Genomic DNA, 144,179 nt, shown 5'->3' on the forward strand with positions numbered 1-144,179 from the left:
TCCACGCTTCCTGGACTTGGGTGACTACTTCCTTTCTCATGTTAGGGAAGTTTTTGACTATAATATCTTCAAATATTTTCTTGGGCCCTTTCTCTCTCTCTTCTCCTTCTGGGACCCCTATAATGTGAATGTTGGTGCATTTACTGTTGTCCCAGAAGTCTCTTAGGCTATCTTCATTTCTTTTCATTGTTTTTTCTTTATTCTGTTCCACGTCAGTGAATTCCACCATTCTGTCTTCCAGGTCACTTATCCGTTCTTCTGCCTCAGTTATTATGCTACTGATTGCTTCTAGTGTATTTTTTATTTCAGTTATTGTATTGTTCATCTCTGTTTGTTTGTTCTTTAATTCTTCTAGGTGTTTATTCTTTAATTCTTGTAGGTCTTTGTTAAACATTTCTTGCATCTTCTTGATCTTTGCCTCCATTCTTTTTCTGAGGTCCTGGATCATCTTCACTATCATTATTCTGAATTCTTTTTCTGGAAGGTTGCCTATCTCCACTTCATTTAATTGCTTTTCTCGGGTTTTATCTTGTTTCTTCATTTGGTACATAGTCCTCTGCCTTTTCATTTTGTCTGTCTTTCTGTGAATGTGGTTTTTGTTCCACAGGCTGCAGTATTGCAGTTCTTCTTGCTTCTGCTATCTGCTCTTTCTGTCTTAAGATATTTTCTAATTTTCTTTTTGATTTCTTCTTTGACCCATTGGTTATTGAAGAGTGTAGTGCTTAATTTCCACATGCTTGTAAATTTTTCAGTTTTTTTCTGCTGTTGATTTTCAGTTTCATTCTATTGTGGTTGGAAAAGATACTTGATATGATTTCAGTCTTCTTAAAATTTTGAGACTTCTTTTGTAAACTAACATGCGATCTATCCTGAAGAATGTTATGCATGTGCTTGAGAAGAATGTATTCTGATGCTGTTGTGTGGAATATTTTGTATATGTCTGCTAGGTTCATTTGATCTATACTGTTGTTCAAGTCCTCTGTTTCCTTATTGATCTTCTATCTGGATGTCCTATCCATTATTGAAATTGCTGTGTTGAAATCTACTACTACTATTGTGTTGGTATCTTTTTCTCCCTTCAGTTTTTTAATGTTTGCTTCATATATTTGGGTGCTCTGATTCTCATAATTGTTATATCTTCCCGGTGAGTTGACCCTTTTTTCATTATATAATGCCCTTTTTTGTCTCTTATGACAGTTTTTGACTTAAAGTCTATTTTGTTCTGTATTAGCATGGCTACCCCTCCTCTCTTTTGGTTTTTATTTGTATAGAATATCTTTTTCCATCTTTTCACTTTCAGTCTATGTGTGTCCTTAAATCTAAAATGGGTCTCTTATAAACAGCGTATGGTTAGATCTTGTTTTTTTAATTCATTCAGCCATCAAAAGTGTTACAGTTGTTTTTTTTTTTTTTTTTTTTTTTGCGGTACGCGGGCCTCTCACTGCTGCGGCCTCTCCCGCCGCTCTGGATGCGTAGGCCCAGCGGCCATGGCCCATGGGCCCAGCTGCCCCGCGGCACGCGGGATTCTCCCGGACCGGGGCACAAACCCACACCCCCTGCATCGGCAGGCGGACCCCCAACCACTGCACCACCAGGGAAGCCCTAAAAGTGTTACAGTTTTTAAGCATTTCTTTAAACTCAGTTAATTTATAAATCTGGATACTTTTAAATCCAAGTGTTTCTCAGAACAAATGACCTCTAGTAACTTGAATTTTTCCCTCTCATTTTATGTTCTTATTTTCTCTTTCTCCTTTAACAGAGACAACATATCTGATTCATTGGCAAGACCACAATCTGATCCCAAAGATGTGCTCCACAAACCCAGGCAACTGGGTCACATTTGATGATGACCCTGCTTTTCAGTCTTCTCAAAAGTCAAAGAATTTCCCTCTGGAGAATCAAGGCATTTGTAGGCCAAATGGACTTAAACTGAACCTTTCTGGTACTAAGGAATTTCCCAGTGGATATTCCTCCACCAGCAGTACCCCTCTCTCCTCTCCCATCATAGACTTTTATTTCAGTCCAGGACCTCCAAGTAACTCTCCTCTTTCTACACCTACCAAAGACTTCCCAGGTTTTCCTGGCATCCCCAAAGCAGGGACTCATGTGCTTTATCCTATTCCAGAATCATCTTCAAACAGTCCACTTATACCTGGAGCAGGTTCTTCCATATTGCCTACTAAACCAACCTGTTTATCCCATGCTTCCTTACTCAGTGACCACTCATGTATACATCCAGCTCCCAAAGTGGGTCTTCCAGATGAAATGAGCCCTCACCAGGCTGAAAGCCTAGGGTTCCAAAGTGATACTCCCCAGTTTCAGTATTTTCAGGAGGACTGTGCCTTTTCAAGTCCATTTTGGAAAGATGAAGGCAGTGCTTCCCAGCTCACCTTTGACCCTCCAGGAGGCAGAAAGATGGTCCCATCAAGAGACAAAGAGATGTCTATTGATCAAAAAGGCTTAAATCAATGTTCACTCAACTACATCTGTGAGAAACTTGAACATCTCCAATCAGCTGAGAACCAAGACTCATTTGGAAATTTGTCTACGCAGTATCTGTATGCTGAAGATGCTGCCTCTTCCTTTGTGCCCCACATGCTCTTCAGGAGTCAGCCAAAAGCCGGCTGGTCTTTCATGTTGAGAATTCCTGAGAAGAAGAACGTGATGTCTTCCCGTCAGTGGGGGCCAATTTTTCTAAAAGTCTTACCTGGAGGAATTTTGCAAATGTATTATGAGAAGGGGTTAGAAAAACCATTTAAAGAGTTACAGCTCAATCCATACTGCAGGCTTTCTGAACCCAAAGTTGAGAACTTTAGTGTGACAGGAAAAATCCATACCGTGAAGATCGAACATGTGTCTTACACAGAAAAAAGGAAATACCATTCTAAGACAGAAGTAGTTCACGAACCAGACATAGAACAAATGCTGAAGTTGGGATCCACAGAGTACCATGACTTCCTTGACTTTCTGACCAGTGTGGAGGAGGAGCTGATGAAGCTGCCAGCTGTTTCAAAACCAAAGAAGAACTATGAGGAACAAGAAGTTTTCCTTGAAATTGTGGACAACTTTTGGGGTAAAATCACTAAAGAAGGAAAATTGGTTGAAAGTGCTGTGATAACTCAAATCTGGTGCCTCTGCTTTGTGAATGGGAACACAGAATGCTTTTTAACCTTGAATGACCTTGAGCTGCAGAAGCGAAATGAATGCTATTTTGAAAAAGACCTCGAAAAGAAGGGGATTGATATTCTTGACTATCATTTCCATAAGTGTGTGAACGCACAAGAATTTGAGCAATCAAGAATCATTAAGTTCGTACCTCTGGATGCCTGCCGGTTTGAGCTGATGCGTTTCAAGACTTTGTATAGCGGCGAAGACCTTCCCTTTTCCCTGAAGTCTGTAGTGGTTGTCCAGGGGGCGTACGTGGAGCTTCAGGCCTTTGTCAACATGGCCCCGTTGGTCCAGAGACCATCCTTGAGGTCCTGTGACAACATAATGATACACTTTCCTGTGCCATCGCAGTGGATCAAGGCCCTCTGGACCATGAACCTCCAGAGGCAGAAGTCCCTGAAAGCCAAAATGAACCGCCGGGCGTGTCTGGGGAGTTTACATGAACCTGAATCTGAACCTGTCATACAGGTCACTGTGGGGTCAGCAAAATATGAGAGTGCCTACCGGGCCGTCGTATGGAAGATAGACCGGCTTCCTGATAAAAATTCAAGTAAATATTCAGCACGCCAAGCTGATTTTCATGTGAAATCACTTAAATGTTTTCCCCCCTCCTCCTTGGGTTGAAACCAGGCTGAGGCAGATGGGGTAACGTCATTCAGCTGAGGCCATGCTTACATCGCTGGGTGGGAGATGGAACATTTAGTCAAACAGCTGGTTTATTTTGTCCCCTTATGCCTATTTCTACCAGATAAGTTTAGCCTAATATTTTTTTAAGGTATCATAAGAAATACCATCCGAGGCTAGGATTTTATTTTGGATGGTGGTACCGAGGGAAAATTTCTAGTTGGCCTTCTTGACATCAACTGTCAGCCTCAGATATTAAAATTATTGTTCATATAGCTTAGATTCCCTAACTGACCTTTTAAGATCTGTCATCCTTGAACATACCTGAACGTTTTTGTATTCTCAGCCAGTACCACTTCCTCCTTAGGTTTTGTTCCCTGCTTCTTGAAATAAGACTACCTTTCATTTTTACCCAAGTTAATTTCTTTTGCTGAATTGACCGATTTGACCATCTTGACAAGTTGTTTTAATTTTAATTAAGCATTAAAATTCAGTTACTTTTTTTTATTTTGTAAGGCAAACAATGAATCTAGAAGCTTAGAACTTTGAAGAGACAGCCCTAGTACTGCATTTATTTTAAAGTAGTAAGTTAGTAGTGGGTGTAACATAATAAAGCAAAAAAGCAAAATTTGAAATTAGGGCTGCTGCCTGTTTTAGTTCAGTTACTTCTGGCAGAACACTGGGCTATGGAGCTAAGTTGGGGGCAGATTTGGGGCATCTGAGTTGATGCATTCATCATTTAGGCAAACCTTTATTGAGCACTTACTGTATTCCAAGTGCCACATCAGGTGCTGGGGCTAAAGAGAAGTAAGATTGATCCCTGTTTCCAAATAGCTCACATCTGGTCTAATCCTTCAGGGGAATTTAATTACATCCTAGGACCCTCCACGCTGTGGACCGCGGAGGAAGCATTTTTATTCAGGGTGGACCTACAGCAGTGTTTCTCAAAACTGGCCGTCAGAATAGCCTGAGAGCTTTTAAATAACCTTGATGTTTAAGCTCTACTCTATGCCAATTAAATCAGAACCTCTGGGGGAGGGCCCCAGGCACCCATATGTTTTGAGAGCTCCCCAGATGAACCTAATGTATGACCCAGGTTGAGGGAAACTGCTCTGCAGGTCTCGTGTTGTTTTGGGGCCGGAAGAGCTAGCCCCAGACTACGGTGGACCTAAGGGGCAGCATGCCACCTTTTCTGTGCCCTGCAGTTTTCTGGCTTAACATCTGTCAACTGATTGTATCTTGAGCTACAGACAGGGCCCAGCAGGTGAGAGACACAGCTGGCAGCTGAGGAGCCCTAGGCCCCTGTGCTGAAGGGAAGCCCCCATTCAGTAGCCTTTCCTGACACTCCCTGCTTTTCTCCATTCATGCCAAATTCCCCTCCACCGTGTCCTCCTGACTCACAGTAGTGGGTGGTTACCTTCTAGTCCCAAGGAACAGCCAGGAGAGCCCAGGCCCAGGGCGGGGAGAGGCAGTGATAGGATGGCGTGGTCACAGGCGTGGCCTCTAACGGTACCTCTTGGTCAACTCCAGCATGATGGGAATATCTTCCAGGATATCATCCACAGCGGTAATGCTTCCTGCCTTCTTGATAACGTTGCTGGAGGAGCAAGTTCAAACCATTCTCAGATTATCTTCCCCCCAGGGAAACAGATTTTGAGGTTTTGAGTGTGTGGTTCCAAGGGATCTGTTCTCAAAGTTATTTGTGCTGCCTTTTAGGTGAGAGACGTTCTAAAAATCAGAATATCGTTGCCTTTTATTTTGCTGAACACAAAGGGAAAGGTAGGCTGGAACGCGAACTGTAACCTCCTTGGTCCACAGATGTCCTCTGAGGTCTGGGTGATAACCTGACTCCTGTTCTCCTTTGGTCCTAGGGATGGTCACTGGGCCCAGAACAAAAGGTCAGGTGCACCTTTTGCATGGATTTGCAGCAATGCTTATGCCTCTGAGAGAGGAGCACAGAGGGCTCAGCCTGCTGGCTTGTCCAGCTGGGGTCAGAGGGCCAGGGGGACAGGTTCGCAATGAGCCCACTCCAGCTGCTCTGCCTCGGAGCAGGCACTCCAGCTAGACCCTCCGGGGCAACCACGCCTTTTTTTTTTTTCAAACTGAGAACCTGTACCAATCATTCTTTTCTAATTTTGGAAGGAGAACAACATACAAAGCTTCTTGTGAAAATGTTCCTGTTCAGAACAGTGCATTTTCTCAGAATTAATGGTAGAGTTAATTGATTCAGTCAACAAGAATTTAGTAAGAGGGCTCCCTCATTCACACGTCCATTCCACAAACACCCACTGAATTTCCTCTAGGTACAGGCTCCGTGCTGGGTGCTTGGGGGATACAGATGCAAACATGATCCCTGCTGTCTGGAAACATAAGTCTAGTAGGCGAGGCAGACGCGGAAGCAGCTATCCAAATGAGCTGTGGAAATCTGCTCTCTTCTCTTCTGGAACAGGTACAGACGTTATCTAATAGGGGTCCCAGAGGAAGGAGTCATCAACTGCAGGGGGCAGTAGGGAAGGCTCTGCTTCAGCTTGGCCTGTGAGAATCAGTGAATCCATCAAGGATAGAAACAGCAGGAACACAGGCGTGTCGGTGGGGGACCTTACCTGAGTTATGGGGCCGAGGGGGTAGTTGGAAAAGAAACCAGCCTGCCAGGAGCGTCGTGAGCCAGGCTGTGGGGTGTGGAGTTTGTCAGTAGGGCCTCAGGAATGTTTTCAGGCATGACTGTGACAGAATCCTACCTTGTTTTAGAAAGTCAGGCGTACGTTGCAGAGGAAAGATTCAGGAGTAGATTATAGTACAGGGAGGCTGGTAGGAGGGGAGAGAGGTTGACCAAGGTGGAGGGCAGTGGGAGCACTGAGACAGAGGTGAGCGGTGGGTGAGCGAATTCAGAAGAGGTGACCTCGAGACAGTGACAATGGTCTGTGGGCCTGGGGGAAAGGGAGGGGCTGGGAGGAGGTCCGGGTGGGCGATGGTGCCATTAGCTGAGATAGCCTCTCCTCACTCCTTTTAAAATCTGTTTCCCAGCCCTGGCTGCATGTTAAGAGTCCTTAAAATCATTAGAGCTCTAATATTTAAAATACCCATATTTAGGCCTCATCCCTACCAATCAGACTCCCAGGGTGAGGCCCAGCTATTGGTGCTTGTAAGAGGCTCTCCCATGCAGCTGGCCTCGTACCTCTCCTGGGAGACCTGTCATGGCCTCCTAGGCATCACTCCTCCCTGCTGTGTATCCCTGTGTCTTCTAGAGCCCTGTTATTGCCCTCCCATCCATATTTACCAGCAGTTGAGCTCACTGAGAACAATTCGAAGAGTGTGCATTCCCAGAGAGGCTGGCTGGACTTGGTCTTGGCCTTTGGGAATATTTGTGGAAGACTGTCATAGCACCAGGCTCACACAGAATGTGAGCATTCCAGACAATTACGTGGTGAGAATTCACTGACCAGATTCTTTGGGATAAAGCTGCTTTGTTCAAATCAGGTCTGTGCACCAAGAGGAGGCCTGGGAAAAGGCAGTGAGGCTGTGTCTGGTGGAGTCTGGGGGAGGGGTCAGGGGGCAGCTCTGAGCCAGGCTGGGGCCCAGACACTTCTGGGATCACGTGGCCCTGTCGCCGAGGCTTCTCCACGATAGGGGTTGGGGGAGGATTATGCGAAGAGTAAGAGGCTGCCTGGCATTTTGCTTCTTGAGAAGAAGCATAGAAAGAGTAAGGTTGGGGCAGAGAGGAAATCTTTATCCTAAGGCAGTGCTTCTCAAACTTTTGTGTGCATATGAATCACCTTGTTAAAATGTGGACTCTGAATCAGCAGGTGGGGCTTCCCAATACTGTGCCACCCACACGTGCTCCAGTGATGCCAGCATGGCTGGCCATGGACCTCACGTAGAGGAGCAAGGACTTAGAGTATCTCGATGTTTCTATATGATTTTAAAATCACTTGGGCATTTAGAGAACAGAGGATTTTAAAAGAGGGTCTTTAAAACGTTACCCTTTCAAGCTAGTTTCTGAAAAACCTGTTAGAAAAAAAAATTTTTTTAGAAAGGAAACTAAAAAAATGTATGAAGTATATGTACTAATTAAAAAAAATTTTATGCCCCTTTCCTGGGGATTTTTGAGATCGGAATTGAATTTTCCTATTGGTGGAATAACTTACATGTGATATCAGGGGAGGTGGGAAGGGATGCTGGCTCCTTAAATGTCTCTTCTACCAGCACATCGATGCTTAATATTCCTTTAACAGTGGGTGAGCCTTTCGTTTTACAACAAAGGTTGGCCCCAGATAGTTCATTCAGGCTAAGGTGTGAATGACAACAGAGGACAGTTTCTTGTGCACAGATTTTGCTGGGGATGGGGAAGAGGAGGAGGAGGGGGGAGAAGGAAGAAGAGAAGGTGGTGGAAAAGGAGGGGGAGGGAGAGAGAGGAAAAGGGAGGAAGGAGAGGGAGAAGAGAATGAGGACATTTGAAAACACCGATTAGTCATAGAGGGTACATATGGTAGCGTGGAATTAGAAAGAGAAGTGAGCATGGTGGAGGGTCAGTTAACAAATGTATCTATCTCCACTTTCCCAGTTTTAACCAATTTTTAAATATGACTCGCCTTTACTTTTTTCTTTGCTTTCTCTTCAGCACATTGGTTGTTCTCTCCTCCTCCACTACTTGTGTCATCCTTCTACCATTCCTTCCCTCCAGCTCTCACCAATTCAGTTTCACGTGTGAAATATTTTGGTTCAAGAGGGACCCGGTATCTACTAGACCTAAATAGATTTCGTGATTTGCATTCCTGGTCCTTAGAAAGTGATGAGGGACTAATTACCGAAGCCCGAGAGTGCCCCCTGGTGGTCAGTACTGAGATAAAGAACATGATTTTCCTCTATCTTTTGTTCATTCACTTGTAAATTCCACAAATATCCTTTGAGCCCCTAATGTGCCAGTCTTGTGCTAAGGACGGACATGATACTTCTCTTCATGGATATCAAAGTCCAAAGGGAGTGTGAGTTATTAAACATTGTAGAGTATTTAGAGTTTTAAAAGCCAGGAAAAATATGCCAGAAAACTTGAAAGGAAAAACGTTCTCCTTTTACCAGTTTTTTAGAAAAGGGGGTAGAAAAGTTTTGTTTCTAAACCTATTTTTGGAGTACTAGGTCTTCAGCTTGGGTGATTTTCATTGCAAAAGTTCCAAAAGAGTTTCTCTTTAAAATGTGAATATCAGTATTCACATCTAATATCAATTAGATCATCTCCAATATCATTTTCAGCTCTACAAGGGTAGAATTCATGGTGCTTTCATTAGCAAAATTATGGTAATTAAATAACAATACTGAATTTGTAATAGAATAGCACTGTGCACTTCTATCTATACCACTATAGTATACCACATCCCTAGAGCTCTTGTGTGTGCCAACTAGCTTGTTTAATCCTCACAGCAGTCCCATAAGGTTTGTGTTGTTATCATCATCATCACCCCCATTTTCAGATGGGGAAACTGAGGCTCAGAGAGATCAAATAACTTGCCAAGGGTCACCCACCTTTTAAGTAGCAGAGCTGGGATCTGACCCTGGGCCATCTGAGTCCAGTGTTTATGTGCTTAACCACTTTGCCATAAAGGACTGAAGACTGCCTGAATTAAGTTTAAATAAACTTATGTATCCTGCAGACAGAAGGCCAGAAAGGCTAATGGATTGTGGACTCTCCCCTGGCTTTGTGTGTGTGTGAATAAAGTTATCACTTGCCTGCAGTGATCTGGGTAGCTTAGAGCACCTCTGAGGCCGCTGTTGTCCTCCCTTACAAGTAAGAGGAAATGCTAATGAGCATCTGTTGGTTAATTGATGGATGAGTTCTCAAGGCCTTTTACAGCCTTAGAATTCTATTAGTCTCTCTACAAGAAACAGGTTGTAAGGAATGAAAGGCAATTTATCTTTTAAGAATTAAGTGAAATCCTTTAAACTCTTGTTTTTGTGCCTAAAGCTGTATTCTGATGGAAATGTTCTTTCTTGAGTCGTGTCAGTGGTATAGTAATTTAATCTGGCTTTTGAAATTATTGTCATCTCATACATTTAATTTAAGTAAAGATAGCTGCATGGGATATGTAGATGCTGTGGACTAAAGCAACAGAATCGTGGAACATTTATAGAGTTACTATAGTGATTACGTTGAAAATATTTTTTACTCCATTGTAACACACACACATAAACACACACACACAGTACCTGACCCCTCTTAAAGCTTTTGTGTATATCTGATATCCCTAGGTCTGGCACAGGGCCTGGCTTGGCATAGAGTAGATGCTCAATATATGGCAAAGTGAAGTGAAAAGAGATACTGCATTGAAACACTGAAAGTCAGTATGCCCATATTTACATGGTACATTTGTTCCAGTCAAAGCTTTAAGGAGGGTGAGTGGGAATTAAAAAATAATCCATTCTACTAAAAAAAGAATTCTTGGCCTAGAATATTTTCTGAAATGTAAAAAAATTCATTAAGTTTAACTTTTTAAAAAATCATAATTCTTTATAATGTGACCTAATTTAGGCTGAAATTTACCTTTGCATTATTTATCAATAAATAGAGTGGTAAGAAAATGAATAAATTAAGAATTACTGTAAGATCTATTCAGTCTACTTAAGAGAAAGTTTTCTCTCTTTACAGATCTTATGCACATTATAGCCAAATAATGATGCTTAATATAAATGTTACTCACCTTTTAATTTAAAAAACTTAGCATACTTTTATTATTCTGAATTAGAATCACCCAATATAAGGCACTCGCATATGAACTTGATATAATTCTAAATTTTTCGGATCGCTGTATTGTTGGTCATTGTTTTATTTGAATAATTAAATGAAATATTAAACTTTCTTTTTTAAAAAAGAAACAGCATACTTCTCATTGAAAACATTTTGGGAGTTAACATATATAACTATATAATGATAAAGTTGTACTTACTTCAAAGCTAGTACTTAAAAAATGCAGGTAGACTTCCCTCCAGTTAGTGCAAAATTGTGAATTTTGATGGTATGTTGTTTAGTGGAATTCACACAACCATAGTGCTAATGGAAATGCTTATTAAAGAGAGGGGTACATGCCTCTTATGCTCAAGAGAAATGTTCAATGGCCGTTGAAATACTTTGACTGACCATTTGATTTTTTTCTTCAAGGTCCTGATCATCCCCATTGTTTGTCATACAAACTAGAACTTGGATCAGACCAAGAAATTCCCTCTGATTGGTATCCATTTGCTACTGTTCAGTTTGGGATTCTTGACACCTGTGCCTCAAGGACAGAGGTCAGGTCTCTGGGGGTGGAGAGTGATGTCCAGCCACAGAAACATGTTCATCAGCGAGCCTGCTACAACATCCAGGTACATCCCGAAGCCCTTGAGTTCAAGTTGGGGCTTCCGAAGCTTTGACCTGATTTGGCTTTAGATATTTGCTTTGCCCTGTTAAGTGACTGTGTGTGTGTATGTGTGTATTTGACCTAGAAAAGAGTGATGGTCACCAGTGAGCCTAGTTCTTCCCCTCAGTTCTAGAGAATATTGGAAGCCTGAGGACACAGTGCTGTGTACTTAACTCAGCTCTCAGTGAAAAATAGGGCATTAAAAGTAAGTTCACATTTCAGAAGCATATTTATAATAAAGATTTTGTTAGAACAGCATTTCCCAAGGTGTGTTCTATGGAACATATGTCCCATATAATGATCCAGGAAAAAAATAAGTTGGGGAACATCGTACACTAAATTAATGTTGAACAAAGGCTCTGAGAAGTTCTGCAATAAGGAAACTTGTTAAACTTAACTCAGTTTCTCCCAACTCATCAATTATGGAATCTTGTCTCCTGTAAAACACCTATCAGTATCTTCTGGAATAGTATTCTGTGGAGCACTCTTTGGGAAATACTGAGTTACTCTATCACCACAACTTTAAATGTTCACCATCAGCTCATCTGCATTCTTGCGCCAGATGAATTAAAGAGTGACCTACACTTGCACAAGTTTGTTCCTAAACTTGCTTTTCCTTCCCATCTTCAGACTTAGATATAGAGATAACCTCTGCCACACATTTCCAATAGTGTCTTTTTTTTTAATTAATTAATTTATTTTTGGCTGTGTTGGGCCTTCGTTGCTGTGCGCTGGCTTTCTCGGAGTTGCGTTGAGCAGGGGCTACTCTTCGTTGCAGTGTGCAGGCTTCTCACTGTGGTGGCTTCTCTTGTTGCGGAGCACGGGCTCTAGGCCCGCGGGCTCAGTAGTTATGGCTCGCGGGCTCTAGAGCGCAGGCTCAGTAGTTGTGGCGCACGGGCTTAGTTGCTCCGTGGCATGTGGGATCTTCCCGGACCAGGGCTCAAACCCACGTCCCCTGCATGGGCAGGCAGATTCTTAACTACTGCGCCGCAAGGGAAGTCCCCCATAGTATCTTGAAATGGTGTGATTATATAAGACATCATTAGCACCAACTGGTGGTTCTATAATATAGTAACCAAGTCTGGATTTTTCTTTATTTTGGACTATCTGTTCAGAAGCCTGTATGTTTGGGTCCGGTGATTTTTATTCTATTGGTAAAATGAATGATGAATGGGTGCTGTTCTGTGCAGCCCCTTCAGGACTGAAGGACTTATTCCCTCGGCAGCTGGGAATTGCCCTGGATGAAGAAGGATGCCATGCTCCAGGTCATGCCCCCTTCCTGGGGCAGCCTGTGTCCAGTAACTGGTGGATTAGGGGTCTAAAGACCCTTTTACCTCAAGTTGGAATAACCCTGCAGGGCCTTCGTAGCTTCAGCCCTCCCTGGGGATCGGCTGAAGCCTTTACTGGGACTGCTTTGCGGCCCGACTTCTCCCTCTTCCTGTTCTGCTCCCTTCCCTCCCCTCCTTGTCAGGTGTCCTCCCCGGCAGCCCTCCCCAGTAAACTTTCTGCACATCAGTCTCCATCTCAGCATCTGCTACTTGGGGAACCTGACCTGTAACACTAGGCATCTAAGTATTGTGTGTGACTGAAATGTGTGTCAGGTGCTCATGGAGATGTCATTTATACTGTTTGCTGTTCGTGGGATGTGCCAGCTTCACACAGTTGTAGAGGACCGCTCACAATTATATACCAAAGTCTCTTTAGCTTTAATAACATTGGTGGCAGTCAGTTTCAAAATGTTATCTTCCATTTAATAAGTATTTATTGAGCAGTTTCAAAGCGCCAGCTGCTGCCGTAGATGCTGGGAACACAAAGGTGAACAAAAGACCACCCCCTGTTCTCATAAAGCCTACCTTCTAGTGGTGGAACAAAAAATAATTAGTAAACAAGCAAATAACATAATTTTAAGTAGTGACAAATTCTAAGAAGAGAGTAAAAGAGGGTCACAGGATAGAGAGGGATGGAGGGCTTCCTTATCTAGAGTGGTCCTGGAGGGCCTCTGTGAGGAGGTGCCATTTGAGGTGAGATGAGAAAGAAGAGGAGCAGGCAGATGGTTTGGCCCAGCTGTTTACTGTTGTAAACTAGTTTTAGTTAGAGAGATGATTTTGGGTGTGCTCTAAATCTCAGGTGGGCCAGAGGCTGGATATATGATACTCGGGGGCATCTTTGATCGCATGTCTAGCCAGATTTGTAAATGTCTCATCAGTATATGTAGTCTGTATACATTTTATAAAACCTCTGTCTGACTTGGAAGAAAGTTTGTCCTCTTCCAGATCTGACCCTAGAAGGGAAGGATTTGGGAGACTCTGTGGTCCCAAAAGAGAGCAGTGTGCTTCACTTGGGAACGGGCACGACAGGGTAGAGGGGCTGTGTTTGTGTCCAAAGGATGAGGTGGCTAGAGTCCTTGCCTCATTTACAAACGAGGACTGAAGAGATGTTGTGCTGTGTTGCATTTGTTAATGCTGCCCCTGTTTTGCTTTTGCATGACAGGTTGAAATAGAAAAGAAGTGGATTAAAATCGATGGAGAAGACCCAGATAAAGCTGGTGACTGCGTAACTCAGTAGGAGTAGCAAGAGTCAGTGATGACGACCCACTTTCCAAATACGTAATTCACAGAAACCACACAAAGTTCTGCTACTGTAGAGTGGAAATGACAGGTCCAGTGGTTACGTTTAGAGAAGTTTAGACCTGCAACCGAACCGTCTGTACTTTATGCTTTTGATATGTTTGTGCCCTGGGGGTGTGATCTAAAATGTGTCTATAATTTTCATGATGTTTTTGTTTCCTAGTGAAACTCAGAGGCGCTCTTATTGTGACCTGACAGCCACTTGGCCAAAGCATTTTTGATTTTTGATTACTTGGTGGCTGATTGTTTTGCCCTCTGGGTTACCTAGGGCCATAGTTATTATCCTCCAGCCCCTACCTCTTCTTATTGCGCTAGCACTAGTACTAGAGGACGAGGCAATCAAAGGAGACGTAAACCGAAGTACTTAATTTTCCCTCTTGCTCTTGTCTGAAACGTGGTTAGTTGTAGGATGATGTTGAAACCACAGGCTAACATGGAGATGTGGGACTATCTCTGACTCTGAACTATTTATCTTCCTGTCCTATTACCACACTGGTGAGTAACCATCAGCTGTATTTGGTACCTGTCTTTCACCCACGGTATCATTATTTTCAAAATACATTTGTATTCTGGTGTGTGCTGCAAAGAAGCTAGTTCTGTTGATATACATATTTCAGTACAAATCACTAAGACATATTGCCCTTTGCTTGGAGGGATTCCTTTCAAAATGGAATCCCAGTATTGGACACTAGTTAAAATATTTATGTATGTTAAAAATGAATTTTTAAAGTTCATGAATATTGTTTCCCAGAAGTGCAGACTCTAAGAATGTATTTTTTTTAAAGCTATCCTTTTCTTTTATAAATTTATTCTATGATTTTATTTATTGTTTCTGGCTGCGTTGAGTCTTCATTGCTGCACGCGGTCTTTCTCTAGTTGCGGCGAGTGGGGGCTACTCTTCGTTGCAGTGCGCAGGCTTCTCATTGCGGTGGCTTCTCTTGTTGTGGAGCACGGGCTCTAGGCGCGTGGGCTTCAGTAGTTGTGGCATGTGGGCTCAGTACTTGTGGTTCGTGGGCTCTAGAGCGCAGGCTCAGTAGTTGTGGCTCATGGGCTTAGCTGCTCCACGGCATGTGGGATCTTCCCGGACCAGGGCTCGAACCCGTGTCCCCTGCACTGGCAGGCGGATTCTCAACCACTGCGCCACCAGGGAAGCCCTAAGAATGTATTTTGATAAAGTATTTTTTTTTTGTAATTAACACAAGCTTCTCTTGAGTAGAAGTCTAAATCATATTATGATTATTTTATGTTAGCTCTGCTATCATGCTATTTATGCTAATTCGCTTAATTTAGAGTAATTTTCTTTAAAAGATGAGCGAAGTGAAAGACACTAGATTATTTTATCTACATTTCTAAGAAGTGATATTTCTATTCAAAGCCAGGTAAATGTTTGTTTTTTAATGAAAAGCCAATGGCATTAGCAGTTATAATTCTGTTTATAATTTCCTTTCAGTGTTTATAGTGAAAGGTCAGACTTTTAAATTTAGGAAATCTATATTCTAGGTATTTTTTTAGTCAGAAAAATGTGTGGAAAAAACATGTGGTATTAATGTACCTTCAATTTATGTTGATCCTTAAATATGATTAGTGGGTATTTTTCTTTATTTACTAGATTTGTTTTGAGTCAAAACTGATATAATAGCGTGCTTCCAAACAACATTATTTGTTGGCCCCACAGAGTTTGTCTCATACATTTTATTTAATGTTACATTACATTCATTTTAATCTGTTAAAAAATGCAGATTTTATAAAACAAACATTTATGATCTGTATCAATCAGCAGATTTAATGCTTTTCATTATTTTACTGTAAAGGCAAAGAATGCAAAAGTTGACTGTTACAATGAATTGTTATTGCTCTTTTTAACTTCAGCTGATGTATTGCTCATAATATCATATGCTTGAGACTCACTGTTGATGTATAGGAGGGCAAATCTATGTGCGCGTCATTTAAAAAAAATTCCACCATCCGGCCTCATCATCTGGTGTGGCACATTCTGGAGTGACTTCAATCTGCTCAGAACAAATATGGAGGCGGGCCGAACCTGATGCTGCTCCACGATACCAGGGACGGTAGCTGGGTTAATTACTGCTGGTCCTTGCAGATCTGTTTTATGGCGTCCTGCCCATAAAGAACTCAGAGTCTGATTCAGATGAACTTGATGAATATTTACACCTCAAAGTAATTTCAGTACAGGGTTCAATTAATCACTCCTTAGGCTTCACAGGTTGCCAGTATGTGTGGGTACCTCACTGCTGGGGTCATTTATTTACCAGCCCTTCAGCCTTCAGGAACGTCTCAAGATTCAGTGCTGGAAATGTAACAAAAGGCTGACTGAAGCCCAAGTGAGTTTCTGCAGCAATGCAAAGGTTGATGGCAGGAACAGCGGGGTGCTGCAGCATAATGGTTCATTTGCACATCTATTAGGATCCTTAAATATTCATTACTTAACGTTAAATTAACATTCTGTGTCAGGTGGAGAGGCTTTTTAATACAATTCTTCTGACCTCAGAAATGGCAGAAGGTCAGATGTGATCCTGATGCTCTAAGTGAAAACTCAGGTAGGGTCCACTTAGACTTACCAATTAAGAAGTAGAATCTCCTTTGCCGGAAAGTAAGTGATGATCTTCAAAACAACAGCAATAAAAACTCCTGCTTTTAAAGTAGGGAATGGAGGAAGGAAGTGAATGAAGGAGGAACTACTCCTTTCTAGCATTTTAATTTAGGTAATTTAGATCAATGCTTTATGAGTTTGACCCCCTTGGGGTCATTTGTTTAATTGACACAATGGCAGACTTCCAAGGAGTGGGCCAGTTTGGGATGAATTGTTCTGCTCTAATTGGTTTGGTCTGGTTGCCTTACCAGTGAAAGGATCCTATTAGCTGTGTAAATGCATTCATGGCTTGATGGTTACCTGATCAATTTACAGATCTGAATTTAAGGACATTTCCTTTTTTTATGGGGATAGAAATAGTTTATCCATTAAAAAAGTATGGAAAAAAACCCTTCCTAGCATAAATAAAGGCTGGCATTTTTTGACCTGATTTATATATTAAACAGTTCTAGGGTTTTAGTTCCCTTCATTCTGGGTCTGTGCTTTCGATATAGCCCTTCTTCTCTTATAAATTATGTCAGAAGGCCTTCCTTGATAATGACTAAGTATTATTATATCTTATTCAAAATATGATTTTATGTCATCAATACAGATATAAAACAGATTGAGCCTTAATAATCATGTAACAAAATATTTTGTAGATTGCATATAGATTTTTTAAAATTAAAGATGTATTTCAAATGATTCTTGCTGTGCAATGGACTTATATCTTCTTTTGCAAGGTCTGGGGCAATTTTTTTTAAGGTATGAAATCAATTTCAATAACCTTAACCAATTGACTCTGTCAGGCAAATGTATACCTGCTTCACTATTAAGGACTCAGCGTACATGGCGTCTTGGCACATCCTGGAAAAATAACACAATCAAACTACAATTTGTGATGTTAAAGGATGATTTTTAAAAGAGGATATAATCATTACTCTCATAAATGATATGAGTAGATGCCCAAGATCTTACTTAACTCATTAACTAACTCGGGAACTCGTAAGATGTTACAAGTGGTTCTAAGGAGAATTCAAAGAGCAGAGACATGTACAGGAAATAAGGAATTCTGAAAAGAATTTACAAATAGATGCAAAATGGATCTACCCATAGGCCAATATCAATAATCAATTTCCCCTAATTAATTTGCATTTGTATGGACAAAGATCATGTATGTTATTATCAGTTTTCTAAAATTTACAGAGTTGTAAAATAACTCAAAGACAATAAAGGTGTTGATAACCTGGATAAATGAACTAGTTAGTCTTTCACAATTCTTCCCAACGGGACGAACTTTATCACCAGGAGAATTCTAAGGAACTTTCAAACTTTGGCAACTGGAAATGATGTGCATGTAAAGAAATTTTTTTAAGTTTAGAAAATTATTTTTTTGCAATTTTACAGAATCTATTTCAGATAAAGTGTGTGTGTTTTGGGGGGGCATTAAAGATATGAAGCTAAATCAGCTCTAATAAAAACCAACCTAACAACCTCTCCACCCGCCCTTTGCATGAGGAAGCTGCCATGTGTTGGAATTCAATTCTTATCTAGCTATATTAAAGTTAAATTTCAAAACTGCATCAGGAAATGGAACTTCATAGAGGCCAGATCATTTGGAACTGTTTTAGCCACTACTGAAATTAACAGGGCTTGATTCTCATTGGGCAGGAACAACAAAAAGATTAAGTAACATAAACCAATCTTATTTATAACAAAAGTTCTCAAATTCCATCAGTCATTTCTTTCCTGTTTTGTCTCAACTTCACCTAGACTCGCCCCCCCTCTTTGCGTAGACACAAGGTGATTTCACTACATTTTGCTGGGTCTCTTCCAGCCCCTCCCCATTCTCAGCAGCTACTCTACTCCCAGGACCTTTTGTGCTCTTACCCAGGGTCCTAATGGACAAGGCTATTAAACTGACAAGACGGACAAGGTATTTAATTGAACCATGTGAAATTGACAATATTTAACCATTCTTGATGGCAATTCCATGGCGCTCAACCTGATCGCCTGCATATTTCCCCAGTTTATACTGAAACAAAAGATTTTTGCTATAATTGTTAATAAGATCCTGCTTAGACCTGGCATCTAAATACGAATTTGTCAATTTTTAAAGCAAGACAGAATTGCTAGCCAGAAAGCAAATAGGTGAGTTACAAAAACTACCTTAGATAAAAGCTCCAGGTGATTTTTATGCCTTAAAATCATGTCCTGTCTGTAAGGAGAACAGATTAGACGAGTTGCCCCCTTTTTTTTTTAAAGATTAAAGTTCATTTCTATGAGACTACCTAGGGAAGAAATGCAAATCACCACTATACTTCGGGGACTGCAACATTTCCCTCATCTTCGCCTCATCTATCTGCTCCAGAAGAGCCGTACAAACCTCAGGTGGGAGGATAGCATATTTAAATAATATGATTGTGTGTGTGGACATTTTCCTGAAAAGCCCATTTTTGTACTATCCAGAATTGCTGTGAATTCCCTGTAATACAATTTGCGGTATTATCTTGAAACAGAAGAGGGCGCTCGCAGGCAAGCTGCTGCTACCCAGAATGAGAAACAGCGTTTGAATTTGATGGTGCTTGTATTATGATTAATAAAAGATCTTGGGGGCATTTTGTAAAGCATTTTCAAAGCATTGTGAATCCAGTGGAGTATAATTAAAATTAATGCAATAGACAAACACTCTAAAGTATTCCTAATGCCTTGTCTAAAAAGGCTGTTAAATACAATTTTACACATCCTGAAGATTTAAATACCGTACTTATCTCTAAACATTTGTCAGTACTAAAGAGATAGAAAAATAGTGCCTTTCTTCTCAACACACTTCAAACAAACTTTTTCTGATGAGAATTAATGAACTCTAAATCTGCTTACTTTGAAAGATGTATAACATATTACAATGAATCTATCACGTTCAGCTTCTGAGCTTTCAGGTACATATATCAAGATCGATGTGGTCTCTAAAGAGCTCCATCCCAGGATGGTACTTTCAGGTTCTGAGGTAAGAACAAGCAAATATGTGCTTTCAGGAGAATATTCCATGCCACCTTGACTCAGGGATAAGACTTTACCCTGTTTAGTTCTCTGAAATCAATAATGAGCATTGTCTTTTCAGGATGGGCTCTGTCTTTCTCTCAGAAATCTTTCTGGGTAGATGATGTCATTCCCTTATAAAGCCTGTTAGAACGATGTGTTTCCAAAAACCTTAGAGCATGAGTAAGTCTATGAATGTGGCTAAACATTTGAGGCATTTCTGAAGCTGTCTTCCACACTCTGAAGCACAGAAGGCTTGTTTAAGACATTGGGTGCCTTAAGTGGTGACTTTGAATCACCTCAAAATGTTATGTGACCATTGCTCCAATTAATTGTCTTGCTAATTCTACTGTTTGCTGTGTGTCTACTAAGTACCTGCATTTTTCTAGGCACTGGGGGTAAACAATCACAGAAACAGTAAGTTCCTGTTCTTGTAAAGGATATGTAATAGTGGGGGAAGTGAGACAATAAACAGGTGTCAGGCTGTGATCATTGCTATGTAGGGGAAAAAAAAAAAAGCAACAGAGTGGCAGAGAATGCCCTTCTAGATAGGTTGGTCAGGAAGGTACTGTCTGATGAAATGACATTCTAGCAGAGACCCGAAAGAAATGAGAAGAGTGTGTCCAGCAGAGGGAACTCCTAGTGCAAAGGCACTGCAGTCAAGGTGTGCTTAGCCTGTCAGAGGAACACCAAGGAGGCAGGTGGCTATAAGGTGGCCAGGGCAGAGTGAGCAAGGAGGATGGTTGGGGGAGGAATCAGAGAGGTTGTGGGTAGGTGAGGGAAGCAGATCAGTAGGCCTCAACGGGCTATGGGAAGGACTTTGTGTGAGATGCAAACCACTGGAAGGGTTTGTGCGGAGGAGTGACATAAGCTGAATTACACGTTAAGATGGTTCCATGGACATAGAAGCGGGGCAATGAGAGAAGCAGAGAGAGCAGTTAGGAGGCTACTGCAATAACCCAGGTGAGAGGGGATGGTGACTAGGGTGGGAGATGAAAAATGGTTGGAATCACGTTTGAAATACAGAGCTAACAGTGTGTGCTGATGGACTGGATTGGATTCCCAGAGTGAGGGAAAGAAGGAAACCAAAAATGACTCCCGGAGTTTTGACTGAGCAGCTACAAAATGGAGCTGTCTTTTACGGAGAAGGGGAAGACTGTTAGGAGAAAGTTTGAGGAGAGAGATCAGAAATTCGAGTTTGGATGTGTTAACTCTGGGATGCCTATTAGATATCCAGTTGGAGACACTGAGTAACAACTGGCTATATAAGGAGGGACAGAGGTCTGGGCTAGGGATGTGACTCTTATAGATATCAGTACTTAAAGCTGTGAGACTGGATGAGATCACCTAGGAGTGAATATAAAGAGTGGAAGTGGTCTGAGAACTGACCCTTCGCATTCTCTAAAGTTCAGAGGTCAGGAAAGTGAGGATGATCCCATAAAGGAGACTTGAGAAGAGTAGCTCACTAGAGTAAGTGTAATCAGCTGCTTCAAATTCTGCTTATAGGATAAGATGAGGACTAAGAATTGACCATTGAATTTAGCAACATGGAGAACATCGGTGAACTTGACAGACAACTCAAGTGCATGTGGAGACCGTGAGTAGATGGCTTTTGCGGGGAGCTTTGCTGCAAATATGAACTTTGGGACAGTAGCTGGTGAGGATGAGATCTTTCTTAACATCCCTTCAACCCTTGAGACCTAAGTCTTGGCTTTGGTCTTTACTAGTGTCTCTCCATTATTATTATTTTTTAACCTTACTGATGTTGACTCTTGCTAAAAATTTCCTCCTCTTTCTCACTGTCAGCACTTATAGAAAATGATTCCTTGTCATCTTTCAATCCCATGTCATCTGAACCTTGTGTCATTTATATCTTCAGATGTGCCTATTTTTTCAGTTTTCATTAACTGTATGTGTGGTGTTGAAGGTATTATATACTTCAATATAAATTCAGCCATTGCTTCAATTGTCTCTTGTTTTGCTTTTAAATATTTTCTTGATTGAACTCTACTGGTCAATGTCATTTCATGTTGATGTGGTGAACACCTGCAAATTCCTCCAAGTTCCTAGAGGACAAAATATACGTAACTATTTTTTGTTTGTTTGTTTGTTTTTGGCTGCGTCAGGCCTTTGTTGTGGCATGTGGGTTCTTAGGTTGCGACGTGCTGGTATCTCTCTAGTTGTGCTGCGTGGGCTCTGTAGTTTGTGGCATGCAGGCTCTCTAGTTGAGGAGCACGGACTCAGTAGTTGTGGCACACGGGCTTAGTTGCCCCGTGGCATGTGGGATCTTAGTTCCCCGACGAGAGATCGAATCTGCGTCCCCTGCATTGGAAGGTGGTTTCTTTACCACTGGACCACCAGGGAAGTCGCATACACAACTATTTATTTAGTAGTTTTTATATTTACCTAAGAGTTTGTACTTTGATTCTTTGTTATAGTCTGGTATAATAATACTCTATGTCAATAGTTTTCTAGTAACTAATAAATGAACTTTAGTGAAATTAAAACATTTAGAAAAAGTACAATTTAAGTAGCTGCTGATGTAATGTTTTATTTTCTTGATTCCTTCTTTAGTTTTAAAACAATTAATGATTAAAATAGAAGAATAAATGTCCATATTAAATATATTATTATTCAAATACAGTATTTCATGTGTAAAGTAACCAAACAAAACTTACCAAACAAAACTATTACATCTTGCCATTCATACTCTGCTACAGTCTTTTTTTTTCTTTTTTTTTTTAACATCTATATTGGGGTATAATTGCTTTACAATGGTGTGTTAGTTTCTGCTTTATAACAAAGTGAATCAGTTATACATATACATATGTTCCCATATCTCTTCCCTCTTGGGTCTCCCTCCCTCCCACCCTCCCTATCCCACCCCTCCAGCCTTCTGCTACAGTCTTTTAAAGACACAAATAGCAACTCCAAGTGGTCACATAGAATGACAAAACTGAAGTAACTCAGGTTCTATTTCTTCATATTTACGATCATTGTTTATTTTGAATCTATGGTTCAAACCCAGGAATACGTAGTACCAAAAGGGATGGAGACAAGAATTGTGCCTGAAGCAAGTTTGAACAATTCTGGGCCATTATGTATTCCCACAACAAGTATGTGTATCTAAGTCCACATGTGTCCTGGTCCAACTGTGTAACTGGGAGTTTTCCAAATTAACTTCTATGTAGAACACAGTGTTTATTAAATGTTAAGTTTATTAAATGTGTTTATTAAATGTTAAGAAATTAAAATATGCTAATGAAAAAAAATGTGCCAATTTGAAGCTTACATATGCATTATTAAAACAACAGTAATTGTAGCAACTGTTTAGAACACTATGCCAATAAAAAAGTTGGGAGGGGGGCATTTTAGCTCAGACATTGCTTAGAACTGTCAGCACACGGTGATAATAGAAAGCAGATTTTTATGGGAATTCCCTGGCAGTCCAGTGGTTAGGGCTCTGCACTTCCACTGCAGGGAGCATGGGTTCAATCCCTCGTTGGGGAACTGAGATCCTGCAAGTGGCATGGTCAAAAAAAAAAGAGAGAGAGACTTTTAGTCAATTTCCTTATGTATTTAAATTCTCTACAGACAGTGTGTACCATTATTGCCTGCACCCAGGACTGACTGCCCTCTCCCCCCTCCTTGGTATACATCAGGTGGTGGATATCTCTGCAGGCTAGCAGTGATCAGTTGTGAAAGGAAAACTGATATTGCAGAAGACAGAGAGGGAGAAAATTGCTAGGGCCTTATCTCTGAGTAGATCAGAGGGGATAAGATCAGCCAGCAGAGGGCTGATTTAGATAAGGGCGTAAACAGTTCACACATTGCAGTTGGAGGCAAGGCAGAGTTTATGGGTACAGATGCAGGCAGGCCTGTATATCCAAGGTATTATTTCTTAGTTTCTTTTACAGAAATGGCATTGGATTCAGAGACCTTCCACCCTCCCATAGAGGGTGGGTGTCTATGAATTTCCTTTAAGGACCTTTTATGACCAACTTTGATTTTATTTTCTTGAGTACTTTGGTCACGTCCTTCAATTTATTTGCTCTTTACTGGTATTAATGCTTGAATATCAGCTATGCTGACCCAACAGGCACATTTTTGTGATTTTTGGAACTGAGACTATGAATTCCCTCTAACAGAGAATAAATGTTCTGATTGGGGAAACCCAATTGTGATCAGTGTAGAATTTGGTCTCCTTCTGCTTCTCATCTCTGAGAAGGATGCTGCCAATCTGAGAGTGGCTGCATGGGGGTGGGACATGGCACCCGGTTGCAGCGCTTGGCCTTTTCTGTAGGGTTTTGTTTTGATATTTTCACACTGCTCAGAGAGAATTCCACCCAAAGGTCCTCAAGTGCCATGAAAAGGACAAGGAAAGAGCATCTCTGAACGGTGGCGTTGTTAAATGCCAAGGGCCTGCCTCTCCAGTGGACTATTTTGAGACATTGAAATATTTTTCAAAGGCTTTGCTAAGTACTCATTGTGGAAAAGGACAAATTCTATATTAAACTTACACTGGAACCAGAAGTGGCCTTGGGTAAAATTGTGAACTAGATGATGTTTGTCACCTTTTATTACCTTTTCTCCCATCAGTGGGTGCTCCATCCCCTTCCCCTAGAGTCTCTTGGAGTCTTCCCCCTCTCTTCCTCTTTGCCTTATGTGATTGACTGCCAGAAAAGGCTATACATTGGTAACTGAGATCTTGTTCTTCTCCGGGGAAATTGCTTCTGCTGCAGGCTTTTCAAACAGAGCTGCTCATTCTTCCTTACCCCACAGACTTCTAACTGCTTCTCTGCTTCCTGTGTGGTCATCCTCCAATCTACCTCCACACTATAGTCAGTGGAGAACATGCAATCTGGCCCTTACTTACCAGCCAGCCTTAGCTTTGCCAAGATTTCCCTGTTCTCTATCCTCTGGCCAAACCAAACTGCTGTCATTTCCTCAAACCCACCGCGTTCCCTAGAGGTGTAGACACCCCAAGCTTTGGCTTGTACAGTGCCCTCTCCCTGGAACACCCTTCCTTGCCCCCTTGCTTTGTCTCTTACTCATTCCACAGATTGACGTTTAGGCATCCTACTCCAGGAAGCCTTCCCTGACTACCCCCATTCAGGTTAGTTGCTCCTCATAAATAATTTTTAGTACTGATCCCATTATATTGTAGATGCTTGTGTATTTCTCTTCCCCCTCCTCCCCAACTAGGATTTCAATTGGGGTGGCTCTGTCCACGGTGATTTACCGTTTGGGGGGAAGAGGCCCAAATACAGGGGTGGTGGTAGGTGATGGTGGTATCAATGTCCATTAATCATAAGCTTAGCTAGAGCTTATGATCGATATGTTGGATAAAAAATTTTGAATGATAGGATGAATTTAGATCTATGCACCACTTCTCCTAAACATAGTTGCAATTTAGTCCCTAATTTTCACCAACAAACAGGCTAGAAATTCCACTTTACAATAGTTTAACAGTATATTCAAATCAATAACATTTTTTAACATCTTTATTGGAGTATAATTGCTTTACAATGGTGTTAGTTTCTGCTTTATAACAAAGTGAATCAGCTATACATATACATATATCCCCATATCTCCTCCCTCTTGCGTCTCCCTCCCTCCCACCCTCCCTATCTCACCCCTCTAGGTGGTCACAAAGCACCGAGCTGATCTCCCTGTGCTATGCAGCTGCTTCCCACTAGCTATCTCTTTTACATTTGGTAGTGTATATAAGTCCATGCCACTCTCTCTCTTCATCCCAGCTTTACCCTTCCAAATCAGTAACATTTAATGAATGCTTTCCATATTGGAGGTACTATGCTAGGAACTCAGGGGGCATATAATGATGAATAATGGCCTCAGTCCTCAAGAAATTTAAAATCTGTCACACTTATAATTACAAATACACTTTTTCTTAATAAACACACACATATATCTTCAAGGGGTTGAAAAGATTAAAATGTCTATTTTAAAATTTGGTTTAAATTTGTTTGTGAAAGCTGCCCGAAGTGAAGAAGAACCTTTAGGCTTTTAGCTCCTACGGTGTGCTAGGGATCGAGTTTTTTCATTTAATACTCAAAATCCAATAAAATGTTATTTCTGGTTGTGAAATGAGAGTATCTGTCTTTTGTTAAAAGTATTTTGGAACCATTCTGTAACTGCAGAAGGTTTTTTCCTGCACTTGAAACGAGACCAGATACTTAATTTCCTTGACCTATCCACATAAGGATAAAATGTAACCTTAAATTAAAATGGGGAGTTATTGTTTTATGGGTACAGAGTTTCACTCTGGCAAGATGAAAACAGTTATGGAGATGGATGGCACAGCAATGTGAATGTACTTAATGCCACTGAACTGTACACTTAAAAATGTCAAGATGGCAAATTTTATGTTATGTGTGTTTTACCACAATTAAAAAGAAATTAGTTCCAACCTAAAGAAGAGAGCCTCCCCTGATACCTTTCAACAGCTTTGTTGAGGATTAATTTATATATCATAAAATTCACCTGTTTTAAGTGTACAATTTAATGTTTTTTGGTATAGTCACAGAATTGTACCACCGTCACCACAATCAATTTTAGAACATTTCCATCTCCCCCAAAAGCCTATCTTCAGTCACTCCTCGTTCTCACCCCAGCCCCAGGAAACCACTAATCTAATTTCTGTCTATGTATATTTGCCTTTTCTGGATATTTCATAAAAATAGAATTTTATAATATAGGGCTTCCCTGGTGGCACAGTGGTTGAGAATCTGCCTGCTAATGCAGGGAACACGGGTTCGAGCCCTGGTCTGGGAGGATCCTACATGCTGCAGAGCAACTAGGCCCATGAGCCACAACTACTGAGCCTGCGCGTCTGGAGCCTGTGCTCTGCAAAAAGAGAGGCCGCGATAGTGAGAGGCCCGCACACCGCGATGCAGAGTGGCCCCTGCTTGCTGCAACTAGAGAAGGCCCTCGCACAGAGACAAAGACCCAACACAGCAAAAATAAATAAATTAATTAATAAACTCCTACCCCCAATATCTTCTTAAAAAAAAAAAAATATATATATATATATAATATAGGCATTTTGTCTCTGGCTTCTTTCACTTAGTATGTTTTTGAGGTTCATCCACGTTGCTCATCCAGGTTCATGCATGTATCAATACTTCATTCCTTTTTATTGTCAAATAGTATTCCACTGTATGGCTATATCACATTTTTAAAAATATTTATTTTTGGCTGCATTGGGTCTTCGTTGCTGCGCGCGGGCTTTCTCTAGTTGTGGCGAGTGGGGGCTACTCTTCCTTGGGGTGCGCGGGCTTCTCGTTGCAGTGGCTTCTCTTGTTGTGGAGCACGGGCTCTAGGCGCATAGGCTTCAGTAGCTGTGGCACATGGGCTTAGTTGCTCTACAGCATGTGGGATCTTCCCAGACCAGGGCTCGAACCCGTGTCCCCTGCATTGGCAGGCAGATTCTTAACCACTGTGCCACCAGGGAAGTCCCTGTACCTCATTTTATTTACCCATTCATCCCTTGGTGGACATTTGGGTTTTCCCCACTTTTTCACTATCATCAATAGCTCTGCTACAAACATTCATGTTCAGGTATTTGTGTCAACATATATTTTCATTTCTCTTGGGTATGAGCGGAATAGCTGGGTCATATGGTAAATTTCTACTTAACTTTTCAAGAAACTGCCAAACTGTTTTCCAAAGTAGCTGTACCATTTTACACTTTCTTCACATTCTTGCCAACACTGGTTTGTGCCTTTTTGGTTTCTGTTTGTTCCCTCTGTTCTTTATTTCTCTTTTTTTCTTTTTTTCTGCCTTCCTGTTGGTTACGTATACATTTTTTTAGAATGCCATTTTGATTTATCTATAGTATTTTTGAGTGTATTTCTTTGTGTAGCATTTTTTTTAGTGGTTGCTCTAGGTATTACATTATACACGCATAACTTATCATGGTCAACATTTTTACCACTTCCAGTGAATTGAAGAAACCGTGTTTTCCTTTATCCTCCCCCACTGATAATAGAATTTGAGAACCACATGAGGCAGTATTACAATTTTTGCTTCAACTGTCATACACACTAGCAAACTCAAAAGAAGAAAAGTCTACTATATTTACATATATTTTTACTTTTCATTCTTCTTCCTGATAGTCCTCCTTTTTATCATTTCCTTTCTATTTCAAAACTTCCTTTAGCCATCCTTTTAGGGTAGTTTTGCTGGTGATAAGTTATCTTAGTTTTCTTTCATCTGAGAATGTTTTGATTTTCTCTTTATTTCCTGAGTAATATTACCACTGCGTATGGTATTCTGAGTTGATGGTTCTTTTCTTTTAGCACTTTTCTTTCAGGCCTCTTCCTTCTGGCCTCCTAGTTTCTGACAAGAAATCCACTTACATTTGAATTGACTGTTTTCTCTCTGTTGTTCAAATTGGGTTGTTTCTATGGTTCTATCTTCAAGTTCACTGATTCTTTCCTTTCTCATTTCCATTCTACTGTTGAGCCCTGCATTAGTGTCCTAGGGCTGCCATAACAAACTACCATAAACTGGGTAGTTTAAAATAACAGAAATTTATTGTCCTAAGTTTGAAGTTTGGCTAGAAGTTTGAAATCAAGGTGTTGATAGAGCCATACTACCTCTGAAACTCGTAGGGGAGAATTCCTTCCTTGTCTCTTCTAGCTTCTGGTGTTTGCCAGTAATCCTTGGTGTTCCCTGGCTTGTAGATGCGTCACTCCAATCTCTGCCTCTGTTCTCACATGGCTGTCTTTCTGTCTATCTTTGTCCTTTTCTTATAAACACATCAGTCATATTGGATCAGGGGCCCATCCTACTACAGTATGATCTCATCTTAACTAATTATATCTGCAATGATTCCATTTCCAGATAAGGTCACATTCTGAAGTGCTGGGAGTTAGGACTTCAAAATACCTTTTTAGGGGGGACATAATTCAATCCATCACAAGCCTATCCATTGAACTTTTTATTTTGGTTATTGTATTTTCAGTTGTAAAATATCCATTTGGTTCTTCTTTATATCTTCTGTTTCTTTGCTGAGACTTTCTATTTTTTCATTTGTTTAAAGCGCCCGTTAAATTGCTTGCTTAACTGCTCATTAAAGCAGTTTTATGAAGGCTAGATTCTTGTCAGATAATTCCAGATAATTCCAACCTCTTAGTCATCTCTGTGTTGGTGTCTTTTCTCATTCAAGTAGAGATTTTCCTGGCTCTTGGTATAACAAATGATTTTCAATTGCATCCTGGACATTTTGGTTATTAGGAGACTCTGGATTTTGTTTAAATCTTCTATTTTAGTAGGTCTCCTCTGACACAGGGCCATTAGGGGAAAGTGAAAGTACCCACTTGCTACTGCCAAGGTTTCCAGGCCTTATTTCTGGCTCAGCCTCTGTTGACAGCCCAGGGGAGGAGGGTCTCCTCGTGACAGTTGGGTAGGGTAGGGGTTCAGGCCCCCCACCCGGCTTCCACTGACATCGCGCTGGTTGACGCAGGGAAGGGGACCTTGTAACTCCTTCTCACATGGCCCCCACGGACACTGCAGGGGGAGGTCTCAATATCACCCAGCAGGAATGAAGGTCTTGGTCTTCTCTGACACAACCCTAGTGGCTGGTGGGGATGCCTCATCATAGCTGGGCTGGGGGGACGAGACCAGGCATCCCAGGTGGCCTCCAGTGACATTGTGGGGATGGCTACACCTCGTTACAGCTGGGCAAGAGTGGAAGTTTAAACTCCCTACTCTGCCTTTGCTGACGGCTCTGGGGTGGGGCTGGTTTTTTTCTGTGGCGTTTGAAGTAGAGCAGATATTGTCTAAAAGTTTTCTGTCTTGCTGCCCCTTTTCTGGTCCTTAGCTTGAGAAAAAAGGCTTTTGTTCTTTTTGGTCTGTGACCTTTGATGTTTCCGGGTTTGCAAGCTTCACCAGTACCCAGGCTGGTACAGGCGAGGCAAAAAGAAAACAAGGGGATTTACTGCTGTGTCATTCTTTGGGTTGTGAGGTCCCTAACTGTCTATGCTCTTCTCTCCACCTTTCAGAGTCTTCTTATCTTTGTTTTATGTATAATATCCAGAGATTTTTTTAGCTGTGCTTAGCAGAAGGAATAGGAAGGAGCGTGTCTACTCCATGTTGTTCCTGCCTCTCCTGATATTTGAAGCACCTAGAATAATATAGAATATTCAAGATGCTACCTTTACATCTTACAAAATGAGACCAATTAGGAAAGAAGATAAGTACAGTTACTGTGGGAACAAAGCTGGTTGGTTCTTTCCAGGTCATAGCCTTAAGTTCAGTTTATTGGTCTTTACCTCCATCTTCTCTAAGTAGAAATTTAGGTTGGAAAATTCACTGGAGACAGCAGACATTATTCTTGCTAATATTTCATGTTCACATTTGATTATACACATTGTGATTAAAGAAATGAAAATGGAATAATTTGTTAGCTTGGAAATTACTGAATTCTTATCAAGACCCCGATGAGAATGTTGAAAAGTAGCCATAGGGAAAACTGTGTTTGAAGTCATCCTTCACACTTTCCTTGAGTTAATTATAGTCACTAATTTTCATATGCACACAATGTATACATCTCTTTCATATTAAAACATTTAAAAATAGGTAGTAATGTGAACATTAACAGCGTTCCACTGTGTGATAAGGTCACCAGTTGGCCATCGCACTGTGTCACATGGTCATTTTAACTGAAATCCTATTGGGGTAGGGGGGAGGGATTCATCGTGGTGGAATTGTATCTGATGTTCAAATAATATAAGTTGATTTTAGAGTTGTATTAGAAAATGGAAAATGTTATAAAAGTGCAGAGTATAAACAAATCAGAACTACTAACATTGCAGCCATTTCAAAGTTACAAGGTGAGGTAGAGATTATGTGGATTTTCATTTCCTGAATGATGTGAAGGATGAAACAGAGGCAGAGAAACACAGTACTGCCGGGTTCAGTGCATTGGGTGAAAAATGTTCAGAAACTAATTGTGAATCTTTGCTGCCTTAAGGCATATGCTCATAGCCTAACTTGTATTTTTCATTACTGATAAATATATTATTTAGAGTCTAGAGTTACTGAAATGCCCTGCATTTGACTGTAAAATTTAATAGGTAAGAGATAATGGGCTGTCTCTAAAATACATTTTTAAAAACATTCTTATTCAGAGAAAGGACTTCATAGATATGGCCTTTTCTCACAATAAACAAAGAGAAGTTTTTTCTTTACTTTTATAATATCACTGAAACCTCTAGGCAAAAGTAATATGAACTTACAGAATGCAGAGAAATTAATCTGATTATTAAGATTTGCTTAAATGTTACAAAACTACTGTTGATTACAAATGATATGTTAAATAGATATTATAGCCTCTAAACAAAACAGGAGAAAATGAAAATCTGTTGCTCTGAACTGTGATGGGCAATTGGGGAAGAGCTTTATATTTTGCCACAGGTGTAATTTCAAAAACTGTGTACTCAAAGACAGACCAAAGCTCAGCATTCCTTTTTTATTCTCTAATTACTAACGTAAAAAAAAAAGTTACTGTAAAATTGCCTCACTGAGGCTTTGGGATCTTGACATTTCAATTTTAGCATCAAAAGTCTTTTGTGTATGCAACACACTTCCCCTCTGAGTTTGAAAAATTGACAAAAGAAATGTGATCATTACATGACTACAACAGTCTGCTTGTTTGATGATAACCTGGGGTCAACACTATCAAATATCAGCCTATAAAGATTCCTTTACATACTTCTCAAATGCTCTTGTGACTGATGAGGGTACTCAAGAAAGCTTAAATTCTGAGATTACAATGAGGAAAAACCAAGCCTTCACTAGGCACCGTCCAGTCAGAGAATGGGTCCTGTATTAGTTATCCCATTTTGTGCAACAAATTATCCCCAAACTTAACTGCTTAAAATGACAAATATTTATTATCTCACACAGTTTCCGGTTCAGAGTCTCTCAAAGGGATGCAGACAAGTCAGGGCTGCAATCATCTGACAGCCCAAATGGGGAGGCATCGATTTCCAACAGGGATCCCTGTTGGCTATGGGCTGGAGTCTTCGTTCTTTGCCACATGGGCCTCTCCATAGGCGGAGTGCTTGACTGTCCTCACAACGTGACAGCTGTCTTCTCCCAAGTGAGTGATCTGAAGGAATCCCAAGGAAGGAAGCCACAGTCATTTATAACCTAATCTTAAAAGTGATACATCATTACTTCTGCTTTTCTGTTGGTCACCCAGACAAACCATGCTACAATGTGGGAGGGGAGAACACAAGGTTGCGAATACTAGGAGGTAAGGATCTTTGAGGGCCATCTTGGAAGCTGGCTATCTCAGGTCCCGAGCAGAGTTGCAACTTGGATTCACCTGGAATGTAGGTTAAAGTATACCTCCTCTAAAAGCCATTGTCTATTACTGGGAAGAAACTATATCTTAGTTTACTAGTGACCATGCAGACAGACCACCAGGGGCAAATGGAAAGTTACTGACATTTCTCTGCCAGTTACATAACCTCTTGGCAACCTGAGTCTACTAAGTATACTAAGAAACAACAGTTCAACTCAGTCACACTTTTTATGGGTACCAAGGTCCAAATTTAATTTCAAAAGTATGTATGATCTATAGTATAGCCCTGAGAAGGGTAAAATATATAATGAAGTAATATAAAACAGTATGCTGTCACAAAAAGTTAGGTGATTACTAATCCTATGCATTTAGGAATAAAGTTTTAAAACTTGGCTATGAAAAAGATGAAAAATGAGATTTTTTGGCAATAAGCTGAATAATTCAATTGAATTTTTATGATATCAGTAGGAATCAATGACTGCTTCTAGCTTTCTGTTTTGGGTGTAAGTTAAGTCACTTTGAATACTTCTGGCAGTAAATTGCCAGGTAGAGATACAATCATTAAAAATTACTATGTAACATTCTTGGCTTTTTGTAAAAGAAATTTCAGATAGTTTTCAATTTAGGAAAGTCTTCTAAAGGGCTTCATATAAATTAGCTTCTTGAAACTCATAAACTATAAGGTACCTGGCCCAGGCAAAGCAAATACAGAATGGTTGGATATAAATAGCTTTACTGAACTTACGTGCACAAATAAATAAACAGCCAATTTTAAACCTGATAGGATTTTTAATCATTCAGTAATTTAGCCATCTGGTTAGGTCAGGATCTATCTGCAGGCTAGAAAGGCTGTTTTAAAAGGCAGAGTAGTGGCAATAAATGACTTGTTCCCTTATCTAACCATCTAGGTTATCTGTGCTTACATCTACCCTCAGCCCTAGGCAAGGTATGCCCCTAGATGCTCTACCCTTCAGGGGAAGGAGGGAATTATTACAGGTCAAGAGTGTCATTTCTGCCTGAGGAGGAAAAGGAGCCTGGGTGGTATTGGGGTGCTGACTTTATTTTAGCAGTGGTTCTCCAACTTGGCTGCATAATAGAATCAGATTCTCTGGGGTGAGATTCAGGTGCCAAACCTTTATTAAGCTCCCCAGGTGATTTCAGTGTGCAGCCAAAGCTGAAAATCTTTGCTTTGGGACAAAGAGTCTCATTGAAGTGCCCATCAGAATCACCTGGAGAGCATGTTAAAGTTACAGAAGGCTAGGTCCCAGCCTCAGAGTTTCTGATTCAGTAGGTCTGGGGAGGGACCCAATAATTTGCATTTTTAACAGGTTTCCAGATGAAGCTGATGTCACTGTCGTACACTTTGAGAACCAATCTTAGAAGAGTTTGACTCTTATTATATACTGGAGTTCAGCTGTGACTGGGGCGTAAGGGGAGGAATGAAAATTGGCAGAAGGAGAGGACAGATACCACTAGCTCCCCTCTTCTCAAAGGTAAAGTGAACTGGGATCTACCGCTGCATTGCTCATCCCCTATTTTCTTAGCCTTTATTTTATAGATTGAGAAAATAAAGGCTCTTCAAGGGTCATGTGAACGGCCCAAAGCTGGTTACACCAGAGTTAACCACCCCGTTTTATCTGGTCTCTTTGCACTTTCAGGTCAACCTCTTAACTGCCTCTGCAGCGCGACTCCACTTAGCCCTCGTCATTAACCTTTGTCTCCTCCCCCGCCCCGCCCCCAGCGTCCTGACGGCGTTGCGTGGACAACGTGCACCTACGTTCAAAGCACGCAAAGAACGGTCCTCGGAGGCGCATCGCGTGCTGCGCAGGCGCAAGCGGCAAGGCGCTGGAGCGGCGGTCATGGAGCCCGTCAACCCGGTGGTAAGGACCACCAGCCTGGCCTCTCGGCCTGTGCTCCGTGCAGTGGGAGCGCGGTCCTGGGCTCATGGCAGTGGAGCTCCGCACACCCTTTTTTTATTCCCTCCTGGCTCTTTACAGACTTTCAGGAGCCCTCTCCCTTAGGGGCTCCTCTGTCCTTCTCCTCCGTGTTAGAGGAAGTGGATGAGGGCCAGTAGCTCAGCCGGAAGTTGGACCAGGCCCCCCGCCAGAAAAACAAGCGCCCCTCTTCTTCTTACTCCTCGTCGAACTGAGGTCCTCTAGAGTGACGATTTGAGAAGGTGGTTAGAGATGGAACGCAACTTAAGCCTCCCAGTTTAGTGTGTTTAGAATTACTGAGTTCAGTTGTACTCTAATTGTAGTTCTTAATTTTAGTATGACCACTGTTGAGTCTAAGCTATATTATTTACCCGAAATAACAGGTAATGTGATACTTTAGGTTACCCCACCACATATTTTTAGAGTTCTCCCTCACCCCTCCATTTCCCCATCCTTAAGCATCTTAATGTTTAAGTGTACAGTTGGAATTGATAAACCCAGACGTTGCTTTGTTACCGTTAAGGAGTACGTAAACCTCTCATGAGAACTGACAGGCTAAATGGTCTTGTGAGACCCTCTATCAATCCTAAAAATTGATTTAAAGAAAAAAGTCAAGAAATCACGTTTATTTTCAGTTCATTTCAACAGACTTCACATTTGGTGAAAGGCAATGTGCTTGTCCTGATCTGTGTTGTTTTATGGGTTCCATCTATACATACGAAGGATAAAATGGTTCATTTCTGAAGACAAGTTATTCTTTTAATGTGTATCCTTTTTCTGATAATGTATTTTAATATATGTGAAATAATTATGCTTGAATGTAAGCTTACCGTGTATACCATTTTATTTGATGGTGAAACTCCAACGAGTGCGTGTGTGTTTTCTTTTACATAGGGAAGAGGTTAAGATGGATTTCCTGGGCTATGCATAGTGGACTATACATATACTAATGAAGATAACAGGGAAAGAATATAAAGTCTAGCTGTAGTCCTAGAAGAGAAAGTATGTTCAATTCCTGCTTTGCTTTTGAAAAATTATGTTCTAATGGGTTATTTTTGATGGCTGCTGTTACATTCTGAGGGTAGATCTTAAAAGATGTTTTTATCCCTAGGAGTTTTTACCTCTAGCTTTAAGTGTGATCACACTAGCTGGGCCTAACACTGACACATCAGTTAAGCATGGCTTTATCAGGGTAGACTGTTTTAGAAGAAGGAACTAATCTAGGGCACTTAATCTTATTGACTATGCTTGTGAATAACGTATTATTTAAATATTACTGATTGGCTTTTTCATAGGCTCACTCTGGGTCTTTAGAAGGAATAAGTTTAATACCTAACTACTCTTCGCATGAATAGGAGTACTTAGAATATTTACTGAGTAGTATGAAAAAGCAGTCCTAGAATGACAGAATTTTCAATTTGGCCTGATTAAGCAATTTGAAATAAGAGCAATTCAGCTAAATTCCTATTTTGTTATTTCTTATCAGTAGAACTTCCACTAGGTCAGTATTGTCAGTACACTTAGCATTGCCATTCTTTTTTTGCATTTTTAAATTTTATTTAATTTTATTTGATCTTTTTTGGTGGTGCTGCGTGGCTTGCGGGATCTTAGTCCCCACACCAGGGATTGAACCCAGGCAGTGAAAGCGCCGAGTCCTAACCACTGGACTGCCAGGGAATTTCCTAGCATTGCCATTTTGGACTAGGGTGGGAGTGGAGCACAGTTTACATAGATTTGAAGGACTCAGTTTATTTCACAGGGCTGTTTTTCTATTGATATTGACCAGTTTTTAATCTGGTAAAGATCTGCTTTTAGGATGTTACTTAGTCTCTGCAGTATGCAGATTGTGGAAGGGTAAGGTTTGTTTATGTCTTCCTTAGTTTCTCTTAGGAAATCCTTTTTGGTGCAGTTGTACTTTTACTTGACCATGGTTCAGAATATCTTTTTGGACTCTGTATGTTGGAAGCGGGACAGAATTTGGTGACTCTATTGTAGATGCTTGCCCCAAATTTATGGCTTGGAATTTATTTACATTTATGGAAGTAATATAGCAAACTCTAAAAAAGCTCTCTGGGTCCCTCTGAGAAAAAGGTAAATTGAAAACAAAAGGTTCATTTCCACCTGTCTTAAATTAATTTCCTTTTTAAAAAGGAGTGTGGAGGTTAAATACTGACACAAAAGCCAAGGATCCTAAAAGTAACCATACGTCTTGATGAGATTATTATCTCATATTTCCTTGTAGTATTGTGATTCAGCCCTATAGATAAGCTGAGACTGTGGGTCTGAAGTTAACCAATTTATGGAAAGCTAGGACTGTATTGGGAATAGGATGCACAGAGTGAAAATCCTTATGGTGGCTTTTCTTCAAATATAAGATTAGAAAGTGTATACTGCATGTTTTTTAAGGCTGGATACACTCAAACTTGAGAATGTAAAACTTTAACAATTGCTTTTATGTAGCCTAAACTCTACAGATCTGTAATTGAAGATGTAATTGAAGGAGTGCGGGATCTGTTTGCTGAAGAAGGTATAGAGGAACAAGTCTTAAAAGACTTGAAGCAGGTTTGTAGACAGTAGAAGTTTCTCTCTTGTTTTTTCAGCTTAAAAAAATGGATAAATTAAATTCAAACCCCTTAATTATAGTTTAATACTTACCCATTTATTGTGCCTTCAGCTGACAATTTAAAAGTAAAAAATATGAGTAAATATCCTAATTTTTTTTTTTTAGAGCAAACATTTTGTTTTTCTCTGCAGCTCTGGGAAACAAAGGTTTTGCAGTCTAAAGCAACAGAAGACTTCTTCAGAAATGGTGTCCATTTGCCTTTGTTCACCCTTCAGTTGCCACACAGCTTGCACCAAACATTGCAATCATCAACAGGTTGGATATAGTTAGTAAATTAGTACTATATGCAGAACAAATTCTCATTTGGTGGTGGTTTGGCATTAGGGTAATGTTCTTAAGGGGAGAGGGCTTGGACTTCAAAATCATTGCTATTAAAAGAACACAGGATAAGTCATCACTGCCATGTAATTATTGACAAAAAAATTAGGTTATTTAAACTATTTTTAAAACTATTATAGTCCACAAAGGTGACAAAGCCTTACTTCATAGGAACAAATTATATAGTTTGTGGGCTATTGGAAATACCCTTTGTTTATCTCAGAGGATTTGATTGGCTGTAGTAAAGGAGTAATCCAGCCAGTTGGTGAAGAAGCAGAGGGAAAGATGGGTGCTTGCAAGCTTGTGCATTCTTTCTCTTTCTCTTGCTATCTGTATGTATTGTAATTCTGTAATTGAAATGGAAGCAAAATGGAGTATAAACAGGAATATGGAGGTTATTCAGGCTACTTCACAGTTTTGGATATAAAATGATGGCTAGAAATGGACCATATGCGTATTGTCTTTAATCTTGGACTTAAATCTAGACCTCTGCTTTTAAGGGAAATATTTGTCCATATTATGTCTATCAATTTAAACTGGAAAAGACTAACTGCTAAAAGATAAAACAATACTATTATATCTTTCTAGCCTTTATTTCTTTTTTTCTCCTCTGATTCTTATAATCCTTATGCTATCTTGATGTGTGTGTGTATATACATCTACATGTTGATGTACAGAGACGCAGGCACATAGGGATGCACTGACAGACACAGAGGCACACACCAACAGACATATCCAGACTCGGGGGACACACCCAGATACAGACGTGTGCAGATACAGACAGACACACACAAGTAGGTTTTATTGGATTTAGCCGAAATTCAATAGATGAATGTCTGCAAGAGGTAAGGGTAGATTTTGGATTAGATTGTCAGTAAAAACTAGATTGTTCATGGCATACTTGGGAAAATTCACATGAAAATCTTGTGGGTCAAGGTGAGGGGAAAATATCGATAGTAAGGAGGCTACTACCTCGTCTATTACAAAATGAGAGAATTTAAGTGTGACAGCAATTATAACGTATAAAAATGAAAATAACAATGAGTGTTGAGTTACCAAACACAACTTATATAATGCTGTGCTTAAAATGTGTAACGTTGCTCTTTAAGAGTTAGCCATGGCTGTTTTAATTATTAAGTTGACACATTGAATTACATCAATTGTTCGGTTTTTGGCTATGCTTTCATTTTTAACTTTACTGTTTTATTAGGGCATCCCTTTTATTTCTCTATTTAAATAACATTCTATTAATTTTTTTCTTCATTAGAGAACTTTAAAGATTTTTTCCTTAGGAGTGGCTTGGAGGGTGGTGAATGTGGAGTAGTAAAATATTTGATTGTCTTTTATGAAAGCATGGTTCTTAAGAAGAGACTAGCTGGAACACTGTTGTAATACTTGCTTTTGCCTCAAGATGGTAATAGTACCAGTGATTTAAATCACAAAATAGTCTTGCAACTAATATACCTAGCTGACTTTCACTCAGCACTTCTTTCTTTCTAATTCTGTCTTAGAGGTTAGAATAATAGAAATAATTCCATTTAAACAAGACAGTTTTTCTTCTTATTCTTTTCTACATCATTCATGATGAAGTGAAGAGGAAGCACATGTATCCTGTAAAACTGTGTTATAGGCCTTTTTCCTATCCCTCTTCATTTCTAGATACTCTGCAATAAGATTCTTGAAGTAAACAGCCTCATAAAATTGAAGTACTTTTTAATTATATCATCTTGTTGTATGCTTCTAAAAGCCTGATTAAGGTAGCCTAAACATACGCTACAACCTTTCTATCTCTTGATAACAAGTTCAAATTAAATCTACAGTGGAATAAGTCCTTTGCCTTTGTCTTCTCCACTGTTAAAATTTGTTTGCCCTGTTGTATTTTCTTTGACTCTATTATCCATTTGTTTAGTCATTTGCCATATCTTCAGTTGTCAACTTTTTTTTTTTTTGGTCTCAGGACCTCTTTACACTTAAAAATTGAGAACCTCAAAGTGCTTCCTTTTATGTGGGTTGTTAGTATCTATTTACCATATTAGAAATTAAAGCTGAGAAATTTTTAAAATGTTGATTTATTAATTTAAAAAATGATTGTATGTTAATATATATTTGTTAAAAATAACTCTTTTCCAGAATAAAAAAATATTTAGTGAGAAGACTGGTATTGTTTTACTTTTCTGCAATTCTTGTTAATGTCTGGCTTAATACAAGACAGCTGGATTCTCATATCTATTTCTAAATTTAATCTGTTGTGATATGTAGTTTTGGCAGGAGAAAATCTAATCTTCCACAGATAGATAATTGGAAAAGGAAGAGTGTTTTAATAGCTTTTTCAGGTAATTTGGTACTATGCTAAAACTCAACACGTGGTAGTTTCTGAGAGGTTAGCTGCAAAGTGTAATCTGAAACCATATCAATGGACTTTTTGTGATGTTACAGTTCACTGGTATATCTTGCATTTTGAATGACTGTCTAACCCCTGTGTAATTTTGTAACATACGTGGGTGATGTGGAAAATATTGGTACACTGAGTTATACATTTGACACATTGTTCATTGTACAGGATAAAAAATCATATTAATATCTCCACATATCTCACAGAAAAGTGTTTAAGTATTGGAAAGCGATGAAGCTTACTGTAGTGGATATAGTTTTCAAAATTCTAATTTTTGCTTGAAAGCTTGAATTTTATCATTGCCAAACAAATACTGTCAGTTTGTTTTCCTTGAGGTGATGGGCACACTTAGTTCATTTTCAGAAGATTGCCAAATACCCAAGTCTGATGAACCATAGTTTCTGTCAGTTTTTCTTTCAGGTAAAATAGTGTTTCTTGGAAAAAGAAATTAGCTAGGTCAGCTCCCAACTTAAACAATAGCACCATTGGATTTCCTCATACTTCCCTGTACTTCTGTATGCTACAGAAATGCTTTATATGTTCTTCCTATTTCCTCACACAGAATATTAAAAGCAAGTATACTTGAGGGTTGAAATTTAGTAAAAATAATTCTTTATGGTTACATTAAGGAATTTCTTAAGTGAAACAGTTTTGTTGTTGCTGGTTTTATTTGTTTATTTTTAAACTGAGTAAATAGCAATGGAGAATAAATACAATGAGCACTAGTAAGGTTTGGAGCTTACAAGCTTAATTCATGTGAAGGTGCCTTCAGTTTTATTTATCACGGCTTTGTGCTATCAGTGCAAATGTCAGCACCACCCCCCTGCCTTAAAATATTTAGTGAAAAATTAAAAAGGCATATATTGTTTTGATATTATAAAAATAGTTTTGACCTTATGAACACCCTGAAAGTATCTTAGGGACCCCCAGGGGTTTGTACACTAAACTTTGAGAACTGCTGTTCTATTCTTATATTCTATTATATATAATTTATAATCCACTTTTAAAAAATACTTAATTTTTTAGAACATCTTTAGGTTCACAGCAAATTTGAGAGAGGGTGCAGAGATTTCCCATATACTCCTTGCTCCCCCTCAAGCATAGCCTCTCCAGTTAACATACCCCACCAGAGTGGTACATTTGTTACAGTTGATGAACCTGCATTGACACATCGTGAACACCCAAAGTCCATAGTTTACATTGTCACTTTTGGTGTTGTACATTCTGTGGGGTTGGGCAAGTTTATAATGACTTGACTCCATTGTAATAGTTTCATACAGAGTATTTCCATTGCCCAAAATATCTATTGTGCTCCTCTGCATCTGTTCCCCTCACACCAGTCCCTGGCAACCACTGATCTTTTTACTGTCTCCATAGTTTTGCCTTTTCTAGAATGTCATGTAGTTGTAACACTATAGTATACAGCCTTTTCAGGTTGGCTTCTTTCAGTTAGTAATATGATTTTTTTTTTTTTTTTTTTTTTTTGCGGTATGCGGGCCTCTCACTGTTGTGGCCTCTCCCGTTGCGGAGCACAGGCTCCAGACGGGCAGGTTCAGCGGCCACGGCTCACAGGCCTAGCCGCTCCACGGCATATGGGATCTTCCCAGACCGGGGCACGAACCCATGTCCCCTGCATCAGCAGGCGGACTCTCAACCACTGCGCCACCAGGGAAGCCCAGTAATATGATTTTTTAAAAAATAAATTTATTTATATTTGGCTGCGTTGGATCTTCGTTGCTGCACCCGGGTTTTCTCTAGTTGCGGTGAGCGGGGGCTACTCTTCGTTGCGGTGCACGGGCTTCTCATTGCGGTGGCTTCTCCCGCTTCAGAGCACAGGCTCTAGGCACACAGGCTTCAGCAGTTGTGGCATGGTGGGCTCAGCAATTGTGGCTTGTGGGCTCCAGAACGCAGACTCAGTAGTTCTGGCGCACGGGCCCAGTTGCTCCGTGGCATGTGGGATCCTCCGGGACCAGGGCTTGAACTCGTGTCCCCTGCATTGGCAGATGGATTCTTAACCATTGTGCCACCAGGGAAGTTCAGTAATATGATTTTAAGTTTCTTCCATGTCTTTTCATGGCTTGATAGCTCCTTTCTTTTCAGCACTGAATAATATTCCATTGTCCGGAGGTACCACAGTTTATATATCCATTCACCTACTGAGGAATGACGTCTTGTTTGCTGCCAGGTTTTGGCAATTATGAATAAAAGTGCTGTAAACATTTGTGTGCAGGTTTTTGTGAAGAAATAAGTTTTCAGCTCCTTTGGGCAAATACCAAGAAGTGTGATTGCTGGATCATATGGTAAGAGTGTGTTTAGCTTGGTAAGAAACTGTCCAACTGTCTTCCAAAGTGGCTGAACCATTTTACTTTCCCCAGCAATGAATGAGAGTTTGTTGCTCCGCATACTTGCCAGCATATTGCTGTTATCAGTGTTCTGAATTTTGTCCATTCCAATAGGGGTGTAGTGGTATCTCGTTGTTTTAATTTACATTTCCCCAATGACATATGATATGGAGCATCTTTTATATTTTTCATATGCTTATTTGCCATATATATATCTTCTTTGGTGAAGTGTCTGTTTAGGTCTTTGGCCCATTTTTTAATTGGTTTGTTTGCTTATTGTTAAGTTTTGAGAGTTCTTTGTGTTTTTTTTTTTTTTTAGTAAATTTGCTTTTTATTTATCTTTTTTTTTAACATCTTTATTGGAGTATAATTGCTTTACAATGGTGTGTTAGTCTCTGCTGTAGAACAAAGTGAATCAGCTATACTAACACATATATCCCCATATACCCTCCCTCTTGAGTCTCCCTCCCACCCTCCCTATCCCACTCCTCTAGGTGGACACAAAGCACCGAGCTGATCCCCCTGTGCTATGCGGCTGCTTCCCACTAGCTATCTGTTTTATATCTGGTACTGTATATATGTCCATGCCAATCTCTCACTTCGTCCCAGCTTACCCTTCCCCCTCCCCGTGTCCTCAAGTCCATTCTCTACGTCTGCATCTTTATTCCTGTCCTGCCCCTAGGTTCTTCAGAACCATTTTTTTTTTAGATTCCGTATATATGTGTTAGCATATGGTATTTGTTTTTCTCTTTCTGACTTACTTTACTCTGTGTGACAGACTCTGTGTCCATCCACCTCACAACAAATAACTGTTTAATTTCTTTTGATGGCTGAGTAACATTCCATTGTATATATGTGCCACATCTTCTTCGTCCATTCATCTGTCGATGGACACTTAGGTTGCTTTCATGTGCTGGATATTGTAAATAGCGCTGCAATGAACATTGTGGTACATCACTCTTTTTGAATTATGGTTTTCTTAGGGTATATGCCCAGTAGTGGGATTGCAGGGTCATATGGTAGTTCTATTTTTAGGTTTTAAGGAACCTCCATACTGTTCTCTATAGTGGCTGTATCAATTTACATTCCCACCAACAGTGCAAGAGGGTTCCCTTTCCTCCACACCCTCTCCAGCATTTCTTGTTTGTAGATTTTTTGATGGTGGCCATTCGGACCAGTGTGAGGTGATACCTCATTGTAGTTTTGATTTGTATTTCTCTAATGATTAATGATGTTGAGCATCCTTTTATGTGTTTATTGGCAATCTGTATGTCTTTGTTGGAGAAATGTCGATTTAGGTCTTCTGCCCATTTTTGAATTGGGTTGTTTTTGATATTGAGCTGCATGAGCTGCTTGTATATTTTGGAGATTAATCCTTTGTCAGTTGCTTTGTTTGCAAATATTTTCTCCCATTCTGAGGCTTGTCTTTTCATCTTGTTTATGGTTCCCTTTGCTGTGCAAAAGCTTTTAAGTTTCATTAGGTCCCATTGCTTATTTTTGTTTTTATTTCCATTTCTCTAGCAGGTGGGTCAAAAAGGATCTTGCTGTGATTTATGTCATAGGTTGTTCTGCCTATGTTTTTCTTTAAGAATTTTATAGTGTCTGGCTGTACATTTAGGTCTTTAATCCATTTTGAGTTTATTTTTGTGTATGGTGTTAGGAAGTGTTCTAATTTCATTCTTTTACATGTAGCTGTCCAGTTTTCCCAGCACCACTTATTGAAGAGGCTGTCTTTTCTCCATTGTATATTCTTGCCTCCTTTATCAAAGATAAGGTGACCATATGTGCATGGGTTTATCTCTGGGCTTTCTGTCCTGTTCCGTTGATCTATATTTCTCTTTTTGTGCCAGCACCATACTGTCTTGATTACTGTAGCTTTGTAGTATAGTCTGAAGTCCAGGAGCCTGATCCCTCCAGCTCCATTTTTCTTTCTCATGGTTGCTTTGGCTATTCGGGGTCTTTTGTGTTTCCATACAAATTGTAAAATTTTTTGTTCTACCTCTGTGAAAAATGCCATTAGTAATTTGATAGGGATTGCATTGAATCTGCAGATTGCTTTGAGTAGTATAGTCATTTTCACAATGTTGATTCTTCCAATTCAGGAGCATGGTATATGTCTCCATCTGCTTGTGTCATCTTTAATTTCTTTCATCAGTGTCTTATAGTTTTCTGCATACAGGTCTTTTGTTTTCTTAGGTAGGTTTATTCCTAGATATTTTATTCTTTTTGTTGCAGTGGTAAATGGGAGTGTTTCCTTAATTTCCCTTTCAGATTTTTCATCATTAGTGTATAGGAATGCAAGAGATTTCTGTGCATTAATTTTGTATCCTGCTACTTTACCAAATTCATTGATTAGCTCTAGTAGTTTTCTGGTAGCATCTTTAGGATTCTCTATGTATAGTATCATGTTATCTGCAAACAGTGACAGTTTAACTTCTTCTTTTCTATTTGGATTCCTTTTACTTCTTTTTCTTCTCTGATTGCTGTGGCTGAAACTTCCAAAACTAAGTTGAATGATAGTGGTGAGAGTGGGCAACCTTGTCTTGTTCCTTATCTTAGTGGAAATGGTTTCAGTTTTTCCCCATTGAGAATGATGTTGGCTGCAGGTTTGTCATATATGGCCTTTATTATGTTGAGGTAAGTTCCCTCTATGCCTGCTTTCTGGAGATGTTTTATCATAAATTGGTGTTGAATTTTGTAAAATGCTTTTTCTGCATCTATTGAGATGATCATATGGGTTTTCTCCTTCAGTTTGTTAATATGGTGTATCACATTGATTGATTTGTGTATATTGAGGAATCCTTGCATTCCTGGGATAAACCCCACTTAATCATGGTGTATGATCTGTTTAAAGTGCTATTGGATACTGTTTGCTAGTATTTTGTTGAGGATTTTTGCATCTGTGTTCATCAGTGTTACTGGCCTGTAGTTTTCTTTGTGACAGCTCTGTCTGGTTTTGGTATCAGGGTGATGGTGGCCTCATAGAATGAGTTTGGGAGTGTTCCTCCCTCTGCTATATTTTGGAAGAGTTTGAGAACGATAGGTGTTAGCCCCTCTCTAAATGTTTGATAACATTCGCCTGTGAAGCCATCTGGTCCTGGGCTTCTGTTTGTTGAAAGATTTTTAATCACAATTTCAATTTCATAACTTGTGATTGGTCTGTTTATATTTTCTGTTTCTTCCTGGTTCTGTCTTGGAAGGTTTTGCTTTTCTAAGAATTTGTCCATTTCTTCCAGGTTGTCCATTTTATTGGCATACAGTTGATTGTAGTAATCTCTCATGATCCTTTATATTTCTGCAGTGTCTGTTGTAACTTCTTGTTCATTTCTGATTTTATTGATTTGAGTCCTCTCCCTCTTTATCTTGATGAGTGTGGCTAATGGTTTATCAATTTTGTTTATCTTCTCAAAGAACCAGCTTTTAGTTTTATTGATCTTTGCTATTGTTTCCTTCATTTCTTTTTCATTTATTATCTGATCTGATCTTTAAGATTTCTTTCCTTCTGCTAACTTTGGGGGTTTTTTTGGTTCCTTTTTCTCTATTTGCTTTAGGTGTAAGGTTAGGTTGTTTATTTGAGAGTTTTCTTGTTTCTTGAGGTAAGAATATATTGCTATAAACTTCCCTCTTAGAACTGGTTTTGCAGCATCCCATAGACTTTGGGTTGTCATGTTTTCATTGTCATTTGTTTCTAGATAGTTTTTGATTTCCTCTTTGATTTCTTCAGTGATCTCTTGGTTATTTAGTAGTGTATTGTTTAGCCTCCATGTGTTTGTATTTTTTACAGATTTTTTTCCCTGTAATTGATATCTAGTCTCGTAGTGTTGTGGTTCAAAAAGATACTTGATATGATTTCGGTTTTCTTAAATTTACCAAGGCTTGATTTGTGACCCAAGATATGATCTATCCAGGAGAACGTTCCATGAGCACTTGAGAAGAAAGTGTGTTCTGTCGTTTTTGGATGGATTCTCCTATAATTATCCGTTAAGTCCATCTTGTTTAATATGTCATTTAAAGCTTCTCTTTCCTTATTTATTTTCATTTTGGATGATCTGTCCATTGGTGTAAGTGAGATGTTAAGTCCCCCACTATTATTGTGTTACTGTCTATTTCCTCTTTTAGAGCTGTTAGCAGTTGCCTTATGTGTTGAAGTGCTCCTATGTTTGATGCCTGTATATTTATAATTGTTGTATCTTCTTCTTGGATTGATCCCTTGATCATTATGTAGTGTCCTTCCTTGTCTCTTGTAACATTCTTTATTTTAAAGTCTATTTTATCTGAGTATTGCTACTCGAGCTTTCTTCTGATTTCCATTTGCATGGAATATCTTTTTCCATCCCCTCACTTTCAGTCTGTATGTGTCCCTAGGTCTGAAGTAGGTCTCTTGTAGACAGCATATGTACGGGTCTTGTTTTTGTATCCATTCAGCCAGTCTGTGTCTTTTGGTGGGAGCATTTAATCCATTTACATTTAAGGTAACTCTTGATATGTATGTTCCTATTACCATTTTCTTAGTTTTTTGGGGTTTGTTATTTTAAGTCTTTTCCTCCTCTTGTGTTTCCTGCCTAGAGAAGTTCCTTTAGCATTTGTTGTAAAGGTGGCTTGGTGGTGCTGGATTCTGTTAGCTTTTGCTTCTCTGTAAAGATTTTAATTTCTTAAATTAAATTTTAAATTTTAAATTAAAATTTTAAATTAAATTTCTCATCGACTTGGAATGAGATCCTTGCTGGGTAGAGTAATCTTGGTTGTAGGTTTTTCCCTTTCATCACTTAAATATGTCCTGCCACTCCCTACTGGCTTGCAGTTTCTGCTGAAAGATCAGCTGTTAACCTTATGGGGATTCCCTTGTATGTTATTTGTTGTTCTTCCCTTGCTGCTTTTAATATTTTTTCTTTGTATTTAACTTTTGATAGTTCGATTAATATGTGTCTTGGCGTGTTTCTCCTTGGATTTATCCTGCCTGGAACTCTGTGCTTCCTGGACTTGATTGACTATTTCCTTTCCATATTAGGGAAGTTTTCAACTGTATTCTCTTGAAATGTCTTCTCAGTCCCTTTCTTTTTCTCTTCTTCTTCTGGGACACCTATAATTTAAATGTTGATGTGTTTAATGTTGTCCCAGAGGTCTCTGAGACTGTTCTCAATTCTGTTCATTCTTTTTTCTTTATTCTGCTCTGAGGTAGTTATTTCCACTATTTGATCTTCCAGGTCACTTGTCCATTCTTCTGCCGCAGTTATTCTGCTATTGATTCCTTCTAGAGAATTTTAAATTTCATTTATTGTGTTGTTCATCATTGTTTGTTTGCTCTTTAGTTCTTCTAGGTCCTTGTTAAATGTTTCTTATATTTTCTCCATTCTGTTTCCAAGATTTTGGATCATCTTTACTATCATTACTCTGAATTCTTTTTCAGGTGGACTGCCTATTTCCTCTTCATTTGTTTGGTCTGGTGGGTTTTTACCTTGCTCCTTCATCTGCTGTATATTTCTCTGTCTTCCCGTCTTGCCTAACTTAGTGTGTTTGGGGTCTCCAGCCTGCAGGTTTGTAGTTCCCATTGTTTTTGGTGTCTGCCCCCAGTGGGTAAGGTTGGTTCAGTGGGTTGTGTAGGCTTCCTGGTGGAGGGGACTGGTGCCTGTGTTCTGGTGGATGAGGCTGGATCTTGTCTTTCTGGTGGTCAGGACCACGTCTGGTGTGTGTTTTGGGGATGTTTGTGAACTCAATATGATTTTAGGCAGCCTCTATTCTAATGGGTGGCGTTGTGTTCCTGTCTTGCTAGTTGTTTGGCGTGGGATGTCTAGTACTGGAGCTTGCTGGTTGTTGAGTGGAGCTGGGTGTAAGCATTGAGACGGAGGTCTCTGGGAGAGCTCTTGCCGATTGATATTATATTGATATCTTGCTGGGATATCTGTGGTGGTCCAGTGTCCTGAACTCGGCTCTCTCACTTCAGAGACTCAGGCCTGACCCCTGGCCAGAGCACCAAGACCCTGTGAGCCACATGGCTCTTTTGGGAAGTCTGAGGTCTTCTGCCAGCATTCAGTAGGTATTCTGTAGTATTTGTTCCACATGTAGATGTATTTTTCCGAGATCAAACGAGATCAGGCGTGTTCAGGATGGTATGGCGGTAGACTGTAGATGTATTTTTGATGTATTTGTGGGGAGGAAAGTGATCTCCATGTCTTACTCCTCCACCACCTTGAAGGTCCTCCATCTCTTTGTTTATTTTGGATAACAGTCCCTTATCAGGTATGTCTTTTGCAAATATTTTCTCCCAAACTGTGGCTTGTCTCCTCATTCTCCTTACATTGTCTTTTGCAAAGCAGTTTTTAATTTTAATGAAGTCCAGCTTATCAGTTACGTCTTTCATGGATTGTTCCTTCAGTGTTGTATTAAAAAAGTCATTGCTATGCTCAAGTCATGTAGATTTTCTCATATGTTATTTTCCAGGAGTTTTACAGTTTTGCATTTTACATTTAGCTCTGTGATCCATTTTGAGTTAACTTTTGTGAAGCGTGTAAGGTCTGTATCTAGGTTCATTTTTTTTTTGCACTGGATGTTCAGTTGTTCCAGCACTATTTGTTGAAGAGACTATCTTTGCTCCATCGTATAGCTTATGCTCCTTTGTCAAAGATCAGTTGATTATATTTATGGGGATCTATTTCTTGGCTGTCTGTTCTGTTCCACTGATCTATTTGTCTATTTTTTTGCCATCTATTTGTGTACACTGTCTTGATTACTGTAGCTTTACAGTAAGTCTTGAAGTTGGGTAGTGATAGTAGTTCATCATTTTCTCCTTGAATATCATATTGGCTGTTCTGGGTCTTTTGCTTATAATCCACTTTTCTTTTTTTTTCTTTTTTTTTTGCGGTACGCGGGCCTCTCACCACTGTGGCCCCTCCTGCTGTGGAGCACAAGGTCCGGACGCACAGGTCCAGCAGCCATGGCCCACAGGCCCAGATGCCCCGCGGTATGTGGGATCCTCCCAGACCGGGGCACGAACCCGCGTCTCCTGCATTGGCAGGCAGACTCCCAACCGCTGCACCACCAGGGAAGCCCTGTAATCCACTTTTGAGAGAGAAATGGGATTCTGTTAATAATAACCTCAGGATCTCCCTGGTGGTGCAGTGGTTGAGAATCTGTCTGCCAATGCATGGGAACACGGGTTTGATCCTTGGTCTGAGAAGATCCCACATGCAGTGGAGCAACTAAGCCCGTGCGCCACAACTACTGAGCCTGCACTCTAGAGCCCGCATGCCACAACTACCGAAGCCCATGTGCCTAGAGCCCGAGCTCCACAACAAGAGAAGCCACCGCAGTGAGAAGCCCGCACACTGCAACGAAGAGTAGCCCCCGCTCGCCGCAACTAGAGGAAGCCCGTGCGCAACAACAAAGACCCAAGGCAGTCATAAATAAATAAATAAACAGTAATAATAATAATAACCTCAGAATAACAGGTGTAAACTAGGACTGTCCTGAGCACACTGGGACAGGTAGTCACTTTGTCTATAATTGCCTTATTTCTAGGGCAATTCAAATCATCTTCTGCTATTTGGTCTTCATGTCACATAGTCTTTTTGATGAAGCCATCAGTGATTGTGGGAGGAAGACAGGGAAGAACCAGGAACATTGAGAGGTTTGTTAGCTTTCATCTTTGAGCATTAAAACTCCTAAACTTCAGGTACAAACTGTATGTCCTGTTGTTCTTGAATTTGGATCTGTTAAAATTTTCAGCAATGTTGTTGTTTCTTGAGGTGGTTTGAGTTAGAATATTCAGTGTGGTCATCAGGAGACAGTCATATACTAAAGAGTAGTCACAAAAAAGAAATTTACCAGTTTTTGCACCTCTTGAATAATGTGACTTGGATATTAAAATTTGGTATGGTTCAAAGAGGGACCAAATATTGTTAAATGGTTAACTGCCTTAATGTATCAAAGACTTTTTGGTGTGTAGGGAAAAATACACTTATAAATGTGAATGTTGTTGTGCTATACTATTTTTTCTGCAAAACTCCTTAAATTATATTTGTCGGATTAAATTCTTCCTTTATTCTAAAGCTTATTGTTTATGAAATTTACTATTTCTAGAATATATACATGAAGACCAAAATTCTGACACTTTAAGTAAAAACATGTATTCAGTTAAAACTTAATTGGTTATTGACACTATCTTGAGTATTTTAAAAAGTATGTTTCAGGCACATATAATGGTGTACGTAATTAGTGAATGTATATGAATGATGAATGTAACTTGTGAATTTAGTATCAAAATTAAGTAGAAGCTACATGAAACTTTACTCTAAAATTTTGTTAGTTCAATTTTTTGATGGCTCTAAAGAAACTCTTAAAATTCTTTTAGCTCTGTTTGATTTGTATGAGTGGAGAGAATTATCCTTTGGGATTTATTGCTGAGTATTTAACAGCGGAGAATTGTTGCTATTTTTCCTCAAGAAATTCATTTAATTGCTTCAGACAGTATGTTAACAGATTTTTGTTTCCTCTCAGGCTATGGCTTATGCTGTACCAGCCTAAGCTTTTCTCACTTCAGCTAATTAAGACTAATACCATTGTGTTCCTGCCACTCCAGTTCTAATTTAGCCTTTCCAAAAAGAATGCTGGTTAAGAAGTAAAGCTATAGATGACAGAGGATAAAAATAATTTTGTACTTCATTAACCATCAGTCTTTGTAGCTTCACTTCTGTTGTCTTAATGTGAGAAGAATCGTTAGTTAAAAAAAATTTGCTCTTCTGAGCTGTTTGTGGTATATCATGGAGCCATGCTAGTGTCAGAAATGGGTCTTTAGGACAGTTCTTAATACAATATGTGAAAAAATACCATAAAAAACATTACATTCAGTAAATACGTGCTGCATAAACATGCTAAAATGTTTTTGTTTTTATTAAAGAAAAGGCAAAATGGTCTTCTGTCAGGTTCAAGTAGGTAAAATGAACCTTGAGGTAAGGTTTAAGGTTACATTGGTCAACTGAGATCCTTCTAGTAACTATTTGTTCTTTAGACTTATTTAAAAAAATTTTATTGGAGTATAGTTGATTTAAAATATTGTGTTAGTTTTAGCTGTACTGCAAAGTGAATCAATTATACATATACATCTATCCACTCTTTTTTAGATTCTTTTCCCATATAGGTCATTACAGAGTATTGAGAAGAGTTCCCTGTGCTATGCAGTAGTTCCCTATTAGTTACCTATTTTATATATAGTAGTGTGTATATATCAATCCCAATCTCCCAATTTATCCCTCCCCCTTTCCCCACCTGGTAACCATAAGTTTATTTGTACATCTGTGACTCTGTTTCTGTTTTGTAAATAAGTTCATTTGTACCATTTTTTTGGATTCCACATATAAGTGATATCATATGATGTTTGTCTTTCTCTGTCTGACTTACTTCACTCAGTATGACAATCTCTAGGTTCATCCATGTTGCTGCAAATGACATTATTTTGTTCTTTTTTATGGCTGAGTAGTATTAAGACTTATTTTTTATTTTTTTTTCCTGTACGTGGGCCTCTCACTGTTGTGGCCTCTCCTGTTGCGGAGCACAGGCTCTGGAAGCGCAGGCTCAGCGGCCATGGCTCACGGGCCCAGCCCCTCCACGGCATGTGGGATCTTCCCGGACTGGGGCACGAACCCGTGTCCCCTGCATCAGCAGGCGGACTCTCAACCACTGCGCCACCAGGGAAGCCCTATTTTTTTTAATTTTTTAATTTTATTTTATTTATTTTGTTATATAGCAGGTTCTTATTAGTGATCAGTTTTATAAACATCAGTGTATACATGTCAATCCCAATCACCCAATTCAGCACACCACCATCCCCACCGCCCCCGCGGCTTTCCCCCCTTGGTGTCCATACATTTGTTCTCTACATCTGTGTCTCAACTTCTGCCCTGCATACTGGTTCATCTGTACCATTTTTCTAGGTTCCACATACATGCGTTCATATACGATATTTGTTTTTCTCTTTCTGACTTACTTCAGTATGTATGACAGTCTCTAGATACATCCATGTCACTACAAATGACCCAATTTTGTTCCTTTTTAGGCTGAGTAATATTCCATTGTTATATGTACCACATCTTCTTTATCCATGCATCTGTCGATGGGCATTTAAGTTGCTTCCATGACTTGGCTATTGTAAATAGTGCTGCAGTGAACATTGGGGTGCATGTGTCTTTTTGAATTATGGTTTTCTCTGGGTATATGCCCAGTAGGGATTGCTGGATCATATGGTAATTCTATTTTTAGTTTTTTAAGGAACCTCCATACTGTTCTCCATAGTGGCTGCATCAATTTACATTCCCACCAACAGTGCAAGAGGGTTCCCTTTTCTCCACACCCTCTCCAGCATTTGTTATTTGTAGGTTTTCTGATGATGCCCATCCTAACTGGTGTGAAGTGATACCTCATTGTAGTTTTGATTTGCATTTCTCTAATAATTAGGGATGTTGAACAGCTTTTCATATTCTTCTTGGCCATCTGTATGTCTTCTTTGGAGAAATGTCTATTTAGGTCTTCTGCCCATTGTTGGATTGGGTTGTTTGTTTAATATTGAGCTGCATGAGCTGTTTATATATTTTGGAGATTAATCCTTTGTCCGTAGATTCGTTTGCAAATATTTTCTCCCATTCTGAGGGTTGTCTTTTCGTCTTGTTTATGGTTTCCTTTGCTGTGCAAAAGCTTTTAAGTTTCATTAGGTCCCATTTGTTTATTTTTGTTTTTATTTCCATTGCTCTAAGAGGTGGATCAAAAAAGATCTTGCTGTGATTTATGTCAAAGAGTGTTCTTCCTATGTTTTCCTCTAAGAGTTTTATAGTGTCCGGTCTTACATTTAGGTCTCTTATCCATTTTGAGTTTATTTTTGTGTATGGTGTTAGGGAGTATTCTAATTTCCTTCTTTCACATGTACTGTCCAGTTTTCCCAGCACCACTTATTGAAGAGACTGTCTTTTCTCCATTGTATATCCTTGCCTCCTTTTTCATAGATTAATTGACCATAGGTGTGTGGGTTTATCTCTGGGCTTTCTATCTTGTTCCATTGATCTTTGTTTCTGTTTTTATGCCAGTACCATATTTTCTGGATTACTGTAGCTTTGTAGTATAGTCTGAAGTCAGGGAGTCTGATTCCTCCAGCTCCGTTTTTTTTTCCCACAAGACTGCTTTTGCTATTTGGGGTCTTTCATGTCTCCATACAAATTTTAAGATTATTTGTTCTAATTCTGTAAAAAATGCCATTGGTAATTTGATAGAGATTGCATTGAATCTGTATATTGCTTTGGGTAGTGTAGTCATTTTCACAATATTGACTTTTCCAATCCAAGAACATGGTATATCTCTCCATCTTTTGGTATCATCTTTACTTTCGTTCATCAGTGTCTTATAGTTTTCTGCATACAGGTCTTTTGTTTCCCTAGGAGGGTTTATTGCTAGGTATTTTATTCTTTTCGTTGCAATGGTAAATGGGAGTGTTCCCTTAATTTCTCTTTCAGAGTTTTCATCATTAGTGTATAGGAATGCAAGAGATTTCTGTGCATTAATTTTGTGTCCTGCTACTTTACCAAATTCATTGATTAGCTCTAGTAGTTTTCTAGTGGCCTTTTTAGGATTCTTTATGTATAGTATCATGTCATCTGCAAACAGTGACAGTTTTACTTCTTCTCTTCCAATTTGTATTCCTTTTATTTCTTTTTCTTCTCTGATTGCCATGACTAGGACTTCCAAAACTATGTTGAATAATAGTGGTGAGAGTGGACATCCTTGTCTTGTTCCTGATCTTAGAGGAAATGCTTTCAGTTTTTCACCATTGAGAATGAGGTTTGCTGTGGGTTTGTCATATATGGCCTTTATTATGTTTAGGTAAGTTCCCTCTATGCCTACTTTCTGGATGGTTTTTATCATAAATGGGTGTTGAATTTTGTTAGAAGCGTTTTCTGCATCTATTGAGATGATCATATGGTTTTCCTTCTTCAATTTGTTAATATCACATTGATTGATTTGCATATATTGAAGAATCCTTGCATCCCTGGGTAAATCCCACTTGATCATGGTGTATGATCCTTTTTATGTGTTGTTGGAGTCTGTTGGCTAGTTTTTTGTTGAGTATTTTTGCATGTATATTCATCAGTGATATTGGTCTGTAATTTTCTTTTTTTGTAGTATCTTTGTCTGGTTTTGGTATCAGAGTGATGGTGGCCTCATAGAATGAGTTTGGGAGTGTTCCTTCCTCTGCGATTTTTTGGAAGAGTTTGAGAAGGATGGGTGTTATCTCTTCTCTAAATGTTTCATAGAATTCATCTGTGAAGCCATCTGGTTCTGGACTTTTGTTTGTTGGAAGATTTTTAATCACAGTTTCAATTTCATTACTTGTGATTTGTCTGTTCATACTTTCTATTTCTTCCTGGTTCAGTCTTGGATGGTTATACCTTTGTAAGAATTTGTCCATTTCTTCCAGGTTGTCCATTTGATTGGCATAGAGTTGCTTGTAGTAGTCTCTTAGGATGCTTTGTATTTCTGTGGTTTCTGTTGTAACTTCTCCTTGTTCATTTCTAATTTTAGTGATTTGAGACCTCTCCCTCTTTTTCTTGATGTGTCTGGCTAATGGTTTATCAATTTTGTTTATCTTCTCAAAGAACCAGCTTTTAGTTTTATTGATCTTTGCTATTGTTTTCTTTGTTTCTATTTCATTTATTTCTGCTCTGATCTTGATGATTTCTTTCCTTCTGCTAACTTTGGGTTTTGTTTGTTCTTCTTTCTCTCGTTCCTTTAGGTTTAACGTTAGATTGTTTATTTGAGATTTTTCTTGTTTCTTGAAGTAGCCTCGTATTGCTGTAAACTTCTCTCTTAGAACTGCTTTTGGTGCATCCCATAGGTTTTGGATCGTCGTGTTTTCATTGTCATTTGTCTCTAGGTATTTTTTGATTTCCTCTTTGATTTTTTCAGTGATCTCTTGTTTATTTAGTAATGTATTGTTTAGCCTTCATGTGTTTGTGTTTTTATGTTTTTTTCCCTGTAATTGATTTCTAATCTCATAGCGTTGTGGTCATTAAAGATGCTTGATATGAGTTCAATTTTCTTAACTTTACTGAGGCTTGGTTTGTGACCCAAGATGTGATCTGTCCTGGAGAATGTTCCATCCGCACTTGAGAGGAAAGTGTAATCTGCGCTTTTTGGATGGAATGTCCTATAAATATCAATTAAATCTATCAGGTCTATGTGTCATTTAAATTGTGTTTCCTTATTAATTTTCTGTTTGGATGATCTGTCCATTGTTGTAAGTGAGGTGTTAAAGTCCCCCACTATTGTGTTACTGTCGATTTCCTCTTTTATAGCTGTTAGCAGTGGCCTTATGTATTGAGATGCTCCTATGTTGGGTGCATATATGTTTATAATTGTTATATCTTCTCCTTGGATTGATTCCTTGATCATTATGTAGTGTCCTTCCTTGTCTCTTGTAACATTCTTTATTTTAAAGTCTATTTTATCTCATATAAGTATAGCTACTGCAGCTTTCTTTTGATTTCCATTTGCATGGAATATCCTTTTCCATCCCCTCACTTTCAGTCTGTTGTGTCCCTAGGTCTGAAGTGAGTCTCTTGTAGACAGCATATATATGGTTCTCTTTTTGTATCCATTCAGCAAGCCTATGTCTTTTGATTGGAGCATTTAATCCATTCATGTTTAAGGTAATTATTGACATGTATGTACCTATGACCATTTTCTTAATTGTTTTGTTTTTGTTTTTGTAGGTCCTTTTGTTCTCTTGTGTTTCCCACTTAGAGAAGTTCCTTTAGCATTTGTTTTAGAGCTCGTTTGGTGGTGCTGAATTTTCTTAGCTTTTGCTTGTCTGTAAAGCTTTTGATTTCTCCGTCAAATCTGAATGAGATCCTTGCCGGGTAGAGTAATCTTGGTTGTAGGTTTTCCCTTTCATCACTTTAAGTATATCATGCCACTCCCTTCTGGGTTGTAGAGTTTGTACTAAGAAATCAGCTGTTAACCTTATGGGGATTCCCTTGTATGTTATTTGTCGTTTTTCCCTTGCTGCTTTCAATAATTTTTCTTTGTCTTTAATTTTTGTCAATTTGATTACTATGTGTCTCAGCATGTTTCTCCTCGGGTTTATCCTGTATGGGACTCTCTGCGCTTCCTGGACTTGGGTGGCTATTTCCTTTCCTATGTTAGGGAAGTTTTCGACTGTAGTCTCTTCAGATATTTTCTCGGGTCCTTTCTCTCTCTCTGTTCTCCTTCTTGGACCCCTGTTATGCGAATGTTGTTGCGTTTAATGTTGTCTCTTAGGCTGTCTTCATTTCTTTTCATTCTTTTTTCTTTATTCTGTTCCGAGGCAGTGAATTCCACCATTCTGTCTTCCAGGTCACTTATCCGTTCTTCTGCCTCAGATATTCTGCTGTTGATTCCTTCTAGTGTAGCTTTCATTTCAGTTATTGTATTGTTCATCTCTGTGTGTTTGTTCTTTAATTCTTCTAGGTCTTTGTTAAACATTTCTTGCATCTTCTCGATCTTTGCCTCCATTCTTTTTCCGAGGTCCTGGATCATCTTCACTATCGTTATTCTGAATTCTTTTTCTGGATGGTTGCCTGTCTCCACTTCATTTAGTTGTTTTTCTGGGGTTTTATCTTGTTCCTTCATCTGGTACCTATCCCTCTCCCTTTTTATCTTGTCTGTCTTTTTTTTTTTTTTTTTTTTTTGTGGTACGCGGGCCTCTCACTGTTGTGGCTCCTCCCGTTGTGGAGCACAGGCTCCAGACGCGCAGGCGCAGTGGCCATGGCTCATGGGCCCAGCCGCTCTATGGCATGTGGGATCTTCCCAGACCAGGATACGAAGCTGTTTCCCCTGCATCGGCAGGCAGACTCTCAACCACTGCGCCACCAGGGAAGCCCTGTCTGTCTTTCTTTGAATGTGGTTTTTGTTCCACAAGCTGCAGGGTTGTAGTTCTTTTTGCTTCTGCTGTCTGCCCTCTGATGGATGAGGCTATCTAAGAGGCTTGTGTAAGTTTCCTGATGGGAGGGACTAGTTGTGGGGTAGAGCTGACTGTTGCTCTGGTGGGCAAAGCTCAGTAAAAGTTTAATCTGCTTGACTGTTGATGAGTGGGGCTGGGTTCCCTCCCTGTTGGTTGTTTGGCTTGAGGCAACCCAACAGTGGAGCCTACCTGGGCTCTTTGGTGGGGCTAATGACAGACTCTTGGAGGGCCCTCACCAAGGAGTACTTCCCAGAACATCTGCTACCAGTGTCCTTGTCCCCACGGTGAGCCACAGCCACCCCCCTCCTCTGCAGGAGACCCTCCAACATTAGCAGGTAGGTCTGGTTCAATCTTCCCTGGGGTCACTGCTCCTTCCTCTGGGTCCTAATGCGCTCCCTACTTTGTGTGTGCCCTACAAGAGCGGGGTCTCTGTTTCCCCCAGTCCTGTCGAAGTCCTGCAGTCAATTCCCACTAGGCTTCAAAGTCTGATTCTCTAGGAATTCCGCCTCTCATTGCCAGACCCCCAGGTTGGGAAGCCTGACGTGGGGCTCAGAACCTTCACTCCAGTGGGTGGACTTCTGTGCTATAAGTGTTCTGCAGTCTGTGAGTCACCCACCCAGCAGTTATGGGATTTGATTTTATTGTGATTGCGCCCCTCCTACCGTCTCATGGTGGCTTCTTCTTTGTCTGTGGATATGGGGTGTCTTTTTTGGTGAGTTCCAATCTCTTCTTGTCGATGATTGTCCAGCAGCTAGTTGTGATTCTGGTGTTCTCGCAAGAGGGAGTGAGGGCACGTCCTTCTACTCCACCATCTTGGTTTCTCTCAGGTCAATCTTTTAGATGTATGATAAATGAAGGGATAGTTAGCATAGAAAATTGGTGATAATAAAGGAAAGATATATGAAATTATAGGTTTATTGCAGGTTGAATTGGTGAATTGAAATTTTTTTTGAACCTATACGATTTGGAATGGTTTATGTTGGGTTACATTTTTTTGCTCAAAGAATAGTTGGTTGGAAACATGCCACTTTAACAAATACTACTTTTTCTCCCATCTAAAAAGTTGTAATGGAGGTTTAGTGGTACATTGGCTTCCTAAAGACAACCTTTTAGGTATTTTGTTATGGATTTCTATAATACAGTATACTTGAGTACAATGAGATTTCATTTTGGAAATCTATACTATAATCTATAACCTCTACTTAAAGACTTACAACTAACCTATACTTTACCTAAAATTGTTGGGAAAAGATGTAATTAAATACTTTTACCTCATATGGAATCAGAAAGTTTAGAATTCATCATGCTTGAATATGTTAGTGATGGAAAACATTTTTAAAAAATAAGGTATGCTTAGCAATTTTATTCAGTTGGTAAATTCTAACGAATGTGTAATTTTTGTTTTGTTTCCTATACAGCATCGTTACTTATTCCTGCTGGTAAAACTCTTCCCACTTTTACCACAGCAGAACTGGTATGTATCTTATTTAAGAGATATATATATATATTTTTAATTTTTCTTTTCAGCTTTAAAACAGTTTGTCATTCTACAATGCAAAGCCTGAATAAGGACAAAATATAATCAGACAGTATATAGTATTAAATAGCATTTTCAGTATGGTATGGCAAAAATTGTGTTACGTCATTTCTGTCCCTACCAACTTTGTGGTATTACGTGCATTTAAAAATCTATTCTTTTCTTTTTTTTGAATTTTATTTATTTTTTTATACAGCACGTTCTTATTAGTCATCCATTTTATGCACATCAGTGTATACATGTCAATCCCAATCTCCCAATTCATCACACCCCCCACACCCCCCACCGCTTTCCCCCTTGGTGTCCATACATTTGTTCTCTACATCTGTGTGTCAATTTCTGCCCTGAAGACCAGTTCATCTGTACCATTTTTCTAGGTTACACATATATGCGTTAATATACGACATTTTTTTTTCTCTTTGTGACTTACTTCACTCTGTCTCAGAGTCTCTAGATTCATCCACGTCTCTATAAATGACCCAATTTCGTTCCTTTTTATGGCTGAGTAATAGTCCAGTGTATATATGTACCACATCTTCTTTATCCACTTGTCTGTCGATGGGCATTTAGGTTGCTTCCATGACCTGGCTATTGTAAATAGTGCTGCAGTGAACATTGGGGTGCATGTGTCTTTTTGAATTATGGTTTTCTCTGGGTATATGCCCAGTAGTGGGATTGCTGGGTCATATGGAAACTCTACTTTTAGTTTTTTAAGGAACCTCCGTACTGTTCTGCATAGTGGCTGTATCAATTTACATTCCCACCAACAGTGCAAGAGGGTTCCCTTTTCTCCACACCCTCTCCAGCATTTGTTGTTGGTAGGTTTTCTTTCCTTTTTTTTTTGCGGTACGTGGGCCTCTCACTGCTGTGGCCTCTCCCATTGCGGAGCACAGGCTCCAGACGTGCAGACTCAGTGGCCATGGCTCATGGACCCAGCCGCTCCACGGTACGCGGGATTCTCCCAGACCGGGGCATGAACCCACGTCCCCTGCATCGGCAGGCGGACTCTCAACCACTGCGCCACCAGGGAAGCCCGTTTGTAGGTTTTCTGATGATGCCAGTTCTAACTGGTGTGAGGTGTAGTTTTGATTTGCATTTCTCTAATAATTAATGACGTTAAGCAGCTTTTCATGTGCTTCGTGGGCATCTGTATGTCCTCTTTGGAGAAATGTCTATTTAGGTCTTCTGCCCATTTTTTGATTGGGTTGTTTGTTATTTTAATATTGAGCTGCAAGAGCCGTTTATATATTTTGGAGATTAATCCTTTGTCCATTGATTGATTTGCAAATATTTTTTCCCATTCTGAGGGTTGTCTTTTTGTCTTGTTTGTAGTTTGCTTTGCAAAAAGGTTTGAAGTTTCACTAGGTCCCATTTGTTTGTTTTTATTTCCATTACTCTAGGAGGTGGATCATAAAGGATCTTGCTTTAATTTTTGTCAAAGAGTGTTCTTCCTATGTTCTACTCTAAGAGTTTTATAGTGTCTGGTCTTACATTTTAGGTCTCGAATCATTTTGAGTTTATTTTTGTGTATGGTGTTAGGGAGTGTTCTAATTTCATTCTTTTACATGTAGCTGTCCAGTTTTCCCAGCACCACTTATTGAAGAGACTGTCTTTTCTCCATTGTATATCCTTGCCTCCTTTTTCATAGATTAGTTGACCATAGGTGTGTGGGTTTATCTCTGGGCTTTCTGTCCTGTTCCATTGATCTATATTTCTGTTTTTCTGCCAGTACCATATTGTCTTCATTACTGTAGCTTTGTAGTATAGTCTGAAGTCAGGGAGTCTGATTCCTCCAGCTCCGTTTTTTTCCCTCAAGACTGCTTTTGCTATTCGGGGTCTTTCATGTCTCCATACAAATTTTAAGATTTTTTATTCTAGTTCTGTAAAAAATGCTGTTGGTAATTTGATAAGTATTTCATTGATCTGTAGATTGCTTTGGGTAGTATAGTCATTTTCGCAATGTTGATTCTTCCAATCCAAGAACATGGTATATCTCTCCATCTGTTTCATCTTAAATTCCTTTCATAACTGTCTTAAAGTATTCTGCATACAGGTCTTTTGTCTCCTTAGGTAGGTTTATTCCTAGGTATTTGATTCTTTTTGTTGCAGTGGTAAATTGGAGTGTTTCCTTATTTCTCTTTCAGATTTTTCTTCATTAGTATATAGGAATGCAAGAGATTTCTGTGCATTAATTTTGTATCCTGCTACTTTACCGAATTCATTGATTAACTCTAGTAGTTTTCTGGTAGCATCCTTAGGATTCTTTATGTTTACTATCATGTCATCTGCAAACAGTGACAGCTTTACTTCTTCTTTTCTGATTTGGATTCCTTTTATTTCTTTTTCTTCCCTGATTGCTGTGGCTAAAACTTCCAAAACTATACTGAATAATAATGGTGAAAGTGGACAACTTTGTCTTGTTCCTGATCTTAAAGGAAATGCTTTCAGTTTTTCACCATTGAGAACAATGTTGGCTGTGGATTTGTCATATATGGTCTTTATTATGTTCAGGTAAGTTCCCTCTCTGCCTACTTTTTGGATGGTTTTTATCATAAATGGGTGTTGAATTTTGTCAAAAGCTTTTTCTGCATCTATTGAGATGATCATATGGTTTTTATTCTTTGTTAATATGGTGTATTGCATTGATTGATTTGCGTATATTGAAGAATCCTTGCATCCCTGGTATAAATCCCACTTGATCATCATGTATGATCCTTTTAATATGTTGTTGTATTCTGTGCTAGTATTTTGTTGAGGATTTTTGCATCTATATTCATCAGTGATATTGGTCTGTCATTTTCTTTTTTTTGTAGTATCTTTGTCTGGTTTTGGTATCAGGGTGATGGCGGCCTCATAGAATGAGTTTGGGAGTGTTCCTTCCTCTGCAGTTTTTTGGGAGAGTTTGAGAAGAATGGATGTTAGCTCTTCTCTGAATGTTTGATAGAATTCATCTGTGAAGCCATCTGGTTCTGGACTTTTGTTTGTTGGAAGATTTTTAATCACAGTTTCAATTTCAGTGCTTGTGATTGGTCTGTTCATATTTTCTATTTCTTCCTGGTTCAATCTTGGAAGGTTATACCTTTCTAAGAATTTGTCCATTTTTTCCAGGTTGTTCATTTTATTGGCATAGAGTTGCTTGTAGTCTCTTAGGATGCTTTGTATTTCTGTGGTGTCTGTTGTATCTTCTCCTTGTTCATTTCTAATTTTAGTGATATGAGTCCTCTCCCTCTTTTTCCATTTTTTTTTGCGGTACGCGGGCCTCTCACTGTTGTGGCCTCTCCCATGGCGGAGCACAGGCTCCGGATGTGCAGGCTCAGTGGCCATGGCTCACAGGCCCAGCCGCTCCGCGGCATGTGGGATCTTCCCAGACCGAGGCACGAACCCGCATCCCCTGCATTGGCAGGCGGACTCTCAACCGCTGCGCCACCAGGGAAGCCCTCCCTCTTTTTCCTGATGAGTCTGGCCAGTGGTTTATCAATTTTGTTTATCTTCTCAAAGAACCAGCTTTTAGTTTTATTGATCTTTGCTATTGTTTTCTTTGTTTCTATTTCATTTATTTCTGCTCTGATCTTGATGATTTCTTTCCTTCTGCTAACTTTGGGTTTTGTTTGTTCTTCTTTCTCTAGTTCCTTTAGTTGTAAGGTTAGATTGTTTTTTTGAGATTTTTCTTTTTCTTGAGGTAGGCTTGTATAGCATAAACTTCCCTCTTAGAACTGCTTTTTCTGCATCCCGTAGGTTTTGGATCATCTGTTTTCATTATCATTTGTCTCTAGTTATTTTTTGATTTCCTCTTTGATTTCTTCAGTGATCTCTTGTTTATTTAGTAATGTATTGTTTAGCCTCCATGTGTTTGTGTTTTTATGTTTTTTTTCCCCTGTAATTGATTTCTAATCTCATAGCGTTGTGGTCAGAAAAGATGCTTGATATGATTTCAGTTTTCTTAAATTTACTGAGGCTTGATTTGTGACCCAAGATGTGATCTGTCCTGGAGAATGTTCCATCTGCACTTGAGAGGAAAGTGTAATCTGTCATTTTTGGATGGAATGTCCTATAAATATCAATTAAATCTATCAGGTCTATTGTGTCATTTAAAGCTTGTGTTTCCATATTAATTTTCTGTTTGGATGATCTGTCCATTGTTGTAAGTGAGGTGTTAAAGTCCCCCACTATTATTGTGTTACTGTCGATTTCCACTTTTAGAGCTGTTAGCAGTGGCCTTATGTATTGAGGTGCTCCTATGTTGGGTGCATATTGTAAGGCCAACTGGCCCAAGGCAGGGGAATACAATCAGATTCACAGGTTGCATCAGAATGAAATTCTCCGGACCACCCAGTTCCAGAAACTTCCCTGGAGACATTCAGGACCACCCAGTTCCAGAAACTGCCCTGGAGCCATTCGGGACCACCCAGTTCCAGAAACTGACCTGGGGACTTTGAACCCAGCCCAGCCTTCCCGCCTTTCGAGGGGCGGGACTAACGGTCCCCCAGGATACCCGAAAAGACCACCAAATAAGGAATACCCTGCACCCTCCCAGATTCACCACACCCCTTTCGCTTCTTCCCCTATAAAATCTTGCCCAACCCTTGCCCAGGTGCGACTTCTCTGGCCCCTTTCTCTCGGACCAGTGAACCTCGCCCGGGAGCGCTCCCTAATAAAGCTCACTTGAAGCTTTCCTCTGTTTCGCGGTGCTGTTTGTTAAGATCCGACCTTACACATATATGTTTATAATTGTTATATCTTCTCCTTGGATTGATCCCTTGATCATTATGTAGTGTCCTTCCTTGTCTCTTATAACATTCTTTATTTTAAAGTCTGTTTTATCTGCTGTGAGTGTAGCTACTCCAGCTTTCTTTTTATTTCCGTTTGCGTGGAATATTTTTCCATCCCCTCACTTTCAGTCTGTATGTGTCCCTAAGGTCTGAAGTGGGTCTCTTGTAGACAGCGTATATATGTGTCTCATTTTTGTATCCATTCAGCAAGGCTGTGTCTTTTGGGTGGAGCATTTAATCCATTCATGTTTAATTACCGATATGTATGTTCCTATTACTATTTTCTTAATTGTTTTGGGTTTGGTTTTTAGGTCTTTTTCTTCTCTTGTGTTTCCCACTTAGAGAATTTCCTTTAGCATTTGTTTTAGAGCTCGTTTGGTGGTGCTGAATTCTCTTAGCTTTTGCTTGTCTGTAAAGCTTTTGATTTCTCCTTCAAATCTGAATGAGATCCTTGCCGGGTAGAGTAATCTTGGTTGTAAGTATTCCCTTTCATCACTTTAAGTATATCATGCCACTCCCTTCTGGGTTGTAGAGTTTGTACTGAGAAATCAGCTGTTAACCTTGTGGGAGTTCCCTTGTATGTTGTTTGTTGTTTTTCCCTTGCTGCTTTCAGTAATTTTTCTTTGTCTTTAATTTTTGCCAATTTGATTACTGTGTGTCTCGGTGTGTTTCTCCTTGCGTTTATCCTGTATGGGACTCTCTGCACTTCCTGGACTTGGGTGGCTATTTCCTTTCCCATGTTAGGGAAGTTTTCGACTGTAGTCTCTTCAGATATTTTCTCGGGTCCTTTCTCTCTCTCTGTTCTCCTTCTTGGACCCCTGTTATGCGAATGTTGTTGCGTTTAATGTTGTCTCTTAGGCTGTCTTCATTTCTTTTCATTCTTTTTTCTTTATTCTGTTCCGAGGCAGTGAATTCCACCATTCTGTCTTCCAGGTCACTTACCCGTTCTTCTGCCTCAGTTTTTCTGCTATTGATTCCTTTTAGTGTATTTTTCATTTCAGTTATTGTGTTGTTCATCTCTGTTTGTTTATTCTTTAATTCTTCTAGATCTTTGTTAAACATTTCTTGCATCTTTTCGATCTTTGCCTCCATTCTTTTTCTGAGGTTCTGGATCATCTTCACTATCATTATTCTGAATTCTTTTTCTGGATGGTTGCCTGTCTCCACTTTATTTAGTTGTTTTTCTGGGGTTTTATCTTGTTCCTTCATCTGGTACATAGCCCTCTGCCTTTTCATCTTGTCTACCTTACTGTGAATATGGTTATTGTTCCTTAGGCTGCAGGATTGTAGTTCTTCTTGCTTCTGCTGTCTGCCCTCTGGTGCATGAGGCTATCTAAGAGGCTTGTGCAAGCTTCCTGATGGGAGGGACTGGTGGTGGGTAGAGCTGGGTGTTGCTGTGGTGTGCAGAGCTCAGTAAAAGTTTAATCCACTTGTCTGCTAATGGGTGGGGCTGTGTTCCCTCCCTCTTGGTTGTTTGGCCTGAGGCAACCCAACTTTGGAGACTTCCCAGGCTCTTTGGTGGGGCTAATGGCGGACTCTGGGAGGGCTCATGCCAAGGAGTACTTCCCAGAACGTCTGCTACCAGTGTCCTTGTCCCCATGGTGAGCCACAGCCACCACCTGTCTCTGCAGGAGACCCTCCAACACTAACAGGTAGGTCTGGTTCTGTCTCGTATGCGGTCACTGCTCCTTCCCCTGGGTCCCAACATGCACACTACTTTGTGTTTGCCCTCCAAGTGTGGAGTCTCTGTTTCCCCCAGTCCTGTCAAAGTCCTGCAATCAATTCCCGCTAGCCTTCCAAGTGTGATTCTCTAGGAATTCCTCCTCCTGTTGCCGGACCCCCAGATTGGGAAGCCTGATGTGGGGCTCAGAACCTTCACTCCAGGGGGTGGACTTCTGTGGTCTAAGTGTTCTCCAGTTTGTGAGTCACCCAGCCTGCAGTTATGGGATTTGATTTTATTGTGATTGTGCTCCTCCTGCCGTCTCATTGTGGCTTCTCCTGTGTCTTTGGGTGTGGGATATCTTTTTTGGTGAGTTCCAGTGTCTTCCTGTCGATGATTGTTCAGCAGTTAGTTGTGTTTCTGGTGTTGTTGCAAGGGGGACTGAGAGCACGTCCTTCTATTCTGCCATCTTGAACCAATATCTAAGATATATTTTAACAGAGATGCCCCAGTTTTAGTGAATGGTGGCAGAAGGCTGGGCAGAGATGTAATTTGTAATCCTCCTGTTGAATGAGAAAAGATGTGGTAAGGGATGAGGAGATAGAAACAGCTCCTATAACATAGGTGTTGCAAAAATTCAGGAGTTCCAGAATTAATATTTTCTTACCAACTTTTCCTGTCTTCCAGAGCAGTTGTTAGCATCTGCCAAGACTGTGCCTACAAGGTTACGAAATTTCCTAACTACATTGTATGGAGTTTTAATACACTGTATAATGTTACATACTTGGTGGATCCTAAATAGATGATTTTGATACGAATGTTTTTCTGATTTTTTTTCCCCTAGGGTTGAGGCACATCATAATTCTTCCTTTTATTTAAGTGGAATATTTTGGTTATTTTTTTACCATTGTATAATAGAGGTTAGATTTCCTCCCCCCCGGGATTTGGGGGCAGAAGATAAAATTAAAACTTATATATAGAAAATTGAGTACTTTTTAGGTGGGGCAAAATAGAACTTTTTCTCTGTTACCTTTCTTTGAAGGTAAAACGTGATATATAAAGTTTTTCATTTTCTTTCAGCCCATGAGCTTCCTTTCTAGGGTACAGGATTTTAGTAGGCCATTTATTTCTATTTCTTCATTAAGAACAAACAAAAAGTATAGCCCTTACTAGGATTTTTGGGAAGAATGGTGCTGGTTTTGATATGAAACCAGTGAAGAAATATCTCTGCCTTTGAAATTCTTGGCAATACCTTTTCTCCTCATTAAAGAAATAATATACTTCTAAAGAGTAAAACCAAACAAATTTATAAAGTAAAAAGTGATAGAGCCCTGTAGTATTATAACCCAAAGATAACTGTTTTAACTGTATGATGTATATCCATTTAGACTTCTTTCATTAAAGAAAGTTAACCTTAATTTTCAGGGTAAAAGCAGGATCATTCTCTGTACTGTTTCCGTAATTTTTTTTTAAACTTAGTAATATAGATGGACTGTTTTCAATGCCAGTTAAATATTGATTAGCCTTAGTGGATGTATCAAGTTTAATTAACCAGTCTTTTGTTTATGGACATTTAAATTCTTGCTAGTGTTTTTCTAATATAGCATTCCAGTGATTACACTTGTAGATATGTCTTGGTGTATTTGTGTGATAATCAGGTAATCACGATAAATTCCTAGAAGTAGAATTTCTGGGTCAAAGATTATGCATGTTTTCAGTTTTCGTATATGTTACAAAATTGGCCTCTGAAAGGATTGTACCATATACACTCATAAGCAGTGGTCTGAGAGAACTGATTTTTATCACATCCTTACCAACATTGGCTATTATTAATCAATCTTTTAAATTTTTGCAGGTCTAGTAGGCAAAAACTTTTTTTGTCTTTTCATTTAGTATTAAAAATGTAAAACCCTACGGTTTAATTATTCCAAAATAAAAATTATACACTGTTGTGTTATCTGTTTTAAAATAACATTAGTGATCAACTTACAGACTAGAGGACTCCTATAAACAGCTGTGGTTCTTAAAATATCTGGGTATCAGTGGCCCACGCAAAGCTGTGTTGTGGGCAAGTTTTATGAGTCAGTGTTCATGTTATTTATGAAGCCTTACTGACTTCATTGCTAATAGCCATAGAACAGAATTCCTTTTATTTTATTTTATGTATTTTTTATTTTTTTGCGGTACACGGGCCTCTCACCGCCGCGGCCTCTTCCGTTGCGGAGCACAGGCTCTGGACGCGCAGGCTCAGCGGCCATGGCTCACGGCCCCAGCCGCTCGGCAGCATGTGGGATCCTCCCGGACCGGGGCACGAACCCGTGTCCCCTGCATCGGCAGGCAGACTCTCAACCACTGCGCCACCAGGGAAGCCCAGAATTCCTTTTATTTTTAATGAGATGATCTAAATCAAATATTAAAAAGTTGTTTTATTCAGAGAACTCAGCCCTAATGTTAAGTGCTACTATTGTCCTGTTGACCTTAGTCAGATTTTTTTTATCCTCCGTAAGATCAGGAAAAAAAGGTTCAAGTAAAGGCTTTTTCTAACTTTCTAATATGAAATTTTCATATCTAGGGCACCTCAAACTCCAGTGCAAACTTTACTTTTCCTGGTTATCCTGTTCATGTACCAGCAGGTGTGACATTACAGACGGCATCTGGTAAGAGTATAGTTTAAAAATATTTTGTTTTTAGCTTTGGTACTAACTTCTGGGTCTTAACTTTAATGATTTTAAATAAACTGTATACCACAAGTTATTGAAGTTATAGGAACTTTTAATAAAACTTATTTAAAAATAATAAATGGTCGTTTTTATTGTTATGGAAGCAGTCTACCACGAAATACACTAAGCCTGTCTACTAAGGCAGGTACTAAGCTTGTCCTATATTTCACTTCCAGTTCTCATCCCAACATTGTGTAAGATGCTTTATATAGGTTTTCTCTAATTCAAGTCAGTTACCTGAATTTTGACACACATGTGTCCCGGCTAGCTTTAATCAAGAAAATCTAAAGATTAGATTTATCAACCTTTGCCTCCTTTCTTATTGGAGATTGTATAAGAATATTTGAAAAATTTGGAGATTAACCTCTGCTTTTCAAAGAACTGTTTCTTCATTTGAAAGAGAATCATATCTATTTTTTGGGTTGTTACAGAGTTTAAGCAAGCACCTGACTCAATGCTCAAAAAATAAATTTCTTCTTTCTTCTGGTTAGTATTATTTTAAAGGAAAGAGGGGGGAAATTTGATACCTTTTGAAATTATTAAACCCTTTTTGGATGTCCTTGTCTTATAGTTGTTATGTGGTATCTTACATCTTAACTATATGAAATACATTCTCCATGGTTAGGTTTCTTAAAATCCCAATTTGGGTTGTTAACACTGTAATTTATTAAACAATGGGAGAGGTTCATGGAATAAATATTGGTAGCCTGTATGTGTCTCAAAATGTGCCATATAAGCAATAGTGGGAAATGGCTAGAGTTAAAGCAAGATATATTTAATTTTAAAAAATAAGAGTAATATATATTTATTATAGAAAACACAAAAAATCTGAAAAATAAAAGGAAAACTCCTAGAGGTAACCACTATTAACATATTGACGTATTTCCTCCCAGCCTCCTGTGCATGAGATTTTTTTTTTAGGAAATTTAAAGGAAATTAGGATTCTGTTATACTTATAGTTTTGTTTTCTTCTTTTTTTTTTTCTTCTTCTTTTTAAGGTTACCTTTATAAAGTTAATGTACCAATTATGGTGACACAGACTTCTGGAAGAGCAAGTATTCTTCAGCATCCGTTTCAGCAAGTATTTCAGCAGCTTGGGCAGCCTTCAATAATACAGACCAGTATTCCACAATTAAACCCGTGGTGTCTTCAAGTAACTACTGAAAAATCACAGAGAATGGAAACTGTGCTCCAACAACCTGTAGTTCTTCGTTCTGGGACAGTGGATAGGAAACGTTTAGAAAATGCTACTGGTGATACTCTTTTACATCCTGGAAATCAGCATAAAATCATGTCTGAAGCTTTACTGAGTCAGCCGGAAAACTCTCAGTATATCAGCCTTTCAGGTGTTGTATTTCCTCCACAGCTCTCTCAAATGGATTCTAATGTGGAGCCAGTGCTCGGTGTTTCAGCTAGCATGACTCAAAATCTGCATGGTGGGCCCCTGTCCACAGGCCCTCATGGGGCTCAGCACCAGCACACGCCTGATGTTCAGCTTCGTGTTCTTAAAGATAGGATATGTGGATGGGATTCTGTAAAGCAGCCAAGAAATACAGAGGAGCCCAGCAGCCTGCCTGTCTCAAAGAAGGTAGTTCTATGTTCAATTTAATGGAATTAGGAGATAAACAGTAGCCAGTGATTAGATGTCCTGAGTGTTTTTTTTTAAACTGTAAGGTTACTCAAAAGCATGTTTTGTTTTTCCCTTTAGAAGATTCTTTCTTTATTATTTTTAGTATAACTATCAGTTTTTAAATGTATTCATGCTCAGCATTTCTAAACTTTTAGTTTCAATTAATGAATTAGAATATTTCTTTAAAGAAAATGCATTTGTTTTAAGGTAATCCATTTACCTCTCCCTTACATTGTGAGAATTGTTTTTTGTCTGCAGATAAAATTTAAGATTCAGAAATGCATTCTAGTAATTAAATGAGTGTTTTGAGGTAATTCATTGTCATACTTAATATACAAAAGAGGTTCAAAGTATTTTTTTTCTTGCTCTACCTAATTTTCCTAAACTCCCATATGAAAGTTTTCTCTACATGAGGAATTATCTTGCTAGTAAATACTTTGTTTCTCCGTTTGCTAAAATACTAGTTAACTTAATTTCTTTTGGAATTCAAACCACTAAAAAATAGCTCCTAATTAGCCTTCCATATTAAAAATAGGTTTACATTATTAATTTCCAAGGAATTCATAGTGATGGCAGAAAGATTCATGGAGAATTTCACATGGTAAAATTTAAAAATCTTGCATTATCTTTTTACAAATGTAAAATTATGTCTTACAGCTAACTCCATTTATACAATTTAGTGACATATGACAAATAAAGGTTTGTGTCTCTAGCTAATGGTTTAGTGGTCCTTTAGAACCGCTGTACAAATCTGTAGCATTGTAGTAGGTAAGTGTCACCTTAACATTTTTCTAGGTAGAAGGGGAAGGTACAGGGTACAGTGAAGGATAATGAACAAAGAATATGTCTATCAGAAACCATTTGACTTGTTTTAGAATATTTCAGATGTTTGATGAAGCCTGTTCAAAATCTTTTAGCAAGTCTGTTTTTGGTTTAGTTTGGTATAATGTATTAAGGTTAAAATGTTTATTGAGTGTTCATTATATTTTTCACATAATATATAAAATTAAGAAATGGAGGATAAACTCATAATTATGAAACATTTGGTTTTGAGGGAAAATAACTGTAAAATAAGCGTTTGTTTTTATCACTTGGAATATAACTTTTAGAGGCATTTTTCTCCTGCACTCTGTATGAACTTTGAAGATTTCTGGTGTGATGATTCAAGGACTTATTCTACTTACTTATTAGATGTCACATTGTACTTTGTTCTGATATGGGGAAGTAGATTAGTTAAGGGAGATTAAGGATTGTTTAGGGGTTAGTGGTTAAGAGTTTAAGCTTTAAAGCCACAATAGGTTCAAATTCTAGATTTACCACTTACAAGCAAGCTAGGTAATGTTGCTTTCTGAAATTCAGTCATAAGTCTGTAAACTGGGCATTAAACCAAGCTCATAATGTTTAGAATTATCAGAGATGTATAGAGTTTTTGATAGCTCTGTCACCATAATAAGCTTTAGATTAGTGCTATTATGCTTTATGGGCATGTGATATATTAGATAACTTTTCATATAACTTGTTGCTTGGTTTTAAAATCTATGTTTAAAACACAAACATCCAAACAGTCAAAAGAATTTAATTTATAACATTTTAAAAAACTTACTGTAGGTTAACTTAAAATAGTAATCTGGTAAAGTTTATGCTGATTGAATTTTCAGAAAATTTTATAAATAGCTCTCTATAAGTAGCTTTTCAGAAATTCTTATTGCTTAAAGCAAGTTACAATTAGCCCTACTTATTTACTTTTCCTGTGTAGACTGCCAGAGATCTTAAGTTTTTATGTAGGTTTAGCATTATTACTGTTTCATAAAATATATTCCTGACAATTTTTGACGTGTTCCTATTTTAAAGTGCATATTACTATGTTAAGTTTTTCCTCAGTGTAGGAATTTTGTTTGCTAATCTTATAATGCTATAGAAAATTAGAAACTCAGGTCTTCATTGGAACTGCAAAAAGTAGGAGCAGAAGGAGAGAAACGGGTAGGGTGGTGTATCTTCTCCAGCTCCTTTTTATTTCTTGCTGGCTCTCCCCACCATCTTCATTGCCCTCTCTCCCAAATATTATCATTTCTGCTACCTTCTCTTTTAATTATTTACCTTTCTGACTGCTTCCTCTTATCTCCTTTGTGAGCTCCTCTTTATCTGACCTTGCTGTTTCCTAAGGTTCTAGCCTCAGCCCATTTCTCTTCTTACTTCATGTTTTTCCTGGGCAATCTCATGCATTATCGTGGTTTTTAACTATGACCTGCTTGTTGATGACTGCATTTTCAGCCCAGTTATTCCCTTGAGCTTCATTCTCATGTCTGTTTCCTTTCTAGACAGCTCTCCCTGAATGTTATAATAAGTCATTGTTTCCTCATCAGAGATACTGCATAGTACCACTGCCCACCTGGTCTCCCAAGCTAAAGACTACAATGACTTTTTGGCCCCCTTTCCCCCTCATCCTCCTTATGTCATGTGCTTTTGAGAATTATTATTATTATTTTAATTATTATTAGTTTTTTTGTGGTACGCGGGCCTCTCACTGTTGTGGCCTCTCCCATGGCGGAGCACAGGCTCTGGACGCGCAGGCTCAGCGGCCATGGCTCACGGGCCCAGGCGCTCCGCGGCATGTGGGACCTTCCCGGACCAGGGCACGAACCCGTGTCCCCTGCATCGGCAGGCGGACTCTCAACCACTGAGCCACTAGGGAAGCCTGAGAATTATTTTTATTTATTTATTTTAGGCCACGCCATGTGGTATGTGGGATCCCAGTTCCCCAACCAGGGATCGAACCTGTGCCCCCTACACTGGGAGTGCAGAGTCTTAACCACTGGACTGCCAGGGAAGTCCTTTAGAAATTATTTTAAAAATTGAAAAAAAAATTTGTAAAGTATATACAGTGGACCCTTGAGCAGTGCAAGGGTTAGGGACACTGAGCTCCACGCAGTCAAAAATCTGCATCTGACTTTATAGTTAACCCTCTGTATCCGTGATTCCGCATCCACGGATTCAACCAGTCACAGACCTTGTAGTATGTATTTATTGAAAACAATCCACGTATAAATGGACCTGCGCATTTCAAACCCATGTTGTTCAAGGGACCTCGGTATAACATAAAATTTACCATTTTAACCATTTTTAGGTGTACAGTTCAATGGCATTAAGCATGTTCACATTATTGTGCAACCATCACTACTATCCATCTCTAGAACTTTCTAATCATCCCAAACTGAAATTCTGTACCCTTTTTTATCCCCTCCATTCAGCTCCTGGTAACTTCTACTTTTTGTTTCTATAAATTTGACTACTACTAGGTACCTCGTGAGTGGTATCATACAATATTTGTACTTTTGTGACTGGCTTAGTTTGCTTAGCACATTTTCAAGGGTCATTCATGTAGCATATATGGGGATTTCATTCCTTTTAAAGGCTGAATCATATAACTTTTGACAACTTTTAAAACCAAATATTTCTGGGATCTTTTTCCTCTTCTCCATCCCTATTGCCATTGCCCTAATTGTCTCTCAATTGGGACAATATAGTTTCTAACTAATTTATTAGCCTGTAGTCTCTGCTGGTTCTTACTCCACTCCTTCCAGTCCATCCATCCTAGAGGTTAAAGCCTTCAGGGATCAGAAATGTTTTGAATTCCTTCTCTATCCCTTAATAACTACATGACTTGGGCAAGCTACTATTTCCTCGTTTGTAAAATAAAGATCCTAGTAGCTACCATAGAATTGTGGTGGTGGGAGGATTATGTGAGATAATCAGCGTGAAGTGCTCAGCAGTATACTGCCTAGCATATGGTAAGAGCTCAGTGAGTATTAGCTATGACCTCTGCTCCTCATGGCTACCATAGATTTACTCAGCATGCAGCCTGCTTAACATGTCGCTGACTGCCTATCAGCTACAGGATAAAATTGAAGCTCCTTGAAAAAAAAATTAATAAACAGAAATCTCAATTAAATAGAGTTGGGAGACCTGAGGGGGGCATTCTCACGCCCTGTGACAATAGCAGAGCCCAACTAGAAGACTCCGCTTCTATCCTGACAACAACTTAACCAATGAAGAGCTGTGGACTCTGTTTACTGTAGCCCTCCCAACTTCCTTTTCTTCTCTATATAAGCTTCCTTCCTTCGAGGGGACTTGCATGTGGCTCGCCATGGTTGCACACCCCACATTTCTGCTGATCCTGAATAAACCTATCTTTGCCTGAGAAATATCTGGCAGTCTGTTTTTTTTTAGGTCAGTATTCTTAATGTGGCATACGAGGACCTCCATGTTCTTTTTTGGCCAGAGTTTCTCATTTGCTCTTTATTTCATGCCTACTACTTTATTGGTAACAACAAACTGTGAGCAATGATCTGTGTTAACCGCAAGAAAGGATGGCGGCAGAAAAGCCAGGCACAAAGCAGAGGGGATAACGAAAGCAAAGAGAGGCAGGAGACAACAAAGTTAATTCCTACTTACCCATTTATTTCTTCCTCCAGAAATCTTACTTAATACCTTTCTATCTGCCCTCTCCCCTTTCATTATTAGGTTGGATGTATCTCTTCTGTGTTATCATAGCACCTTATGTGTGTATCTGTCATAATGTAGTTAAGAGATGCATTAAAATGTCCTGTGTGCATTGAGAGGTACATTTTATTAATCTTTGTATACCCAACACCTAAGAATACACACACACACACACACACATATATATTCATATATATATTCTCTTTAAAAGAAGAGGATCTATGACTAGTTTACTTGGCTCAATAGTTCTCAACTCTGGCTAAATATTAGAATTATTGGGGCATTAAAAAAATGTTCAAGTCTGGCCCAAGGGATATGGATCTAATTGGTCTGGAGTGCGGTCCACTTACTATTGTTGGAGTTTTCTGAGGTGATTGTAATACATAGTTAAGATTAAGAACGACTGATCTAGCTAAATATCAATTTATGAATGAAAAATGGATGGAGTGAGGGGATTAGAGAATATATAACTTTAAGAGCTTTTATTTTCCAATCCATTCTGATACTCTTCTAAAAGATAAAATATCATACCAATAGTTATTTGAATTCATGATTCAGTTAATTGAGCACATAATTTTTGAGTCACTGTATGCTACTTCTAAATGAATATCTCTAAATCAGATTTTTAAACCAGGTATGTGACATTTTTATTTCTTTAGAGGAAAAAAACCAATTTAACAAGATACATGACATTTTTATTTCTTTAGAGGAAAAAAGCCAATTTAACAAGATACTTTTTTTTTGTATTTGTCAGAATATGTTGAGGTATATTTCATCCCAAATAAGAGTAGAGTGGCATGGGATGCTACTTACATGGTTAGGTAATATATAATCATTATTGCCATTATGTTGTGGGAGATAGCTGGATTAAGTTTCTGTTAAGAATTAAAGATGTTCCCTTCCATTATGATTATAGGCAACTGAATTTCACATAGTTTAGTTTGAAAATGTGAAGAGAAAATATGTTATAGCTTAGGCTTCTCCTGTTTTATCTTTATTCCCACATATGCGTATGAAGTTGTATCAGTCCTTACCAACCATTAGAAAAATATTGTCCTTTCATTAGGGGAAAGCTTAAGTTGAAAAGGTTGGAAGCTGTATTTGGCAAATAAAGCTTTATCTTGAAGCGTCCTATGCATTTGCTCATTGTACTGCCCAGCCACAGAAGCTGTATGCAATTGAAAAGACCTTGGGTGAAGCTGAGAATCTTGGAAATCATTGAGCTGGTTTGTTTAGAGCAGAGAAAGAAAACTAAAGCAGTGCTTCTGTCAGATGACGTCATCTGCACTAGAACTGTTGACATTTCTTCACGTTCAGCGAGAACTCATAGAAGAATCAGCAGTGACTTTTCTTTAACATTCAGCAGGATAAAAATACCAGTACTTCTCAGGGCAGCCGACATCTGATTTTAATCATGTTTGCACATTGGCACAGTAAAAAATTCCTGTGTTGTGAGACCTTTTTTTGAAACTGGAAACTGACATCTTTGTAATAATGAAGTTTTTATAGATTAACAGAATTTGGTACTCTCTGTACTGATGGAGCCCTGAGATGCTTGGCAACACATGGTTTTGCTGCTTCAGTGGAGAGAGTATTTCAATGTCTGTTTCAGCACATGGCATACCTTAGTGCTGAGACCCAGCCAATAATTCTAAAAGAAGTTTTGTCGGCTGCCGTGACACTCAAATGCATTCGAATTTAATTGAATTATTAAATTTTCCAATTTAATGATTTAAATTGATTTAATGATTTCCAATTTAATTTCCAGTCATTATCTTTTCCAAGACATTTGTCAAAAAGTGTGGGGAAAATGTTCTATTCTTTTTTATGCAGATTTTTTATGGCTTTTCAAAGGACAGTACTTGAAGCCCTTAATTGATCCTTGGGGAGACATTAACTATTGTTGAGAGACAGTGGAAACCTCCTAATAACAATTTGACTTGGAGGAGTTCATTGATCTATGTAGTGGATGTTTGCCATATGAAAGGCTTAAATCTTCCTATTCATGGGCCTGTGGTATCAATTATGGATGTTGCTGCAAAACTGCCTGCTATTTTGGTTAAACTACCACCTTGGAAAAGGAGATTGGAGTCAGATAATCATATGAACTTTCTCATGCTTGGTGGAAGTGCTTCTGAAGAAAGAAGTTGAGAGTGACGAAACTCTTTTGCAGTTATTGATATTAAATTTGGATTTGTAATCTTACTCTTTTCCCAGAATAAAGAGGACCTCACTGATATAGGTAAAATAAGATGATGCTACGTGAATTCAATTACAAGACTCCTGGAATCTTTAATATTCCTTAATAAGCTTATACTAATCTGGTAAAGTACCATGGGAGCGCTGATTCATTTTGTAACAAAAGATCTTGCGGTTTAAGGTTTTCAGTACTTGTTGCTATTAACATGAAAAGCCAATTCCAACATGTGATTAGGCCCATGACTAACCTTACCATAATTTACTTTTCACCCAATCAGATTTATTGGGGTAGTATCTACATACAGTAAAGTTCACCTTTATTTAGGTGTACAGTTTTTAGATGTACTTATGAATTTTGTCAAAACACTTGGAGTTATATAACCAGTATCACAGTTGAGATACAGAACATTTCCATCACCCCAAAGAGGTCCCTTAGGCCCCTGTGTAGCCAATACCCTCCCTTCACATCTGGTCCCTGGCACTCACTGATGTGTTTTCTTTTGGTATAGGCTTGCCTTTTTCAGAATGTCAAACAAATGGAACCATGCATTATGTAACTTTAATATGATATATTCGCAATTCATTCATGTTTTTGCATATGTTAGTGTATTCCCTTGTGCCACAATTTGGTTATCCATTCACCATTTGGACATTTGGATGTTTCCAGTTTGGGCATTTGTGAACGAATCCCCTAAAAACATTCATGTGTGGGCTTGTGGGTTTCCTCCCTTCCTTTCTCTCTCGCTCCCTCCCTTCCTTCCTTTTTGGTGTGGACTTAGGTTTTCTTTACTTTTGAGTAAATACCTAGGAGTGGGATTTCTAGGTCATATGATACCTGTATGCTTATAAGAAACTGCCAAACTCATTTCCAAAGTGGCTGTATTCCCAGCAGCAGTGTATGGTGGAATGCAAATTTCTGCTCCCAGTGGGTAAGAGTTGTAGTTGCTTCATGTCCTTGCTATTTAACGCTGTCTTTAGGAGAGGAGAATTTTGTGATTTTGATGAAGTCTAATTTATTCTTTTTTCCTTTTGATTTCTGCTAATGTGTCTTATCTAACCAAAGGTTGTGAAGATCATTGAATGCTTCTAAAAACTTTATGGATTTTACATTTAGGACTGTGATCCGTTTTTGAGTTAATTTTTGTGTATAGTGCAAGGTTAGGGTTTAGGTGTTTTTTTTTTTGCATATGGATATTCAGTTGTTTTAGCATTATTTGTTAAAAAGACTAGCCTGTCTCCATTGAGTTGCCTAAATCACATTGAGTGTTTAAAGCACGTTCACCTTTAATGAAAATCAGTTATAATGTATGTTGGTTTATATCTGGACTTCCACTCTGTTTCATTAATTCATGTGTCTGTCTTTTCACTAGCACCACACTGTCTTGATTATGTCAGCTTTGTAGTAAGTCTGGACATCAGAGAGTATGAGTTTCTTGTTTTTTTTTTTTAAAGAAGATGTTGGGGGTAGGAGTTTATTAATTAATTTATTTATTTTTGCTGTGTTGGGTCTTCGTTTCTGTGCGAGGGCTTTCTCTAGTTGTGGCAAGTGGAGGCCACTCTTCATCGTGGTGCGCCGGCCTCTCACTGTTGTGGCCTCTCTCGTCGTGGAGCACAGGCTCCAGTTGCGCAGGCTCAGTAGTTGTGGCTCACGGGCCTAGTTGCTCTGCGGCATGTGGGATCCTCCCAGACCAGGGCTCGAACCCGTGTCCCCTGCATTGGCGGGCAGATTCTCAACCACTGCGCCACCAGGGAAGCCCTGAGTTTCTTAGCTTTATTCTTTTTCAAAGTTATTTTGGTTATTCTAATTCTTTGCTTTTCCATATAAATGTTAGAATGAACTTGTCATTTTTTACAAAAAAAGCTGCTGGGATTCTGATACAGGTTTTGTTGGATCTATAGATCAACAAGGGGAGAATTGACATCTTCACAATGAGTGTTCCAATTTATTGCTACATTTTTTATTGAGGTCTTTGACTTTTAAAGTTTTATAGTTCTCAACATACGTATATTGCACATATTCTATTTTTATCTAAGTGTTTCATGGTTTTGGGTGCTGTCATAAATAATAATACACACCATAAAGCACAACGTTATTTATATTTTAAGCTTCATTTGCATTAATTTTAAAAATATTATTTTCAAAGGTAGGATTATTGAGGAAAAAAGCTAAAAATTTCCGTGGTTCTTCAAGTACATTGCCACAATAGTTTCAAGAGGTTGTGCAATTTTTCCTGCCACCAGCACTCTTTATCAGTTTTACCACATACTTGACAGTTTACACCATTGATTTTGTCTATTGTAAAAATTTACCTTTTAACCATTTTTTACTGTACAGTTCAATGGCATTAGGTGCAGTCACATTCTTGTGCAACAGTCCTCACCATCCATCTCTGGAACATTTTTTATTTTCCCAAATTGAAATTCTGTACCCATTGAACAATAACTCCCCATTTGTATCTTCCCCCAGCCCCTGGCAGCTACCATTCTAGTTTCTGTCTCTATGAATTTGACTATTGGTATCTCAAAGCAGGAGGTCAAATAGTATTTGTCCTTTTGTGTCCCTTTTCACTTAGCATAATGTCTCGTGTTCATCCATGTTGTAGCATATATTAGAATTTTCTTCCTTTTTGTGCTTAAATAACATTCCATTGTGTATATATACTGTATTTTGTTAATTCATTCATCCATCCATGAACACTTGGATTGCTTATACCTTTTGACAGTTGTGTCTAATGCTACTATAAACTTGGGTATAAAAATGTCTCCTTGATTCCCTGCTTTCAAATATATAGCCAGATATGGTGCTGGGTCATATGACAATTCTGTTTATAATTTTTTAAGGAACTACTGTAGTGTTCCATAGCAGCTGCACCATTTTACATTCCCACCAGCAGTGCACAATTTCTCCACATTCTCACCAACACTTATTTTCTGTTTGTTTTTTTCCTTTGATAATAGCCATCCTAATGGGTATGAGGTGGTATCTTATTGTGGTTTGGATTTGCATTTCCCTAATGACTAGTGATACTGAACATCTTTTCGTGTGCTTATTGCCATTTGTATATTTTCTTTGGAGAAATGTCTAAGTCCTTTGCGCATTTTTAAATCAAGTTTTTCGTTTTGTTGTTGAGTGTAGGCGTTTTAAAATATATTCTGGATATTAACTCATCAGATATATGATTTGCAAATATTTTCTCCCATCTTGTGAGTTACCTTTTCACTTTGTTGATAGTGTCCTTTGATGCACAAAGGTTTTAATTTCGATGAAGTCCATTTTATCTTTTTTTTTTTTTGCCTATGCTTTTGGTATCATATCTAAGAAATTATTCCCAAATTCAGTGTCATGAAGATTCTCCTCTATGATTTTTTTCCTAAGAGTTTTGTAGTTTTAGCTCTTACGTTTAACTTTTTAATCCATTTTGAGTTAATTTTTGTATATGGTGTAAGGTAGGGGACCAACTTCATTCTTTTGCATGTGGATATCTAGTTTTCTTAGCATTTGTTGAAAAGATTGTCCTTTCCCTGTTGAATGGTCTTGTCACTTTTGTAGAAGATCATTTGATCATATATGTGAGAGTTTATTTCTGATCTCTCTGTTCTATTGGTCTTTTGTCTGTCTTTATGCAAATACACTGTTTTGACTACTGTAGTTTTGTAGCAAGCTTTGAAATCAGGATGAATGGGACCTCCAACTGTGTTTTCTTTTTCAAGATTGTTTTGGTTATTCAGGGTCCCTTGAGATTCCATATGAATTTCAAGATGCTTTACTATTCCATTCGCACCAAAAATGTCATTTGGATTTTGATAGGGATTGCAGTGAATCTTAGTTGTCTTTGGGTAGTATCAACATTTTAATAATATTAACTCTTCTAATCCATAAACATGGAATGTCTTCCCATTTATTTGTATCATTTTTAACTCCTTTTGGCAATGTTTTGTAGTTTTTAGTGAATAAGTCTTTTTCCTCCTTGGTTATGTTTACTCCTAAGTATTCTATTTGGTGGTTTTGTAAATGGAATTGCTTTCTTAACTTTGTTTTCAGGTTGTTAATTGTTAGTGTGTAGAAATGCAACTGATTTCTGTATGTTGGTTTGTATTTTGTACATTTTGCTGAATTCATTAGTTCTAACATTTTTGTGTGTGTATGGAATTTTGGGGGGTTTGTACGTAGAACATTACGTCATCTGCAAACAGAGCCAGTTTTACTACTTCCTTTTTAATTCGGATGCCTTTTATTTCTTTATCTTGCTTAATTGCCCTAGCTAGGACATCTAGTACTATGTTGAATAGAAGTGGCAAGAGTGGGCATCCATGCCTTGTTCCTGATTTTAGAGGAAAAGCTTTCAGTTTTCACCATTGAATATGCTGTTAGCTGAGAGTTTCTCATAGGTCAATTTTATTATGTTGAGGTAATTTCTTTCTATTCCTAGTTTGAGTGTTTGTTTTTATTTTTAAATCATGAAAGGGTGTTGAATTTTGTCAAATGCTTTTTTTGCATTAGTTTAGGTGATTGTCGTTTTTTCCCCTCTTCAATGTGTTAATGTGTTGTATTACATTGATTTTTCATATGTTGACCCACTTTTGCATTTCAGGAATAAATCTCATTTGGTCATGGTGTATGATCCTTTTAATGTGCTGTTGAATTCTGTTAATATTTTGTTGAGGTTTTTTTTTTTTTTTTTTGGCCATGTTGTGTGGCTTGTGGGATCTTAGTTCCCTGACCAGAGACTGAACCTGGGCCCTCACAGTGAGAGTGCAAAGTCATAGCCACTGGACTGCCAGATAATTCCCTTGTTGAAGATTTTTGAGGATTGGTGTTAATTCTTCTTTGAGTGTTTGGTAGAATTCTTTAGTGAAGCCATCTGGTCCTGGGCACTTCTTTGCTGAGAGGTTTTTGATGACTAATTGAATCTCATTACTGGTTATAAGTCTATTAATATTTTCTCTTTCTTCATGATTCAGTCTTGGTAGGTTTTGTGTTTTTAGGAATTAGTTCATTTCATCTGGGTTATCCAATTTGTTGACATACAGTTAGTCTTATAATTCTTTTTATTCCTGTAAAATCACTAGTAAAGTTTCTTTATTTCTTTTTTTTTTTTTTTTTTCCTAGTAAGTCTGTGTCTTTATTCCTGTTTCACCCCTAGGTTTTTCATGACATTTTTTTTTCTTAAATTCCATATATATGTGTTAGCATACGGTATTTGTCTCTCTCTTTCTGACTTACTTCACTCTGTATGACAGACTCTAGGTCTATCCACCTCATTACAAATAGCTCAATTTCGTCTCTTTTTATGGCTGAGTAATATTCCATTGTATATATGTGCCACATCTTCTTTATCCATTCATCCGATGGTGGACACTTAGGTTGTTTCCATCTCCGGGCTATTGTAAATAGAGCTGCAATGAACATTTTGGTACATGACTCTTTTTGAATTATGGTTTTCTCAGGGTATATGCCCAGTAGTGGGATTGCTGGGTCATATGGTAGTTCTATTTGTAGCTTTTTAAGGAACCTCCATACTGTTCTCCACAGTGGCCGTATCAATTTACATTCCCACCAACAGTGTAAGAGGGTTCCCTTTTCTCCACACCCTCTCCAGCATTTATTGTTTCTAGATTTTTTGATGATGGCCATTCTGACTGGTGTGCGATGATATCTCATTGTAGTTTTGATTTGCATTTCTCTAATGATTAGTGATGTTGAGCATTCTTTCATGTGTTTGTTGGCAGTCTGTATATCTTCTTTGGAGAAATGTCTATTTAGGTCTTCTGCCCATTTTTGGATTGGGTTGTTTGTTTTTTTGTTATTAAGCTGCATGAGCTGCTTATAAATTTTGGAGATTAATCCTTTGTCAGTTGCTTTGTTTGCAAATATTTTCTCCCATTCTGAGGGTTGTCTTTTGGTCTTCTTTATGGTTTCCTTTGCTGCGCAAAAGCTTTTAAGTTTCATTAGGTCCCATTTGTTTACTTTTGTTTTTATTTCCATTTCTCTAGGAGGTGGGTCAAAAAGGACCTTGCTGTGATTTATGTCTTAGAGTGTTCTGCCTATGTTTTCCTCTAAGAGTTTGATAGTTTCTGGCCTTACATTTAGGTCTTTAATCCATTTTGAGCTTATTTTTGTGTATGGTGTTAGGGAGTGATCTAATCTCATACTTTTACATGTAGCTGTCCAGATTTCCCAGCACCACTTATTGAAGAGGCTGTCCTTTCTCCACTGTACATTCCTGCCTCCTTTATCAAAGATAAGGTGACCATATGTGCATGGGTTTATCTCTGATTTTAGTTATTTGAGTCTTCTCTCTTTTTTTCTTCATCAATCTAGCCAAAGGTTTATAAATTTTATTGATCTTTTTTGGTTTTGTTTAGTTTCTCTATTGTTTTTCTATTCTTTACTTTATCTCTGCCCTAATTGCTATTATTTCCTTCCTTCTACTAGCTTTGGCTTTATTTGTTCTTCTAGTTCCTTAAGGTTGTTAATTTGAGATCTTTCTCCTTTTTTAATATGAGCATTTACAGCTATAAATTTCTGTCTTAGCACTTCGTTTGCAGAATCCCATATGTTTTGGTATGCTGTGTTTTCATTTGTCTCGAGATATTTTTTTATCTTTTGACAAAAGATTTTGGGTTTTTTTTTTGTTTCTTCTTTGACCCATTGACTTTTTTTTTTTTTTGAGACTGTTGTTTAACTTCTACATCTTGTGGATTTTCCAGTTTTCCTTCTGCTGTTAATTTCTGGTTTCATTCCATTGTGATCAGAAAAGATACTTTGTATGATTTCAGTCCTTTTAAATACTAAGATTTGTTTTGTGGCCTAATTTATGGCCTATCCTGGAGAACGTTCTGTGTGTACTTGAGAAAAATGTGTATCCTGCTATTTTGCATGTTTTGTATATGTTTGTTAGGTACAGTTAGTCTGTCATGCTCAAGTTCTTTATTTCCTTATTGATATTTTGTCTGGTGGTTCTATTCATTATTGAAAGTGGAGTATTAAAGTTTCCTACTATTACTGCAGAGCTGTTTCTCCCTTTTTGTTGCATATATTTAGGAGCTCTGATGTTTGGTGCATATATATTTGAATTGTTATATCTTCTTGGTGAATTAATTCTTTTATCATTATGTAATTTTTTTTTGTTTCTTGTAACAGTGTTTGAATTAAAGTCTATTTTGTCTGTTATTAGCATAGTTTCCCCAACTCTTGTGGTTACTATTTGCATGGAATATCTTTTTCGATCATTTTACTTTCAACCTTGTGTGTCCTTAGACCTAAGGTGAGTCTCTGGTAGACAGCATGTAACTGGATACTGTTTATCCATTTTGCCAGTCTGTTGCTTTTGGTTGGGGAGTTTAATCCATTTACATTTAAAGTAATTACTGATAGGGGAGAGGTTACTCTTGCTATTTTGTTTTCTGTGTGTCTTTTAGCTTTCTTGTCCCTTATCTTCTCCCTTATTTCCTCCCTTATTACATTCTTTTGTGTGTAGTTTTTTTGTAATGACACATTTTGATTGTTTTCTCATTTCCTTTTGTGTGTTCTCTATAGGTATTTTCTTTGTGGTTATCATGGAGATTACTTATAGCATCTTAAAGTTGTAATAATCTATTTTGAACTTATACAACTCACCTTTAATTTCATATAAAAACTCTGCTTCTTTTCAGCTCTACCCTCCCCCACTTTATATCACTGATATCCCAAATTATGTCTTTATATATTGTGTACTCGATATAGATTTATAATTATAGTTTTTTAATGCGCTTATCTCTTAAATCTCATAGAGGACTAAAAAGTACAGTTAACAAACCAAAATATGATAATACTGGTTTTTATATTTGTCATTGTATTTATCTTTGCCAGAGAACTTTATATTTTTTTGTGGCTTCAGATTACTGTCTAGCTTCCTTTCATGCCGATTTAAAGGACTCCCTTTAGTATTTATTGTAGGATAGACCTAGTAGTAATAAACTCCTTCAGCTTTTATCTGGAAATGCCTTATTTGCAGGACAATTTCCCAGATATAGAATTCCTAGTTTAGTCTTTTCTTTCAGCACTTCATTTTTTTTCTTTTTCTTTGGCCACACCACATGGCACGTGAGAGCCTAGTTCCCTGACCAGGGATCGAACCCATGCCCCCTGCATTGGAAGCGTGGAGTCTTAACCACTGGACCACCGGGGAAGTCCCTCAGCACTTTAAATATATGTCATACCACTGCCTTTTTGTTTTCAAAGTTTCTGGTGAGAAATCTGCTTGTTATCTTACCGAGGATCCCTTGTATGTGATGAGGTGCTTTTCTCTTGCTGCTTTAAATAGTGCTGTTATTTAATTTCAGTTTCCAATTGTTTATTGCTACTATACAGCCATACAATTTTTGTAAATTGCCTTACATCAGTCTGAATGTTTATGTAACCCCCAAATTAATATGTTGAAATCCTAACCCCCAAAAGGTGATGGTAATTAGGAGGTGGGGCCTTTGGGAGGCGATTAGGTCATGAGGATGGAGTCTTCAATTAATGGGATTAGTTACCTTATAAGAGACCCCACAGGGCTCCCTAGCCCCTCTGCCATATGAGGACACAGTGAGAAGCCATGGTCTGTGAACCAGAAAGTGGGCTCTACCAGATACCAAATCTGCTGGTGCCTTGATCTCAGGCTTCTCAGCCTCCAGAATTGTGAAAAATAAATTTCCATTGTTAATAAGCTACCTAGTTTATGGTATTTTGTTATAGCAGCCCAAATGATCTAAAACAGTTTCCTTATCCTTTTAATGTTTTGGGGATCTATGGTGACACCCTGTCCTTAATTAGTAATATCATTTCTTTTCTCTTTTTGTTAGTCTGGCTACATTTTTTCATTTTTATTCATCTTTTCAAGGAATGAACTTTTGGTCTAATTGACTTTTTCTGTTCTCAGTTTCATGTATTTTTCTTTTTATCTTTATTTCCTTATTTGCTATGAGCTTAATTTGATCTTCTCTTTTTTAGTTTCTTAAGGTGGAATTTTAGGCCACTGATTGCTTCTTCTCTTATATAGTCATGCAATGCTATAAATTCCCTCTAGGCACTGCTTTAGCTACATCTCAGGTTTCGAAATGTAATGTTTTTGTTTGCATTCAATTAAAATTATGTTTTAATTTCCCTTGTGACTTCTTCTTTGACCCATGCGTATTTAAAAATGTGTTGTTTAATTTGTAAATATTTGAGGATTTTCCAGATTTTTCTGTTACTGATTTCTGGTTTAATTCCTTTGTGCTAAGAGAACATACTTTGTATGTGTTAAAGTTGCCAAGATTTGTTTTATGATCCAGAATGTGGTCCATCTTGGTGAACATTCTGTGTGCTCTTGAAAAGAATGTGCATTTGGCTCTTTGGGGGTGGAGTATTCTATAAATGCCAGTTAGGTTATGCTGGTTGATTGTGTTGTTCAGTGCTTCTACATTCTTACTGAATTTCAGTCTGCTTTTTTTATTGATTAGTAAGAAGAAGAATGCTGAATTCTCCAACTATGTTTGTGAATTTGTTAATCTTTTCGGTTCTGTCAGTTTTGATTTATATTTGTCCTTTTGTATTTGGCTTATTCTAGTTAGTACAATCCTTTATATTTTTTATTTATCCATTGAGCATGATGTCACTTGTCCTTTCTACTTCATTGAATTATTGTTTAAAGTAAAATAGTTAAAACCTAAGAGGTATATAAATTTAAGATAGTATGTATAAAAACTGGTAAATATTATCTGAAAACAGTCAACTGATTTGCTGTCTATGTATGACCGTAAGTGGGTTTACTTTATTTACAACTTAAAAGTTATTCCCATCTTATATAGAAATGCTAGGGGTGTTCTAAAATTCAAAATTAGGGAATATCATCTGACAGGGAAGAAATGTGTTTTCAGAGGCCACTTGTGAACTGTTTAAGTAATTTTATATTTTGTGTGATCCAATGTTTTATATACCTTGTTTGACAGGAAAAAACTTTATTGCATTTATTTCTCTTTTTAGGATTCTAATTCTCAGATGGATTTAAGCCTTCAGGTAACGGATGATGATATTAACGAGATAATTCAAATAGATGGAACTGGAGATACAGCTTCCAGTGATGAAATAGGAAGTATGAGAGATGTAGATGAGAACAAATTTCTAGGGATTACTGATGCGGGAGACCTGAAGGTACTTGAAGAAGCCAGCAGTATATCAAATGAAGATTCAATGGCCAACAGTAGTGATAATGAAGACCCTCAAGTAGACCTTGTGGAAGAGGTAAGGATTATTTTTGAGCTGAAACTTTTAAAAATTTATAGCATTTGTACTTTAATATACTTTGGAACCAAGAGGAATAACAATTAAGGTTAATCCTGTCTTTTGTCTTTAAAATGAGACTTATTTGTATCTAGTATTTAAACTTTTAATCTTAAACTGTAATTTAACTCAGTATTAAGTATTTAGGAATCAGCTACTATATTTGTTGGTCTTAACTAGAGGTAGTGAGAGGTTTAAGGGATGGGAGTGGAGGTAAAGAGGGCAGCTAGGGTAGAAGCATATCATATCTGCTCTAATCCTAATAAATGCTGTGAAATCTTTGTGGAATGTGATAATTAAGAAGCATGTAAGTGGTATGTATTAACTATCGTTTATGGTGCCGTACATATGTGCCAGGTACCATACTAAATCTTACTGCCTTTTGTTATTTAACATTACCACTGCCTTATGGGTTTTATGAGCCTTATTACTGTCCTCATTTTGCAGATGAGAAAACTGAGATACAAGGAGTTTTAGTAGCTTGCCAAAGGTCAGTCTTGTGGTTATTGAGTGACTAAGTTGGGATTCAAACTCAGGCTGTTTTACTTTTAAATACAGTACTATTCTGTGTCCTTGGAGGGAGAGAGTATGTCCCTCTGTCTTTAAAAAATTCAAAGCATCATGAAATTCATTAATATGAGTATCTTTCATCTTTAGGACCCTTTAAATTCTGGGGATGATGTTAGTGAGCAGGATGTGCCGGACCTGTTTGACACAGATAATGTAATTGTCTGTCAGTATGAAAAGGTACTGTATTCACCTTTTAGACTTTAGGTTTATTAATTGCATTTATAGTAGAAAATGAACAAAATAATGGGAAATGTGATGATCAGTTACTGTTCAGTTAAATTAATCTCAAAATAGCTAAGTAATTCTATAAATTTGGGAGGGTATTTTGGGTCTAACACTGTGCTGTGTGGTCTCGGTGATACCAAAAAAGTGATAGGCCTTGTCTTATGGAGGTGATAGTCTTATTGAAGAAAGGTGTTTCTGTATGGAATAATAGAATGGCATACAATAAGATAGTAGGTAAATCAAAAGCTAAAATATGTGACAGGTAAATCAAATACTAAAATACATGGCATATAAATCAAATGCTAAGATGAGTGGCACAGACAGTGAGTCCTAAAAGGGGCTAGGAAATGCAAGAAATCGTTTGTAGTTGGAGTTCTCCACAAATCCTTCATGGGTGATGTGGGGCTTTGAAATAGATCTTGAATGATTTGTAGGATATAGATAAGTGTGGAGAGTAGGCATTCAGAGTAGAGTAGCCTGATAAAAGGCAGAGAAATGAATGCATGTAGAATTTATAAGGGACAGTGAAGAGACAGCTCTGCCTTGAATGAGGTGTTTTCCTTTTGAATGTGTTAGGAAATGAGGCTGGGTGGTGGACAGAGGTGGGAGCAGATTGGAAAATCCAGAATCCTGGTAGGGGAAGTTCAAACTTGATTTGATGGACATTAACCTTATGAGGATGATATTGAGAAAATTGTAATTGGGTTTAAAAACTGGCATTGTTTGCTAATTTGGAAGAGGCAAATAGTAAGAAGAACAGGGATAGTACATAAAGTAACAGAGCCCAGACTAAGGATGGCAGCATAGAACATGGAAGAGTTAGAGATTATGGTGGAAGAAATCATTGGACTTCCAATACTATGTTGAAGAGAAGTGGTGAGAGTGGGCATTCTTGTCTTGTTCCAGATTTTAGTGGGAAGGCTTTTAGCTTTTTACCTTTGAGTATTATATTGGCTGTGGGTTTGTCATAAATTGCTTTTAGTATGTTGAGATATGTTCCCTCTGTACCACTTTCCTAAGGGTTTTTTAGCATGAATGGGTGTTGAATTTTACCAGATGCTTTTTCTGCATCTATTGAGGTGATCGTGTGGTTTTTGTCCTTTTTTTTTGTTGATGGGGTGTATCACATTGATTGATTTGCAAATGTTGAACCATCCTTGTGACCCTGGCATGAATCCAGCTTGGTCATGGTATATGACCTTTTTTATGTGTTGTTGGATTCAGTTTGCTAATATTTTGTCAAGAATTTTTACATCTATATTCATCAAAGATATTGGCCGGTAATTTTCTTTTTTGGTAGTTGTCTTTGTCTGGTTTTGGTATCAGGGTGATGGTGGTTTCATGAAATATTTTTGGGAGAGTTCTTTCCTCTTTAATCTTTTGGAAGAGTTTGAGAAGGATTGGTATAAGTTCTTCTTTGTATGTTTGGTAGAATATACACTGAGGAAAAGACAGTCTTTTCAGCAGGTGGCGTTGGGAAAGTTGGACAGCCACATGTAAGTCAATGAAGTTAGAACACACCCTCACACCATACACAAAAATAAACTCAAAATGGCTCAAAGGCCTAAATATAAGACAAGACACCATAAAACTCCTAGAAGAAAACATAGGCAAAACATTCTCTGACATAAATTGTACCAATGTTTTCTTAGGTCAGTCTCCCAAGGCAATAGAAATAAAAGCAAAAATAAACAGGTGGGACCTAATCAAACTTACAAGCTTTTGCACAGCAAAGGAAACCATACATAAAATGAAAAGATAAAGAAAAAGGTCCTACTGTATAGCACAGGGAACTATATTCAATATCCTATGATAAACCATAATGGAAAAGAATTAAAAAAAAAAGAATGTCTATATGTGTATAACTGAGTCACTTTGCTGTACAGCAGAGATTGGCACAACATTGTAAGTCAACTATACTTAAATTAAAAAAAATAAAATTAAGTAAAAAAAAATAAACGAAAAGACAACCTACAGACTGGGAGAAGATATTTGCAAATGATGTGACTGACGAGGGCTTAGTTTCCAAAATATACGAACAGTTCATACAACTCAACAACAAAAAAACAAACAAGCCAATCCAAAAGTGGGCAGAAGACCTAAATAGACACTTCTCCAAAGAAGATATGCAGATGGCCAATAGACATGTGAAAAGATGCTCAACATTGCTAATTGTTAGAGAAATGCAAATTAAAACTACAGTGAGGTACCACCTCACACCGATTAGAATAGCCATCATTAAAAAGTCTACAAATAATAAATGCTGGAGAAGGTGTGGAGAAAAGGGAACCCTCCTACACTGTTGGTGGGAATGTAAACTGGTGCAGCCACTATGGAAAACAGTATGGAAGTTCCTCAAAAAACTACAAATAAAGTTGCCATATGATCCAGTAATCCCATTCCTGGGCATATACCCAAACAAAACTAATTCAAAAAGATACATGCACTCCTCCACATGTTCATAGCAGCACTATTTACCATTGCTAAGACATGGAAACAACCTAAATGTCCATCGACAGATGAATGGAGATGTGGTATATATATATACAGTGGAATATTACTGAGCCATAAAAAAGAATGAAATAATGCCATTTGCAGCAACATGGATGGACCTAGAGATTATCATACTAAGTGAAGTAAGTCAGAAAGAGAAAGAAATACCATATGATATCACTTATATATGGAATCTAAAATATGACACAAAACACTATATCTATGAAACGAAAATAGACTCATAGTTACAGAGAGAAGACTTGTGGTTGACAAGGGGGAGGGGGAGTAGGGGAGGGAAGGATTGGGAGTTTGCAGTTATATATATAATATAATATATATATTATAATAATATAATATTATACAACAGGATCCTATTGTATAGCACAGGGAACCATATTCAATATCCTGTGACAAACCATAATGGAAAAGAATATGAAAAAGAATATGTGTGTGTGTGTGTGTGTGTGTGTGTGTGTGTGTGTGTGTGTATAACTGAGTCACTTTGCTGTACAGAAGAAATGAACACAACATTGTAAATCAACTGTACTTCAATAAAATTAAAAAAGTATCCTTGGTACTTGGTGATTAGTTGGTCATGAGAGAATGATTGACAAGGGAGAGTTAAAGGTGTCTATCAGGTTTCAAGCCTAAAAATTAGGTTAGTAGCAATTGAACTTTAGCAACTAAAATATAATACAGCTTAAATTTGTTTTTAAACACTATAACTGTGATTATGTAGTCAGTTTTGCATTCTTAACTTATTCATATTTACATTTTTTAGCAGCTTTGAGATATAATTCACATACTATACACTTCACCTATTTAAAGTGTACAATTCAGTGGTTTTAGTATATTTATGGATATGTGTAACCATTAACACAGTCAATTTTAGAAAATTTTTATCACCTCAGAAAGAAAGCCTATACCCTTTAGTTCTTACTCCCATATTGCCCCCTTTCTCCCATCCCCAGTAGTAAGGAACTACTAATGTACTTTCCATCATTGTAGATTTCCCTATTCTGGAGTTTCATATGAAAGGAATCATATAATATGTGGTCTTTTATGACTGGTTTCATTTATTTCACACCGTATTTCAAGATTCATCCATATTATAGCTTGTAACAGTTCTTCATTCCTTTTTATTGATGAATACTAGTCCATTGAATGGATATACCACATTTTGTTTATCCATTCATCTGTTGAGTGATATTTGAGTTGTTTCCACCTTTTGGCTATTATGAAGAATTCTGCTATAAATATTCATGTACCAGTTTTTTGTGAATATATATTTTCATTTCTCTTGGTAAATACCTAGGAGTGGAATTCCTGGGTCATATGGTAATAATTTGAGGCACTACCAGACTGTTTTCCAAGGTGGCTGTACCATTTTTCATTCCCATCAGCAGTGTGTGATGGTTTAGATTGCTTTACATTCTCACTAACACTTGTTATCTGACTTTTTGATTCTAGCCATCCTAGTGGGTGTGAAGTGGTATCTCGTGGTTTTGATTCGCATTTCCCTGATGACTAATGCATATTTACATCTTTGACTTGTTTTCAGTAACAATTTCAATATACTCAGGGGAGATGGAGGATGGTACTTTGAATTGCTGTAAAAAATGAATCCTTTTCTCTAAAAATAAGATAATTTTCTCTCCTATAACATTTTTTAGAGCTAGAAAATGGCAATTTAGATGCTGGTAAACATAAGCATAAGAAGGAATAGGTAATAGAAAAGGGACTGGTCTTGGTTTGAAAGTTCTTTTAGATTCTTATAAACAGTGTATTGTGTTCTATAAACAGTGTATTGTACTGTATAGACACTAGATTATATATGCATTTCTTAGAGTCACAAATAATTTTCTAGACTATTATGGATATAGTATTCTTTGTGGTACTGCATTGTGGGCAATAGCTTGTAATTAATTCACATTGAATTAATAGAATTTAGTATTTTAGTGATGTTAAGGAGGAGTAGGTTGCAGTTTTGGATGTGATGTCCAGGGGAGGCCTTACTGAGAACGTGATTGGGTAAAGATCAAAAGGAGGTAAGAGAGGGGACTTCCTTGGTGGCGCAGTGGTTAAGACTCCGTGCTCCCAGTGCAGGGGACCTGGGTTTGATCCCTGGTCAGAGAACTAGATCCCACATGCATGCCGCAACTAAGAGTTCACATGCCACAACTAAGGAGCTGGCAAGGTGCAACTAATGAGCCCGCCTGCCACAACTAAGATGTGGTGCAACCAAATAAATTTAAAAACTTTTTTTGAAAAAAGGAGGTAAGAGAATGAACCATGAGGATATTTGGATGTAATCATTTCAGACAGAGGGAACAGTAAATAATACATAAGTCCTGAGGTAGACGAATACCTGTGTGTTCAGGGAACAATGAGGAGAGCAGAGCAGTAAGTGAGGGGAAGAGCAGGATCTTATAGTCCATTTTAAGGACTTTATTTTTTGGATGAGAAGTCATTGGAGAGTTTTGAGCATAGAAATGATATCTGGTTTATGTTTTTAGTAGGGCCATAGTAAAAGTAGACTGGCTACCATGTTTAGAGTAGACTAAGAGGAAGACAAGGGTGAAAATAGGGAAACTAGTCATGAGACATATTAATCCAGGTGAGAGAGGATGGTGGCTTAGGCAAGAGTAATAGTAGTGGAGGTGGTAGAAGTGGTTGGAATATGCTTTGTAGGTAGAACTAACATTTACTGATGGATCTGGATATGAGGGGTGAGTAGGAGGTGTAAGGATTGTGTCCAAGATTTCTGGCCTGAATGAGAAGAATGAGTGGCCATTCCTCACTGAGATGCGGAAGACTGTGAGGTTTGGGGGAGAGTATAATAGTGTCCTTGTTTTAAACTTGCTTGAGATGTTTATTGGACATTTATGAAGAGGTGCTGAAGCAGTTGAATGAGAATCTGGAGTTTAAGGGAGAGGTGTGAGCTAGAGATATAATTTTGGAGAGTCATCAGCATATAGATGATGTTTAAAGCCATGAGATTAGATAAGATCACCAAGAGAGTGAATATCAACAGAAAGAAGAGTCCTGGTACACTCTAAAATTGAGAGGTAAGAGAGAGAAGGAGGAATCAAAGGAGTGGCCAAAGAGTCATGTGGAAAGCCAGGAATGTTCTAGAAGCCAAGTAAGGAAAATATTTCAAAGAGGATATATTGAATGGTGCCAGTAGATCAAGTATTTTTAAAATTTTTTCCTTATTATGTTATCTCTTTTGTTGCTGTGGTAAACGGGCTCTTTATATCTTCTAACTGTTGCTTATATATCAGTATTTGAAGGCAATGAATTTCAGTTTATTAATTTTGTATCAATACTGAATTCTTATTTAGTCATTTTAAATTGATTATCTTAGGTTTTTCAGACATCCAGTCATTGCATCTGCAAATTTATTTCATCTCTTCCAATATTTATCTCTGTAGTTCTTTCTTCTCGTCTAATTGTATTGGCTAGTACCTCTAGAGTGAAAAGTTGGTTAAGAGTGGGTATTCTTGTCTGTGTCCTGACTTGAGCGGGAGTACTTTTAGGGTTTCCGCACTAAGCAGTAAGTCACGGCTTTTGGGTTGAGGTAGGGGTATGTGTGTGTGTGTATGTTTGTAGGGCATAGTCTTTCTTATTTTAGTTAAAAAAAAAAATCTATAATGCATGAGTTTTATCAAAAGCTTTTTCAACATCATTGAAGATGATTATATTATTTGTCTCCTTAGGTCTAGTAATATAGTGTTTGTACTAGTAAATTCCTAATTTTGAACCATTGTTGCATTTCTAGAATAAGGTAGTCACTAGATAAAGCTACTGGGATGAGTTGTTGCCGCTGCTTCTACCGTTGTTCTTTTCCTAATTCTGGCCAGATTTTATCATCTTTGTTAAGGATTCTGTTGTCACTGTTGTGTTCCCCGAGACTTAAGATAAGTGCAAGTGGAAATTTGGAAGTCAAACTCAGAAAAGAAATTTTCTGTCGCCAGGCCATTTCCCCCACACACAAATAGAGGGTTTATCCTTTGTATTTTCTTATGCTTCACAAAATGCATCCAAATACTAGTCACAGGTTTTTCTTCCTTGATTTGACTATTTGCAATCAACACCTAGGTTTAATTTTTACCCTTGATTTCAGATCATATATTTCTAAATTTTTAAAATAGTCACTTGCGGTCTGCCCAGAAGTAACAATGATTGTATGATTTCTTACCTCTTAAGGTAGTAGGATTTTCTGGTTTTAATTTTGTATCAGGCTGATTTACTGAATCCAAAGAATAGCTAATAGAATCTGATAGATTATAAGTTGTATTTTCAGACCTTGCTCAGTGCATTATTGTGACTTTCTTCTTAGAAATGAAACACCACTATTTTTTCATTCCGGATAATATTAACTACATCCTCTCTTGTTTATTCCTTTGCAGACATAGTGAACTTTTTGCTTTTCTTGAGCAATCCAGGCATGCCCCTCCTCAGGACTTCTGTTCCCTTTGTCTGGAATGCTCTCTAGTCAATATCTTCTTTTTAAGTCTTTGCTCAAATGTTACTTCACAAGCCAGGCCCACCCTGACTCTTCTATTTAAAATTCTAACCCCACCTCTGTGTTTGTGATATTCCTTTTCCAGATCTATTTTTCATAACACTTAACCACCTTTTAATATTCTGTATAGTTTACGTGTTTATTAAGTTTGTTTCTCCCATCCTTACTAAAATGTAACCTCTTCAAAGACAGGAATTTTTTTCCTGTTCTAAAAAATTATATCTATATTTTCCTTTTTAAAAAGCTAATATAGATCTCCAGTGCCTAAAACAATACCTGACACATAGGAACTGAATGAATGAATAAACTATCTTGAGGAGGGTCTTATTTATAAAGAACTCCCATTAGGGTCAGAATAATCTCATGGGATATGCAAAGAAATGTAAATGATCCTTTGACTTCTAAATTTAATTAATTTAGGCTGTTTTTCTCCCTCTAGATTCATCGAAGCAAGAACAAATGGAAATTCTATTTGAAAGATGGTATTATGTGTTTTGGAGGGAGAGACTATGTATTTGCAAAAGCCGTTGGTGATGCAGAGTGGTAAAACTGATGAGCTCAGTACATCATTAAGATCAGTGGGACTATATCACATGTTGTTCACTGCATGGAATTTAATAAAATTATAATTCAGATGCAAATACAAATATACAGTTTTACATTTCTTTCATTTTACATTTCAAACTGTTTTAACAGGTTTTTATTTTTTAACCCCCATTGTCTATACCATTACAAAGCATAGATGTATTGGGTGTGATGTAGCGTGAAAAAATGTCATATTTCTTTAATTTTGAAGTAAAATTTAAATCAGACTCCAGTTCCCCTTCATGGTGAAGTCAGTATCAATTATTAGATTGGGGCTGGTGTTCTTCCCACCTCTCACCAAACCATGTTACAGAAGACCCTGGAGAGTAACATAATATTGTAAAGCAGCTATACTCCAATTTAAAAAAATCATATTTGAAAAAAAAAAAAAGGATCCTGGAGAGTCTTATAAGTAGCAGGATATTTAAGAAGGCTTCTCTGGATCTTCAGTCTACGCTTATCACCAGCAGTATGCTGATTGTGCAAGCCCAGATGGTTCCTTGGAGGCAGATGCCTCAGTTGAGCTCATACTAAACATGAAAATAGTTGCTGAGGCCAGGATCCCTAGAGCCAAGGATGAGCCTTTCTGGGTTTATCATGTGACCAGGCCATTCTTCTTTGTACCTGCTATTTCCCTGGGGAACTGTAGGGAGTGGGTTGGGTTCCCATTCTAATTCTTGTTGCTTCATACTTCTGTCCTCTTCCCTCTTTCCCTATTTTTTTTTTTCTATTTTTCTTACCGTTGAAGACTGCTTTGCAGAGTCTTTACCCCTCAAAGATACTGTCTCTCTTCTTTTTTCCTAACAGGGAATTCCCTCATTGAGATTAGGTTTTCTAAAACAAAAGTCAAGAAGAGATGTTCTGTTTAGGAACCTTCTGCTTAGGTGAGACAATCTCATTTGAAAAGAGAAGACCTGGATAACTCTTAAAACCAGGGAGAGAAAACAAAATGTAAAATGCAAATAGCACCGTTTTCCTACACCAATGAAAATAAAGCATATTAGTAACCTATTCAGTAATATTCTTTTCCTTAGTAGACTCAAATTCCTCAAAGGAACGTTTTCTCCATCATTCTGCTTCTTTTAGTGGGTGGAGTACACATGGTATCCAAGTCTAGGATCCCTGTTTTGGCCCTGAATGGTGTTCGCCAGGGTAGTAATTCTCTCACAAAAAGCAGTTCTGGGATTGAGTGGGTTATGGTCTGTGAAAGCTCCTTGAGGGTTAGGTACCTGGATCTGGCTGGTCACAGGGTGAATTCCCCACTTCTTTTTCAGAGGCAACCCCACTTGGAGGGTTTAATTTATTCCAACACTTGTTCTGTTCTACCCAAGGGACTCAGCTACTGTTAGGTCTTCTCAAAATCTGGATAAATCTTATCTGGGTCATGAACAACATGAGTGGGACGCTGTCTTTGGCCTAAAGTTGGCAGCTGCATGAGGATTCAGTTAGTACTAGTGAGTGAGCTGGTCCCCTCTCCAGATTCTCCAGCTATGCCTTCTTCATCCTCAGAGTGACTGTCCACCACCACCACTGCTATTCCAAATCCTTTTCCGTCTCTTGAGAACTCCCAGGAGCTATGGGTTCCCTCATGGATGTTGCCTACCATGAAATGTTCATCTTTTCTACATGGGAGGCAAATGAGAGCACTTATTCTTTGTGTCATTGCTGAAATGTACCCCCTCCAGTGTTGAGGAGGGGGTACACTTTCTATTCTTCTTCCTGCTTTTTTTTTCCCAGGCTCAGCCGGTCACCCTGTATTAACTGCTGAATTTGTCGACAAGGTGCATTCACTTGGAAATTGGGGTTTAATGTTGGTTTAAGTGTTTGGGAGAGGCAATGATAGTTGTTTCTAAAATTCTTTTCCTCCTCTCCACTGTGAATTTTAAATTCTCACTTTGCTTTAGTGATTTAAAAAAAAATTGTATCACAAATACTACTATATTGCCGTCTTTATTTATGTGGCACATTTTATCAGAGAAAAAAAGTCACTGTCCCATTTGTGTGTCCCTCCTATATTTGATTCTATTCTGTTACATTACAGAAAACTTTTTGATGGTATTGGCCCACTAAGTTGATTTCACTACCTACTGATGGGTCATGACTCACAGTTAAAAATATTTTTAGCCCATGTGCCAAAGATAAAGTGAGACAAATCTTAATCCATTTTGAAAGAGTAAATTGTACTTTAAGTCCTGCAAGTTGGTGGAGTTTACCTGAGACTTGGCTTTAATGTGATACTACTTTTACTTTCAGGAACCTCTTTATCATGTCCAAGCTTAACACTTCTTGTTGCATATTTTAACAAAATATCATAAAGTAAGTTATATGTTCTTATAAATACAATAACTTGGCAAATGTCATCCTACATCATATTATAGGTGGTGAATGTCTCTGTGAAAGAAGTTAGTTTGTTGTGTTAAATGAAATTTATGTAAGTATCATGTATAGTAATTTCCTAACGCAAACTTTTTCTCATGCATGCATCCTACAGTGCTTTTTTAACATACTTTCCACCTCTCCCTGTAGGCTAAGAAGGTCTTGAGTTTGCACAGTCTCTTAGGGACTGACCAACTGACCTTGCCTGGATTACCTTCTTTACCTATTTTATTCAGTGTGCTATAATATGTGTAAAAGATTATCTGTTACAGCTCAGACTTCATAGGGCAATGAGACTCCAGTTCTGGCTGAGGCACTCAGTTGAAGTCATTTAAGTTGTGTAGCCAAACTAATAACTTAGAATGAATAGCAAAGGTTAATTGGGTGGTGAGCAGGGGAATTTAGTGGGGGAATTTCTTTTGACTCTTGTTAGAAGGTTAATGCTGTGCTGTTTTTCATGTAAATATACTCTGAGCTAGGTGGAAATTTTACTATTTGTAACTAGAAAGCTAAATTACAAATAGGTAGCTCATGGTAATAACTCTTAGGAAGTGACTTGATATTAATAAAAATATTGCACATTTTGAAGAAAAGATTCTTTCCAATTGTGAACACATTTATTGAAATCTTAGTGACATAAAGATTCTTAATTTACACGTGGGCTTATTAATACATTTTTGAGGAAACTAAAACCAGGCCCTTTATAGCAAATGTTATAACATTTGGACAAAATGCCTTTTAAAAATATTTTGTAAGTTTAGATGAGCTACTCCAAATTAACTCTTTTTAGTCATTTTGCAACCTACAAGTGATAACGTCAAACGTGGTAAAAAAAAAATACATGGTAGAAATATAAATTTCTTGAGCATTTGATGTTTTTATGATTTATGTATGAGAGATTATACAGATTAGGAACATACACACTTTCTGTGAGACCATCTCACAAGGAAAATGCTTCTTAACAAGGATTGTTTTATATTTCAGTTATAAAAGTGAATCAGCTAAAAATATTAATCACCTTATGTGCAAGACTAGGATAGATATAGTGGGAGAAATGAAGAAGTAGGAGATGAGTATATCACTAAAGGAATTTATAAGGTAGGTGAAATAAGAGACACACATGTAAAGATAATACCAGCAGTGTAGAACAAAAAATACGTGATACAGATGACAGGTACTAAAGAAGTCTAAAGAGATAAACCATTGTGGGTTACATATTTATTATTTATGCCCTGCTTTATTTGAAGTAAAGGCAGTGTCTTGACTATAGTGGATTAGGGAGGGAGTAGATTAAGAAGAATTTGATAAGATAAACCTGTAGCTGGGATCTTAAAGAATGCAGGAGGAGGACAGGTAAGGAAGAAGGTGCACCAGATGGTAAGAGTGGCACAGGCACCAGCATGGAGATGCATAGCTAGGGAAAGGTAATTGGGACAACTTGTTTCATGTAAAAAAACGGGAGATAAAGTGAGCAAACTTGAGGGTGGATTCTGGAGCTCTTTGAATGTTAGGCTAGGAGCTAAAATGTATAGGTAATGATGAGCTGCTCAGAATTTTTGGCAGGTGTGTAATAAGATGAGATAGCATTTTAGGATGATTAATCAGTGGTGATGGGGATGAGAGCATGGACATGGGAAAGGTTGGATATGAATAAAAATGAGGGAGGTATAGTAATACTCCAGAGGTAAGGGGAAATGGCCTGAGATGTGGGCATGGTGGTAGGGAAGCAAAATAAAGAACTGATGTGGAAGACAATTGAAAGGAATAATTAGTGAATGAAAGGATGTGAGAATGAGGAAGACAGTACACTATGACTCTATATGTTAAAACTTAAATTATAATGTAGAAAATAAAGATCAGTATTTGTGGAAAAGGCTGTAAAAGTTGTTTTCAGAGTATAGGTACAAGTACCTTAGGCTCAAACAATAATTAAGAGTTCATAATTTAAAGTTTCTCCACAAGGTTATATTTTATTTTTTCTTTTGTTTTACGTTCTGTTTTCCTTGCTTAGTTGTTTTGGTTCGGTGATTGTGAATCAGAAAGTTTATTGTGTGTGTATACAGCAACATGACTAATTAGCATTCTCTCATATCATTGAGACAAATTCTAGAACACTGGCTTACAAGAGAGAGGACTGCATTTGAGTAAAGACAAGTAACTAGTTGTGGAGTAGAAAAGTCAGAAATATAAAAAACACATTACAGAGAAGAGATATTTTATAAAGTGTATACTTTTTATCTATTTTGAATTATTTTACAAAATGGCATAATGATTGAAAGCAGACTAAATGTTTGGAGGGTCTAGCTATGCCTACACATTTATTTAATAAATGCCAAAGCAGAGCTAAAAACTGGAAGTAGGCCAGATATCCATTGATAAGAAAATGGAAAACAGTGTTATAGTCATACAGTGGGATACTATTCATCAATGAAAAAGGAATGAACTACTAATTCAAGCAGCAGCAGTGATGAATAGCAAAAACATTGTATTGAGTCAAAGAGCCTTACACAAAAGAGTATAAACTGTATGATTCTATTTATATGAAGTTCTAGAGCAGACAAGAATTAATCTATGGGGAAAAAAATCATAACCATTATTGCCCCTGTAGGGTAGGGGTGAGGGGTTAATTAAGAAAGGGCATGAGGAAACTTTCTGGGGTGAGTGTTCTATATCTTCATGGAGGTTTTGGGTGTCTGCATTTCTCAAAATGCATTAAATGGTATGCTTAGGATTTGTCCATTTCACCATATGTAAATTTTACCTTAAAAACGTAGACAAATACTAAACTTTGGTTAATGATAAGCATGCTGAAGCGTTTAAGGGCTGACAATTACTGAGGTCTGCAACTTAAAATGCATCAGAAATGGATGGATAAATACTGCTAGACAGTTATATCGGTGTGTTATGAAACCAATATAGTAAAATGTTGAATCTAAGTGTACGGGTGTGCACACACAATTATTTCAACTTTTCTTATGTTGGAAAATGTTGGGGGAAATTGAAAGAACTTTGAACACATATTAAACCTTTGGATGACTATGATTTACCAGTATGGGAGGCAGTAGAACACAGTGGTTAAGAGGCTGGGGTCCTGAATCAGAACTTTGAGCTTGAATCCCATTAGTTGAATCTTTTATTAGTTTTGGGAACTTGGGAAAATTGTAATAGGTTTTCCTTTATTATAAAATGTGAATAATATCTTCATCATAGAGTTTTATGAAGATTACGTGGGTTAAATTATATAAAATACTTATCAACATGTTTGGCATATAATAAACTTTCAGTAAGTTACTTTAAGTGTCAGAAGAACTTACAAAAACCACTGCAATTAAAACCGTAATTTCATTGTCCTAGAAGAGTCAATTCTGATAAATAAAAATACCTCTAGCAAATATTGGATGTATTTTTCTATACCCTCAAAGATAGAAATGATGAAAGTTAAGCATTTTAAAATATTTAAATATTTTCTTTTACTTCCATAAAAGATAGGGCCCTAGAAAGAAAAAAAAATTTTTTTTTCCCTTATTGATTTCATAACTTCAGTGGAATTCAGCACATTTGTTGGATACTATTGCCGAGATCCTGAGCTAGGAGACGGAAACAAAATTGAGACAGGGTTCCTACCCACAAGGAGTTTACAGTATACTGTTTAATGCTTCATTGCTCTTTAGAGACTAAACACCAAACCAACAGGCTGAAATGTGCCTTCAGATGCTTACTTTACTTTAAATAGTAGAACCTAGATGGGATAGATAAACGTCTTTAGGACAGCACTATCCAATAGAACTCTCTGTGATGATGAAACTGTTCTGTGTATGTGCTGTCTAATAGGGTAACCACTGAGCATGTGTGGCTGTTGAGCATTTGAAATGGGGCTAGTGCAACTGAGAAACTACATTTTTAATTTCATTTTAATTTAGCTACATGTGTCTGGTGGGTACCAGATTGAACAGTGCATCTCTAGAGTGTATTTCTCAAGCTATCTGATGAAAAGGACAAGTTATTTTAAACTTCAAATGTTACGGACTAACATTTTTATAAAATGCAATAAAAATTATTGCAAGGACAAAAAGAAAAAATTAAAGACATGCAAAATATCACCTCATTTTTAAAATATTAGATTCAACAGACATAAAATTACTCTGCCAAAATTGCTGTAAAAGTTTCTAAACACTCTCAACTTCTGTATGGTCATGTGCCAGTGACGCATAGTTTTTAGACTGGCAATGGTCATAGACCACACTTTGAGCTAGGAAGAGGTCTTTTTTTGCCTAATGTGCCTAACATAATTTCCTGAAATCAGCTCTTTGTTAAAATTACTGGTACAGATAATTTTTTTACATATTTAAGTATAATTCAGTAATGTGGTTACTGATATAACAGTTAACACTCCTTACAGCAAGTCTTGTCCAGGACAGCGGAATATTGACATTGTAATGTGGTCACTTACAAGGTAGACTGGGAAGGCTTATTTGATCCAGTGAAGCCATTTTTGCAGTTGGAGGTATAAGCTGAAAAATCCTTCCTCCTATAAAGTTCAGCTCGATATTTACAGCAGCCAAATTTGCTCAGCAACAGAAAGAAATCCCTTCGGAATGCCTTTGTGAAAATTGCATACAGAAACGGATTGGCACACGAATTGACAGGATAAAAAAGAACCAGTAAAACCTTAGAGTTGGTTACTGTAATAAGGGGCACTTTGAAGGCAGCTGAGATGGCAAAGAAAGAGATTGGTGCCATGCAGGTGAAATCGGTGAAGATGAGGACTGCCATTTTCTTAGCAATCTTTGTATCTTTGTTAGTAGCCATCAGCTCCGGATTTTGAACTGCAAAATAAATTTTAATGTAGCAAGCACAGATGATGAGGAAGGCCACCACATTGAGCATCAGGATGGTTAATATGTAGACCTGTGAGAGAGTGGTTTCCACATCCATGGGGAGGCAAATGCTGACCTTCATGTAATTGCTGACACCCACAAGAGGCAACATGGCGATTAGAGTAGAAAAGAGCCATCCTCCAAGCATAATCGGAATGGCATGTTTTAATCGCAGCTTTTGGTCCAGCTGAATAGCATAGGTGATGGTGTGCCATCTTTCTAGTGTGATGACTGTGAGGGTGTAGACAGAAAGTTCACTCGCAAATACAGTGAAGAAGCCAGCAGCGCTACATCCACTCCCTGTCTGCCAATCTATGGCATGGTTATAATACTGGCCTTTGGTTTGGGCATCAACTGAGGCAATGAGTAGCAGGTAGAGCCCCATGCAGAAGTCTGCAAAGGAGAGGTTGCACATGAGAAAGCGGGGCACTGTCAGTTTATAACGACTGGTCAGGAGAACAAAGAGGACAGTCACATTTCCCGTGATGGCTAAAATATTAATCAGCCAAATCAGTACTCTAAGGAAGTCATAGCCCATAATATCTTCACAGGGATTAAAAGCATCTGGTTCAGGAGCACATTGGAGTGTCTTGGGTAAGCAGAAACCATAGTCATAATCCCAGCCACTCAGTTCGCTCTCAGCAAAGATGACAGAATAACTGTAAGAAGAATAGTTTGGCTCAATGTAAACTTAGAATTTTTACGATTCTGGGTATTGAAAATATTCAGCAATCATCCGTAGTGTTTTTTTAAGGAAAATAAACAAAAAGCAAACAAAGTCACAACAGCCTTAGTCTTACATTTATTTATCTGAGAACTCTGAATTGATGTAGGATTTCCTTAAGGGAATGAAAAGCCATTTAGACTTTTTTTTAATATGTAGATTTTACACAATGATGCAAAGACTTAATGAAGCTGTTTACAGAGGATGATTTTCTTTGGAAAACAAATTTAGAGACATAATCTTGCTTGCTCAGTGTAAAAGAACCCTTTCTTGACATTTTCGTAACTATTTATCTCCTTTAGTTGTCAACCAAACTGTTACCAAGCTGTCTGTCTGTAGTAGAACACAAATGGGATTGGAAGGCTCGCATCGTTAAAGATCGCCAGCTACTGAAGGACATGCTTGCACTTAAGTCCCTGGCTAGTCAGATAGGCCAGTTGAGAAATAGAAACCAAGGGTAGGTTGCTCGATAGAAATTTAGGAGCAGAGGAAGAATAGAGTCATGAACAATAGGAAGAAATAGTTTTAAATAGATATTTCTTACAGTATGAGTCATATTCAGAGAGTGGATTGAAGAGGGGCTCTGTCCCTAGAGAAGGAATAGTCCCACCTCCGCCACTCCCTTACTGCCAACTACACTGGCTACTGCTTGAGTTCAGATTTTCATTTTCTCTTAAGGGACAATTACATTAGTTTTCTTCCTGGCATCCTTCCTGTAGTTTTAGCCCTCTTCTAGTGCATCTGTATATTCTTTCTGTATGGCCTTTCTTACGCGCAAATATATTAATTCAGACATTTCCTAGATTCTCATTGGCTAGGGGATAAACTCCAGATTCCTTGTGTTGACCTCTAAGTCTCTCCTTGATCTTCATCCTGTCTCCTTCTCCAGTCCATCTCTAAGAAGCAGTCGTGCTGCACAGTGCAGGACATGGGCTCTAAAGCAAGACTGCCTGGGTTCCAGCTTTTACTGGCTGTGTAAACCTGGGAGAGTTATTTTAACATCTCTGTACCTCAGATTCTTCATTTGCCAAGTAGGGATAATAATCATACCTCCCTCATTAGGGTTGTGCTAAGGATTAATGTATTAACACATGTAGATTGTTCAGGATAATGCCTGATACCTATTAAGTGCTCAGTGACTGTTAGAGATTCTCATAATTATCTCTTGCAAATCCCCTGTGCAACCAACCCTTTGGTCACATGAAATGACATGTGGCTCTCAGAATAAGTTCTACGTTTCATCCCTTCGTATTTGAATGTGCTGTTTCTTCTCCCCTTTCTTTCCTCATTTCTCTGGAGAATTCCTCCTGATCTTTAAATATAGGCATCTCTATGAAGCCTTTCCTCTACACCTCTAAGGAGTTTATCACCCCTTCTCTCAGCCATGACTGCACTTAAGTACTATTGTAATTCTCAAACTAGATTGCCATTATGTGATGATGCATGTCTTCTTTCATAGTCTGTGAGGCTGTTCTTTAATAGCCTTGAAGTCGGGGGATTAGGTCTTATTTATGTCTAAAATCTCAGTGCCTCACATAGTTTTAGCTCAGACTATCCATTCAATAAATGTTTGTGGAATGAATAAACCAGGGTGATGCTGGCTTGGAAAGGAATTGAGAGGATACAGAGACAATGAATGATACAGTATGATGCAAGTAGGCTTAACAAATTTTCTCTTTGCCCGCAGTTGGCTAATACAATCCTGGGAGGTGGAGAAGGGGGCATAATTTTTCTGTCAGGGCCATTACGAATATGTATTTCACCTTAGAGCTCCTCACACGTTAAAAGAGCATTTTTCTCTAGTCTTAAAACTTAGCTTCTCATTTTCTGTAGAAGGAAGTGTGTACCTAATACAGTGAGTGGATAAAATGATATATTTGAGCAATACAATTACCTAAGGGAAGAAACACATTTAAAAAAAAAAATGGAAAAGAAATCTATGACCAGGGACTCCAAAAACGTGCTAGCGTATCATAGAAACCACACTGGAACTGGAGAAATACTGCTGCCAGACACAGGAGACTGCATAGGAACCTCACTTGTTTTATTATTAAATGTAAGTAGCACATTTGTTTGTCCTCATGCACATCGGTATAATTACCTAATTTTTAAATCTTTAAAGAGATATGGTGGTTATAAGAATGATGAGAGAAAATAGGTTTTTTCTTACCATTGGCAAGGTCCTTAAAGACCAGCTCATTGAATCCTTCATTTTATTGGTAAGGAGACCAGGATTAAAGGAGGTAAGTGACTTGCCTCAGGTCCCTCAGCACTAGGCACTAGTGGCAATGCTAGGTCTTCCTATGTATAGTCCAGGGGCCTTTCTTCTACTTCACTATCTCTCAGTCAGTATTTTTCAAGGTGTGGTCCTTGGACCACCTGCATCAGAGTTACCAGAGTCTTTGTTACAATGAAGATTCCTGGCTTTACTTCAGACCCTGAATCTAACTCTCTAGGGACAGAGCCCAGGAATCTGCATTTTAAGCACGTTCCCTGGATGATTCCTACAAAATAATGGCCTTTATATTTAATCAGATGAAAACTTTCCAACTATTGCCGCTTTAGTTTCCCTTACTACTTTTCCGTTATTACAACTACTTCAGCTGCTATTAGAAGCACTAATTCAAAGCCACTAAAAATTCTGCCATGATTTCTGAATAAACTTGTATCACTGAGAGGTCAAACATGTTCCCTTGGAATTCTCTGGTGGCGCAGTGGTTAAGAATCCGCCTGCCAATGCAGGGGACACGGGTTTGAGCCCCGGTCCGGGAAGATCTCACATGCTGCAGAGCAACTAAGCCTGTGAGCCACAACTACTGAGCCCGCATGCCACAACTACTGACACCTGCGCGTCAAGAGCCCGTGCTCCGTGACAAGAGAAGCCACCACAATGAGAAGCCCTCGCACCACAATGAACAGTAGCCCCCGCTCGCTGCAACTAGAGAAAGCCTGTGCGCAGCAACGAAGACCCAACACAGCCAAAAATAGATAAATTTAAAAAAAAAAGTTCCCTTTCCCATTCCCCTGGTCCCTTGCTCTTTCTTTTTTTTGCCCTACTGGGCACATGTCTAGCAATTCTTCTCCTTGGTGATTTGTCTTCAGACCAAAAACCTACCTGCTGCTACTTAACATGTGTCCTGGGATGGCTCGTGAGGGCAACAACATGACTGTTGACAAAACCCGGCATGGAGCTGTCTTTAGTACTGAAGGCTGTGCAGGGAGTGTGAATGGACTTGGATGGGCTTAGCAATATTGAGTCAGAGGAAGGAGAAGCAGTAGCACCATTGCTCCAGTTACAATCAACAGGCAGGAGAAAAGACAGGGATTTTAGGAGGACAGTGGGGCCAACCATAGCAGTAAGGGCACCGTAATATCTTGGGGAGAGCAGATAAGACTTAGTGGCTGGCTCCAGAATTTCTAAACTCCAGGGACTCGGGAATAGCAATCTGGTGGGAAGGGAAGGAAGGGGACTTATCACACAAGATGCTTTCACAGGGAACACACTCTTTTTACTTAGATTATGTGTTAATTTCAGGTAGTTTTGGGGATGCTGAAGATTAGAGGACTTGTTTTAAAACAGTGTTAGCATAGTGAACTCAGGATTGGATGCTCAGTTGAAAGGCGTGGAGTGGTAGGGACTGATGGTTACTGAGACTGAGGTAAGTCTCCCCTTCCCCCATAACACCCCTTGATGGTACCATTGACTCTACCCAGAAGTGGTTTCCTATTAATGAGAAAAAAAAAAGCCATATGGTTGCAAAAGAGTTATGTGGAAGGTGATGATGGAGAGAGTATTGAGAGAGAAGAGTGGGAATGGTGAGGAAAAGGAACGCTGGAGGATAGTTGGTGTCAGACCTAAATGAAGGAAAAAAGAAGAGAAGAATACAGGCTATAATATAAGGTACCCTCGATGCTGTCACAATCTTTAAAAACTCCCTTCACTCTCATGGTTCTGAAAGCCAAATGATATTTCTGCTGTCCCTTACAGTTAAGGAAAAAAGTCTCAAAAAAGATAAGTACTGCCCAGGGATACCTAGTGTTATAGGAACATTAATGCCAAAATTCATATCCATGGGACTTCCCTGGTGGTCCAATGGTTAAGACTTTGCCTTCCAATGCAGGGGGTATGGGGTTGATCCCTGGTCGAGGAGCTAAGATCCCACATGCCTCGTGGCCAAAAACCAAAACATAAAACAGAAGCAATATTGTAACAAATTCAATAAAGACTTTAAAAATGGTCCACATCAAAAAAAAAAAATCTTAAAAAAAAAAGAATTCATATCCAACTCTGAGGAGCTCCATATTACCCTGCTGACTCTATATATCTTGCAGATTGATAGGAAAAAAGAGAAAAGAAAAGAAAAGAAAAAGATGTAGAGGAGGGAATGGAGATTGGCAAGGTATCTTAGAAGGGCATCTGGTTTTGTAGCCTGAAGGACATGGGGAGGGGATGGGAGTGGAAGGGAAATAATAAAACTTCTAAATCACAGTAAATGTGGCATAGGGACACTGGGATTATCTTTTGAGGCATATGCTCTTTTACATTTTAACGTATGTGAAGTGCCAAAGCAGCTGAAAAATGTTAAAAAAAATCAGTTAGTAGAATAGAAGTGGAACTCCTGTCTAGTGTGTGTCAGTGATAGCGTTAAGTCTGAATAATTTTAAGCTCCAGAGCATAATGATCAAGGTGGCCTAAGTCTCCTTGAAGGGAAGTGGCTACTTGTAGAAGCTGTGCCTGCAATCAGTTAATCTTTGTGGAATGCTGACCACATGACTAGTGAAAATCCTTACAAATGAGGCTATCATTAAACAAGCTCTTAGTGACATCAAAATACCTGCAAATAAAATTTTAATTCCTGAAGAGAATTTAATGTAACTGTAGAATGAATTTTTTTTTTTTTTTTTTTTGCGGTACGCGGGCCTCTCACTGTTGTGACCTCTCCCGTTGCGGAGCACAGGCTCCAGATGCGCAGGCTCAGCAGCCATGGCTCACGGGCCCAGCCGCTCCGCAGCATGTGGGATCCTCCCGGACCGGGGCACGAACCCACGTCCCCTGCATTGGCAGGCGGACTCCCAACCACTGTGCCACCAGGGAAGCCCCATCTATCCTTTTTTTTAAGTATAGTTTTTAGTGCTTGTTATCATTGGTGGATTTGTTTACTGGTTAGGTTGCTCTCTTTTTTCTTTTCTTTTTTTTTTATTACTTTTTTATTTTAATAATATTTTTTTATTTTAATAACTTTATTTTTTCTTTTTCTTTCTTTCTTTTTCTTTTCTCTCCCTTTTATCTGAGCCGTGTGGCTGACAGGATCTTGGTGCTCCAGCTGGGTGTCAGGCCTGAGCCTCTGAGGTGGGAGAGCCAAGTTCAGGACATTGGTCCATCAAAGACCTCCCAGCCCCACATAATATCAATCCGCGAGAGCACTCCCAGAGATCTCTGTCTCAATGCTAAGACCCAGCCCCACTTAACGACCAGCAAGCTCCAGTGCTGGACATCCTATGCCAAACAACTAGCAAGACAGGGACACAACCCCACCCATTAGCAGAGAGGCTGCCTACAATCATACTAAGTTCACAGACACCCCAAAACACACCACCGGACACTGTCTTGCCCACCAGAAAGACAAGATCCAGCCTCTTCCACCAGAACACAGGCACCAGTCTCCTCCACCAGAAAGCCTACACAACCTACAGAACCAAACTAACCCCCTGGGGGCAGACACCAAAAACAACGGGAACTGCAAACCTGCAGCCTATGTAAAGGAGACCCCAAACACAGTAAGTTAAGCAAAATAGGAAGACAGAGAAATATACAGCAGATGAAGAAGCAAGGAAAAAACCCACCAGACCAAACGAAGAGGAAATAGGCAGTCCACCTGAAAAAGAATTCAGAGTAATGATAGTAAAGATGATGGAAAAATCTTGGAAATAGAATAGAGAAAATACAAGAAATGTTTAACAAGGACCTAGAAGAACTAAAGAGCAAACAAACAATGATGAACAAAACAATAAATGAAATTTAAAATTCTCTAGAAGGAGTCAATTGCAGAATAACTGAGGCAGAAAAACGGATAAGTGACCAGGAAGATAAAATAGTGGAAATAACTACCACAGAGCAGAATAAAGAAAAAAGAAAGAAAAGAATTGAGGACAGTCTCAGAGACCTCTGGGACAACATTAAATACACCAACATTCGTATTATAGGGGTCCCAGAAGAAGAAGAGAAAAAGAAAGAGACAGAGAAAATATTTGAAGAGATTATAATTGAAAACTTCCCTAACATGGGAAAGGAAACAGTCAAGTCCAGGAAGCAAGAGAGTCACAGGCAGGATAAATCCAAGGAGAAACACACCAAGACACATATTAATCAAACTATCAAAAGTTAAATACAAAGAAACAATATTAAAAGCAGCAAGGGAAAAACAACAAATAATATACAAGGGAATCCCCATCAGGTTAACAGCTGATCTTTCAGCAGAAACACTGCAAGCCAGAAGGGTGTGGCAGGACATATTTAAAGTGATGAAAGGGAAAAACCTACATCCAAGATTACTCTACCCAGCAAGGATCTCATTCAGATTTGACAGAGAAATTAAAACCCTTACAGACAAACAAAAGCTAAGAGAATTCAGCACCACCAAGCCAGCTTTACAGCAAATGCAAAGTAACTTCTCTAGGCAGGAAACACAAGAGAAGGAAAAGACCTACAATAGCAAACCCAAAACAATTAAGAAAATGGTCATAGGAACATACGTATTGATAACTACCTTAAATGTAAATGGATTAAATGTTCCAACCAAACGGCATAGACTGGCTGAATGGATACAAAAACAAGACCTGTATTTATGCTGTCTACAAGAGACCCACTTCAGACCTAGGGACACATACAAACTGAAAGTGAGGGGATGGAAAAAGATAGTCATGCAAGTGGAAATCAAAAGAAAGCTGGAGGAGCAATTCTCATATCAGACAAAGTAGACTTTAAAACAAAGACTATTACAAGAGACAAAGAAGGACACTACCTCATGATCAAGGGATCAATCCAAGAAGAAGATATAACAATTGTAAAAATTTATGAACCCAACATAGGAGCACCTCAATACATAAGGCAAATGCTAACAGTCATAAAAGGGGAAATCGACAGTAACACCATCATAGTAGGGGACTTTAACACCCCACTTTCACCAATGGACAGATCATACAAAATGAAAATAAATAAGGAAACACAAGCTTTAAGTGATACATTAAACAAGATGGATTTCATTGATATTTATAGGACATTCCATACAAAACCAACAGAATAGAGTCCCTTCTCAAGTGATCATGGAACATTCTCCAGAATAGATCATATCTTGGGTCACAAATCAAGCCTTGGTAAATTTAAGAATATTGAAATCGTATCAAGTATCTTTTCCGACCACAACGCTAGGAGACTAGATATCAATTACAGGAAAAAAATCTGTAAAAAATACAAACACATGGAGGCTAAACAATATGCTACTAAATAACCAAGAGATCACCGAAGAAATCAAAGAGGAAATCAAAAAATACCTAGAAATAAATGACAATGAAAACACGATGATCCAAAACCTATGGGATGCAGCAAAAGGAGTTCTAAGAGGGAAGTTTATAGCAATACAATCCTACCTCAAGAAACAGCTCAAATAAACCTAACCTTGCACCTAAAGCAATTAGAGAAAGAAGAACAAAAACACCCCCAAAGGTAGCAGAAGGAAAGAAATCATAAAGATCAGATCAGAAATAAATGAAAAAGAAATGAAGGAAACGATAGCAAAGATCAATAAAAGTAAAATCTGGTTCCTTGAGAAGATAAACAAAATTGATAAACCATTAGCCAGACTCATGAAGAAAAAAAGGGAGAAGACTCAAATCAATAGAATTAGAAGTGAAAAAGGAGAAGTAGCAACTGACACTGTAGAAATACAAAGGATCATGAGAGATTACTACAAGCAACTATATGCCAATAAAATGGACAGCCTGGAAGAAATGGACAAATTCTTAGGAAAGCACAACCTTCTGAGACTGAACCAAGAAGAAATAGAAAATATAAACAGACCAATCACAAGCAGTGGAATTGATACTGTGATTAATAATTTTCAAACAAACAAAAGCCCAGGACCAGATGGCTTCACAGGCAAATTCTATCAAACATTTAGAGAAGAGCTAACACCTATCCTTCTCAAACTCTTCCAAAATACAGCAGAGGGAGGAACACTCCTAAACTCATTCTACTAGGCCACCATCACCCTGATACCAAAACCAGACAAAGATGTCACAAAAAAAGAAAACTACAGGCCAGTATCACTGATGAACATAGATGCAAAAATCCTCAACAAAATACTGGCACACAGAATCCAACAGCACATTAAAAGCATCATACACCATGATCCAGTGGGGTTTATCCCAGGAATGCAGGGATTCTTCAATATACGCAAATCAATCAATGTGATAAACCATATTAACATATTGAAGGAGAAAAACCATATGATCAAATTGAAGGAGCAAAACCATATGATCATCTCAATAGATACAGAAAAAGCTTTTTACAAAATTCAACACCCATTTATGATAAAAACTCTCCAGAAAGTAGGCATAGAGGGAACTTACCTCAACGTAATAAAGCCCATACATGACAAACCCACAGCCAACATCGTTCTCAATGGTGAAAAACTGAAACCATTTCCACTAAGATCAGGAGCAAGATAAGGTTGCCCACTCTCACCACTAGTATTCAACATAGTTTTGGAAGTTTTAGCCACAGCAATCAGAGAGGAAAAAGAAATAAAAGGAATCCAAATAGGAAAAGAAGAAGTAAAACTGTCCAAATAGGAAAAGAAGAAATAAAACTTTTCCAAATAGGAAAAGAAGTAAAACTGTCATTGCAGATGACATGATACTATACATAGAGAATCCTGAAGATGCTACCAGAAAACTACTAGAGCTAATCAATGAATTTGGTAACGTATCATGATACAAAATTAATGTACAGAAATCTCTTGCATTCCACTGCCAATTACCACTGCAACAAAAAGAATAAAATACCTAGCAATAAACCTATCAAACTACGAATGACATTTTTCACAGAAGTAGAACAAAAAATTTTACAATTTGTATGGAAACACAAAAGACCACGAATAGTCAAAGCAATCTTGAGAAAGAGAAATGGAGCTGGAGGAATCAGGCTCCCTGACTTCAGACTATACTACAAAGCTATAGTAATCAAGACCATATGGTACTGGCACAAAAACAGAAATATAGAACAGGATATGGAACAGGATAGAAAGCCCAGAGATAAAATCACACACAAATGGTCACCTTATCTTTGATAAAGGAGGCAAGAATATACAATGGAGAAAAGACAGCCTCTTCGATAAGTGGTGCTGGGAAAACTGGACAGGTACACGTAAAAGAATGAAATTAGAACACTTCCTAACACCATACACAAAAATAAACTCAAAGTGGATTAAAGACCTAAATGTACAGCCAGACACTATAAAACTCTTAGAGGAAAACATAGGCACAGCACTCTATGTCATAAATCACAGCAAGATCCTTTTTGACCCACCTCCTAGAGAAATGGAAATAAAAACAAAAATAAACAAACGGGACCTAATGAAACTTAAAAGCTTTTGTACAGCAAGGGAAACCATAAACAAGACGAAAAGGCAACCCTCAGAATGGGAGAAAATATTTGCAAACAAAGCAACTGACAAAGGATTAATCTCCAAGATATACAAGCAGCTCATGCAGCTCAATATCAAAAAAAACAAACTACCCAATCCAAAAATGAGCCAGAGACCTAAATCGACATTTCTCCAACAAAGACATACAGATTGCCAACAAACACATGAAAGGATGCTCAACATCACTAATCATTAGAGAAATGAAAATCAAAACTACAATGAGGTATCACCTCACACCAGTCAGCATGGCCATCATCAAAAAATCTACAAATAATAAATGCTGAAGAGGGTGTGGAGAAAAGGGAACCCTCTTGCACTGTTGGTGGGAATGTAAATTGATACAGCCACTATGCAGAACAGTATGGAGGTTCCTTTAAAAACTAAAAATAGGACTGTCATATGACCCCACCATCCCACTACTGGGAATATACCCTGAGAAAACCATAATTCAAAAAGAGTCATGTAGGGCTTCCCTGGTGGCGCAGTGGTTGAGAGTCCGCCTGCTGATGCAGGGGACACGGGTTCGTGCCCCGGTCCGGGAAGATCCCACATGCCGCGGAGCGGCTGGGACCGTGAGCCATGGCCGCTGAGCCTGCGCGTCTACAACGGGAAAGGCCACAACAGTAAGAGGCCCGCGTACCGCAAAAAAAAAAAAAAAAAAAAAAAAAAAGAGTCATGTACCACAATGTTCATTGTAGCTCTGTTTACAATAGCCAGGACATGGAAGCACCCTAAGTGTCCATCGACAGATGAATGGATAAAGAAGATGTGGCACTTATGTACACTGGAATATTACTCCGCCATAAAGGGAAACGAAACTGAGTTATTTGTAGTGAGGTGGATGGACCTAGAGACTGTCATACGGAGTGAAGTAAGTTGGAAAGAGAAAAACGAATACCGTATGCTAACACATATATATGGAATCTAAAAAAAAAAGGGTCTGAAGAGCATAGGGGCAGGACAGGAATAGTGACACAGAGGTAGAGTATGGACTTGAGGACACGGGGAGGGGGAAGGGTAAGCTGGGTCGAAGTGAGAGAGTGGCATGGACATATATACACTACCAAATGTAAAATAGATAGCTAGTGGGAAGCAGTCACGTAGCACAGAGAGATCAGCTCGTTGTTTTGTGACCACCTAGAAGGGTGGGATAGGGAGGGTGGGAGGGAGATGTAAGAGGGAGAGGATATGGAGATATATGTATACATATAGCTGATTCACTTTGTTATACAGCAGAAACTAACACACCATTGTAAAGCAATTATACCCCAATAAAGATGTTATATATAAAAAAGAAATCTTTGGCACTGATAATAATAAGATGCACGCAGAATGAGACATGGCTTCCCGAGTTTCTTTGCATGCAAATACTTACAGTGTTTCATTATTTGGTCTCCTTGCTGTGCTTTCACATTGTTTGGAAAAGTTTTTAAAAATGGAAAATGAAAAATTCTGCCTGAAAGAGGTAAAAACAAACAACCACAGTTGAGCTTTTGGTTTTTTAAACTAAACCTGATCATGTCTATTTATGCTTTGTTCATCCAAATTCTCTACCTATTACATCAGCCTCGTGTTCTGCACCATTGTCCTATCTGAAACGCTTCCTGGGAGAGAGTAAAGGCTTCTGAATTATCATTAGCATGCTTCCAGCTTAGATAAGATGCTTTTGAATGCTAAGTCTTTTGTGTGGGCTCTAGAGATGAAAAAAACTTAAATGTATTACATTGAATCATGGATTTTTCAATGCTCATTTAAAGCTATCTTCGTGGTGTATTAAGGTTTGCTCCTCACTGCTCTCCTCACCACACCGGCCTCGATGAACAAATAACCATTCAGAATTCATGGCTTTGAATTATAACTGGGAATCTCTTTTGTAAAGATTTGAAGATTCTGGACCTGACATTATGATGTGAATTTTCTGCTTTTTTGGATTATGTGCAGAAATATAATGTGGTTGCTCCCTATTCATTCATGTTTCCCTCTAAGAAATTTAGCCTATGGAAAGGGGCAAATGTCAAGAAATTAAAGGAAGGCTGTACTTATATTATTCCTAAGACGAAACCAAAGGGAGGCACAAAGGAAAACTGGGTGAAGAAATAGCGGGAAGGAGAGCGGGCTGTGCGAACCTCAACCTTTCCTGAGGAAGAAGGAGAAATGAGGCAATCCAGAATGCATATTTCTACGTATTATTCTTCTCCAGTATTAACAAGACAGTTCCTTGTAGGAATGCCTTTGTGTAAAAGCAGGAAGGTGGAGAATATATAAGAACTATCTGAGCTTCTGGACTCACTTTCAAAAATCAGTCAGCTTGTTATTTTGCATGAGAGATAGAGAGAGGGAGTGAGAGGGAGAGAGTGTGTGTATGTTTGATGCTGGCTCTGTATCTGATACTTAGAGACGCTCTGTGTGAACCAATCTACAGTTAACAGGAAATGTGGTTGTTCTTGGCCTTCAGATAATAGCGCTGGGTTCTGTCTACTGTATCTTTTTTGAAATTTTAATCATAGATACCAAGGAGAGTTTGGGGGCCATCTGCCTAGGCAGCTGTGTGTGTTATCTACACAGCAGCTGCAGGGCAGAGGGGTGACCCAGAGTTTGCACAAACAGTCCACTGACCCAGCTTCAGGCTCTCCATCCTCACTAACATCCAAGGTTTCTAGCTTTAGAGATAGAGAGGGAGTCAGTTGAAGCTTGTAATTCCAATCAAGACAACCTCTGTGTGACTGCATTCCCATCTCACTTTGATACTGGCCCACAATTGCATAATGCTGTTTTTTTTTTTTTTTTAAACCCGGAGGTTGTAGTCTCTTTCATCTACTGAAATAGAAAACCCCTGAACTAAAGTTTTAACATGTCAGTAATTTCAGAAGTGATGTGACCTCTTTGCCACAAAAGTGGAGGTGACCAGAATCAGCTTTATCATAAACTGGCATCTGTATCCTCTGTTTTAGTTGTTCTCTCACCAGCTTTGCTCACTTCCAGCCCATCCTCCACCTTGCTGCCAGAGTGATACTTTACAAAAGCAAACCTGAGTAATTCTGTTTTGAATTCTTCAGTGGTTCCCCGTCCTCTAAACAACTTGGCCTGGTACTCAGAGCCCATCATAGCCCGCTTCTGCCTGGTCTCCTCTCCTCACTCATCCTCCTCCATGTAACCATAAGTCTTCTTGTTTTAGTTTTTCTGAATGACTTGCATCCCACTGTCTCTTGCCTTTGTGCCTTCACACAAGCTATTCCATCTTCTTGGTATGCTTTTCCCCACACGTGTCTAGCTAACTCCTGTCTGTTCTTCAGGGCTCAGCAGAAGTCACTTCCTCAGGAAGCCTTCCATAAGCCCTGCTGCCATTTAGAAATTCTCCCTCTGTTCTCCCAGAGTACTCTGTTCTGTTCTCAGCTCTATCATAACATTTGCTTTATTGGACCTAAATATTGGCTGTCATGTGTGTTGTCCCCAAACAGCTGCCTGTGACTCTGATGGTTGGGATGAGCTCTTACTCATCTTTGTATCTTCAGACTTTTGCATAGCGTTTGGAACACGGCGAGTACTCAGTTAATATTCTTTGAAGCTCAGTTAATAGTGCATAGCTCTCTGAGTACAGTGAGTGGTCTGTCTTCTTGGTTACCTCAAAAGCTTCAGGTAGAACTGCACCTACCTACGCAAGGCACAAAGTAGGTGTATGATGATAACACGTGCTGGTTGATTAATTATAAATAGGTTGATTCTAAGACAGTGGCATTCTAGTGTCCCTCTCTTAGTGCCTCATCTAATTAATTGATTGAGAATACCTGCTTAGGCTGTATAATATCCTTTTAGGGTGACATTTTTTCAACTGTGAGTTGTGACCCATTAGTGGGTCATGAAAACAATAAGTAAATCAAGACTAGCGTTAAAAGCAAAAAACATGAAATAAAATAGACAAGAGAATATCAGTGTATCACATGTAAAACAGTTAAGTAGTGCTTTGTTTTATTTCAGTTACATGTGTCGTGTTTACTGGGTTGCAATGTAAAAAAAGTATTTCTTAGTATGCATTTCAGTGAGAAAGAAAAAAAGTCCGGAGAACAGTGCTTTAAGGAAAGAATGAAATCCTTCACACCCTGCCATTCCATTCTGGATTGAAGTGAATTAGTTGAATCAGTACGATGTCCCCTGGCTGATCGCAAACCAGCCAGGAGCTTGTGCCTTTTCTGTCCCCACACTAAGCTAGTCCTTACGGGGCTAGGAATCTGTTCTGTAATGGAAGATAGTCTTCTGTTGGGAGAGAAATAGCTTGAGAAAACAAGAAAAAAACCCAACACTGGAAACCTTCTGTAGTGTTTTCTTTTCTTTTTTTTTAACTAAGGATTAAGACATTAGGTAAAAATCACCCTACTGAGCCTACTTCCTCCACTTCAGAAATGATGCTCTCTGATAAGGATTAGGGCGAGTTGATCTTTGAGATACCAGTTTTGTACTCCATTTTGCAACTGCAGTTATAGTCTGATTTAAGGCTAGAGTTTTGAATTAGCTAAGAATAAGCTATGAGGGTCTTCTAGCTGCAGGCTGAATCGACTGTTTGGAGTCAGTTTTCAGGAGGAAATAGGACAGTTCATTTTCTTCTGGTCTATCTGAAAGTGACCCCATGACTATGGAGCTGGTCTAGAAGGCAGGGAGTGAAGGGGCAGGGGGCCATCGACCCGCTGACTATTTTCGAATCTGAGTTTCTGCCACAGCTTGGCAGGCTTTACCGTTTGTTTTTTACTCACTCTTTTGTTGGCACGTTTCTAAAAGCACAGCAGTGGCTGGGGTAGGTCAGCGTGGCGTCCAGGAGGTTGGTAAGTGTTTCTCTTGAGGGCAGTCTTTTCAGAGAATAGGATGATGTGGCAATTAGCGTCTGAATGGACTCCAGCCCATAGCTGGGCAGGGCCTGCAGTTTAGTGGAAGAAATATCCCTGAAAAGTAAAAGGGAGAAAGGTTTATCGATTGATTTACTTAACATGTATGATTCATAGAATGAAACTTCCTCTCAACAATAGTATCCTTCTAGGTTCTGAGGAATCTTTTCTCCATCTCGCTTTCTCCCTCATTCTCCATTTCAGTTAGTCTCATTAAGATCTGAACTCAAAAAAGCTACGTGGTCTCTTTTCTGATAGGTACCCCATTATTCTTTTCAAGGCTGAGTATGACTCCTCGTACCTGTCATACATTCATTAGCATTCTCTCTCTCCCCTCTGCTGCTTCCTTTCTCCCCCTCTCTCCCTCCCTCTACCTCTCTCCACTTAGCAGAAGTGAAATAACTACTTGCTTTAAGAGAGAGCAGGCACGTGCAGTGACATCAGCTTTTGTGCTCTACTCCAGGGGGAAATATTTAGGGCTTCAGATGCCTCGGTCTTTGATCGATCAAGCTCTGCAGGGTAGGTTTTCGTGAAGCACAGGCTAGTTCCGCTATTCAGAGCCACTGTGTGGCCTTAGCCACCCTCTACCTTCTCTAAAGGCAAGCTGGATTCATCAGTCCAAAGCAAGCAAACGCTCGGCCATGCAAGCAAAACCGTGTGGAAAGCTCGGGTTTTTCACACAAGGTCCCGAATGCCTCAGCTTTTCTAGACTCGAGGCCCAAGAAAACTCCAAACAAATTAAATGTGAGGAGGAAGAGTCAGTGGGAATTTAAAAAGTCTGCCTATCTTCTAAGTGGCTGCTGCCATGAAAGTTTTCCAGGAGCATAGCCCCCTGCAGCAAACTGACCCAATACTTAGTGCCCATCTCATGGGAGGGGCTCAGTAGGGGATTGATGGACAGATGAACTTGACAACGTGGCATGATGACTAGTGTAGGCCCTTGGTGGAATAATCAAGGTGGCAGAATTTGCCTCGGGGGCTGCAGACTCATTGCTTTTGTGTCCTTATTGATTTACGTAACCAGTGTTCTCATTCTGCTTTACAGAGTTATTATCTTAGATGTATTAGGGATTGACCACATGATTCTTTGCAGGCCTGGTGATTTTTTTTTTTTTTTTTGGTGGGGGTAAACTATTTTAAATTAAGATTTTAGAAATGGCAAGGTCTCATTACAAAGGAGTGAATCTCTGATGATTGATTTTCAGTTTCAGTGAGAGACTCATGTTTTGGGGGTGTGGAAGGAAGGACCACTTCTAGATATCACTTAAACCCTAAGGGTATAATGAGAATAGTTATTTGGAGAGTAAGAGACCTAGGTCTGGTCCCACTGTTCTGGAAAAGTCCGTGTAGATGCCTACCGGGCTCACAGTCATTTCTAGCAGGCAGACCAAGCAGGTTTTCAAGCAAAAACTGTTATGCAGGGCGTCTTATGATCATACTCACTCGTTCTTGTGCCTGACCAAAGGCAACTCTCCTTAGCTATTCAGTGCCCAAGTAGGTGACCAGTTTGCTGTAAGAACTCTGCCTCTAGGGTGTGCTAGACTGGAGAGCATTCAAGCAATGTGTAAGATTCTGAGTCTGGTGTACTTTGAATATGAGACATAACAGGTAGGGATCCCTAGGGTAGGATGGCAGAAGCTGAGAGACAGCAGAAAAAACAGTAGGCAGGAAGCACGAGGAGGTGGAAGCCATGAGTAAGTAGAAATCATGACGTCGTGTGGAGAAGAGAGAGGAGTTAGGATTGATGATGGCAGAAGTTAGGAAGTGGAGAAGGTCAGGAGTTTTACTGGTGGGAATTAGGATATAGAGAGAATCAGGGGTTGACGGCTGCAGGAAATAAGTAGACAGAGTCAGAATGGGTAGTGACAGGAGTTGATAGTGGCAAGAGCTAGGAGCTAGACGAAGTCAGGAGTTGATAGTGGCAGAAATAGGCGGTAGACAGAGTCGGGAGTTGATAGAGAGGAGGTAGGAAGTAGATGCTCAGGAGATGACAGTGGCAGGAGCTAAGAAGTAGAGTTCGGTGGGCTGTAGAAAGTAGACAGAATCATGACTGGATACAGGCAGGAGCTAGGGTATAAAGGATACCTGGGTCGGTTCAGTCCTCCCCCTGATCACTCAGAGAACAGGCAAAGTCCTTATAAAGCCACAAGCCTCATAGCCTGGCTTTCGCCGCCTCTCGGTCCTCCTGTTCTAGGCCCCTCCTCCTGGCTCACTCTGCCACACTGGCCTCCTGCTTAGTTCCCTGCACCTGGAATGCTCTTCCTGCCGATACCCACACAACTTGCTCCCTCACTTCTTTCAGGTATTTGCTTAAATAACACTTGTTCAGGACAGTCTTACCTGACCATCCTCCTTAAAATGCTAGCTCCCTCCCTAGAACTCCTTTTGCCCAGCCACCTGAAGTTTTCTCCTCCACGGCCATCTGGAATACTACATATTTTCTTTACTCATTTGATCCTTGTCTGTCTTTCCCACTCTATGAAGGCAGAGACGTTTGTCTTTTCTTCTTCTCTGCTGCTTCCCTGGTGTCTAATCCAGTGCCTGGCACATAGTGTGGACTTACAGTTACTGGATAAATCAGTGAATGAATGAATAAACAAACAAATAAACTGGGTTACACTGCTCACTATCTTTCTAGTACTGTTCTCATTTTAAAGTCACGCGCCTGTTTATCACTTTGCCTGTTTATTGTTCTTTCCCCTCCATGGCTCTAATCTCTTTATGAGCAGGTCCCGGAGCTGGCCGCTGTCCCTGCAGCTTGGTGCCTGGTAAACAGGACGTGTTCCACCCACGCTTGTTGAAGGCATGAGTGATAGCGTGCCAGGGGTAGGGACTAATGGGCCGGCATCTCTGTGGCGAAGGTGACGAGGCCACTGCCGTTACTGCTGCAGAGTTTCTGGAGCCCTGTTGCATCGCTCCCTGAAGCCTGACTGCAGCTGCAGTTGTTTCCTACAGGATGTTTCCGGCTTCCTAAGGCCTTGTCAGGAGACTAATGGTTCAGTTTCCTGCTCCTCTTCATTTTCCCCTGTGTCCTTATGCTCAGCTCCCATTAACTGAGGGCATTTGCCTCTGCTCCTTGCATTCTGAGGGAGCCTGACGCATAGCAGCTCACACAGCCTTAATTCCCACGAGGGGATGCCAGGGGACACCACGCCCCCCTGCCAGCACATTAGGAGGCCCTCCGTGTTTGATGTTGGTTGAACCGTGTCTCCACCAAATTCACATGTTGAAGTCCTAACCCCCAGTACTGCAGAATGTGACCTGAATTGGAAATAGGGTCTTTACAGAGGTGATCAAGTTAAAATGAGATCGTTAGGATGGACCCTAATCCAGTATGACTGGTATCCTTACAAAAAGAGGGAAATTTGGAGACAGACAGACACACAGACACACAGAGCACCCTGTGAAGATGGGACTTATGCGGCCACCACCAGGAGGAACTACAGGCCTGGAACAGGTCCTGCCCTCGCAGCCCTCAGGAGGAGCCAGCCTTGCCCATACCCTCATTTCAGACTTCTAGCCTCTAGAACTGCAAGACAAGACATTCCTATTGTTTCAGCCCCCGAGTTGGTGGTAACCCTTGCACGTGCATAGACTGGTTCCCCGCAGAGCAGGCTGGGAACCATGTGGCTGGACACCCTGAGCGGGCCTGCTGGGCTGCAGCGGGTGGGGAGGGGGGGGCAGCAGTACTGTACTCACAAGATGCTAGGCCCGGTGGCCCCCCGGAAGGCGCCATTGTGTATCTTCTCCAGGTGCGGGTTTTCCTTTAGCTCCCTGTGGGGAAGGACAGTGTCCTCAGTGGAGTTTGCAGCTCATGTGTAAACAGTCATAGCTGTGTGCATGCACGGTGAGAGCAGCCTGTGGGCATGGTGCTCAGGGGTCGAGGGGACAAGGCGGGGCTGTAGGTAAAATGAGAAAAAGACGTTCTTGTCCTGGGAGAAATTGTGAAATTGCTGGTGTGCTTGGCTCCGCCTTTCCTCTGCGATTTTCCCCTCACTCAGTGGAACCCTTTGTCCTACAACTTAAAGTACTCCCTACTTCTGTCCTGGAGTTGTGAAGAAAATGCTGCTCCAGTGTTCAAGGCTTAAGGGTGGAAGTGCAGCCCACTCTGCATCAGGCCGTCATGACCTTGGAGGGCTCAATGTTTGTTCATAGTAATAGACTGAAGTTTGCAAATTCTTTACTTAAAAGAAAAGTAGGGTCCATTCAAAGCTAGCCCCTTTCATCATGTTAATTGGACTCTTTCTTTCAGCTGTGCATTTCTCAGTGGGTTAGAAAGGGGAGGAAGGACAGCCTGTATAGAAAATTCCCCCTACCCCGGGTGCCCCATGGGTCTGTGCCCAGTGCCTGATCGTTGCCAGGTGTGTGTATTGTAGAAACAAAAGGGTTGAAGGCCACTGCTGTTCAGGAAGCCAAAATCTGCAATGGGAGTAACGACCTGAGGGCTTCTGTTCCCTAAGCTCAGGACAGCTCAGGGTGAACTGCTCAGGACCAGCTGAGCCTAGCCCCGCTGAGCAGCTCCCGTCTGGGCCCTGACGCTGGTGTCTCCAAGGACAGGCCCCTCTCTGGGTGGACAAGGAAGCCAGGAGAGGAGTCCCTGGGCCCAGACTTGTCAGCTTACTTTTGATTGCTTTCTTCCTACAAGAGAAGGGTGGCGTCTCAAAGAGCATTCTGGAAAACGCTGGACACTGGGCACAGTGTATATCCATTGCTGGCGTGATGATTTTGAGCACAGGATATGATTCTTCTGCACCACTGTTACAGTGGCAAAACAAATACACCAACACCCGCTGCCCCCTCCCTTGCAGGATCCTCAGTAATTACCTGGTTCATCTCATAGCTTTACATCTTCTTCATCGTCTTTCTGCAAGTCTCCACATCACCCCTGCCGTTTAAAAGCTGTAAAAGCCCTGCATCTCACTCCCTCGGTGGCTGCCTTCCACACGCTTCTACTAAGCGTTTTCCTCGGAAAGCCTCGGCCCTTTCATCACCATGCACCCGTCAGTCTCACGTCGTCCCATCCCCTGGGTGTATTTCCGTTTTCAAGGAGATGAGGTTGTCAGACTCAATTGCTGTTTAAAATCTAAATCAAGAGAAAAATTCCTTCCCAAACCTCCATGGCTCTTCTTCCTGATTTGATTTGTTTTAATTATGTTCAGTTTTGGTCATAAATCATTGAAACCGGGCTCTGTGAGCAAATAATCCTCATGTCAGCCAGGTCAAATTAATTGTTCAAATTTCAGGACAGCATTTCTCATGTTTTATTAAAACTCAGATCTTTCTGTATAATGATAACTCTGTATTATGTAACTTGGTCAAAAATAAATCCAAAAGTTATCTACCACAGTTTCCTGGGGGTCGCTTTTGGGAACTCTCCCGAGTGGCATGGCCTTCTAGGTGTGAGAAGGATAGGAAGGATGACCTTTTGAAGTACAGTGGGAGAACTCCCAAACTCCAGCCAAGGCTTCCCTGATGGGGGTGCTCCGGGAATGGTAGGACTGGGCTCTCGGACCCCTGGAGGTGTCTGAGGGTAACCTTCTGAAGCTGCTCCTCTCCACCCTGTCTTAGTAAGTAACATATTTGAGAACTTTGTAGGGCTGTGGTGTCATTGTTCTGAACAACTTTGGACAGGCCTTTATATGAGGAAGGTGTCAGAAATGGGGCTGGACATGCCCATAGTTTGAAACTTTTGCTTGATGGTTTTGAAAACTACTCCCTCTGCCCTGCTCAACCCTTCAATGGGTCTGCTCGCTCTTGGAAGAGAATTCAGACTCCTTCTCACGGCCCCTCAGTCCTGATGACTTGCTCCTGCTGCATCTCCAGCTTAATCTCATCCAGTGTTCCCTTTGCCGATGACCCTTAAGCCGCATTGGCCTCCTCTCAATTCTTGGAGTTTATCAACTTCTTTTCTTGCCCACCTCAGGACCTTTGCACATGCTGCTCCCTCTTTCTGTAATGCGCTTTGTCTGATGATTGCCAGTGCGGACTCCTTGTCATCCTTTAGGCTCAGCCTAAATATCATACCCTTGGTGAGGCTGTCCCTGAGCACCTAACCTAGAGTCAGTCTGCCCCTGGTACTCTCTCAGATCTCAGGGATAGGTTATTTCCTTCACAGTAGGTATCACTACCTACAATAATTTCATTTATTTACTTGCCTTTTCCCTGTCTCTTCTGCTAGTACAGAAACTTCATTAGGGCAGGGACTGTTTCCACTGTACCATTGTAGACACAGCACTTAACGTAGTGACTAATGTATTGGTGATGCTTAATAAGGGTGTGTTGAATGAATAAATGAATGGAATTAACTTGTGTTCTTGGCAAACTGATTTGTGTTCTCGGCTTCCTCTTTCTGGCAACAGTGAGGTATGGGGAATACATACTAATGGGACTTTGGGACTTTTCTAAGTCCACACCTATTCTGGCGCCTCTAAAGCCGTTGAGACACTGCTGACCAAGGACCTCCCACCTTACTCTCTGCTTTCCCTGACCTCCCAAAGATGTACTCTGCTGAGTAGCCTCTCACCTCTGCTTTTGCTCTGGCTTCTTTTCCTTATCTCTTGTTTCCCCCCAATTTTATATTCAGTCCTCTTACTTTTCCTCCTTGTGCAGGTGACCTCAGCCACAAAGAACTTCACCCATCCCCTCTCCTCAGGTAATTCTGACTTCTGTGTCCCTAGCCCTGGCCTGCCGCTTCCAGCCCTCTGTCCTCCCTGCTAACCCATGAGCCAACCTTCTTTAAGCACCCCTCTCACACTTCCTATCCCAGGACTTTCAACGGCTTATTCTCTACAGAAGAGTCCAAATTGTTCACTCTAGCATCTGAGGCCCTTCCTGCTTTATCTCTAACCCACATCTAGGACTTTCTAAAAGGTACTGTTTTCTGGTCTTTGAGCACATCCCATGCATCCTCCTCTGGGCTGTTCTTCTTGTCCTCTGACCGGAGTGCATTTTCCTTCCATCTTTGCCTGTCCAAGTTAGGCTCAGCTCAAAATCTATATCTCTCATGAGGCTTTCTCTAGTTTCCTTCTCTTCTGCCTTTGAAATCTCAGAGGACTTTACCTCTCTCAGGCCAGGCACCATATCTTGCCTTCTGTTTTAGTAACTACGTAGTGTACAGTTTATATACCATTTGGAGATGTTTCTTCCTAGGCTGTAAGCTCCTGCAGGGCAAACACCAGGGCTTCTTCATCTTCATTTCCCCTCAAAATATAGCATGTTCCTTCAGACACAGCTGATGCTTGGCAAACACTTGTTGAGTGAGTAACAGAATGAGGCATCTGAGAGTACTGTGCCAGGAGAGGATTTTAATTTGGCAGAAACAGATTTGATTGGCCAGAGGGAACCCTGCGTTGAATTCAAATCAACAAGAAAATGAGGGAAAATCCACTCCATGGTAGGAAGGACAACTGTTTAAAAAGCTACCATTCCTTGAGCACTTAGTATGTGCCAGACCTGTGCGAACTGCATAAAAGTACAATCTTATTTAATTATCATTCATTCATAATTAACTGTATAATGTAACAAATAATAAATGAGCACGTACTCTATGCCAGGCACCGTGCTGAGTACTGAGGATGCAAAACAGACCTTTAGATTGGTTGAGTAACTTGCTCAGGGTCAAGGTGATAAATAATGGGATTGGAGTTTGAGTCCCAGTTAGTGACTGTTAGATCCATTCTCTTCTCCACCAAGCTATATAACATGGTATCCATATAATAGGGTCTTTGGTTACTATTTGCAGTTAAAATAAATAGTATATTGTATAGACTTAGGCTACTTAACTTCAGACCGGCAGCATCAGCATCTCCTGGGAGTTGGTTAAAATGTCAAATTCTCGGGCCCTACCCTAGACCCACTGAATTAAAATGTCTGGGAGTGGGGCTCAGGAACCTGTGTTTTAGCAGTCTCCATGTGGTTCTTATGTGTGTTATTTGAGAAGCACTGGTGTAGACCATGGTTTATACATATGGCTTATTTATTATCAAAAGCCTTTTCATTTGTTTCTTTTCCTTAACTTTGGCTTTAGTTGAGCCTTTCGTGTGCCGTTAGGTTTTACTGTACACAAGTGTATGCTGTTTGTCACCTTACCCGGTACCTGTCACGGTTCAAGCAGCCTCCACCCTGGCCCTGCGAGCTTTGTGAATGAGCCCTTTTTAAGGAAAGGAGCCATAGAAAGAAAGGTTGAGAACAGTGAAGGGAGCAGTAGGGATGCTTCTCTAAAGTTGAAGGCTGTTAACGCTGGGGACTGGGGTCGGATGTGGTGAAAACGCAGGGCTCCCTCACCTTGTGGAATGTGAACTCCTTACTCCCCCCTGTGTCCCCCCCCCACCCCGCCCGCAGCAGTAAGGAGATGGGCTTCTGTGTGGGCCTGTTGTGGCTGAATCGGCTGGTAAATGGCATTATCCGATTTCTCTGCAGTGGGGCCGGGAGGAAGAATTTCTTCACTGAAATCACGCTGCCTCTAACACACCATCGACCCGAGCGAGGGGACTAGAGAGGGAGGCTGTGAGGTGGGGGAGCCTAGAGTAGGGTGTTGAATATTTCAGCAAACTGTCAACTTCAATGTATGCAGGCTGCATCTATCTTCGATATCAGGGTGCTCTGCGGTTTCCAGCCAGCCAGTTGCCTAGTAACATGCGTACCACACTGAGGACCAGCCACTTGAAAGTTTATTTTTGTCCTGAGTTAGTTGCTGAAGATTGAATGTGATGTGGTAGCCAGAGTAATATTTCATTTTTATTCATGAGCTGGGGAAATAAGCACATACTTACAGGGAAATCAGCGTTGTCCCATTGAATGCATGACTTTGTATTTCTTCAAATCCATTTCCATATAGTTTTCTAAGGAGGGAGGAGAGAGGTTTTAGGAGCGAAAGAAACACAGTTTGGAATCACACATTCTTCCTTCTGTGACATTTATTACTAGGATAATTGCTGGCATTTACAATATGTAGCTCTGTTTCTCTAACGTCTTAGATCCTCGGGGCCTGCTGAGACGAGACTGTGTTCTTGCTCTAGCTGGCTTCCACCTCTACCACCAGCACCACCACTAACTTGTTAAGTGTTTATTAAGTGCCAGATATTGATCAACCATTCTACGTATTTATGATTTCATCCTCATCGTCACTTCCATTGCTCTGGTCAGAAACCTAAGCCTTCATGTTGTTGTGTAGCTTGCTTACGGTCAGAGAAAACAGTGGCAGAACTGGAATGTGAGGCTAGAGCTGTCTAACACTCAAGTCTTGTGTCTGGCTCTACAGGCCAATCTGGGCATATGGGCTTTCCGGGTCGCCGAAAGCTGAGGGCAGAAGAAGGCTCCAGTACTGAGTGGGTGTTTCTTTTTCTTGGATGAGTCTGTGGTTTTGCTGATGCCACATTTTGTTCCACAACCAAGATTTCAATGTCTGTAAACAGTTCTTGAAGACCCATTAGTGGATAGTGAAATCAATTTAGTTGGGTACAATCAGCCTTAAAAAAAATGAAATAGAACAGACTGGAACAAAATGGAAAATGTTAGAGTATGTTGCATGTAATCGGGGTAGTACTCTTTCTGAAGTTCTGTTCCGCCATTTTGAATGTTATGTACATGTAAGTATATGTATACATCTATACGTATAAGTCTGCCCAGGACAAGACATAGGAGACTCCTTAGAACACAGATGCTGGGAAACGTTAGAAGCAGAAAAGAGCTTGGAGAGGAGCAAGCGGCAACCCTTCATCTGACAGAGAAGGAAAGAGGCTCAGAGAAGAAAGTGACTTGTCTAAAGTTCACAATAGGTGGAAATGAGACCAGAACACACTGTGACTGGGGCTACTTCCAGCACATCAGTTTTGCTGGGTGATTTGACTCGTCTTCCCTGAGACAGCCACACGGCCCCTCTTCCTCCTCCTGTAGAGCTATGTTTGATGTCATGTTCTCGGCGTGGGCTTTCCTGGCCACCCTATTTAAACTGCCCCCCCAGCATTGCAGCATTCTCTGTCGCCCTTCTCTGATTTGCTTTATTAGCATCTGACCCATGATTATATTACTGTCTGCCTCCCCGGCAGAATGTAACCTTTATGAGAGCAAGGATTCAAACCGTTCTGTTCATTGCAGAATCCCCTGCATGTAGGACAGTGCCTGGCGCCTGGGAGGATTACGGTAAATATATGTTAAATGGATTGGATGAACAAATGGTTATATATAAGGTGAATTTCTCACTGTAAACCATGGCCAAGCAAGTTTGAAAGCCACAGTCTCAAATAGAAATATTTGTGTAAGCTCTTTATGAACAATGCTATGAGACTCAAGTGAGAAAGGGCTGTGGTGTGATATGAAATGGAGCCGCCGCATCTGGCCAGGTGCTAGCTTCCCTTTACAGGGCAGCTGCACGCCCATGTCAGGGACAGGTGGGGGGTGACATGAGAAACAGTTTAGACACAGTCTCCACCTACTCCTCCAGGTGGCTGCTGCCCACGGGGTTTCTCTAGCCTTTGTTAAATAAAACAAGCGTGGGATTTAATTTCATTGTATGTGTACGTGTGTAGTGTGGAGGTGCGTAATATGCATGTGTATAGTGTGTGTGTGTGTGTGTGTGTGTGTGTGTGTGTGTGTGTGTTTGGGGGGGGCGTCTCTTTCCATCAACACACCTGAGACAAACCAGCATATAAATAAGTATAGTTGGGACTCAGTGTTGAAGCTTGACACTTGAACACTGAAATTCAGAAAATACAGAGACTACAAAATAACTGAGTTCAAAGAGAGCAGGGGAGCATAGTTAATTCGTTTTGTTAAACCCCCAGATCTCTCATAATGCTTGCTACCTAACACGAGTTCAGTCAACAGGCTGGGGGGAGCGGTGGCCTTGCCCTTCCACGGGAGGAAGAGCCTTGTCTGGCTTTCCCTGCTCCCATGGGCTTCCTTCTGGAATTCTTCTGAGTTTACACACGAGCTCCTCACTATATTCTGTAATGGATTCTTGGATGCCATGTTTCAATAGTTTTCTGTCCCCGTCTATATTGTAGAATCCGAGGAGATTGGTATTTGGTTTATCTCTGTTGTCTTGTGGCATTACACACAACTTTCACACAATCCCACTAGAATTCTCTTTTTATTTTACACTTAGAATATTGTCCTTTGGCAGTCTCTTTTCATTTTGGGGATTGAATTCCTTTGCAGTAATCTCTTTTAGATGAAGAAATCATACCTGTCTTTTCTCTGGACTCCTTTGAAACTGGATTTCTTAGAGTCTAGGCCAGTGTCTGTCAAATCATTCTCCTCCCTCCACTGAATAGGAATCATCTGGAACTGCTGGCCACAAATGCAGATGCAGACCTACTGACCAGGTGCACTGCAGACCTACGGAATCAGAACCTGGCCGTGGTATCCAGGAAAGTGCACTTTTATAACAAGCTCTCCCAGTGAGCTTTGGGCGTGCCACTTTGGGACCTTGCCCTAGGGTATATCCTAGGATGGTGCAGCTCTCATTATTTCCATAGCGCAAATCAGATGGTCTGCTGGACAGAATTGAGTCCAGACTCTGGTCCCCTTACTGCTTTCTCTACCTTCTTAGTGGTGGAACTACACGTGTAGAAAAACTAGCCCCTACCGTGCTTTTAGCAAAGCAAGCTGCCAGCACTTGTCTGGATGCCAGTTCCTCATCACTGGTATGTGATACCCCGATCCTACTTTTGATACATATTAGGATTTTAGGCTTGGCTTTTTTGGTGGGGCTTACAATGCCATTGCTCTAAGTGCAGCCTCGCAGTTAAGTCTGCAAGCCCTGAACCCAACTGCCTGGGCTTGGATCCCAGCTCTACTACCTATGAACTGAGTTACTTTGGGCAGTTTACTTAACCTATCTGTGTCTCAATTTGGTGATCTGCAAACAGAGATGATAATAATAGTCTTGACCTCAAAAGGCTGTTGTGAGGATTAAAACAGTAAACATACACTGAGTACTTAGAAATAGGTTCTGGAACAAAGTAAATGCTTCATGTGTTGCTCCTATGATTCTTCTTCTTATACTTAACAGTGGCTTCCAGCTGTCTGGCCAGAACAGAGAGAAAGATCTCCCTTTCCATGCTCTGGACAGCGTGTCATGAAATACAGTGACCTGTCTAATTGAACTGTCATTCTCCTCTATTGAGGTAGGGGTAGAGCAGGTCAATTCAGTGGCCTGGGCTGCCCCGAATGTGCGCATTCTCCGGGGGCCCTCAACCACCTTTGGTCTGTGCTGGCACCATTGACATTTTTGTATTTGGACATTTTTTATGTCTTAAAAAAAATTTTTTTTTTATAGCCTGGGTTCTGCTTCTTTCAACTTTCCAAAGAAAATGGCTCACCATTTCCTTTTCAGCCACTGCTCTTTGGCTCTGTTCTTAACATTTGCAGACAATAGAATGTGCTGCCTTGTTTTGATTAAAAGAGTGGCTTCCTTACTTTGGAGAAATTACAGATGTGAGTGGGAAACCTCATGCTGTCAGGGCTGCACAATGCTTTAAATGCCCTTTAAAACATCTGGAGAGTCACTTCACATAGCTTTTTTCTAAAACATCGTGGTGTCAGAATTAAATGAGGAGGGCTTCCTTTGCTTTGAGGGTGCTGTCACAGGCATAGAAATGAATTTCTCTCTCTCCTCCATTATAATAGCTGCACCTTACTTTAAAGCAGTGTCTACATTCTCTATTCAAGTGTCAGAAATTCTGACTCAAACAGAGAGAATAGCACCTTTTTATTCAAAATAAGATTCGGGCTTTAGAACTCAATCACAGATGACACTCTAATTCTGAATACTGCCTTGTAGCAAACTCCAAATATTCCTGGGGCTTTAAAAGCATTTCTGGGGTTATATTAGCAGTTTTAGACATTCTGCCATAGCTCCCACTTGATCATGTAGCCACCTAGTTTTTGGATGATTTCAAAGAAGAAAGCCTAATTTAGGTTTACAGGTCCTTGGGGTCTCACAAAGTGACCCCATTGAATGGGGAGGTACCTCACGCCTTAGGATCTGGGGTCTTCCCATGTCTTTGCTGAGGACACAGAAGACATATAAGATCCATGTCCTTGAGAGGCTCATAATCTCAATAGGTGAAAACATGAAGTAATGAAAGAATAATACAAGCCAGTAGACATTCCTTGTGAGCACGTGTGGTACACAGAAATGAGAAGTCTTGGAGAAGTCCTCCTGGGTTGGAGAAGTCAGAGAGGCTGCATGGTGGAGCTGAGACTTGAGTCAGACCTTGCAGAATTAGGAATATTTGTTACTGAAGGGGAAAGCATACTAGTTTAGAAAATATGCCTCGTGGTAGTGTATCTATAAGCAAATTTTTATCAAATGACTATATAAACACCATCCTAAAGCAGAGGGATCCTATCCTATCCATCACCGCTTTCTTCATGCAGTACTTTGCTGAAGTCCTTTTATATCTGAATGATTCCTCATGTATGAAGACACTTCTCTAGTGGATACCCTGGTAGTCATTGTATGGGTAACTGTCTCTGGTCACTACTATATGCTGCCATGACCCTACTTTTGGATGTTCATCAGAATTCCCCCATTTCTGTGGGGCTCACAGTCTCTATAGCAAGGGATTCCTCTCTCTGATATGAGCATGCCTCTTGCTTTTCAGCAGTACTGAGTTTTTATGTTTCCCTCCACCACAGCCAAGTTCATGTCAACTTACCACACGCAACAATAAAAAGGTGACAGGTATCTAAAATAATGATGACAGCAATGCAGTATAATATATTGAATAAAGTTTTAGAAAAATCCCTGTTTCATAGTGATGTTTAAAAAGAGAGCAAGACACTATGGAGAACAGTATGGAGGTTCCTTAAAAAACTAAAAATAGAACTACCATACAACCCAGCAATCCCACTACTGGGCATATACCCTGAGAAAACCATAATTCAAAAAGAGTCATGTACCACAATGTTCACTGCAGCTCTATTTACGATAGCCAGGACATGGAGGCAACCTGAGTGTCCATAGACAGATGAAAGGATAAAGAAGATGTTGCACATATATACAATGGAATATTACTCAGCCATAAAAAGAAAAGAAATTGAGTTATTTGCAGTGAGGTGGTTGGACCTAGAGTCTATCATACAGAATGAAGTAAGTCAGAAGGAGAAAAACAAATACCATATGCTAACACATATATATGGAGGCTTAAAAAAAAAAAGGTTCTGAAGAACCTAGGGGCAGGACAGGAATAAAGACACAGACGTAGAGAATGGATTTGAGGACACGGGGAGGGGGAAGGGTAAACTGGGACGAAGTGAGAGAGTGGCATGGACTTATATATACTACCAAATATTAAATAGCTAGCTAGTGGGAAGCAGCCGCATAGCACAGGGAGATCAGCTCAGTGCTTTGTGACCACCTACAGGGGTGGGATAGGGAGGGTGGGAGGGAGACACAAGAGGGAGGGGATATGGGGATATATGTATATGTATAGCTGACTCACTTTGTTATAAAGCAGAAACTAACACACCGTTGTAAAACAATTATACTCCAATAAAGATTTTAGAAAAAAAGAGAGAGCAAGAGAGAAAGAGAGGAAAAGGAAAAAGAAGCAAACCTCTTTTACACAGAAGAGGGCTGGCTGGTAAACGTAGAGGAGTGATAAGTTTAAAACTATCATTTTGTAGCTCTCTATATAATAACTCAATAATGAACAGATGCTGAGACCATTGGGTGAAAGGTTGTTGGCCAACTCGATAGTCACATGAGCTCAGAGTATCCCACAATAGTTTACTTATTTATGACAAAGGGAAAAATGTGCCCTTACAATGAAGAGGTCTGGCAATCACCACCTTAACCAGATGGCCAAGGAGTGGCACAACATGACACAATGGGCCTCCTGGTTTGATGCAGTGGGAGACGTATAACCTCCCCTTTGCAGTATTCTTGCAGAAATGTTGACCTGAATCTAATCAGGACAATGCAGTCAGGTGAGTCCAGACAACTGGCCTGGGCCCTCAAAGGAATTAGTGTCATACAGAACAGAGGAAGGCAGGGGGGCAGTTCTCAGGAGGGGTGGATGGGAGGTAAGGTTGGGAGGACAAAGGCATAACAGTAAAAATGCAATGTATAAACTTTGAATTCTGACTTTAAAAACATCTATAAAAGACATTTTCATTTGAATATAGACTGTAGGTTGGATGATGTCATTAAATCCATGCTGATTTTCTTAGGTGTAATGGTGTTGTAATGTAGAATGTTTCTGTTTAAGGAGATACATGCTGAAGAATTTAGGTAGGAAGTGTCATGATGCCTATAGACTTCTTTTGGATGGTTTGGCAAGAGGGAAACGTGTTGTATGTACTTAGCTATCTAGAGATGGAGTGGGTGTGGTAAGCTGTTAATAGTAGGTGAAACTCGGTAAGGTGTACAGGGCTACTCATCGTGCAGTTCTTTCCACTTGTCAGTGGAAAGACAAATGGTGTCCATTTGTCGGTTAAAATAAAAAATGTTTATAAAGAGACGATGACACACGATGTTTTCATGATGGTCTGAAATAACTGGCTTCCTGAATATGAGCTTTTAAGTGGTGGCACAGCGTAGCTGACACAATGTAATTGAATTTGCACAAGGAGGTATTAATAATCCCACTGGAGAGACAGAGGCAGAGGCCTGTTGCCGTGGTGTGACTCGACTAAGGCTGGTTAGACTCAGAGCCAGGACTGGAAGCCAGGCTTTCTCCTTCAGCGCCCAATAGCCTCTCCACTGCGGCTCATCACAGGTGTAGCTCGGAGTCTTGTCTTCCTTTGCCAGGTCACCCTTCTCCGAAGGGTCTTAGAGAATTAATTGCTGTGATCTTTCCTTCTCTGTGTGGAGTTCAGACGTGAATCAAGGTTGACTCCTTTTTGAGACTGGTGTGATAAGTCATCTAGAATATTTGAAAGGTGGTGCGGCCAGACCCTGCGCATTCAGGGGGGAACATTTCAAGGTAGCCTCCTGAGGGGATTTAATGAAAAGCCAAACTGGCTAGGAAGGGACATAACAGCACAATGCATAGCTTTAGCATTAGCCCCACTTTATAGCTCAGGAAATAAGGCTTTCCTCTTTGAAGGTAATACCCTTTTCCAACGGGGTGCTCCACGTGGCCCTTCACTTACAGAAGGGCCCATTCAGCTGAGAACAGGTGCCAAGCGAATGACTAATCACTTCCTTCCAGACGAAGGGCCGAGCGTGATGAGGCGCTGGAGGCACAATGCCAATGCGCACCCCCAATGCACGCTCTCTGGGAGAGATGGAGCTGCAGTCCTCATTAACTTCAGAGGTGGGGCAGTGATGCCCTGCCGGTAGGCACTGTTCTTCTTAAAATCATAACGAAAATAAGTTAATGGCCCCTAATAAAACCACTGTGCAGCTCTCGTGTACCAATGCTGAAATGTGATGTCTGAGAAGAAATCTCTAGTTGTCCCTTGGCGTCGGTGGGGTGACCCCGTCTTGTGAGCTCATAGGCCCCTATGGGTTATCTCAACATTCATTTTCTTATTGGTCCTCTTCCACATCTTCCGCTCTTTCATTCTTATTCCACTCCACCCCCATTGCTGTGCATGTATCTGGGAGAAGTACCTATTGGTTCCTGCTTATTTTTAGATTTAGGGGAAAATCAAAGGGAGTATTGGATATTTGTGATCTTTGAATTAAAGTCTACTCTACTGAGTGGTTTCTTCTTAATACTTTTTTCAGGGTTATTTCTAAGCCTTTAGTCCCTTATCCCTGCATTTAAAACCCTCTGCAATCTAGTGTCTCCTCCACCCCCGCCATTTATCTAAATGTATTTTCCATTTCTTAAGCAGGATGTTTACTCCCAATAAGTATGCCTCATCCCATTTTCCTCCTTCCCACAGCCATGCTTTCGCTCATGTCCACTTGGAATATTCATTCCCCTTTTCTCGGTATATGGTATCACAAAATGGGTAAGACCATGACTCTGGAGCCAAGTCCGTCTGAGTCTAAAGCTTGACCTTGGCCAAATTACTTAAATTCTCAGTGCCTTGGTTTCCTTATCTAAAAGTGGGGCTGATAGTTCCTACCTCATAGGGTTGCTGCGAGACTAAAATGAGTTTAAAAAAGTACTTTAAAACAGTGTCAATGCTATATGAATATTAGCTGCTTTTATCACTTTTACTCATACAAATGTTACTGATTCTACAAGGTCTAACTCAAGTCTGCAGCCTCTCCGACTCTCCAGCCCAAGAGCACTTCTCCAATACTTCTCATTTCTGTGTACCACACACTCACAGGGAATGTCTAGTGGCTTGTATTATTCTTTCCTTCTTTCATGTTTTCCCCCATTGAGATTATGAGCTTCTCAAAGCCATGGATCTTATGTCTTTTGTGTCCTCAATAAAGACGTGGAAAGACCCCAAATCCTAAAGCGTGAGGTACCTCCCGACTCAGTGTTTGCTCTGTACATGCCCTGCTTCTGACAGGGGACATGATGAATGAGTCGTTCCAGATCCATATACAATAGTGAGTCAGAAACACTTACTAAACAGCTGGAAGAGCTACAGTACATGAGGGAAATGGAGGAGTAGAAAGACTGTAGAGAAGTTTTTCTAGGGTCTAGTCTCGTTTCTGGTGTTCAAGAGTTTTAAGTTAAGAATCTGAGTTATTTTGAAACTATTTTGGTTGCTGCTCTATATTCTTTTGATTGCAACACTCTGAGTCAACGCTGTATTGGCCACAGCTTTGTAACATGACACTTGCATGTGTTGAACTACACCTACACAAAGTAAAAGTACTATTCAAATGCAGTGTACCCTTGATACCAATTTCTAGAATCCACTGTAGAGAAGAGAGCCCTCTGAGATGGTCACTTCTCTTGTTTCACAACTACCTCCTCATCTCAGGGTCACCCAATGCACGCTCTGTCTTTCTTTAAGGACATTTAAGCTCATTTATGGCCTCATCACAGATCCTGCCATGGGCTGTAACCAAAGCAGAATGAGTGAGAGAATGTGGATGTGGGGAGCAGGGTTGAACACTTGTCACTGGGCTTTGGACATAAATGAGACATGGTACCCAGGATGCTGCCTCTGAATGGTGGGGCAAAGGAAGGTGCCCCATGTAAAGATGGCAGGGATCCCAGGGGAAGGAAGCCAGGCAGGTGTACAGTGAAGAGAATGAGTTGGGTTATTTTAGTATGATGCCCCTTGAACTTTAACGTGCATGTGAATCACTTGGACTCTTATGAAAATGCAGATTCTGAGTCCGTAGGTCTGGGATGGGCCTGAGAGTCTGCATTTCTAACCAGCTCTCAGAAGATGCTGTAGATGCTTGTCCATGGACCATACTTTTAGTAGCAAGGCCTTAGGAAAGAGCGTGAAAGGGATAGGCCTGTGAGCCTGATAACCTGATAAGTGACTGCCAGATAAAAAGACATTATTTTCAGGTATTAAAGGATTTAGGGAATGGGCATCGATGGTGTCCCTTCAGAAGCAAAGTGAGCAGGTTCTAAGGGGAGGGTGAAAAATGAGAGAGAGAGAGAGAGAGAGAGAGAGAGAGAGAGAGAGAGAGAGAGAGCAGGGTCCATTGATCAACTACTCTACCTACTTGGAGAATATCCTTTCAAACTCTTCTCAGTTGAAACTTGAAATTTCTATGCTCTCTTTTAACCAGGGCAGCGACTCCCCTCCAGGCTGTCTCTTCTTAGCTTCAAAGCAGTCCACTGATGTAGTGAATAATTTCATCAGTTGGAAATTTGGTCCCTGTAAATCCTCAGGGCCCATTTGATTAATTTTGAACTTAATGGGTTGGTTGATTGTCATGTGAACATGTGACCTAGCTGCCATCCCACACAACTCCTCTCACCCTTGGCATTTTAGGTCAAAAAGAATGTCACCAGAGAGTTAGGAACATGGCAAAAGATGAGAAAGAGCCCACCTCAAGCTAGAAGTGGGAATGGCAGGAACTGTATGGCAGGGTGTGAATCTGCCAGTTTACTCACAGTGTTATGGATTCGTTATTCATCCCTTGAAAAGCATTTCCTGGTACCGTGGTGATGTGTAAGTTATCACAAATTTCCCTTGAGGAATGAAATGAGAAATATTTACTTTCCAAATTTCAGATGCAAATAGGAAACTGTTTTGCATAGCAATCAGCCTGGTACTTACAGAATGAAATTAAATTCAGAGGAGAAGATCTTCGTAACATCTGGAAGCTTTCGGATGCCTGTGTTACAGATGCTCCTGTGGTTTGGGGCAGGGTGGGAATGTGGGCAGAGTGAGTAAAAGTGATCGTTATTAAGGAATAAAGATAAAAGCGGTAGAAAGGCACTTTGTAATACTATTTTCACATTAAATTTAAAAACATGGAGTCTGGCTTTATCAGTAACACTTCTAGCTGCTGAAGGTCATCAGAATTTAAAAGCCCCTAACACTGTGGGGGTAGTTACTCTAATGGCTCGTATTTAGAGATCTAGGAGATGCGACTAAACTTTTAAGTCTTTTTCATTTACATCTGTAAATATTTCCAGCCTGTCTTTTTGCTATTGCATCAGTTGCATTTTCGTATTGTATTGCGTTCCATTTCCTTTTGCTAACTAGTTTATTCCGTGCTCTTGATGGTTCCAGAAAGCATCTCACTACTTTAGAACAGGTTTTAACTCAAACACTTCAGGAGGATTAATCTCCATGTGAGAAATCCATTTCCTCATTATTAACAATCTCCCTTTATTTAGCTACCTTGCGATTCAGGGAGTTCTTCCTTGTATCTCACTGAGATCATTAAACATTCTTTGGGTTATTGGAGCTACTCAGGACTCCTCTTCTTTTCCTCCCACCTTTTATTTAGCCTTCAAAGAGGAGAGAGGCTTCAGTGATAGGTTAAACTGAAGGATATTTTATTACACAAGAAGGGGAATGGAGTCCAGGCATCTAGATCTTCCCCCAGTCGCGTTTTAAATTCACCAGTCATGGACACTGGACAACTGAAATGAACTGCCCGGCACTCTGGTGACAATGAAAGGAAGTCATCTTTCTCTTTGGGCTCACTCTGGTTCTCTTCCTTACCTGTTACCCCAGATCACACAATCCTTGCCCTGTCTGTGGCTGGTGAAGGCAGTGTGGGCTTGGACTGCAGTGTGTACCGGGGTTGGGGGAATATTGCTTTTTAGGGGTGAGATGCTATTTAATAAAGACAATGATTCTTCGACAACAAGGGGCTGCAGTGGTCAAGTTTGGTTCTCGGATTTTCTTATGTTTTTCCAAAGTAGTTGATGCTGCAGATACTTATGTGTCCCATAGACCCCTTGGAGGTCTGGAAAAGCAGAACACTTGGGTTAGGAATCATCATCCAGTGTTAGAGCTGCCGAAGGAGCTACACTCGTGCCCATCCCCCAGGGCAGGACTGCTTGCATGTTGTGGAACACTAGAGAGGTGTCTGCCCCTCCTCCTCTTTTTTTTTTTTTTTTCCAGCTGGTAGGGGTTGTGGACTTTGCATCCTCTACAGATTTTATGAAATTTAATTCATCAGGAAGAAGAGAGAATGGACATCTGTGTTAGAGGGTTAAATGTTCATTTTTTTCTGGGTGAATGAGTGATTACTTGATATATGAGAAGATCCATGGTGATTAATTTATAGATTTGTATCAAGTTTCAGGAATTCTGGTTTTGCTGGCAAGGCAATGAATCTGCTGGGCTACAGTGGTACTTAACTTATAGTTCTAACTAGTAGACTTAATAAGTTTTAATGGGAAATAGAAAATAATGATTTCGCTTATATGGGACAGTGCCTACCTCAAAGTAATGCTTTAAAAGTTTTCACTGAACGAATGAATGAACACATGAGAGAAAGGAGATCAGTAATTTTCAACCAGGGATGGGGATCAAATCAGAGTTGCCTCTTCCACTTTCACCTATGCTCTCTCTACCTCAACACCTCACCTTAGAGATGCCAATTTACCCTTTTGAAAGTGTCCTGACCTCCCTGTTCCATGCCCACCATCACTTTGAAAATCATTGCAAAGGGGTGATATTCTTCTTGGATGTTTGGGACGGAGAAAATGTTGGGAACCACTTACGTGTATTTGAAAGCACCCAGCACGGTAGCTGATAAGAAATGCTGATTAAATTTTAATCAGAGGGCTGAGGCCAGACATGCAGATAATGCTAAATATGTGGTTTAAAAATTCTCTCCAACCTTTTAATTGTTTAGGTTTTCATCAGATGCCCATGTTCCCCTTCCCAATTGCTTAAAAAAGGAAAATTCCTCACAGGTATTTTAAGCGGGGGAGATTTGTAAATGCTCCGGGCTCAATGTACACCAGATTTTTAGTGTTCTGGATCAGTCTGTAAAGAGAAATGGAGAAACAGGCAGCAGTTTAATTGATGTGTTTCGTTCGCAATGCACAAGGTCATGGTCACCAGAGGATGCTGGCTGAAAGTGCCATCAACAAAATCAAGTGACTTTCCTGTGCTTGAGGGGAGCTCCAGGGACCCTGGGGATAGAAACGGAATGGTGAGAGCTGGTTGGCTGTTGCCAGGAAGTTCTGCTTTCAACCTCTTGCTGAGATAGGTGTAAGCATCATAGCTGGCAGTCTGTTCCATTCTCCCTTGCACCCCCTGAGGAAGCACCAACATCCAGGGCTCCTGGCCAGCTAGGTCGTGCCCCACCACGGAGCCAGCACACTGGGGGTGATGGGAGATTCCATTCTCAGGAGAAATGAACAAATTGGCTACTTGTCCTTGTAGGCAAACTGGTTTTCTTTGTAGTGTGCTGGCAGTCACACTGACCAGTTATCCAGACGGGCACTCAGTCTTTGTAAAAGCCCAGGGCAGAGGCTGGGGGCTTGGATTGGGGGGATTTTTTGTCCATTCTATAGATAATTGGTTGTGTGATGATGCCTAACTTCCCAGACCTAATGCTCCCTTCTGTAAAATTAGAATAATAATAGTACTCTTCCTACCTCACAGGTTGGCAGGTAGTGAGTAACATAATAGGTAGAGATAATGTACAAGGCAGGGCTTTGCAAAATACGAAAGTACAGCCATAACACCACAGTGGCGTTATTGCTCGTCTCCCTAGTTCCCCAGTGACTTTGGGAAGCAGCCACATTTACTGGGTTCTGTCTACTTTGGATTCAGTAAAAGGTAGTACATGCATCTGGCTTTTTTAACCCATGCAGCAACCACCTAAGGAAATGATAATTACTCTTGTTCTGTAGAGAAAATCTAGTGTATTGGTTAGGTGGACGGACTCTGGAGTCAGCTTGGTTTTACATGCTGGTTTTACTAATTGTATGACCTTGGATACATCACTTAAAGCTTGGTTTCCTCGTAGTGTGGTTTCTGAGCAGTAAATGTGTGTGTCGCGATCGCAGTAAGGCCTCCACCAGTGTTAACAATGACTATTCCAGTTGATGAAATCAGGAAGTTGAATGACTTGTCTCTAGCCACAGAGCTGAGAAGTAGCAGCACTTGGAGGTGAACTCGGTTTTTCTGACTCTGAGTCTAGCGTGCATTCTACCTTCTAAAGTTACCCACTCTCGGTGCCTATTTCCGTCCTTTCTGTCCCTTTGATTCTTAAGAGGTGAGTGACGTTTTGTTGTAATTATTTTTACAACAACTGAGTCAAGCAGTCATGGGCCACATAAGACATTATGTGGGTAGGATGGAAAGAACTTTTATTTCTTAAGACTCTTTTGGGGTCTGACCACTCATCCATACATTCATTCAGTCAACAAACATTTATTGAGCACCTACATGTGCCAGGCATTGTTCTAGGTGCTGGAGATACAGCTGTGAACAAGACAAAGAGGGCTTGCGGGGAGCTAACATTCTAGTCTCAGGGCCTTCTTTGGGAAAAGTCCATAAACTTTCCCTTAGAGCACTTTATTTTTCTTTCTGTATTGATAAATTGATACTTTATCTATTAATAAATGTTGCTCTGCATCACGAACAGCTTTATTTATCTCAAGCTGCTCTGCTTCAACATTGCTTGAGAAGTCTGTTAAAACTGAAGAATTTCAGATTTCCAGGTCTGGGATAGGACTGTCACCTGTAATGGAAATGACCTTGCCCCGCTCCCCACTCGCCTCTTGAAATTCTACTTCACAGCGAAGTCCAGACTTTACCTTTTGCACTAAAACACCCATTATTTCGGATTCCCCCGTAACTGTTCGGTGAGTTGGTCTTACCTCTCTGGTTACACCATCATTTCCTGGGGGAGATTTATATTTTCCCTCCTCTGTATTCCAGTAGCATTTGACCTTTGGTTGGACATGTGCACCCACATACTTATTAATTAATTATCCTCTTTAGGTAATTGCTATTTGGACCATTCGTAGGGAGGCCTTGTGGTATAGTGGAGAATACACAAGCTTTGAAGATAGGCTGGGGTTGAATTCCAGCCCTGCCATTGTCTAAGGTGCCACATGGGTCAAGTTACGGACCGTTCTGAGCCCCCGTTCCTTCCCATGAACAAAAGAGGTAATTACCCCACTTTGCAGGGCAGCTGTGAGAATTAAATGACATAACCTAGAATAAATGAAGGCCAAGCACAAGTGCTCAAAATATGTTTGTTGCTAACATCTTTCTCGCTTCCGTAACTTTCGAAACTCTTCTGCAGAGGTGGTTTGTAGAAGGTCAGGTTTGGGCCAGATAAGACAGCAGTAAGAAGTCTGGTTTAGGAGTCACATGACCTGATTTCCAGCCCCAGCTCTGGCACTAACTTGCTGTGTGACAAGTCAGTTAACCTCTTTGGGCCACAGGTTTATCATCTGAAAACTGAATAGAGCCAGTCTCCTCCCATCCCCTCTTTTTTGTAAATTGGAGGAAAATGATAATTTGGAAAGGATTATTTTTAAGACTCAGTTCAAAGACATCACAATAATAACAACAAATCCAACATACACATGCCAAACACTTTTACATGGTAGGTTTCCAAGAACCGTTTACTAAACCAACGAATATGCCCAAACAGTCCCCAGTGAACTAATTCATGATCTCTAAGCTCCTTTCCAAATGTTCCCACCACCCCAAGAACTCCATACACTCCCTTCCATAAGGTAAGAGCTCCTTGACAGGACTCCACAATGTCAATTTTAATTTCCAACTTTGTGTTGTGATGTTTCAGAGTTTATACAGCTCCCAGGGAGAAGCAGTTGTCACCATGGCAACCTTCAGGCCACTGCAGTGAGAGAAATTAGTGCCTGCCCAGACCTAGTAATTGCTGTGGTCTTTTCCTCTTGGATTCCTAGCAGTGGATGCTTGACTACAAATACTGAGTGGGCTCCAGCAAGCGAGGGTAATAGTGTACAGCAATAAACTATCTGTTAGCTGATGCTTACATTTCAGACAAATTGAGGAGGCTGTCAAAGGCATTAGCTTCTATCTTTTCCAGGGAATCACTCTGAGAGATTTCACTAGGGGAGAGAGAGAAAAAAAAAAAAAAAAAAAGAAGAAGAAGAAACATGAAAGAAATGACTGTGTCTGCATAATAATAAGCTGTGTGTACAACCCAACAACTGGGGGCTCCAGTGTGTCCTTTTAAAAAAGAACAGGGAAGCCTTAAGTTGTCCTCACATCATAAAGTGCTAACACGCCCATCCCCCCCGCCCCCCTCCTTTAGGAACACCAATGGGCCTGCAACCCAGATGCAGTTGAAATGCAAGTTTCAGTATTCCCTGTTGATGCGACAGGTTCTTTTCCTTATTTATCTATGACTCAGAGTCACAGATTGTTAGAAGTGGGCACGTCCTTTGGGAAAATCCAGTCAGGTTCCCTTGTTTTACAGTTTTTGGAATTAAAGCTCTGAGAGGAGAGGCAAATAATGCTCATGGGAAGATTCAGGGCCAGGATCAGAATGTCTGGGTTCTCAACTCCATCACTCTAGTGAGGTTTTAATTGGGGTTAGGATTCATTGTTTCTTAACGCTTTACCCCTTTCCCCAAATCCTGTTCTGATGCAATTGCAAAGTGGTCAACTCCTACACGAAGTGTCCTTCTTGCGTTGTAACTGTCTGTTTATTTGACCATTTCCTTCACTTCATTAGCAAATTGAGGACAAGGTGTATTGTCCTATTTGCTTCTAAATCCCTGGTGGCTTCATGTAGCCTGGCACGTAGGGTATAAATGAATGAATAGATAAGTGAATGAACTGATTAAAAAAAAAAAAAGACACAAAAGTAAAGGAACCAACTTTGCCATGTATTTACCACCGCCAAGCATGTAGGTAATGTCAGCGTTACCCTAAAATCCCAGCAGAAGCTACCATTTGCTGCCAGCTGAGAAAGAAGTCGCAAAATCTAATGTTTACATTCCCTGAAGGCTTCAGGCTTGATGGGAGCTTTAGCCCACAGGAAGGCTGAGCCTAAGGCAGTTAAGGTCTTTTGTGAACAGCACAGTGATGGATAGTTCCCAGGCTGATTCGTCTTATTCCTCCCTAATGGTTCACTTATTTAACTGTGGCTGCTTTCCTCACTAGGAGGTCTTAATATATTAAAAGCTATCAAAACTCAACATTTAAACTTGAGAGCAGAAGAGTAAGGGTTAGCCTCAAGCAAACTGACATTTACATAACCTGCAGTGTATTTCCTATAATATGCACTAATTCTTAATGAATTATTTTTAATATCCTCATTGCTTGCTTATACCCTAAAGAGCAATCAGAGGTTCCCCAAGGAACTAGGACTGATGATGCAGCATCTCCTTTAGAGATGCAAATCTGCTTCCAAAGCCCAGAGGATTGTTAAGATGCTCTCTGGGAACTAAATGGCCTCTGAGGTCCTTTGACTCAGACTAACATTAAGGAGGATGCTGGAATACTGGACTCCTTTGAAAGTTCTCTTTCCACGTATGGGATCTTGTGTCCTAGAAGCTGACACGGGGATGTAGGATTGAAGTTAACATGTAACACAAATATGAGATCACATTGCATTATCAGGCTGCTTTACAATTTTGATAAATGCCTTTTATCAGTATGGCTACAGATACTGTGTTTTTGTGATACACTTATATTTTAGATACAAAGATAATCTTCTGATGCACAATAAACTTTCAACACATTTTCTTCTATGTAGGTGTGATCTAAAAATGTGACAGGAGGGAATAGCTGCTCTAGCAGAGGGAGAGTTTTTATGACTGAAATCTATCTTCTTTTCTACTTGAGTAATTTATCATCACTTATCAAAAGACATTCAGTTCACTGAAGCAACGTTAGTTATCTGGATTTTAATAACTCTTGAAAATCATACCTTTTCTTCAAAGGTCCCTGGGTATTATTTGTACTTTAAAGATAAAAATACTAGGGTTTCCTAAACACAATTCCTCTCCTAGAAAAATTATCCCCTTTCAACTATGTGTTCTCTGAGGGAAAAATTTATTCCAATTATAAATGTCTTTTGATATGCAGTATCTTACTTACATTTTTATGACCTCATTAAGTCCTCTGAAAGCTTGAGATGGGATTACTTTGATAGGGAGATAGGTGAGTGATCTAGAAAAGAAAAAAGGAGAGCCAAGAGCTTAAGATTTAAGATTGGGTGCCTTTTAAATTCATGAATAAAATGTGTGTGTGTGACTGCAGAGTTCCAAATAGCTAGATTCAGGTTGAAAGTTCTAACTTATATCAATAAAGAGAGGCGCCATGACTCATTCTTGGTCTTTATCAAAGAGTGTGTAATTTTGTTTCGAAGATAGTGAACTTTGGGATCAGACCCAACCAGGTTCAAATCCCCACTCTCCTACTACCTGGCTATAGGACCCTGAGCATATTATTTAAGTCCTCTGTTTCAATTTCTTCATCTATAAAATTGAAATAATAATTTCTATTTCACAGGGTTGTTATGATGGTTAATCAAGATAACCTGTATAAAGGATAGGGCTTGGCACCAAGTAAATAGTTAACACACAGTTTTAGAGTGGACTTATGGGCTTGTTGGAAGGATGGAAAAGACGCTATCTTGGGTAGAGTGGAGAAATAGATGGTGAAATTACAATTGAAAACCAGGCAGGCAAGAGAAGGGAAGATTCACTAAGAACATGTTCCTATTTTGATCTTCACCACCTTCCCCAGGCAGCCTATTTTAGTATTATCCCAACCAGACCACTTTGCTCCTGTGGTTAAATCAAGCGGGCCTCTCATGCCATTTGCGGGGAGTATCTATAGAGATTCCTTCAGGCACTTACTTGTATCCAGAAGAACAATCTGAGTGTTCTTGAACTGAGATAAAAGTTACGCGTTACATAAAAGTTGAGCAAAGAGTGACTACTCAGCAAGAGCAAAACCAGAATAGGATGATAAAGGAAACTGGGGTTAAGATAACTCAGGAGAGAGCAACTGCAAGGCGTAGATGAATGTTCAACCAGTATTTATCAAGCATGTACAGTGATTCAAGGATTTGGCTCAAGGACTGGAAGAGAAGAGGGGAGTGGACCAGGACATTTCAGGAGGGACGTGAATATCAGGAATATGGAGAATAGAAGTGGGAGATGCTGCCTTGTTTTTCGTGTGTCTATGCAGCAGAGACTGGCTTAGCTGCTGGGGGAGAGCACCTCCACCATGATGAGCATATTCAAATCAGCGAGCTGTCTTACAGTCCCAGAAGGGACTTGTAACATGCTTGTA

General features: G+C 39.6%; 3 protein-coding genes across 3 annotated transcripts in view; 2 read left to right on the forward strand and 1 right to left on the reverse strand.

Annotated features, from left to right (window-relative positions):
• Positions 1-1,791: 1,791 nt before the first annotated feature.
• On the forward strand, positions 1,792-13,742 carry STON1 (stonin 1; the record flags this gene model as incomplete). Its single annotated transcript, XM_082851679.1, has 3 exons — positions 1,792-3,718; positions 10,940-11,142; positions 13,668-13,742. Exons 1-3 carry the CDS (start codon positions 1,807-1,809, stop codon positions 13,740-13,742), a joined length of 2,190 nt encoding a protein of 729 aa, XP_082707805.1. The 5' UTR covers positions 1,792-1,806.
• A 19,887-nt stretch (positions 13,743-33,629) lies between these two features.
• Positions 33,630-94,022, forward strand: GTF2A1L (general transcription factor IIA subunit 1 like; the record flags this gene model as incomplete). Its single annotated transcript, XM_082851680.1, has 9 exons — positions 33,630-33,650; positions 36,165-36,266; positions 36,459-36,582; positions 57,775-57,830; positions 66,895-66,979; positions 68,041-68,630; positions 85,363-85,620; positions 86,317-86,406; positions 93,915-94,022. The coding sequence occupies 9 exons, from the start codon at positions 33,630-33,632 to the stop codon at positions 94,020-94,022; spliced, it is 1,434 nt and encodes a 477-aa protein (XP_082707806.1).
• Positions 94,023-100,882: 6,860 nt separating this feature from the next.
• LHCGR (luteinizing hormone/choriogonadotropin receptor) overlaps positions 100,883-144,179 on the reverse strand; it is a gene marked incomplete at both ends in the record, with an annotated part of 61,176 nt that continues 17,879 nt past the window's right edge. Inside the window, 10 exons of the mRNA XM_082852259.1 lie at positions 100,883-101,972; positions 113,117-113,197; positions 116,487-116,672; positions 120,315-120,389; positions 125,387-125,455; positions 135,563-135,640; positions 135,729-135,803; positions 137,829-137,903; positions 140,903-140,977; positions 142,977-143,048. Coding sequence (XP_082708385.1) covers positions 100,883-101,972; positions 113,117-113,197; positions 116,487-116,672; positions 120,315-120,389; positions 125,387-125,455; positions 135,563-135,640; positions 135,729-135,803; positions 137,829-137,903; positions 140,903-140,977; positions 142,977-143,048 — 1,876 coding nt within the window. The remainder of the gene's footprint in view (positions 101,973-113,116; positions 113,198-116,486; positions 116,673-120,314; positions 120,390-125,386; positions 125,456-135,562; positions 135,641-135,728; positions 135,804-137,828; positions 137,904-140,902; positions 140,978-142,976; positions 143,049-144,179) is intronic.

The sequence above is a fragment of the Leucopleurus acutus genome, assembly GCF_964270905.1.
Source record: "Leucopleurus acutus genome assembly, chromosome: 12".
Taxonomy (NCBI): Eukaryota; Metazoa; Chordata; class Mammalia; order Artiodactyla; family Delphinidae; genus Leucopleurus; species Leucopleurus acutus.